Below are 144,179 nucleotides of genomic sequence, written 5' to 3'. Positions count from 1 at the left end.
CTGAATAAGCTTGAACCCGTTGCGGCCTACGCTTCCCTCGCGGGGCTCACACATCTGCAGTCGGGTGGAGCCGATTTTGAAGGGGACCCGTTTTGTCTGGCTCGTGCTCCCCCGGGTGTGTCTGTGCAGAGGACGCAGAGACACTGTCTGGGCGGTTTCCTGGACCCACGACACACACCCGGGATTGCCACTGCCAGCTCGGAGCTACAGCCCACGGATGCCCACAGAAAGCCCCCAGCGACATCTCCAGCTTGGCATGAGGGGGACTCGCAGTGCGGGGACTGGGAGTCGGCTGTGTAACGGGCTCTGCTCCAGATTCACTGGCCACCTTTAGCCAGCCTGTGCGCCTAGAGTTTTCCACAGACAAGCACTTCCCAAGTGACCGAATCAGAGGCTCTCAAAGGGACCCCCAACATGCCTTGATGGGCATTAGGCTCCTACACACCTGGGTGGGACTGAGCATTCTCCTTCCTGTGCCTTAGTTCACCCTTCTGTAAAATGGGTCTAATTCTACCGAGCTATCATGAGGCTTAAGTATGGATGGAAAGTTCCCGCCTGGCCACTCTGAAGAGCAGAGTTGTCTGGTTAGCCAGGTAGCAACAATGCCAGTAGCAACCTCGCCCCCTCAAACGTGGCCTCCCCGGAGAGACCCCTCTGGGCTCAAAGGGAAGTTCTTCTCCGTCTGACCCTCCCAGGCCCCCTGACAGCACCAGGGCCAGTGGGCGGCAGCGCTGAGGGTGGGCTGTGCGTGACGGGCACCCGGCAACACCTACCAGCACGTGGACAAGCTCCAGCCTCCAGCCCCATGGGACTCGGTTCAGCCAGCACCCGCCGTCCCTCTGGTTTTAAATGCGGAGCCTGCTCTGGCCAGGCTAGTGAGCAGGGCATGAGGGGACGCAGAGAAAACCATTGCCCCCTTGGGTCCCTCTTCCCCCCATGACTGTGCCTGGCTCTCCGCCCGCCCGAGCCTTTGCCCTCCGCACAGAGCGACGAGCCCCTGCCTTGAGCCGGATTTGGCCAAAGGCTGGTCCAGGTCCCTGGACCTTTCCCCGGTCGCGTTGCAGAGAGCAGCCCTGGAGCGAGATGCCGGGTCGATCGGGGAAAGACTTCTCCGTCGGCAGGGTGCGGGCGTGCACCGCTTTCAGCTGGGTTTCCAGTCGGCGCCGTCTGGCCCTTCGGGACGCGGGGCAGGAGAGTCGCATTGGGCCGGAGCCCCCTCGTTGTCCTGCATGATGCTGGCCGCAGGAATGGGAATACTGGGGAGGAGAGCAGGGCCCGAGAGCAGGCAGGAACCCTGGGGAATCCCGGTACCCGCACTCCCCGCTGCTCAGGGAACGTCCGGATACACCCTCCGACGCACAAGCCCAAGGGAAGAGGCCAAAGCAACAAGGAACAGCCTTCATCCACTCCACCGCCAGCACCGTCGTGGGAGCGCGCCCCATTCTTTCCTTGTTATTCCCTCCTCTTCCACCGCGTCCCACAGAACGGGACTTTTCGAACCCACCCAGCACTTGGCATTGGCTGGCCTTGCTGGGCAGGATCGACGCTCCCAACGGCCCCAGAGACTCACAGCCACAGCGCTGCACGTTGGCAGGGGAGGTTGGCAAGACCTGATCTCCGGGCAAGGAGCAGAGTCTGACCTGGCCCACTTCATTTTCAGCGCATCCCTTGGGAAGCAAGCACGGCCATGCAGCTAAAGCAAGCCCTGGGATTTCGACGGTCCTCCTATGCAGACGGCGTTTCCCAGCCCGCGCGCACAAGCGCATTTCTTTCTGCCACATCAAGCCATTAAGAATCTGAATCAGCTGGAGTTTTGGTTGGTTTTTTGTGTAGTTTTTACAAAAGAGGATTTTCGATTTGCTTTCGTGCACTCGCCAACAAAAGTCTGAGCAAGTTCAGATGAAAACTGCGCCTGGAAGGAAACGGGGCCCAAGTCCCCAGGTGAAGAACTGGGGGGGGGGAGGGGGATCAGCATGCTGCCCCTGGTGAACGCGCCTGCCAGTGCGAGGAGAGGTTGGGAACGAAAAGTCCAGTTCAATTTCCACTGGAGCAGCCTCCAAACGCAAGTGTTCCTGGCGGCTGCAGACCGCATGGCAGAGAAATATTCCCATTCCGCGCCTGAAGCTTGTCTGGAAAGTAAAACAAACAAGAGATCCAATAAAAATCCACTGGGCCCTCAGCTTAAAGGGGAGCTGTGGGCTGTCCAGCCGCGGGCTGGGTCTCTCGGTTGCGGGTTTCCACTTGGGCCCAGCAATGGAGGGCAGAGAGGGGACAAGTGCAGCATGGCCCAGCCATTCAGAAGGGCCCAGGGCTCCCAGAGGTAGCGGCAGCCGGAGCCCTGGGCCTTTAAAGCACCGCCAGAGCATCACGCCGCATGCTCCAGGCAGCTCTGAGGGCGGGGGGGAGGGGTCACACGGTGCGGTCCAGGTGGTGCTAAGGTCTGGTTGCCCCCATCCCTGCCCCTTCTGGGGCTCTGGCAAGTCTGTCAGTGCCCTGGATCCCCTGAGCTATTGCTCACTTCCACTGGGAGCAGAGAATCCGCTGCCAAGCAATCACTGGCAGCTCTTCACAGGGAGTGTAAAATGTTGCAATGCTGATCTGACAGGAGAAGGGGACCGTGAGCACTAGGTTCAATGCCTGCTCTGACACAGACTGCCTGCATGACCCTGGGCACATCATTTGGGTTTTAAACACCTGGCAGCTCAGGCTATTAAAGCCAAAAGAATTTGTAAATAGCACAGTCACCGTCCACAGTTAACATCTGTAGCCACAGCACACAGGACTCCGGGTTTGCCCAATACCCCCACTGTGCTCGGTGAACATGGACCAAAAAGCGGGCCCGTCCCCAAGGAGCTTACAAGCACAGAATGCCATACGCCACTTGTGCACACTTGGCCCTCCCGCCCCCGGCAAGGAGCAATAGCAGAGCCTGTTTCACTTCCGGGCTCTCGTTGGGTCAGCCTTTGGCCTGTAGACGCTACAAGGGAAAGAAACAGCCGCTTGAAAAAAATACAAACGATTCCTCTGGTCTGAGATTTCACAAATTCTCAATTCTGGGCCACCTTTGCGTTGATATTGCCCCTTTAACGACAACTAACCCTGGGTTTGAACCAAGCAGAAAGGAGGAAATTCCATTCTCTTGCTTCCTATTTACCAGTGCAGAGAGAGGCTGAAGGTGCCCAAAATATATCATTGGGAAATGTGCTTCAAAGACTTCCAGCCTACTAGTTAGAAAGCTTCCAAGAGGAGCTATTTGGGCAGCAAATGGCTTTTTGCCTCCAAGCACAGAGCGCAATCTGTGCCTTAGTTAAAAATATTGACAGAAACACTGACAGGGCCTGGACAGCCATGGCTGTTAGCTGGGGGAGTTGATGAAAGATATCTATGTCCTGAGCGGGCCAAAATAATCGTCTAAGGGATCCAGAGCATACAGGCCTCCCAGAAAAAGGGGAGCAAATCAGGCAGCGGGCAGGAGTTCAGGTCGTGTGTGCTTGCAGGGGAGAGGGGGGGACTTCATGAGTTTCTGTTGGTTTAAAAGATTAATAAACCCCGTCAGCTGGGCCACCAGGATCGCTGGACGGAGGAATAGCTCCTTGGTGAATGGGGGCTGCTGACTCAGAAGGGAGAATGACTAATCTTCCTAGGAGAAACGGGCTCCTGCAGGAGAACTCAGTTTTCCTGCGCTCTCTGCCTCCGCCTCCTTCCCTCCCGTGAGTTTTTGCAAGAGGCCGGATGAGATCTTGCTGAGTCAGCCAGCTGGATGTGGAGACGGTTTTCATGGCTTTGGTGGCGCGGAAGCCAAAACAGAATTGCTATTGATGGGAGCTTTAGCAGAGGCGGCGAAAGCGATCCGAAGGCTCACCACGCGGCGAGTAGAGCACGCCAGGCACGCCCAGCAAGGGGAAGGTACCGGGCCTTCACTCGGCTTCACCCCACCCCAAGAATAAACACAAGTTTCACTGCACTAGAAAAGGAAGAGAGGTCACAACTCAGCAGCGTCTAGACAAGATTAAAGCCAAGAAAGCACACGAGGGAAAGAGAAGAAAGGAAGGAAATGGAAGAATTAACACCTGGATCTAGTTCAGCAGGGCATGACCCCCCCGGCCCAAGCGCTCTGCGAGCCCGGGGCTTGCTGACGCGAGGAGTGAAATCGAGCTGCCATAGACGAGCATGCCCCCAAGACGGCAGCTGTCGCCAACGGACACGAACCTGCCACTAGGGGGCACAAGAGCCACAATGGCCATGTGGGTCCTGGAGGGGCAGATTTTGTACCCTCGTAACCATGGCAGCCCGCGCGCGATTGTTTATTGTCTTTGCTGATGGGGGCACAGCAGTGGGCTGCTAGCAGGGCAGACATCCATTAGGCACAGGGCCTAGGGCCCACGATACTTTTTATGGGCCCACGAAAATGTTTTAATTTCTTTTAAAATCAGAAGAAAAAAATGAACTTTTAGGGTCCAAGAAAATCTATTAAATTTTGCCTAAAACAGAAAAAAAAATGTTGAAGTATTTAAAGTTATATCAAAAATAATTTTTTTTTTAATGGAGGAAGGGGCCCACGAAGGCCTAGGGCCCATGAAAGTCATACTGCAGCCCCGGCTGCTAGTGGGCACACTCCTGTGGGCATAACTGGGAGGGGGATGCTTTCAACGGCTTTCTCTGCTCCGCATTAGGCAGCGCGGCCCAGTGTTTGTACACCTGGGGGCTGTGTCCCTGTCCCTCACCGCTCTCAATTCATAGCAACGAGCCTCTTCACTATGCCCCTGGGTGGGCGCTCGCTTTGTGGGGTGATCCTTGCCCACGGGCACAGGGCTGTAGTGGCTGGAGACTCGGCCCCAAGCGATGCCCCAGGCTCCGCATGGTACCACTGCGGCTGCCATCAGCGGATGCCAAGAGGGGAGGCAAAGCGAAAACAAACAGGCCCCAGAACGCAGCGAGCTGGTTTTGTTTCCCTACACGTGGTCAATGCAAGCATCTGCTCAGACCCACCACGTTCCCTAGACAAGGGTGAAGCGCCAGGATTTTGCCTTGGGTGGGCAGAGGGAGGGCGGCATGGGACTTGGGAGGGGCGGGGGGCATGCAGGCCTGGCAAAGTCAGAATACACAGGTGGGAGGGAGCCTCCCTCAAGGCTACCATCTCTCCAGGCCCAGACCAGCCTGGGGTGGGGAGCTTATGAGGGGATTCCTGGTTTTACTCCTCTGCCGGCTCTTTGGGACAAGCCCAGTTTTTTAATGTACCCGCCGCAGGGTTTGCATATTCCCTGAGACAGCCAGCTGCCCGCAGGGTCTAAGCCTGCCTGGTCCAGCTAGCTCATGCTCCACGCCCGGCAGTTAGGAGACTCCGGTTATTGGCTTGTGTTTTTCCTTCCTCTGTAAAGTGCCTGTGTGGCCATTTCCAGGAGCAGCCCCAGGAACCGACCGTGGCCACAAGACTCTCCCACGCAAAGAGCCATTAAACTGCTTTGCCAGCACATGATACAGCGCAGGGCATGCAGACTAGGAGTCCTGTTAGCTCCGAGTCCATGTCAATTCACCGTTACTGACTTCCGGGGATCACGTGAGGCGGGGCATGGGGAAACGAGCTGGGAAGAGGAAGGGACTGGCCGCCCCTCAATCTTTTGTTTGCTTCTAGAACCAAACTCAAATGGGACATTTGTGAAGGGTCCCAGCTGTCCAGAGACGAGGCTCTTTTCATTGGTGGCCAGAAGTACCAACACACCAGATGACCGGCTTTGGATGATATTTCATAAGCCTTACCACTTAGAACTTGGCATAATCAAAGCAGCGAGCTGACTCATCCTCACAGCAGCCCCGTGAGACCTATATTATTGTTGTTCCTATTTTAGAGCTAGGGAAACTGAGGCATGGAGCATTTCCATGATTTTCTTCAGTTCACGGAGGGAGTCGGTAGGTACGTCTCGCGTAGTCCCTCAGTTCAGTGACGATGTTTTCATGCTCTTTTTGTGGATTCCAGATGAACTCTGAAGTCCAAAGCATGATGCGCATGCTCATGAGCCAATCAGGCTCACAAAGTCATTGGTGAGCCCCTTGGCACTTTCCGGGGCAGCCTTGATTCCAGTGTCCTTGTGACCGTTCTCCAGAAAATTGTTTTCTGGGACATTGAGCCACCGTGATGTGTCCAACCCACCACTGGCTTTTAGCAGCCTGGCCTCAATGCCTGTAGCATTTGACTTTCGGAGAACCTCCAGGCTGATCATTTTGTCTGGTCAGCGGATCCCCGTAATGGCACGCAGAGACCACCTAGGGACGGCCTCTTGCCATTTGATGTGCCATTTGTACGGCGTCCAGGAGAACTGTGAGCACAAAGCCATTGTAAAGTTTGATTTGTACCGAGGGGGTAATGTTGTGGGATTTCAGAACTTCGTTACGAATATTTCCTAGTGACCGAAAAATGTTGTGCATCCTGTTTGCGATCTCTTTGTCAAGCGATTGGAGTTGTTGCTGCTGAGAAAGGTAAAACTGTTCACTTGCTTTAACTGGGGTCCACTAAAGGATGTAGTAGGGGATATGGCACAGAGGGGGGAAGATGGTTGATGTGACACCAGGTTTTTCCAGGCTAATTGTAAGGCCAAACAAATTGAAGCTATCTACAATCCTAGAACACTAAAACTGGAAGGGCGCTTGAAAGTCATCAAGTCCACTGCCCTGCCCTCACAGTGCAGAGAGACTTCCCCCTGTGCACGCTAGATGGGCCCAGTCACCCACAGAAACTCATCCTCTTAGTGGCTGTTCCATTGCTTTTGGCTTTTGCTTTAAACCTCAGACTGAAAACTCAGCTCTCGTGTCTGTAGCTGATGTATCTGCCCCAGCTCAGCTCCCTTGCACCATAGGGGAGAACTCAGGCAGAGAAACGGTTGAACAGCCCAGGGGCCCGGACACAGCTGTGCGTCACTCCATTGGAAATGGGAAAGGAGTTGGTGAGATTCCCATTAAAAAATACCTGGCCAAGCAGCCCCTCGTGGAAGGAGTGAATGATCTTTACTAGTTTTGATGGACAACCAAATGTGCTGAGGACCATCCATAATTCCTCTCTTGGGTGCATCAAATGTTTTTGTCAGGCCAATGAAGACACTGGACAGAACCAAGTTTTGCTCAACACTTTTGACGGGAAAGGGGGTATTTGCCTGACACTGAAAGTCACGGTGCTATGACCAGGTCTGAATCTGCACTAAGCCTCAGGAAGATCAGCTTCCAAGACCAGGAAATCAATCAGTTCAGAAGTTAGCCTGTAAGGTGCCACAGGACCACTCGTTTATAACTGCAACTAGCATCAGTCCTGCAAATCTGGGAACTATGCTACATATTTCTGACTCAGTGCCATCTACTGGCACCTGATCTGTTAACATACATATCCCGCAGTCTCAACACTCAGCATCCCTCAGTTTGGGCCTTACAGTACCAGGGAATAGTTTCTGGGGTTGCCTTAAACTTTTTCAGTGACTTTGACCAGATGCTGAAAGGTGAACCTGCAGCTCAGCTTTTTCCCCAGCACAAGGTACATGGCCAGTAACCTGAGCCATACAAGGCAGAAAATGCATCTGATTTTGCTTTGTGCTCATTAGCAGCTACAGACATGACTGCCTGGCATCTGCTTCCAATAAGTGTTGATTAGAGACCCAGCAGCCAGGCCTGAGAAAGAGAATCCCTGGCATGGAGAAATGCAGATTGAAGTCTGGTGGGTTTGTGAAACTTAGGCAGCTAATCTCTGTGCTGGAACCCGCACAGCATTTCAGGTGGCTGCCGGGCCAGGGTAAGCCAGGCTACAGATTTTCCAATGAAAGTCTAGGAGATCCGGACCTCATCCACCTTCAGAGCTCAGGGCTAGATGAAGCTTTTGGGGCCAGCATCTCTCACCACAGGCCATCAGTGGATTACAGTTGGCTGGGGCAGGACGGGAAGGGCACAGAACTATGACAGGGCTGCCAATCTGACAGCGTCTCCTTGCATCTGACTCTGCAAACCACAAGGTCCTTCAGCAGTTTTCAAGCAGGCTGAAGCGATGGATTTCAGTGGGAGCTGTGCTGAAGATAAAGAAATCCCACATATCTGTGGTCTCAGCCTCAAAGGGAATCGTACCTCAGATACCAAGGCCTCTGGATCCAAATTCTGGGTAAACGCCTCGGACAAGTGCCTTGGGGAGAACGCTCCCTTCGTGTGTGCTTGAATTCACACAGTTGATCTGAACTGTTTACTTCTCCCTTGGCAATCCAGTCGGGGCTCATTTTAGTACCTTCTCCAAATCCCCAATCCCGTCTTTATTTGCACACTTAGGAGACTCCCTGACTCCTCATTTCAGTGCGTCGTGGACACTTCCCCCCTCAGGTCTTTATTTGCACCAGGCAGAAAGAAATCGGGGCTCCTGAGGATGGTTTTCAAGTCAGCCCCACTCCTCCACCCACAGCAGAGCGAGCGCAACGCATGTTCATTCCTCGGGCCATCAGCTACAGAGGCCTGCCCCCGAGTTACACACATCCGCACATTCACACGCTCCCCGGCAGCCGCAGGGGAGCAGGCAAGGACCACAGGAGGTGATCCCAGCCGGGGGGCTCCAGGGGGTGGCGGCAGGAGAGAAGCGGAGCTTTGAAGAGGAAAGCTTTGCAAGCAGGGGCAGCTAACAAGGAGTGTCGAGTTCTGAAAGGGAGTTGGAAGGGGAGCGGTGCACTTGCCATTCTTTAAAACTTTTAAACTAAACTAAAAACAAAACTTCCGGATTTAACTGGAAGCCTTCTCAATACCCTAGGGAGCTGCAGGAGAGAATGCAGGCAGAAGCCCAGCAGCAGAGTGGGGGCTATCCTGTTTATTGCACTCAGTGTAGCATGTCTGATTGCCTGCCCTGTGGCAGGTAGAGTATGTGTGCATTCAGTGCAAGGAGCTCCTGGCCCTCAGAGACCGTCTACGGGCTCTGGAGGCCAGGGTGGCTGAATTGGAGGAGCTGAGGGAGGCCGAGAGGTACGTAGATGAGGCTTTCTGGGACACTGTAAATCTGTCCCGCCTCCAGTCAGAAAGCCCCTGTGGTGTTAGGGAGGATGAAAGGCTCAGGGAAGGAGAACATTCAACTGGAGTAGAGGGAAAGGATCCCATAGTTGGGACCCTCCTTCTTGATGATGTTGTGGTCTCCTCTTGGACTCCGGGGAAGGAAACTCCAGTTAGGAAAAGGCAGGTGTTAGCAATGGGGGATTCGACCATTAGAAATGTAGACAGCTGGGTTTGTGATGACCAGGAGAACCGTATGGTCTCTTGCCTGCCTGCTGCGAAGGTTGCGGATCTCTCGAGACATCTAGATAGACTTATGTGCAGTGCTGGGGAGGAGCCAGTGGTCGTGGTACATGTAGGTACCAATGATGTAGGGAAGGGTAGAAGAGAGGTCGTAAAGGCCAAATTTAGGTTGCAAGGAAGGCAATTGAAATCCAGGACCTCTATGGTGGCGTTCTCTGAAATGCTTCCAGTTCCACGCGCAGGGCCAGGCAGGCAGGCAGAGCTTCAGAGTCTCAAAGCGTGGATGAGATGACGGTGTAGAGAGGAGGGGTTTAGATTTATTAGGAACTGAGAAAATGTTTGGGATAGAGGGAGCCTATATGGGAAGGATGGGCCGCACCTAAACCAGAATGAAACCAGACTGCTGGCACTTAACATTAAAAAGGCTGTAGAGCAGTTTTTAAACTAAGGGCTGGGGGAAAGCAGATGGGTACAGAGGAGCACATGGATCAGACAGAGATATCTGTTAGGGAGGGTCTATTAATAGAGATGCTCTATGTTCTAGTCAGGAGAGCATGGAACTATGGATCAGATCAAATGAGAATCAGATGAAGAGTCTAACACAAAGAAATGGCAGACAGATTAATAGTGACAAATTATTAAAGTGCTTATACACAAATGCTAGAAGTCTAAGAGTAAAATGGGTGAACTAGAGTGCCTAGTTTTAAAGAAGGATATTGATATAATTGGTGTCACGGAAACTTGGTGGAATGAGGACAATCAATGAGACACAGTCATACCAGAGTACAAAATATTTGGGAAGGACAGAATCGGTTGTGCTAGTGGGGGAGTGGCACTATACGTGAAAGAAAATGTAGAATCAAATGAAGTAAAAATCTTAAATAAGCCAAAATGTTCCATAGAATCTCTATGGGTAGTAATTCCATGCTTCAATAGTAAGAATATAGCAGTAGGGATACATTATCGACCACCTGATCAGGACAGTGACAGTGAGGACTATGAAATGCTAAAGGAGATTAGAGAGGCTATCAAATTAAAAAACTCAATAATAGTGGGGGATTTCAACTATCCCCGTATTAACTGGGTACACGTCACCTCAGGACAGGATGCAGAGAGAGAATTTCTTGATACCTTAAATGGCTGCTCCTTGGAGCAGCTAGTTCTGGAGGCTATTCTTGATTTAGTCCTACGTGGAGCGCAGGATCTGGTCCAAGAGGTAAATATAACTGGACCACTTGGAAATAGTGACTATAATGTAATAAAATTTAACATCCCTGTAGTGGGAAAACCATCCCAGCAGTCCAACACCATAGCATTTAATTTCAGGAAGGGGAGCTACACAAAAATGAGGAAGTTAGTTAAACAGAAATTAAAAAGTACAGTGACAAAAGTAAAATCTCTGCAAGCTGTATGGAAACTTTTCAAAGACACCATAATAGAGGCCCAACTTAAATGTAAATCCCCAAATTAAAACACACACTCAGAGAACAAAAAAAGTGCCACCGTGGCTTAACAATGAGGTAAAAGAAGCAGTGACAGATAAAAATATATCTTTTAAAAAGTGGACCTCAAATTGTAGTGAGGAAAATAGAAAGATGCATAAACTTTGTCAAATTAAGTGTAAAAATATAATAAGAAAAGCCAAAAAGGAGCTTGAACAGTTAACCAAAAACTCAGAAAGTAATAGTAAAATGTTTTTTAAGTACTTCAGAAGCAGAATGTCTGCTAAAGAACCAGAGGAGCCCTTGGATGATCGAGATGCTAAAGGAGCCCTCAAAGATAAGTCATTGCGGAGAAGTTAAATGAATTCTTTTGCTTCAGTCTTCACGGCTGAGGATATTGGGGAGATTTCCAAACCTGAGCCATTCTTTTTAGGTGACAAATCTGAGGCATTGTCCCAGAGCGAGGTGGAATTAGAGGAGGTTTTGGAACAAATTGAGAAATTTAACTGTAACAAGTCACCGGGAGCAGATGGCATCACCCAAGAGTTCTGAAAGAACTCAAATGGGAAATGGCTGAACTATTAACTGTGGTTTGTAACCCATCCTTTAAATCGGCTTCCATACCTAATGATTGGAAGATGGCTAACGTGACGCCAATATGTAAAAAGGGCTCTAGGGGTGATCCTGGCAATTACAGACCAGTAAGTCTGGCATCAGTACCGGGCAAATTAGTTTAAACTATAGTAAAGAATAACATTGTCAGACACATGGATGAACATAATTTAGTGGGGAAAGTCAACATGGTTTCTGTAAAAGGAAATCATGCCTGACTGATCTGCTAGAGCAGCTGCCCCAGGGCCTGGTGATTTAAAAGGGCCCAGGTCTCCAGGCTGCTACTACTGTTACCATGGCAGCGGCATCAGCCCAGAGGTCCGGGCCCTTTAAATTGCCACCGAAGCTGCAGGCATCCGGGCAGCGCTGAGGGACGGGGGGGGGGGGGGGGGACACAAACACCTCACTTCTGCCCGAGGCCCTGCCCCTTCCAGGGGGCCCAAGGCAGAGCCCCCCTCGCCTAGGGCTCGGTGAAGTTTGCTGCCAGCCCTGCGTTTAGCCCTCACGAAGGTGGCCACATGCTCGGAGCAAACAGCTGGGTGCAGGCTGGGTGGGAGCAGAGATCCAGAGCCACAAAGGGTCCAGACTGCAACCCTGAGCATCACAACACCAACACCCGCACCCAACTTTTGGGCACTGGGGCGGAGGGGGGAGATCACTGGAACCGCAACAGAATCCACCAGGCCTGAGCTGGGTCCCAGGGACCCTGTGCAAGCCATGAGGAGAGACAAGCAGCTAGGAAGGGGGCCCACAAAAGCCAGTTACCTGAGTTAGCTAAATGCCCCCTCACAGTTTGCCTAAATCCAGGCTCCAGGAAGGTTCCTACCTCTGCTTGCCACCCATAGCCAGGAACCTCTGGGATTTAGGCGCGTAAGTCTCTGTGTGGATCTAGGCCAGAGCTCTTCTGAGACATGGGCAATGATCCCTCGAAATGCCTAAATAGGAGCTTAAGTCTTTCCAAAATCCGGCTGCGGTTGTGGGGACAGAGTCTTGGGGAATCGGGCCCCCGGCTCTACTGACAAACTGGCCCTCGTTCACTAGCTGTAATAAGGTCATGGTTAGTAGGAGAACGGGTCCAAAAAGGGAATTGCCCGTCCCACAGGAAATGCCGACATCCAGAAATTCGTTTTCATTCCAAGTCGGAACGAAAAGCCAAAATTTCTCATGGAACAGACTCAAGACCCAGAGATGCCAAGGATCCAGGGATGCTTGTGATCTAGTGCAACCGCCGGTACAAGACAGAGCACAAGATCCCTCCTCCCCCAGCTAAGCTTCTGTTGGAAAAATCAGGAAGTGATGGAACATTGTTTTGAGAATATTGAATCCTTTTTCCACTCTCTTCTCCAACATGCCCACGCACCAAACCAACACGCAGAGAAAGCTGAAGAGTCAAACCTTGTCAGCCTTTAAACAGAGGCTAAAACACCCAGGCAGGTCATTTCCTACTGGATATATTTAGAAATAAATTCATTTGATATCTTGTGAAAAAAATCCAGGATGTAAGTGAGAGGCCAAGAAAGAAAGCAAGAGAGAAGGGAAAAAAGAAAACAAATTTGAAACAGGAGTATTTTATGTGCCGTATTAAATCTCCAGCACACAATGAATCATGCAATTCACAGTCTAACAAGGAGGACTCCAGAAAGTCTGTAGTAAAAAGTAGTCACTGGAGACTAAGAACTATAACAAACTTGGTCCAAAATGAACAAAAGGAGCTTTAAAAAAAATCTAAGGCAAGAAAATTCTCTGAAAATAGAATCCTAATAGCAGCTTTGTACAGCACCTTCCATAGCTCCCCCACACACGTACGTTTGAACGTGTGCACACTTGACCCTCTTCAGTCGGGCATGCCGGATTAAGGAAGGCTTGTGGACCATGGAGGGTAGTGGGGCGGGCTCTGACAGGGAGGGTGGGTAAGGGAGAAGGGATGGGGCGTGTACCTGGCACCTACTCCCGAGGGCACATGGGGCTCCGCGCCTCCTCGCCCATGTCTCCTGGGGGGGCTCCACTGCCCAGCCCCTCGGCCTGTGTCTCCTCACGGGGAGGGCCAGGGCTGCTCTGGTCCACCCTGGGGCTACATCTACACTGGCCCCTTTTCCGAAAGGGGCATGCTAATTTTCGACTTCAGAATAGGGAAATCCGCGGGGGATTTAAATAAACATGGCCACCGCTTTTTTCCAGCTTGGGGAAAAGCCGGAAAAAAGCGTCTAGACTGGCCCGATCCTCCGGAATAAAGCCCTATTCCGGAGGATCTCTTATTCCTACTTCAAAGTAGCCTTTCCAAGCCGGAAAAAAGCGGCGGACATCTTTATTTAAATCCCGGGGGGGATATTTAAATCCCCCGCGGATTTCCCTATTCTGAAGTCGAAAATTAGCATGCCCCTTTCGGAAAAGGGGCCAGTGTAGACGTAGCCTGGCGGTGCTCCTGTGGGGCATTTAGAGGCTTTTTGGCCACATCAGGCTCCCACCATCTTGAAGATGCCATTTTAATGGCCATGCCCAATGGCTCCCCTGCCCCAGTGAACTGGAATTCATCTACAAATGTGACAGTTTGGGCTTGAATAAAGATATTAACTGCTTAATGCACTACAAGGGCAATTTCCCCCGCCTTTGACATTCACATTTTCACATCGAAAACTACGAATGGGACACTTTCAGCCTACTTAATTAGTTTAATTAATTGTGGGACCCGTATTGACAGGTAATTGCTTTTGCTGTTCTAGATTCACACCTTGGATTCTGTTATTTCCACTCCAACTCCTCTGATGAAATGGGTTTTGCCCACAAAATCTCATGACCCGATGTATTTGTTAGTCTCTACGGTGCCACAGGACTGCTCATTGGTTTTAAAGTTACAGACTAACACGGCTTCCCTCAACTTGTCCAAAGTCAATGGCAAACACGTTCTAGAATCTAGGTCTGCTGACTTCCAGGCCAGCGAGCCCGGCCACCTGCCACACTACAACAGGAATTGCTCCTCCCGCCACTAAAATGCAGCCACCTCTCACTGTCAGCAGCATAACAATGCAGATCCCATCCAGGACAGGAAGCCAGGGAAAATCCTGTATATTAAAACCCCTTGGCAAACGCTGCTCCCTGGAATTTAGCAAATGCCTAGAGACTTTATGACAAGGCCCTGGGATCTCTGATGGCCAAAAATAGCCAGGAAGCCCCGTCCCAAAGGATACCCATGGCGCGGAGAGATCGGATTTCCACTTGGGGCCACCTGCTTACAAGGGTAGGTTGCCCACACATACAACAGCCAAGGCAACAGGCTAGCTGCCTCCCAAGTCAAAAGCAGTCATGGCCATAAAGACAGAACCATCTCCCCGTGCCCCGCCACACGCCATTCCAACCGGAGCAGCCAGTGTCGCTAGCGTCTGGCAGAAAGGGGGCAGGAGTCGCGCAGCAGACGGGGCAGGAAGTGGGAGCTGCAGGGAAGGAGGCGGCTATTCGCCCAGTAGAACAGGCAGGAGGAAGCAATCGATCGACACGTCAGCTGGCAAAAGCCAACAGCCAACGGGTGACCCCTGAAGAGCGTTAGCAGTGTTGCAAGACTGGCCCACTTGGGCGACTTCTCCTGGTGGCCCGTGCAGTGAAGACGGCCGATATCCGGCTCTGCGCAGACTCCCTGGCATTGGGTCCCCTCCAGTATCCGGGGATTGGGGTCTCCTTGCCAAGCCCGTCTTCAGGGTTTCTCATGTACCAGTGAACAGCCCCCCTCCTTCAGCCTGCGGGGGAGACCCTCAGGGGACCATTCGCACCAGCCTCTGCCACCTGAGCTACAGGAGTCTGTCCCTGAGCTGTCACTCAGCAGCAGGCAAACGGGGATATTGTGCATGGTACGCGTGTAACAGCCCGACGGCCTCACCACAGGGTTGTCTGCTTGTCCTGCTTCCTTCCAAGGCTCATCTCCAAATCCGCACCACAGCCCTGGGAAAGGCACGTGCCCCACCTCGCCTTTGCTAGCGAGCGCCACCACGTACGCAATCCATTGCTCTGCCGCCGGGGGCTGGCAGCTGCAAGAAGGACCAGGCTCATGTTTCTGTGGGTTTTCTTAAAGACGTAACTAACATTGACTGCCTGCTCCTGCCCCCCGGCCAGACACCCACCCACCCACAGCCCAGATCCCTATCGCTGGCAGCTCTGTCCCGCACACCGAACCCCTTTTTTTTATCCCAACCCAGCACCTTGGGGAGCCCACAAAAGCCACTAACCCTGGAACCCCAGAAAAGCTAATCTGGCCTGAGGCCTTAAACTTCATTGGTCCTTGCCGCCCCCACGCCCCATGAGGCTGGAGCACCAGGGGAGTGAGGTGTTTCAGTTGGGGCCACGTCAATGAGGGTTGGGGGGGTTGGGAGAGTTTTTTGCTTCTCACTCGTGTGGTCCCCGACTGATTTTTCTGGGGGTCAGTGGCCCCCGCCCAGAGAAGGTTCCCGTCCCGGCCATAAAGACAGAACGTTGGAACCTTCTGTGTTGGACGGGACATTTTACTTTATTTACACTGAAGCTTGCCCAACAAGGCCTCAGTCGGGGCCCAGCCCCCATCTGGCCGCAGCCTCCTGCCCCCAGCCCCAATCCTGGGGCAGGCCCTGTGGTCCAGCCCTCTCTGGCTGCAGGAAGGGCGGATGGCGTCGTCCTTCCTGCTGCGGCACGAGGAGGAGGGTAGGCCAGGAGCCAGCTGAACTGTCGCCTGGGTGCAGCAGCCCAACCCCAGCCAGGTAAGGTAATCTGGCCCCAGCCCCCCCCCCCTCCATTTTCTACCTCCCACCCCTGACTCCTGCACCCCTAGCAGCAGAAGTCCCATTAATAAAGTCTGAGTCCAGTGTCTCATTGACACGATCAGTAATGGCAGTTATCGATAACGTTACATTGCAATTTTCAGCCATGCAAATGGGCCTTCTTGACGGTTTTTTGTTGAGCCCTTGTTCTGAATTGCGATGTAGTTTGGCTCTTTGGTTTGAACAGGCAGCCGACCCCTGGATCAGAGGCACCACAATGGCCTCCCCCCCCCCCCCGAATTTTGAATGGGGCAGCAGGAGGGCGATTGACAATGGAAGCAAAAAAAATTGTGACTATTAATATCCTCCCCGCCAGGCAACCGAAATCGCTCCTGGTATTTGGGTGGGGTGAGGGGAAAGCAGCTGAATCCCGAGGGCAGGGAATGGAAGGACATGGGGCTACGCCAAGGATCCAGGGTACAGCTGCTGCGTAGCATCCCCGGGTGGCTGTGGAAGGGACTGTCCCCACCAGCGGCTCCAGAGAGTCACTTTGCACTAGCTTAGGGTGGCCTCTACAGGCCAACATGTTCTGAACATCTCCGAGCTCCCGGCCCTTCAAACGGCAGCTGGGCCGGGGAGGAGAGCGCAGGAGACATGCACAGAAATCAGAGCCACAGCGGGGCAGATCCTGCGCCCCTGAGTCAAATCAGGCTTTGTCACCGATGTGGGCACCTGCGGATCAGGCCCAGGGAGTTCCAGGTGCATGGTTAGGGGATTCCTGCAGCTCCACTGACTCCTCTCGCCCTTAATGGCCCCGATCAAAGGGGGCAGCAGCCCCTGGGGTGAGGACAGACTAGATTCCAGACCAGAGCGTGTGCACGCTGGCGGCTTTGGGGAGCCATAGGAGCACTGCAGACACAGACCTCCAGCGCCCGGCCTCTGGGTTTGGGGCTGGCAGCCATTTCTGATTCCGAGATGTCTCCTGCAAGTGGCCGGTTGAGTCAATGATTAATCAACGTTCCAAGCAGCCCCCAGGCCTGAGCGGTAGCTGGACTAGATTGGGGGGGCGGCCCCCCTCAAAGGCTTGTAAAGGGTGAGAAGCAGTTTGATTGGCCTGTGGTTCTCTACCAATTAAGCATCTCGGTCATTTACCCCTCCCCCCCCTTGGTAACGGCTCCCGAGAGGTGCCAAGGAGCAGGCTGCTTGTAACACACTAGGCACCGCCCTGCCTGTGAGCGGGAAGCCCGTGCGATGCCTAGGGAGGGTCTCTGGCGACAGCTACTCTAGGAGCTGGAGCGAGACGCTGCCCCTTGGGATAGCTGCAGGAGCCGCTGAAAGCAATTTGAATTTCTTACAGGCACTGTTGCATCCAACCCGTGTGCCGGGCCCGGGCAGGGGGCTGGTGTGGGCAGAGATTGAATGAAGGGCTAGATGTGAGTGCAAGGTTGCGTGAAGGCGGCTGCGATAAGTGGAAGTGCCCTGCATTGGCAGGCTTGGGCCGTAGATCAGGTGTGGATCAAGTGGCGAGTCCTTACACAATCTGCTGGTCGCTACAGGAGCTGTCTGGCAGCCAAGCGCATTGGAGGCGAGAAGAGACAGTAGGCGCCAGGGACGATGTGTAACAATTTCCCAGTGTGTACCAGGACGGGGAATTGTGCTTTCACCCTCAGCATGGGCCTAGAACTGTCCCTTCCTAATAAAGGCACCTGAGTCTAGCTGAGTTTTTGGATAAACCTCGTGGAAAAGCTTTTGGGGGGAGGGGGCACAGCCTCCAACAGCTTCAGAGGAGTCCTGGGGGGTCCCTGTTAGTCTGTTTCAGCAAAAACTACAAGGTGGCACTTCAGTGACGAAGACGTTTCTTAGGGTATTGGGGCTTACGGACAGGAGTCCTGCCAGGCCATTCCTCGGCAGAACGGTTTCCCATATTGATCCTCGTTCTCGGAGCGCAAGGTTCCCCCCAGCCCGTGACTTGGCACAAAGTTGCAAGACTTCCGCTGAGCAGAGAATATGAGAAAACAGGGCTCCTGTGAGAAGAGCCATTCAGGGAAGTCTCTGGCAGCTAGTCCAGCAGAGACCTGCTCTGCAATACAATGGGTCCCTCCACTGGCCCATGCCGGCGTGAACAGGCGCCCAGCACTGGGTGTACATGCCCTGGTGAAGGTGATTTGCCTAGAGCATGGGGAGGTCTCCCCCAGCACCGCTGCCACGTAGGGCTGCCAGAAGGTTTAACCAAAAACACCAAACCTTCCCCACCCCGCCCAAAAACACAACACCCGGAAAAAATTATGTTGAGCAAAAAAAAAGGGGGAGACCAAAGTTGTTGAGCAAAAAAATAAAAAATCAGCATGGCCCCTTTAAGGAGAGGCTTTTTTGCTGGTGGCCGTTTTGACAAGCCCCCGTGGAACCAGGTAAGTGGGGTGGGAGGGTGTCCGGGAGGCCCAGCAGGGCATCCGGGGGCTGGGCCCAGTTGTCAAGTGTGTCGTAGGGTTGGCAGGTGTCCAGTATTTTCGCTTCCTGGGAGGGGGAGGGGAGAAAAAAATCAGAAAATACCAGACATTTTAGGAGCCCGATATTTTCTGACTTTTTTTAACCGGACAGGAGAACATAAGAACGGCCGTACTGGGTCAGACCAAAGGTCCATCCAGCCCAGTATCCTGTCTGCCGACAGTGGCCAGCACCAGGTGCCCCAGAGGGGTGGACCGAAGACAATGATCAAGCGATTTGTCTCCTGCCATCCCTCTCCAGCCTCTGACAAAGAGGCCAGGGACACCATTTTATCCCCTGGCTAATAGCCTTTTATGGACCTAACCTCCATGAAATTATCTAGCTTCTCTTTAAACTCTATTATAGTCCTAGCCTTCACAGCCTCCTCTGGCAAGGAGTTCCACAGGTTGACTACACGCTGTGTGAAGAAATACTGGACTGTCTGGGTCAATACCTGGCAAATGAAATTGAATGTGGATAAGTGTAAAGTAATGCACATCAGGAAAAATAACCCCAACTATACGTAAAGTATGATGGGGGCTAATTTGGCTACGACAAATCAGGAAAGAGATCTTGGAGTTATCGTAGACAGTTCTCTGAAAACTTCCACGCAGTGTGCAGCGGCGGTCAAAAAGGCAAATAGGATGCTAGGAATTATTAGGAAAGGGATAGAAAATAAGACCCAGAATATCTTACTGCCCCTGTATAAAACTATGGTACGCCCACATCTTGAATACTGTGTACAGATGTGGTCTCCTCACCTCAAAAAAGATATTTTGGCCTTGGAAAGAAAAGTTCAGAAAAGGGCAACTAAAATGATTAGGGGTTTGGAACGGGTCCCATATGAGGAGAGGTTAAAGCGACTGGGACTTTTCAGTTTAGAAAAGAGGAGACGGAGGGGGGATATGATAGAGGTCTGTAAAATCATGAGTGGTGTGGAAAGGGCCGATAAAGAAAAGTTATTTATTATTTCCCTAAACAGAAGAACTAGAGGACACCAAATGAAATTAATGGGAAGCAGGTTTAAAACTAATAAAAGAAAGCGTGTAGTCAACCTGTGGAACTCCTCGCCAGAGGAGGCTGTGAAGGCTAGGACTATAATAGAGTTTAAAGAGAAGCTAGATAATTTCATGGAGGTTAGGTCCATAAAAGGCTATTAGCCAGGGGATAAAATGGTGTCCTTGGCCTCTGTTTGTCAGAGGCTGGAGAGGGATGGCAGGAGACAAATCGCTTGATCATTGTCTTCGGTCCACCCCCTCCGGGGCACCTGGTGCTGGCCACTGTCGGCAGACAGGATACTGGGCTAGATGGACCTTTGGTCTGACCCAGTACGGCCGTTCTTATGTACCTGGCAACCCCACTGCCATGACCCACTGGTGCCTTGAAGCGCCTGTAAGCGTAGACAAAGCCTGAGGCAAAGGAGGGGTCCGTCCACTGGCTCCTCTTCTCCCGTTAAGGTTAAAGCGGCTTTGCAACTGAAAGACTCTTCCAGCCCAGTGCTGGGAGCGCCCTTCCCTGGCAGGGTCTGTCTCCAACTGTGGAGCGAACCCGGGTCTTTTGCTCCCTGCACCTGCGTACCTAGACCATGCCGGGTGTGCCAACTAAACCCCAGCAGTACTGTGATGGAGAGGGAGCACATGGCTCTCTCGGTGTTGCTCGCAGTCTGCATGCACCTCCCTTCACGTGCTTGTTACTTTAGTAAAACCAGTAGGAAAAAAATGTGGATGAAAACCAGTGGAATCTGGCAGCCTTGCACATGGACAGCGGCAAACAGCGACTTGCACACCACACACAGAACCCCGATGGGCTGCAGGCCAGCCATCACTGTGTTAGCTTTTAAAATGAGGATTCCATACACAGAAGCTCTGGCTGACCCAAATCCCTCTTCTGGTCATGCTAAGCCTCTGTCTTGGTGATCAAAGGCATCGGAATGTCCCTTAGCGTCCATTTTATTCATTCGTTTTTCAAGTTCTCATGTTTGATCTTTGTTAATAACTTTTTTCATCTCTGTCCAGTGGGAAGAACCCAGCAGCTCTTCTCCCAACTCTCAGAATCATGAGTTCTCTTCTCTCCGGCCCTGGAATGCATCCAGCATTAATCAGGAGAACTTGTTAAAAGTTTAGCCAGGCCAAGTGCTCTGAAGCTCCAGCAAGTAAGTTCTATGTAGATGTATATCCCACATTACTTGTTTGTGCATTGTGGGGACAGGCTAAGACGAAGGCCTCGATTTCAGAAAGTGCCAAAACACAAATTAACTACCATAGCAGGTTGGCAGCATAGGTAAGTCTAGCCTTCACTCACATTCACCCTACAGCATCCCTGGACGCATCAATGCGCTTTCTACAGAGACACGGACACTCCCCTACACACCAACCACGATGCAAGAAAACAGCCAGGCATAGCAGTCTACACAGCAAAGGGAGAAGTATGAGGAAGGAGGGTCTGGCCAGGATACCAAACCAAAGCCCTATGCTCCTCTGAAAAGCGTCTGGACTTTGGCATTCCTAGGCAGTCTGGCTTACTTGTGCATCTCAAGAGCCCCGTTCAAGTTGTCCCTACCATCGAACCTGCAGGGAACTTGTTTAATTGCACTTGGAAAGTGGGGCTGTGCTGGCCAGGCCACGCTCCCATCTTCTGGTTCCAGAGAGCACGTCAATCCTGCTGCTTCAGACATCAAGCTATCCCCTTTGCATGACGTGGATTTTCACAGGGCAGCCTCATTGTCCAGGAGACACGAAGCCTTCAGGAGCTAGAGAAGATAGCCACAGCCTCCCGGAGACACTGGACCTATCGAGATACGGCCACTGATATTATGACTAACCTGAATATTGAAACACTGTGCTCTGGACCAGTTCTCAGCCACCCACCGAGCAAACTAACTCTGAAAGCGGGTTCTTCGATGGTCACCTGGGCGCAGCTAGCAGACACCGCCAGGGTGTCCTGGCATAGTTAGCTACTGTGCTGCACTGCTGCTTAGAAGGGAGTTCAGTGAAGGAGAAAGCAATTAGGAAGTTGTTCTGGAATTTCTATACCCCATTATAGCAGCTTTCAGCTGTTCGTATATTTTCACCTCTGCAATAAAAACCTGGAGCCCTATTAAATGTACTAATTGCTAAAGGAATGAACCAAGACAAATCCGGATTTTTTTTAATATAAAAAAATGCAGTAGCCCTAGGTAAAAACGAAAGCGTCTGAACAGTTCATAGAAACAAACTAGCGCTGTTCAGCAAAATCATCACAAAATTCGTTCATTAGTCCGTTCCGTCCGTCCCCCCCATGAGTATTTCCATACAAGAGACTGTTTGTCAAGACTAGTCACTATGTGCAACTTCAAGGTGGAGTCATATTCCAACAGCACCAGATCTCCCCTTGGTCAAACGTCAGTGACTGCAGTCCTTCGGCTGGTCAGAACAGGCGGAAGTAGGAACCATTCAAGCACACTTTGGTCCTGGCCTTGCCCATAGGCAAACAACAGCGCTTGCAATGAGTAACTGGTAGAACTTCACGTGACTTAACTGGGAGCAGAGCTGCATCCTTACACTAGCCTCAGTGGCAAATCTGGGTCCACACTTGTCCAAAGTTCAAGGATTTGGGATCAGGATCATCATGGAAACCAAGATGAAGTGAATGGAAACAAGCGTATGTCGTGATCAGGGTCATGTGGGACACGATGTGCCTTTGTAACTACACCGAGCTCCCTTCAAGGTTAAGCTCTCTCTGCCCACTGCTTGGGGAGCAGTCTCCACAGTATTTGAGGCCAAGCCAAGCAGCCAGTTTCTTCCACTGGGTCATCCCACCAGGATTACATGCACTAACAATCAAGGCCCCCATTTTCCAAGCATCTTAAGAGCAATGTTTAGAGAACTAGAGGAGTTTGTTAAATAAAGAGCAGTTCAACAGACTTACTGCAGCAAATAGCAAACAAGTGCCTCACTTCTTTCAATAGTGCTGGGGCATTGGCAGAAGTCTTCTCTTCTAACCCACAGATCGCTTGTTGTTTCCCTTCATTCTGCTCTCCAGGTTTGCAAGGCAGCAAGTGTCCCACCTGGAGTTCAACGAGGTGCTAGAATCTGGTAATGCACAAAACGACCATGGATCCTTTTATGGCAAAAATCAGCCTCTCTCTGATCTCCCCCGAGCCCCAAAGGATCTGGCCTTACTTACATATTCTGAGGAGTGGGGCAGCATCTTTTACTGGATGCCTCAAGACAACACAGGCCATAAACTCCTTTCTGGCCTGGCCACAGTGAAGGAGACGGGTGTAGATGTTGCAGTGTTCCTATGGGCTTTGCTTCCACATGCTTGCCGAGGGCCATCTTGCTATTCTAGAATGTGGGCAACATTCCCCAAGGCTGTAGTCGTCTTTCATTTGGCACGTTGAACATAGGTGACTGCATCCTTGAGCACATTCTCCAGAACACAAATCTCCTTATAAACCAGATGTTCTACTTCACACGCCCCACAGTGAGCCAGACGATGAATGACACCTTGGCAACAGCCTGAATGTCCTTAGAACCTTCCTATGGAAATGGATGCGTCATGGCCAGACCCACTGATTAGGTACCGACAGGTTACAAGGACGGATGAGATGGGAACTTTAGTTTTCAGCTGAAACATTGCCAAGCGGAAATCCTGAGAGGTAAGTGGTTGAAATTCAGAACAAAAAATATCCCAGCTTAGGACCCCGATTCTATTTGTAACAAAATATTTGTTAAGCCTCAATGGTTGAAGTTGGTTTTTCAACAAAAATATTCATTTTTCATCATGTTCCAACTAAAACGTTTTCATGGGAAATTTGCAATTTTCTTTTTTAAAGTGTCAAAGTTTCTTTTTTTGGTAAAATGTTTTGGTATTTAATTGTTGAAGACCAACATTTTTAAAACACCAATCAACCCTTCTTCCCTTTTTCTATGGTTTCTATCAAAAGATATTTTCATAGGACATTTAAAAACTATCATTTTTAAAAGTTTCCTGTGGAAAAAAACTGGTACTTTTAAACTTGTTCTGGTCAACACTCCTGCAGAAAGGGTAAATATGCCTACCTACAGAAAGATAGAAGTTAAATGCAACTTGCCCTAGAGCAGGGGTGGCCAACTCGTTACAAGAAGCCAAAATAGTGGTGGATAAAGTGCAAAGAGGCGAGGGAAAAGTTGTTGAGCAAAAAAACCAAATACACACACACCAAAAATGCTGCCCCTTTAACAACTGCATGTGGCCCAAGCAGGCTTCCGTCGGCCATAGCGTCAGCTGCAATAAGCAGCGCCCAGATCAGACGAGGAAAAAAGATCAGAGCAGGGGAACGCAGAATAGCCGCAAGTGCAGGAACTGCAATTTTTCCTTTGAAGAGTCACATGCAAACCGCAGGTTGGCCACTCTTGCCCTAGAGGTTAGAAGGCCAATGGCAAAGCTGGGAATTGTATGCCCTTTCACTGGCACAACTGTCAAAGAATAAGTATTGCCAATATGTACACAACACAGCCTCTTGAATTTGTGTATGCACATATCCCACAAAAACATCACAATCTGCTTGGTAGTGAAAATATAGTTTTATTTTTAGCTGCCAGCAATACACTGGTGTATCTGAAAAGATGATCCAGAGAGTCAAAGACATAAGCATCCTACAATCAATTGTATTGACTCATTCGGTATTTCTACATGCCATGCTCTACTTCCAGATGTCCTGTTTTGGAAGTCTGCATCTCACCCCACTTCATCCCTTCCATGTATAAAAGGCAAGAATTAGTGGCTCAAGCAAAGTGGGCCTTCTTGAAATACTTTGTTCTGAAGAGTCTCATTTGACTTGTTCAAATCATTGTCTAAATGGCAGAGTGTACATATTTCTGTTCTCAGCCACCACGTTCCACATGTAGACAGACATCTATTGGTTTGGCTCAAATCATTCAGCTTTTCATGCATGTGTTCCTTTGATATGAAAAGCTTACTTGCTATTTGGGCATAGAAAGTCGGTTTCAGTTTCCATCTTATCCAAGAACTGCACACAACCCTTTTCCACCAGCTTAGACGTACCCATTCCAGAAAATTACCAGTTTTATTGGGGGGGGGGGGGGGGGGAGGGAGGAGGCATGGTCATTATGCAACTACACAGCTGCAAAAGTCCACATGGGACTTTGAGTACCAGAGAAAAACAGGCACAGAAAATGTTTGGAGTGCATGAAATCCTGTCAAGGGTTCAGAGGCATCCCGCTCAAACAGCTTTACACATACAGGCAGTCTTTTCCAGAAAGGAAAACTGTATAAAATACAAACTCGTGCATACTTTGTTCTCCAGCCAAAGAAGGAGGGAGCAAGGACAGGGAGTTTCTCATTAATAAGGGTTACCGTAAGTACTGGTGATTGGGGTCAGACTGAAATCCTCATCCCATTGAATGCATATTGCACAGGGACTACTAAACTTGCTACACACCGCCCTGCCCACACCCTGCAGTGCTGACCTTAAGGGATGGTAGAGGTGAAAGACATTAAGTCTCCACTAAGTTCTTGGCCTCTCTGCTGAGGATGCCAATAAGTGGGACAGCTCTAGGGATGCAGTTATCCATCCCCTGGGAAACCAAAAGAACAGCAGATCATTTCACGGAGGTCAGCAAGCGGCCCTCATATGGCATGTCCCCTTTCAGTTACTAACCAACCAGAGCCTCATTTCAATTGTGACTATCGGGGGGAAATCTCATTCTTTTAAATGCTGTCCAATCCCTGACACTCAATAGCTCATCATACCGGGGCAAGAAATTCATCAACTGGTGCCAAAGACAGCAGGATCTTCAACTTGGTTCCCAAGCTTTGAACATCAACCATTGCAATTACTTAGTGATAGCATATTATATGCAACATCCATGGTTTGAGAAGAAGCAGCTCCTAGTTATCAAAGGGAAATGACAAAGCATCTATGGTTTATACTAGATGACAAGCCTGATAATTTAACAAGTTAAGCACGTAGATGCATGCTTTTTTGATGGGCAGTTACCACAACCAAGTGTGCAAACTGGGTCACTGTGCATACAAATGGTTAATTATGATCATGTGAATGCTCAGTGACCCAGCATACATAACTGGGCACTGTGGGTTCTAAATTTGTTTAGAGATCAGGCCCAATTTTTTTAAACAAAACTCAAAAGGGCCATCCTGATCCAAGTTTAATATAGATTATTCATTTTAATTACTTCTGGGTTTGCCTTAGTCAAACTGATTTCTGTATTCCATTTTCAGTTGAGCATTTTAAGCCATATACAGCTGGTCCCTAACTTACAGCCACCTCGACTTACAATCATCCACACTTACGACCAAAGCGGTCGTAAATGAGGACTCCGAGTTACGAACGCGACCCGTGCTTATGAACAGCGCCGTCGCAATGTAACTCAATGGGTTCCGAGTTACGACCATTCCGAGTTACGGCCAAGCGTTTCGTCCATAACGCGTTCGTAACTCGGAGACCGGCTGTAAAGGCTAAAAGCATCCAACCAATAAACTTCCATTTTTACCCTCCATCTGTCATTAACAGCTAAACCAAACCAAGTTTTAATCCGACAAGCAATGAAATAATTCCTCTCTCTGGATGCAACAATAAACCCTACAACAGATTTTTACTGCTAGACAACATTTTATTCATGGTGTGACTGGGTCTTTAGGATACAGTGAGTATAAAAAGGCAACCACCCATTTTTAGCCAGGCTGTAGATTTTTCTTTCAGTTCCTGAACACTTCTGCAATAAATCATAGCAGGGTTTGATTTCAAATGTATTGATTGCTATTTTTGAAAAGCCAGGTAACAAAACTGAGACTTGCTATAATAATGGAATCCTAGACCTAAAAAGGCAAGACAAAAAGGCACCGCAAGCATTTTGGAAGTACTCTATGGGTTTCTTCAAGCTAACTTTATGGATATATGAAGTAGCAAAAGCAGGGTGCTTAGAAAGTCAGGCTGTTTTTCTTAAAGCTAGTTCTTGCCAAAATGTTAGTGCATAAAAGTGTGTTCGTGTGATTTTCATGTTATTGCCATAGGTTCAATATCAGAAAAGCAACCTACAAGGAATAGCACTTTTCAAACTTCTAAAATCAGTTATAAAAAAGTATCATTACAAAAAATATGCTAATGCTCTTTGGAGTAGGGTTTGATGGCCTCTAAGATAACCTAGTAATTTATGCTCTGCATCAAAACCTTGCCTTTTTATTTTAAACAAGAAAACTATTTCCTGGTTTAGAAATATTGGAAAATTGTTCTTTAAAAAATTGCAGTGCTATTCCTTAGAGTTGTTGTAGAAAACCAAAACTTCGAGTAGTGCAATGATTAAGGTTATGCAAAATTGCTGTCCAGGTAGGTAGACAAGTGACAGTCAGAGGATAAATTAATACATAGAAAGGCTGGCACTTCAGAGCATTACTTTTAAAAGAAAACAAGAGAGGGCTTTTCTTTTAGAAAAATGCATACTGTACGTTAAGGCAAATAGTCTCTTTTAAAGGTCACTTAAACATGCTTCAGAAAAAATCTTTAAAAAAAATTCTCAGCAAGATTTCTACTCTAGCTGCTGTGTTCAGTCTTATATTGCTACTCATTGCACTGCTAGCTAACATATACAGTAGCTACTTGTCAACTAGATCCCTAGCGTTTACATGTACATTGTTTATGACAGCAGTTTCCCTAAATAAGTGTTACTAAGACAACCTACACACAACAAAGGCTCCTTACTACCAAAAAGCAGCCACTTGCAGTTCTTGAACTGAACCAATGGTGGGTGTGTCTCGCTCTTCTGGTTTCTCCATGATGACCCATCAAAATGACCTTCTGCTAACTGTCTCTGGTGTGGGCCAAAGCTCCCTTCAGACAGCCCCATTTGCTTACACCCTAAACCGTTACCTGTGCTCATCGGGCTCCTTTAACTAAACACTTTCTCTGAGAGGCCCCTAACAAAATTCAGACCTAGATCCCAACTCTCTGAGTTTGGAGCATTCACACCTAGCGCTGGGGCAGGTGCATTTCTAGGAGAGACCCCCTGTTTGTAAACCAACATTTAACAGTATTTTTTTCCTTGTTGAAATAACATTGCCAAATAGTCTGCAAAAGGCTTTTTTGGTAATAAGATCCTTTGGTATTCAGCGGGGATAGACAAGCAGGTACAGACCAATATGCTGCAGAACTACTTTCCTCCTATGTGTAGACCTAAGAAGTAAAAAAATTCCAAAATACATAAATATTTCATGTACCATATACCAAGAGAATATTGTGGATCAATTAATGAAGTTCAATAGAGCATCTACATAGAAACGGACCAAATATTTGAAAGTTTAGCTATGCTTAATAGATAAAATAGTGGAGGAAAACGACCCTTTATGCTAGGGTGTGTAGGGTTACCCCAGTGCAACATTAACACAAACTGTATTAATGATAATCTTCATATGCTGCTAAAGATGATAAAGGAAAACAAGCTTTGTTACTCTTATTTTGCAAATTTACGTAATAACTGTACCTGCTCTATCCAACATAACATTGAATAACTGCAAATTCATGCAAAATAAATTGTTATTTTATATGCAAAAGAACAGTCTGTTAGGAAAAGCATTCTGTTATGAAATGTGAGAAGTCAACTCTTTTGCAAGTGCTGTTTAATTAGTGAGTCTCTTGGCGACATCGCTGTAAGCTATTTCAATCTCTTTGTCTCCAGGGCAAGTATTGGTGAATTCATCCCTGCTATAGGCATTGGTCAGGTATCTCCAAATCCCTGTCATATCTTTGGGAATATCAAAATTACGATATTTTTTGGCAACCACCTAAAACAAAAACAAAGACAACGACAATGACTTCATGTCCTTTACATTACACCAATTCTTGCATTCTGTGTCTCACTATCCTCATACAGTGTAAAGCCCACAGTGTAACATCCATAAAAGATCAAAATTGGTAGATCTTGCCCTTCTGGTATGTATATGGAGCTAGCAGTTCACTGTTTGCGTCACATTAATATGAACAACCTAGTACTACAAGTTAACTATTGCCGCAGCCAGGCATATATGTTTAATGTGGGCTCCATCTGCAGTGTGCAACTGCCTACAAGAGTGCAGGAGAAGGGGTAAAATTACTTCATTTTTGCAGAGATATCTCTCTGCCATCTCCCAGTTCTTTCAGAGGTGTCTAACTTGTCCTCTAGCCCTATTTTGCATTGTGTGATTTACTTGTATTCTCACTTTCTATACAGATAGAAAAAAACATGCTTAATGAAACCTGGAAAAACTAGAGTCATCTGGTTCTTCTTGGAAGTCTCATGATTTCCCTGTTTCTACACAGCATCAAAACCTGGCTTGACTTTGACGAGTCTTTTTTTTCTAATGATCTGTTATGTCTCACAGTAACTAAGGAAGGCACACAAGTTTCACAGGTATTTCAAGAATCTTTCATTGAATTATTATGCAATGCTGTTAATATTGTGATTACATTGAATAAGGACATGTATTCAGTTTTATTTACCAAGTTCATTGCAATGGGATGGGATCCAGGATCTTCCTTCACTTTTCTGATCTTGCAGTAGATTGTATCCACTGTAAGAAATGTAACTCAAATTATTCTAGTCCCACCCAAGAAAATCATCTACCTTGACAATGTGTAGTTTAGGCAGCAAGTTGCAGTCTGCTAATGTCATCTCATTGCCATCCAGAAACTTGCGGGTAGAAACTGCGATATCTTCCATGCTGTTCTCATCTATCTCATCAGGGAGCGGAGTGTTCAGGTACTCATCCAGCTTCTGCAGCGTTTTCAACAGGCTACGCTCCAAAGCTGCAGGAAAGGAACACAGTTTTAGGAGGAAACAAAGAGGAGGGAATGAAAACCACAACACAGACTGATAACGGTCTTTGAAGACTATTTGTATCTGTATCCGTACATGGAAGCACATCTGGTTCTTGCACCCTCTTCCTGATGCAAAAGAATTGGCTAAGCTTAGAACACCTCAGTAATGCACTGAAGAGGAATCACTTTATGAGAGACAATATGGTTCTTACAATTCAGGTTAAGAAAAGTATGAATTCAGGGCTCTTATATTAAGTGAAAAGCAACATGTCCCTGGCCTCTGTTTTTTCCCCCCACTTTCCTTATGGGCCATGCTGTCTAGACCTTTAATTGTTTTTTGCTCTCCTCTGAACTTCTTCCAATTTGTCCTCATCTTTCCTGAAGTCTAGTGCCCAGAACTAGGCACAGTACTCCAGCTGAAGTCAAAACAGCACAAAGAGTAGAATTATTTCTCAGCTCTTGCTTACACCACTCATTCTTTTACAGACCAGAATGACAGTTGCTTTCCTTGCAACAATATTTCATTGCTGACAGATTTGGTTTGAGAGCCACTATAACCCCCAGATTCTTTCCTGTAGTAGGACGAGGCTCTGAAACATAAGCCAATGTATCACAGTCCTAGTGTGATGCCTGGCAAACAATGGTCAAGACTCTGCTAATATAAAGCAAAATTACGCTGTGAGCAAGAGGCAGCCCTGCTCACAGAACGTGGCATGAGCAGGACGTCTAGTGCTCAGTACTAGGCGGGAAGCACATTTCAGAGGGATGGTAACTCCTCATTCAGAAACATCGTGGTACCAACCACTCCCTACAGATCACATGGACACATTGGCTCTGTCCAGGACAGAGTCCAGCATGACAGGTAGTGATGCTCCGATCGAACCACCAGGTGCAAGGTGATGGATGGTGGCTGGGTAATCAAAGGTTGGCACCCTGATATGTGAGGAGCAATGTGTCACTTGTCTGGACCTGTCTACGCAACACTGTCTGTGTGGCCTCTGGGGCAAAGCAGAATCCCACTGCTGACTGAGCCGAGTCCATTGTCAGGGTCCATATGCGTAGTGGCTCAGGAGAGTCTGCTGACAACTACTGGTTTCTTGTCTGATTCCTGTCTGACTGTGTGGTCTTTGGGAGCTCTCGGAATCTGCTGTCCTGGCTGCCTTGTGCAGAGCCTCAGCAGCATACGGGCGGAGGGGGAGAGACAAGCACACAGCCAAAGGGTTATTACTGAATGGAGTAGAAAATATCTGTCAGTACTCTCCTCCCCCCCCCCCCACCCCATGACTTCTGATCCACATGTTCCAGACAGTCATTTCCCATTTTGTATTTATGTAACTGCTTCAGCTTTCCCAAGTGTAGGACTTGGGGTTTGTTTTATTGAATGTCCTTCTAGTTAGCACAGGCCATCTTCGTTGGTTTGAATTCTAACCCTGTCCTCTGAAGTGTTTGCACCACCATCCACTTTGGAATTCTCTATGCCGGTTTCCATGATATTGACTAGAACCAGACCCATGCCCGATGCCTGTGGGACTCCCGTGTCCTTCCAGTTTGATTGTGAACCATGCATAGCTACTCTCCAACTCTGATTTTCCACCAGTTGTACCCTCACCATAGAGTAGGTTCCTCTCGGCTGTATTTCCCTAGTTTGTTTATGAGACGGCCATGTGAAACAGTATCAGAAGCCTCACTAAAAATCAAGAGACATCACTTCTACTACTTCCCCCCATCCACAAGACTTGTTGCCTTGTCTGACAGACCCAGACCTGTTGGCTGCTGTCATCTGGTCCATGATAACTATACTGGCCACTGGATGAATCATTTCCAATCCAGAGTGACCAGGGCAGGGGCTGCTCCAGAGCAATCAGGAATGTACTAGAACCAATTAAGTCAGGCAGACACCATAACACACCAGGAGCCAATTAAGAGCATGCTAGAAGCAATTAAGAGAGACCCGCTAATCAGAGCGCCTGCAACCTGCTAGGACTGCTTTAAAAGGCTCTCCTTCAAGGAGGGTGGTCGGGGTTATGAGCTATGGAAGAGCTAGGAGGATGTGTGAGAGCAGGTACCAGGATCAAGGTGTTGGGAAGAGCTGATCAAGGAAATGGACCATGGCAAGGCTATAGCTCTGATAATGGAGGAAAAACTACCTGTTGCCACTGCCATTAGGGACCCTGGGCTGGAACGTGGAGTAGAGGGCCCAGGTCCTCCCCACCCACAACCCTCCCCCATACCACCAGAGACAGTCCCTCAGAGGGGCGACGGACGAAGGAGGATTCTCACCCAAACCCACTGACTACCCTATATGAGGTGGCTCAGCAGGCTGTGGGTCACAGTGAGCCGTAGGCATGCCCTAGCCACCTCGAAGTGCAGAATCCCGGAGGCTAACTCAGAGCTTTGCCACACTTGTCAATGAGGATATTAAGGTGGTTTAATAACATGAGATGTTCCTAACAAACCCACGTTGTCGCATTTATCACCCTATTGTCTTTTAGGTGCTCACTAACTGCTTGATTATTTCCTCATCTTTCCAGGTACCAAAGTGAAGTTACTGGTCTAGAATTCCCTGGGTTGTGGTTATTCCTCTGTTTTTAGACAGAGGTACTCTATTGCACTTTTTCATCTGCCATAAGTTCTTGAAGAAAACAGAAAACGGCTCAGGCATCTCTTCAGCCAGTTCCGTAAGTATTCCAGGATGCATTTACTCCAATCCGGAGAACCTGAAGATAGTTATCTTGTCTAAATAATTCTTGCTTTTCTCCCCCATTTTAGCCTCAGACTATACATACCCCATTTACACTGACGGTTAGTATATTAATCAGTGTTTGGGCTTCCTGTGGGGTTGGGGGGCAGTTCTGTAGCTGCAAGCCAAGTCCCGGAAGTGCGCGGGCTGCTCTCCCCACTGCCCCAACAGCCGGCGTGGCACCTAAAACACCAATCCATCACACACGGGGGAGGGGGTGGGGATCCGGGACTGCGCTGGCTTCGGCTATTCAGGCGGCCCACGCTTCTATGGGGAGCGGAGGAGCAAGGCGCGCACTGTCCCAGCGGCTGGGGCTGACGCGGTCCGGGACACCCCCTCCCCCCACGCAGGAAGGCATCAGGCATGTGACGGACCAGCGTTTCAGGTACCGCGCCGCTGTTTGGGAGCAGCCCACACACTTCTTGGGCCTTGGTGTGCACCTGCAGGATTCCCAGGTATCTGTATCGGTCCCTGTCTCCCCTCCCCAACCCCCACAAGTAGTCTGCCCCAGCACCCACTGGCACCCTACCCCAGAATCCTGTCCCAGTACCCACAAGCCCAGTTGGGGCCACATTGGTGAGGTTTGAAGGGGTTGTGTTTTTGTATTTCACTTGTGTGGCCCTGACTGACTTTTCTGTGGGCCCGACAGTCTAGCCAGCTTTCTATCCATCTTACAGTCCAATTATTCAATCCATACTTAACTTGCTGGCAAGAATACTGTGGAAGACCGTATCAAAAGCTTTGCTAAAGTTGGCACTGGGGGGCTTTGGGAGGACCAGAAACAATTTAATTGCATATTCATCATTTGCTTAATGAATATACAAATATATGTTACTGGTCCTCCAAAAGCTTGTGAATGGGTTTACTGGTCCCCAGTATCAAAAAGATTGGGAACCACTACCCTAGCTAGTTTAATCTCTTTTTTGCCTTGGCCTCTCTCTCCATTCATTTGTGCTTTTTATATTCACCGTCAAATTTTGATTCTGCTTTCACTTTTTGGAGGACACGTCGAGTTTCAGGTCACTGAGGATCTCTTGGTTAAGCCAGGGTAGTCTCCATTGTTAAAGCCCGTTGCTTTTTCAAGAGTTATAACAAATGTAACAAATCAAAAACAGCAGAGGGCAGCATAGGCCATAAACTGACGCAAACCTAATTGCACAACACTGGTTATAGTGGAAGAATTTTATCTCTTTTCTAACTGCAAACACTACAGAACAGAGTAGAATCCTGCGTTTCATTTGCATTCTGCTGCAACTACCATTCAGGAATAGAATAAAGCTCCTCTGATGTTTCAAGGGCCCAATCCTGTGTTGCTAATTGGCTCGTCAATCTCAAAATGTTGAGTGTTACTGGAAAGCAGTAGCATTCCCCAATTCTTACTATTTACTCTTCACATGACCAGTGAAAGCTTTAAGCCTTTTTAAAAAAAGATGCAAACCAAAGGAGTGTGAATCAAAACCTTGGATCTGAACATCCTGAATGCTGGGGAAGTTGAAATAGAGTTTGTACTTCACTCAACACCAGTTCAAAAGCACTACGGTCTTTGCAAAATTTGGTACTGCATATTTATACAGATTACCTGAACAAGCTCTCCCCTTTCACCTTGCTAAAACTTCTGTACCTTTTAGTGGCAAGTTTCAAGTTTAGTCAACCAGCCGCTCTCCCCCTTTGTTTATAATGTTGATAAGCATTTTAAAGAAATGGAATTGCTCTGTTCTGGTTCATTACTCCTATACACTGACCTAGTATTGGAATGTTTCATGTATGAACATATTGGGTTAGTGGGGGGAAGAAGGGGCTGTAAGAAAACAAGTGGAAGAAAACAATGACTCAAGACAAGCCACTTCTCTACAAGCCCTTGAAGGTTAAGGGACAGTGCCATTGCAGGAAAAGCCTGGGAACCAGATGATCAAAAGGACCACAGCAGTCTGAACAGTCTCTGTCTCGGGAGAGGGGCGAGCTGGGGCAATCAGACAGAAGCTGCAGATGTGTGGTGCTACCTAGCTTCCGGTGAGATTTTTGACAAGGTAGAGACACGTTTAGACTTTTAAACTCCCTTTTGCTCTAAAACGTTATTCCTGCTGTTAAAAACAACAATACTTCAGTTTTAAGAAACTCGGTTATCAGAGCCTCCTACAGGGAACCAAAGATGCCAGAACTCAATACACTGGGTGCTGTAGTCCCGGGCCCTAACTAGCAACTGGAGAATTGTGGAATTCCACTCAAGATAGGCAAAGGCATTGGCCCAACACCCAAGTGACTGCACTGAGAGACTCCAAGGACACAGAGGTGCAGCTATCCCTGTAAAACGCCCCTCCCCTTCATGGGTTCAAAGTAAAAGTAATTTAAAACCAGTAACTTTGCTTGTTCAAAGTAGCTCCTTAGGCTCTTTGAAAAGATTTTAGCAATCTTAGTTACTTCCAGATATGTATGCTACCTTAGTTTCATGAAGTGCAGTGCAAACACCACATAGATTAGTCAGTGTCAACTATGTATGATGGTGACATTTCCTATGCTGCAGAGGACAGTTTAAAAGAATAAAACCCAAAGAGCAAACGTTCCTGGAGTTTTAAGAAACCTTGGGTGTCTTTCAGTTGCATGCTGCTGGAATATAGCATTGCCTGGCTAGGATTCTCTCGCGTTAGAAACGCCAAAATCCTTTTCCTGAATCCTGACTTAAATGACATTTTAAAGTAACAGCTAAGAGTCCGTAGACCTCCAACCAAATCCATCAGGGGATGCCACAGAGCAGAGTTGTTGGGAAGATTGCTTTCTTGAATACAGCTGCTATAATAGATCCCTGGGGCAGAAGGTTGCTTGGCAACCGGGAATTCTGATTTACCAATAAGTAATTCAGTCTAAGGTCTACATGTTGCAAACTGAACACCCCATTATGCCTTCAGCCCGGATTGGTTATGTCATTCTGAGGTCAGTGAGGGTAGATGGTTACTCTTGGCAGCAACAATGCAAGAGAGAAGAAAGGGCGAGTTTTACTCAAAATCCTGGCTGACCAGTAGTGAGCACTCCGACAGAGGACCAGATAGCTCAGTGGTGTGCAAAATACGACCCACGGGCCGGATCTGGATCTCCACAGCCCAGCGTGACCCTCAGGCAGGCTCCCTGGTGGCCGCAGCCACGCACACTGCTCAAAGTGGCCAGCTGCTGGGGCCAGCACATGCATGCCTGCACGGCGTGGCAGGTGCGCCCCTTGGGGGAGGGGACCAGGAAGGTTCCACGTGCTGTATGCCCCCGCAAGCACTTCCCTTGCCATGGCCACTGGGAGGCTGCAAGGACGATGCTGGGGGCAGCGACAGGGTGAGGAGACAACCCCTCCCCCCCAAAAGGCGTGTGCCATTCACACACACACTGGCTTTGAGCAGAGTGTCTGGCTGCATCAGCCGGGGAGCCTGCCTGAGGGTCCCGCTGAGCCACGGGCCAGGGGCTGCCTACATCTCCCAGCCAGAGCCTGCACTGGGCATGCACCCCCGCTCACGGCCCGTCCCCCTACCCCAGGTCTCACCCCCTTCCTGCACCCAAACTTGCTCCCTGGCCTCTCTCCTGCACCTCTGCCCCGGGTCAGAATTAGGGATGTATCGGTGCAGTCGATTAACTGATTAGCAAAAGCTGATAGATTAATGCTATGGCCGACATGCATTCTCCCCCCTACTTGCCAGTACATTTTTTAGCAGGCTGGCTCAGTCCTGGCGTGAAATGGGTCTGGGACCTACCCCTGCAGCAGCTCTGCATTTAGAATGTATTGGGAGCCAGGTGGGTAGACAGCCCAGTTCAGTTCTGGCTCACACTGGGTCGAGGAGCTCAGACCCACCCTAGACTAGAGTGACAGGCAGCTGGTCCGTGAGGGGAGCTGGTTTTTAAACTGGTTCCTCTCACAGACCAGCTCCCACCTGGCACCCCGCACTGTTGCCTCTGATACCGAGGCAGCAGCACGGAGTGGCAGGGGGTTCCTCAGGAATGAGGCCGGAGCGCACTGGCTGCTGGCCCCACCCCGTGGGACTATAGAATAGTCCACTAACTGATAAGAAGGGCTCGACAATTAGGGCAATCTATTCGCCCGTGGCAAGCAGATTTTAGCCCGGCACGGCGCCACGGCGCGGCGGGGCTCACTGCCGCTTGTCAAGCCCTGCCGATAAGAGTTCTTGAGCTCACTCAACTATTCAATTAACTGATATTTAACATCCCTCGTCAGAACCCTCCTCTTGAATCCAAACTCCATCCCAGACCAAGCATCCCATCCTGCACCTGAATCCCCTACTCAGAGCTCCCGCCTGTACCCAAGGTCCACCTCAGACCCCGTGCCTCCATTAATTACACAGAAAAATACCGGCCCTGACCACTTACCAAATTCTTGGAGTGCCTCCCCCCCCATCAAAAATTACAGCCCACCCCTGCAACAGCTTCTAGTCTAATAGTATGGACTGCAAAAATTACTCTACTATGCACTTTCAAATCTGGTCAGTCTTCTGGAACGAGCAACCATCCCAGTTATCAAGACAGTTCCTCAGAAGCTGCATGTTAACCAGGATTTGGGGTCTCTTGTAAAACACACACTCTTTGGATGTCAACCCCAATAAAGAGGGGCCAGATTATGTGCCGTAAGAGACATAATGAGCTGGTTTTATGCCATTACGCAACAAGTTTGAAACCATACCCTAAAAATTAACATCTGGTTTTTAGGGGTAAAATATATTTTTTTCAAGTGTATGTGACTGATTACAGATCACATTAATAGTCTGGATACTGTGGAGTAGGTGCACTAGAGAATCAATAATTGTAAGAGACTATCAGACATCTGCTCATTAATGCACTAGCATATGGACTGTTAGCAAGCGTGAGCAAGACTGTTTATTTAACCAGCCTCATTTCTTGCTCTTTTGTGACGGGCATTTGAATTTTATTTACTCTTTGTGGCTTCTGGCAGGTCTGTGGTCATCACTTCCAAGTAGAACCCGTGACAACTCAGCCACCATTTCAGAGTGCCCAGGTTAGATTTACAAACCTCCAGCTGGCAGAGGCTACCTGGATGAGGTAAAGAATGCAACTGACCTTTGAACAGCAGGATACCAACTGGGATGACAGCAGCTTGTATTTGCTAGACCAGCTAGCTCTAGGGAAGAGCTGCTCAGAGAAACCAAAGGTGAAACAAGCAGCAGCAAGATACAAGATAGAAAGGAAGAGAAATGTGAAGTTACAGATGTTTAATATTAAACTGATACTTTCATTTCATAACCGAGAAAAGTTTCAGGGGGCATTAATGGGCCTATGAAAACTTTAATTCTTAAATGCTCCCCAGTTTCCAGAGGCACCATGCTTAACCTGAGAACTTCTTGCAGGGAGAGAGGGGTAGGTTCTGACGGTGGGAGGGGGGGAGGCAATGAACACTTTCAGGATTAGTGTACATTCTGATTAAAATTAAAACTCCGCTTACACATACAAGTCCTTAACTCCATCATGGACAGCACTTCTGTATCAATGCTTTTCACATTTCTGCTTTTCAGTGAGTTGCCAAGAATTACTAACCAGTCCAGGTCTGTTTTGAATACTATTTGGTATACACAATAAGAGTCAATGTCTGCCTATATGCACATCTTGGGCTGGATTTTCGGAAGTATGCTGAATACCAACAACCTCAAATGACTTAAGAGGAATTGTGCATACTTAGCATCTCTGAATTTTAAGCCAGTAGTTCCCAATGAGGAATCCACAGTAAGCGTCCAGGGTGGAACATGTCTCTAAGTACACAGAATATTTCAAAATAAAGGCGATTAACTAGAAAGGTGCATTGTCAGTTTAAAAGCGTGACCAACTGACCAAGACATCCATAAGTTTACTGTACATCTGATTAAAAAGCCCAATGTTGAATGCACTAGCTACATGAGTCAGCTTAGAGCATGGCACAGGAAGGCTGCCTGGGGGGTAAATTGAGTATCATTGCACATTTTAAAGGAGTTGCATGACATGGCAAAATTCCCAAAATGCACATTTACAACAGCCTAGACCAGGGCTACTCAACTCTGGAAGCCCCAGGGGCCACAATGATACTCACAGCACATGCTGAGGACTGCAACTTAAGTGAGGTTGCATATACATGCAAGTATATATGCAAATATATGCAAATAGATTTTCACACTGATGGGCATGAATGCAAAGATTAAGGCAGGACTACACAACAGGCTGGCCCTATTTAAGTCAGTTCTGCCGCTATTAATAAAATGCAATATTTACCCCATTTCCACCCATACGACAGCACTGTTAATGAGCAATGACAGTCCAGGAATTTAACTACTAAAACGCATATAAAGAGAAGAGCTTTATATTGACAACTTTTTTGTTTTGGCTCCCACCCACAAGCCATGTGTTGAGTCCCGCGTGAACCCAAACCGCACTGCGGGCTGCAAACAAACGGCCCACGTGTTGAGTAGCCCTGGCCTAGACAGTCAGCAAGGCTAGGCAGCCTTACTGTTCTTGTTCTCTCAAGGTAGACTCAGAGTCACCGCTCTAAGATCAATGACCCAAAAGACTAACAGCCACCTGCTCAATCATGGAGATTTTGATTCCCAGGATTTCAGATTGACAATCAGCCATTACAAACCAAAACAGCTTTGTTGAGCATTTTACACCCCCACAATGCACCAGCAATGAAGGGCAGGTCCACTACCGGTACCAATAGTAACAAATTGCAATTCATGAACCCCTCAATTAATAAGACCATCAAATTAGTCCAGAATTAGTAACCGACACTGGCTGCTCCTAGGAGAGAAAAGGAAGTGAGATGAAGTGTTGTGGGATGAGGACAGAGTGGAAGTACTGCTGGTGTTGTCCCATGCCACGCTGTCTACAAAACCTTCATTTGCCCTTAAGCAGTGTCTTTATGTCGTTTAAACCCACCTTTCAAAGAAGTGACCTGGGTAGCCCTTGGCTTTGACCTTGCCTAAAGTTTAAAGTGCAGCTGTAACAGTGAGCTCACGGCACCAGCATTGGGAAAGCGCTCTCCCAGCGCTGTAGGTAAGCCACCTCCACAAGGTGCTTTGCACACTGGTGCTATAGAGTGCTGTAATTTGCTGTGCTCAGGGAGGGAGAGGGTTTCGCATCCTTAAGTGAGAAAGTTACAGCACAGTAAGCGGCAGTGTAGACAAGCCTTTTAATAAAGCAGAATCAGATTAAAGCTTCGTTTCTCAAAGTGGCCTGTGAAACCACTTTGAGAAACATGCTATCTGGCCACCCCTGTTTGTTTACTTACTGGTGTTGCGGCCACGGAGCCTCGTGGGTCCCATTGGCTCCAGCTTGCTATTTGCAGCCAAGGGAGCTGTGGGAAGCAGCGTAGGCCGGAACGCCACATCCCAAGGCTCCCCTTGGCTGCAAACAGTGAACCGGAGCCAATGGGAGCCATGAGGTTCTGTGGCCACGGCACCGGTAAGTAAACAAACCGGCGCGGCCAGTTAGCATGTTTCTCAGAGTAGTTTTGCGGACCACTTTGAGCAATGCTGGATTAAAAGGGATGTCTAGTTGAGGGAAGTTACCTGTGGACATCACCAGTGATGCCTGGACACACTCTTGTTACCTTGTAGAAAGGACAAATAAAGATGTAAACAGAGGAAAAAACAGTACTAAACTATTAACATTTAAAAACCAGACCGCTGCTATTGCCGTTCCCAAAACCCGATGAAATACCAGACATTAGAGATTACAGGAATAATGTCTCCTACCTTCATTGGCCTCCGGTCTGGAATTCTTGATAAACGCAGAAAATTTGGCAAAGATGTCCATTCCCGCAGTGTTTGATTCTGGGTGCCTTGGTGAAAGCTTTAAGTATCTAAGCAGAAAGATGAAGCCGTTTGTGAGCAAATATTCAATAGAAATTCTACTGCAATACTCAGCTAAAACAGTATGACCAATCATGTATTAATTAGAATTAAGCAGGCAAAGAAACGTGTACACTCTACTTTGGTTATTAACACAGCACATTAGTGGATTTGACCTGACCCGTGGAATAAAATATCTAGTTAATCTTTCCAAAGGAGTCAATCCCTCCATTCAAAAATGTATTGGGGTCTGCAAATGAAAAAAGGTTGAAAACAACTGCTCTATATTAGGTGCACCTTTTTTAAACCCCCAAAACATTTCCATTTGGATCTTAACCTAAATTTTGGTCCTGAAAATGATTACATTGTTTTTTTAAACATATCAATAAGCTGCGATGATTAGTCTCAGGGGGTAGCCGTCAGTCTGAATCTGCAAAAACATTAAGGAGTCCTGTGGCATCTTAAGGTATGTCTACACTGCAGTGCTATTTCGGGATACTTATGGTGCACCAAAATAGCTATGCCGCATCTTTGAAACAAGCCCATTATTTCGAAATATAGTCCGATGTCCCTGTAAACCTCGTTCCACTAGGATTAAGGGACGTTTCAGAATAGCGTTTTATTTCAAAATTTGGTGCTTTGTAGAAAGCACCAGATTACAAAATAAGATATTTCAAAATTAACTTGAAATAAGCTGCGCAATTTGCATGGCTCAAATTGCATAGCTTATTTTGAGCTAAGGGTGTAGTGTAGACGTATCCTTATAGACGGATTTATTTGCACATAAACTTTTGTGGGTAATAGGAAGACATGTATGCATCTGACAAAGTGGTTGTTACCCATGAAAGCGGATTCCCAAATAAGGTCTCTAAGGTGCCATAGGACAACTTGTTTTTATGTTGATTTAAACATTTGCAACATTTGCACTGAAACAGAGCAATCAAAATCAGAAAATGAAACTGACTACTAATTCTGAAACTGGCTGTTCTACTTCCATTGTAAAATTCAATTATCTGCAAATAATGAACAGCATAAACAGTGAAAGGTAAACTCAGTTTTATTAACTTAAATTGGTATCGAGATAACATGCAAAGAATTTTTAAAAAATAAATTATGCTTAACCCTAATGCCCCTTTAACATGTTCTTCCGACTTATCTTAATGTGACTAAACTATCTATAACATGAGTCAGGACCTGGAATTCTGAAACACTTCAGTGCTTATTTCTGAGTTAAGGATTACCAGAGGACCTGCCAAATTCCAATGGAGACTATAAAAAAGATTATACAGCATGTAAATTACATTTGGAGTCAAAGCTAAAATTTAGGTATTGTAAGGGCCTCCCCTTTTTCTCCACTCAAGCTCATCCAAGGAAGTGGGTTTTGCCCATAAAAGCTCATGTGTGTGTATATATAAGTCTCTAAGGTGCTACAGGACTTATACCAAAATTAGGGATTTTAAATAGCATTTTTAATTCCAAATCCCTCCCAGTCATGGACTATCCATTGAGATGCAGGGTATGTCTACACGGCACATGAAAGTTAGCTCAAACAATTCCTACATGTGCTGCAGTCACACCTCATTGCATGCAGACATGCCGTAAGGTGAGCTGAACCCACACGCATACAGGTCATTCCTCCAAGTGTAACGTGGACTTTGAACAGCCTCAGAGGTGCGAGTTCAGATCCAAGCTTTTGCACAGACCTACCTTTAAGTGGAGACCACTAACTATCCCTGGAGCAGGGATGTACACGATTAACCAGTTAATGGGTGAGGCTTGCTGGTTCCAGTTAAACCAGTAGGAGCTGGAGTAGCTCCCTGCCTGCCTCAGGCAGGGGCCTGCCCCAGCCCCACGGGCCCTGTCAGAGTGGCCCCTCTCCGTGGCGGGCCTGGCCGCCTCCCCACTCAAGGTTACATTCTGGCACTACTCTTGGGGAGGGAGCTTCCCTGCTGCAGCAAAGCTTCCTCTTCCCTGAAACTGGGGAGGCTTTGCTGCGGGAGCTGCAATATAAAGCTTAGTTAAGCTTCATACTACATAGCCCGCGACACATCCAACTGCTATGAGTTTTAGTGGTTACACGGTTACATTTTTAACCACTTTTTTTACATCCCTACCCTAGACTTCCCTATAAAAAGTGCAATCCACTGCAGATTATACATTGGGTTCACACATTAGGTAAGGAGAGCATTTTCCGAATTATGCACAAAACAGTGGTCAAGATTCAAGTGGTTTACAATCAAATTCAACCAGAAAAAAATTAGATAAAAAAATAAACTCTTTCTGATCAACAAGACATTGCTTTATTAGAGTACACAGTAAAACAATTTCAGTGGTAACTGATCAGTCCTTTTGACTTTTTTTCAGATGGCTGAATAGACACAATGGCCCTTTTCTATTCCAAAAACAGCTTAAGGTAGACTGGGATGTTTGAGGGAATAGTTCTCATCTTAAAGAAACAGACATTTCGTAACCTTAACTTTCTGACCTATTCCTACACGGGATAAAAATACCTCAGTTCATTTATTCATACATCTACATAGTGCATGTCACCTCCAAAAATATTAAAATATTTGCAGATGGTAATTCAATTCAAAATATTCTTAAAAGCAAAGTTTATGTTCAGAAAACAGAGAAGACTTGTCTTATGGACAGTCAAGAACACATCTAACCCAATGAATCTTTCACTTGAAGAGAACTGGACAAGTCTTGCTCGGGGTTCTCTTAAACCACCATGAAGTAGAGGCTATAATTACATACTTCTGCTTTCTGCAACAAGCACAGAAATCTCCAGTGGAAAGCTGCTCCTCTTATCGCTACACACCAGGGCTCAGTGAATGGAAAACAGGGCTTTATACAAAGCAGAATAACTTTAGGCCACCATACACAGTCTGCTTTGCTCTGTTAGTCTTGCCAGTCCAAGGGACAGGAGAGTTTTTAAAAACATGTAACTTAAAACCAGCTGTCCCAGAAGATAAGTGGTCATTGACCCCAAGATTCCATAACAAGAGAAGAAAAAAATGTGATGGTGCAGAAATGCTTTCTCTTCCTGAAAGCTCAGAAGATATCTGATCACCACCAGAGTCTGCTTGTTGAAGGTGTAGAAAGCCAGGAGTTTAAAGGATACTTGACAGTTTCCTGCTCTTCCTCTATATACTCTAATGAATTAAGCATGTATTTCACATCTTTCCACCACAAGTGTAACCGGCTTAAGGCTCAGCCTTCACCTCACATGCACATTTAGTAGCAGGGTCATCTCAAGGTGTGTGTGGCAAGAAGGGCCTCCACCACAGAAAGTCTTCTGTCTTTGGCACAGAAAGCAAAAACCAGCTACTGACAACATGCACTCAGACAGGACTGATTCTGCAACGTATACATAGCTTTTTTCCTATTCAGTAAACTAGGAAGGAATGCAAAAAAGCCTTCCAACGGAAAACATGTGGGTCACTGGTATTTACCATCCTCATTTGAAACGAACTTTTCATTTCAACCAGAAGCTGAATAATGCCTTTTCACTGAGTTTTAGAAGAATTTCTGCAAATACAAATCTTGCAAAAAAAAAGGTCACCAGAAAATGGGTTTTCCTAATGGTCTGAACTTAATGGATGATTCTAGCCCTGTGATGAAGTGGGACCCCATTTCAGTTACAAGTACACTCATACTAGCATGGCCTAAGTATCCTGCCTCCCTTCTCGCACACAACTTCACCCTTAAACAGCAAAAATAAAAAATATGCAGGCTCAAACATGCAGGTATAAAATTAGAAACATTGATTACAGATAATATCTCGTATTTCCATGTTGATTTCTTCCTAAACAAATGGGTATTTATGACAAATAGAGGGTTTGACTAAAGTACTTAAGGCCTCCATTCATATTATAAAAATTCAGATTTTAGTTTGACGACATGGAAAGCATTTTAAACTTGGTTAGCAAGCAAATATTTGCACTATTTATTGCCCGTAGCTTCTCCCTAAAAAGGAGTTTAAAACTGAGCAACACCCACAAACCTGAGACCAGACACCATGAAGACTACTGTTACCAAATAGCCAGTTCCAGAGACAATTTCCTCCACAACACTTACTTGGGTGGACACAAGACATCTTCAAGGAACTCTTCAATTTTGTTCACATCTGTTTTCACTTCACCATTGTAGGTAATAAAAGGGGGATGAGTCCCCGGAGCCAAGTTCTGAAGGTCTGCTGGTTTCCTATGGTGGGATACAAACATGATACAAAACCATTTTAACAGGAACAAGTAAGCACAGTACAGCCATGATTCTAGCTATCAGCACTACCTCCAATCTCAGATGGTGGCCTCTGGCAGTATCTCTATGTGCCAACTCTGCCCAGTCAGTAGCGTTAACAAGACCCTCTGTGGTGCCGAGGTGCTTTAAGTAAGCAACAGCACATGAAGAGGAGCTCAATGCTTTGGGATTTTATGAGAACTACACTGCCAAAGTTGTCATTTTAATTTGTGGTATTTTCACATTTGCTTTTATTTTTAGTTTAGCTGCTTTCAGATCTACGTAGGAATAGTAGAATACAGCAGAACCTCAGAGCTATGAACACCTCAGAATGTGGAGATTGTTTGTAACTCTGAAATATTTGTAATGCTAAATACTTTATGTTGGTCTTTCAAAAGTTTATAATGGAACATTGACTTGATTCAGCGTTGAAACTTTACTATGCAGAAGAAACATGCTTTTAACCATTCTAATTTAAATGAAAAAAGTACAGAATCAATTTCCTTACCTGGCCAATTAAGCTTTTAAAATGTTTAGTAGTTTGGGCTTAATACCAAACTGTATTTGTGGTTTTGGTTTGGGGGGGGGGGGGGGGCATTCGCATACGGGGCAGGGATTGTCTGCTACTGCTTGATTGCATACTGCCTGTTCCAAATGAAGTGTATGGTTGACTGGTTAGGTTGTAACTCCGGTGTTTGTAACTCTTAGGTTCTATTGTACATAGTTACTTTGAGATATTTACGGTTGCAATTTCCTTCCTCACCTCCAGGTCTGTTTTACCCTCAATGCATGTTGGCACATGTAGCAACCTGCACAGAACCTGTCTGCATCTCTCATACCTCTACCTCTCCACATCCACATTTTTCCTGATGGATATAAATTAAACCAGAAATAAAACAAAACCCCACACATGCCATCTTTGTCAACAACAAAGCATGAAGAGGAAAGTGTGCCCTAGCAACAATTCTAAGAATAGGAGGTGATTTATTTTTTGTATGTAAATATTGGGGAAACATTTTCCTGGCGAGAACTATGGACTTGGTGGAAACAGATGGGTCTCTGTGACATAGTCATAAGTACTTTGATTCTACAGAGGTGAGTACATTATCAAGTTAAACACATGCATGTGTCTAAAATTAAGTCTTTTTAGAAAGAAATTCAGTGACAACTCTTGCTTTCTGGGGTATATACCCAGAATGCCTTTCCTGCTGTATTTCTTGTCGAGCCTAGCCAATTTATTTTATGGGCTCTTGGCTGCTCTCCTTTCCCCTTACTTGGTAGTGATGATAGGATGTGACACTGCAGGTGTGCAGCATCTAAAAGCTATGTGCCAGCTACACTCACATTCACTCCAGCTTGCATAATTTACTCCTTTAATGCAAGGTGTGTTTGCACATCTGCTTTTTCATTTGTAGCACAGACAAAGGAAGCACAGGAACATTCGAGGACTGAAGTTCGAACACTGAAGTTGAGGAATGCGGGGAATGGGAATAAAGGATGCAGGCTTTGAATCCACAGTATTGTCTGAAAAGAGTGCCCTTTAAATTTTCTCCCATCAGAAACCGCCATAGAATACTGAGACAGTCTTAACTCAAACAGGAATTGCAATACTATGTATCAACAATGCAAGTTAAATCCTAGACTAAGCCAGTGATTCTTTATGACCCAGAATAATTCCTCTGACAAGTATAAATAGGAATTTGAGGTTATTTGCATGCTTTAGATGACGTTAGGGCCGTGGTCACCAACCGGTCGCTCGCGAGCTACTGGTCGATCTCAAGGCCTCGACCAGTCGCTCGCGAGGCGTCCTGTCAGCCCCGCCCCCATTTCCCTCCCACCCCCCAGAAGCCCCACTACTTACCTCGAGAGAAGACGGAGGTAGTGTCGGCTTCCAGTGCGCGGGGGTTTAGCCCCAGGGCTTCCCGGCACGGGGAGGGGGTTGGCGCCGGGACAAGCGCCCACGGGGCTTCCCTGTGCGGGTGGGGGGGTCGGCCCCCTGGGCAGGCGCACGCAAGGCTTTCCTGCACGGGGGGATTGGCCCCGAGGCAGGCGCGTGTGGGGGGCTCGGCCCCCTGGGCAGGCACGCGCGCAGGGCTTCCCTGGGGGTCGGCCCGGGGGGGGGGAATGCTGGGAGGAGGGAGATGCAGGGGACTCTCTGCCTCCACTGGTATCCCACTCCCCTATCCTCAACTACAGAATGCTGTCCCCATTCCTGTCCCCAGTCCCCGAACTCTGTCCCCACTCCCGTCCCCACTCCCGTCCCCACTCCCCGAACTCTGTCCCCACTGGCACTCTGTCCCCTGCTGCAGAACCCTGTCCTCTGCCCTCCCAGCACCCTGTTCCCTCTCCCCTGCCTCCAGCCACAGTACTCTGTCCCCACAAAATGTATAATTATAAATGCTTCATTTTAGATTTAAATAGCATGAATAAAAAACAGACCATTTATTTCATAACTATAAACACGTGATTTTAATAGTATGTATCGCGTAATTTAAAAATAAACTGTTTATCAGAGTGTGTAAGTAAGGGCTGGGGATAGCAAGTCATAGACAGGAGGAGAATAGAGAGGGCGGGGCTTCAAGGAAGGGGCGGGGCAGTAGATCTTCGCCTGTTCTGAGATTTAAAAAGTGATCTTGGGTGTAAAAAGGTTGGAGACCACTGCGTTAGGGTGTGATATACTGCATACATCTCAAAGGAAACCCCTTGTCTACTAGGGATGTTAATGGGTAACTGCTGAAGGAGTAACAGTTAACCAGCACCCGGGAGCAGCCCCTCCAGGCTGCCCCACATGGGGGTTAGCAGCTGCAGCAGCAGCCCTGGCGCAGAAGCCAGGAGCAGCTGGGCTGAAGCAGCCTCTGTCTGTAGCAGGGCCCACGCTAACCCAAACCATTTTAGTCAGTTAAATGAATTGGTGACATTGCATTTAACCAATAAAACGGAATTTTACATCCCTACTGTCCACACTGGTCAGCGTAACAATGCTAGCAGCAGTAAGTTTCAAGAAGATTGTTTCAAACTGCTGTGCAAAAACACAGAGTTGTGTGGCTAGTTAAACAAGAAAAACTATACTGAGTTACCAGCTAGTACTGCAGAAATCAGACACACCAAAGTGAAGACCTGCTAGATTTCATTCCCTGGCTACAGCATGAGTCCTTTAACAGAGGAAGCAGCAATAGCCATAAAAAGGCTCGAATGCTTTGGCAGATGTATATGGAGTCATTTGTACTTTTGCTATAAGCATCCCTGTGAATGACAAGCAGCTGAAATTGCAGGCCAAACTGAACCAGAGGCTCCATGGTCAATACTCAAGCACCTCGGTGTCAATCGTAATGCCCTCCTGTAGTCCAGATGCCAGAAGTCAGATATTCAGGCAAGTATGGCAACTGTAACCTTGCAAGTAGTTCTCACTCATTGCAGAGCGCTATGAATCTCTGTCCTTTCTCCCCACTGTCTTAGCCACAGAGCTCTGCAAGTTACTTACTATCTCAACCTTCTATTGAAACAGCTCTGTATACCCACAACTGCAGGAAGTCAGCATGGCTCCTTTCCAATTTTAAACATTGGCTGGATGACATCCCTTTTCAGGAATTTTTATTTTAAACAAATGCAGCCAAAACCACTGGGGTTGCAATAATGCTATCAAAGAGAAGGTTTACTTTCAGAAACAGACAGAACTGCACGCTAATGAGCTAGCAACAGGGAAGGTCCCTACATGATTTCAAATGACAGTTTTAGCTACACTGTGTCCTTAAATAAAACTGACATGTGAAAGCAAAGCATGAGGAAGACACCTGGGCAGTATAGAATATTGGGTCAACATGTCACATTTTATCCAAAGATCTCAAAGCACTTTACGAACAAAACCTCAAATACTGGGATATTTACCTCCTCCTATTTTACAAATGAGGTAACAGGCACAGAGTTTCAGGTTCAAGTTAGACAGTACAGAATCGGAATAGGATGCAGGAGTTATGGCCCTCGGTTTTCTATGCTAACCATTAGATCATACTTATCTTAGAAATACAAGCCACTACCTCAAAGCCACAATCTCAAAGCTATTTGATCACCTTTCAGTATGTGTAACACTGAAGCCAGCACCATGCTTCCCAGCACGGTCAGACAGATAGGTATGTACAAGCTCTGTTTGAGCTGGCACGCTTAAGAGAAAAGCACAGCTGAGTGTTGTATGGTCTGTGGCTCAGGCTGACTGAGCAAATGGGTACCTCAAGTTCTAGGCAAGTCTATAACTCAAGCAACTAGCATGAGCTGCACCTGGCTACACTACTATTTTAGTGCTCTACATGAGCGGAAGGTGCTTCCCAGTTGCAATGCAGATGTACCCTGTGAATGCAGTAGCATGTCCTTAAAAGAGCTCACCAGTCTATCTTTACTCCTTTGACGGTGAAAATGAGAGGTCAAGGGTGTGCTTAAAAAGCTGTATCCTACAAACTACAGAAAACAGAATCAGGTTATAAATGACTGGACAGCAAAGTGACCTAGTATCAGCCCTTATATGAAAAGTAGAACAAAAGTCATTGTTGTATATATAGTGAACATAAGAATGCCCATACTGGGTCACACTAAAGGTCCATCTAGACCAGTATCCTGTCTACTGATAGTGGCCAATACCAGATGCCCCAGAGAGAGGGATCATAACAGGTAATCCTCACGTGATCCTGCCCATCACCCACCTCCAGAGACACAGAGGCTAGGGACACCATTCCTACCCATCCTGGCTAATAGCCATTGATGGACCTAACCTCCATGAATCTGTCTAGCTCTTTTTTGAACCCTGTTAAAGTTCTAGCCTTCACCACATCCTCTGGCAAGGAGTTCCACAGGTTGACTGTGCACTGAGTGAAGAAAAACTTACTTTTGATTTAAACCTGCTGCCTATTAATTTCATTTGTTGACCCCTAGTTCTTCCATCATGGGAATAAGTAAATAACTTTTCCTTATTCACTTTTTCCACACCCATCATAATTTCATAGACCTATACCATATCCCCCCTTAGTCTCTTCTAACTGAAAAGTCCCCGTCTTTTTACTCTCTCTTCATATGGAACCCATTCCAAACCCCTAACTCATTTTTATTGCCCTTTTCTGAACTTTTTCCAATGCCACTATATCTTTTTTGAGAGGAGGTGACCACATCTGTACGCAGTACTCAAGATGTGGGCGTCCCATGGTTTTGTATAGAGGCAATAAGATATTTACTGTCTTATTCTCAATCCCTTTCTTAATGACTCCTAACATTCTATTCCTTTCTGACTGCTGCTGCACACTGAGTGGATGTTCTCAGAACTATCCACAATGACTCCAAAATCTCTTTCGAGTACAGGCAGTCCCCGGGTTACGTACAAGATAGGGACTGTAGGTTTGTTCTTAAGTTGAATCTGTATGTAAGTCGGAACTGGCGTCCAGATTCAGACACTGCTGAAACTGACCGCCAGTTCTGACTTACATACAGAATCAACTTAAGAACCCCAGGCGTCCCCAAGTCAGCTGCTGCTGAAACTGATCAGCAGCTGATTCCAGGAAGCCCGGGGCAGAGCAACTCTGCCTGGGGCTTCCTGTAGTCAGCGCTGGTCAGTTTCAGCAGAAGCTGACTTGGGGACGCCTGGGGCAGAGCAGCTGGGGTGCTGCTGGGTTGCTCCAGTAGCGCTGCTCCTGGGTGCTACTGGACCAACCTAGCAGCACCCCATCTGCTCTGCCCCAGGGTCCTGATTCAGCCGCTGCTGAAACTGACCAGCAGCGGCTGAATCAGGACCTGGGGCAGAGCAGCTGGGGTGCTGCCGGGTTGGTCCAGTAGTGCCCAGAGCGGGCGCTGCAGGACCAATCGGCAGCGCCCCAGCTGCTCTGCCCCAGAGTCCAAAACAAAAGCCTGGTCTGCTGGGGGGGGGGGGGGGGGGGGGGAGCACACTAGCTGCGCCCCCCCCCTCCCCAGCAGACCAGGGACACGGGGAGCAGAGCCTCTGAGGCTTTGCTCTGGCAAAGCCTCAGAGGGAGGGACCCTGCCGCTGCTGCCGCTTCAATCTGGGTGCCTGTGGTCTGCTGGGGACCGTCCCCAGCAGACCACAGGCACCCAGATTGAAGCGGCAGCAGCGGCGGTTCCCCGCGCCTCTGAGGCTTTGCTCTGGCAAAGCCTCAGAAGCGCGGGAACCCGCCCGGTGCCCCTGGTCTGCTGGAGACGGTCTCCAGCAGACCAGGGGCACCGGAACAGCTTACGAACGGGGCTCTCTCGCCCCGACTTCCGGGGCGAGAAAGCCCCGTTCGTAAGTGCGGATCCGACATAAGTCGGATCCGCGTAAGTCGGGGACTGCCTGTAGTTGTAACCAAATTAGTCCCCATCATATTGTGTATATATAGTTGGGATTATTTTTTCCAATGTGCATTACTTTACATTTATCAACATGAATTTCATTTGCCATTTTGTTACCCAATCACTTAGTTTGGTGAGATCTTTTTGAAGCTCTTTACAGTCTGCTTAGGTCTTAGCTATCTTGTGCAGTTTGGTATCATCTGCAAATTTTGCCACCTCACTGATTACCCCTTTCTCTAGACCATTTATAAATAAATTGAATAGGATTAGTCCCAGGACAAACAGTTTGGGGACCCCACTAGTTCCTTCTCTCCATTCGGAAAACACCGTTTATTCCTACCCTTTGTTTTCTGTCTTTTAACCAGTTATCAATCCATGAAAGGACCTTTCCTCTTATCCCATGACAACTTACTTTGCTGAAGAGCCTTTGGTGAGGGATCTTGTCAAAGGCTTTCTTGAAAATCTAAGCATACCACATCCACTGGATCCCCCTTGTCCACATTTTTGTTGACCCCTTCAGAGAACTCTAGCAGACTAATAAGGCATGATTTCCCTCTACAGAAACCATGTTGACTTTCCCCCAACAAATTACGTTCATCCATGTGTCTGACAATTTTATTTTTTACTATAGTTTAAACCCATGGTCACCAACCGTCGATCGCGATCGAGTGGTCCATCGGGAGGGCTCGACCAGTTGATCGCGAGGCGTTCAGCTTCCCCCCCCCCCACCAATTCCCTCCACACCCAAGATGCCCCATTACCTACCTCTGAAAATGGAGGTATTGCCGGCTTCCCATGGGGTGGAGGGAAGTCTGACAGCTGCACGCCACTTCCGGGGTTTCCGGAAGTGCGCGTTCTCCCCTTCTCCAGGTCTATGGCGCGCCAGGAGGAAGTAGGAGTCCCAGAGGAAGGCACATGCTGGGGCTTCCGGGGAGACAGGGGGGAAGAGAGAGGAGGGGAGGCGCACACCAGGGCTCCCCTCCTCTGCGGGGCAGAAGGTAGGAGTCCTGAGGGCAAGTACACACCGGGGAGGGGGGGAGGAGTCCCGGGGGGAAGCGAGTGCCAGGGTTCCCCCTCCTCCGCAGGGGAGGAGGTAGGAGTCCGGAGGGGAATTGCGTGCCAGGGAGGGAAGAGGAGTCCCGGGGGGAGCGCGCACTAGGGCTTTCCTCCTGGGGGGGGAGAGGGGAAGGGAGGCGCACACTGGGGCTCCCCTCCTCTGCAGGGGAGGAGGTAGGGGTCCTGGGAGGAGGCTCTTGCCGGAGCTTCCCTCCTCTGGGGGGGAAGGCACGTGCCAAGGATTCCCTGTCCCAGCCAACACCCTGCTCCCTGTTCCTACTGGCACTACTCCCACTGGCATCCTGTCCTTTGCCTCCATTAACACCCTGTCCTCTGCCCCAGCATCACTAGCACCCTTCCCCAGTACCAGTCCCCTGCTCCCACCAGCACAGTTGGGGCCACATTAGTGATGCTTTGGAGGGGTTATTTTTTTTTAGCATCTCACTTGTGTGGCCCCAACTGACTTTTCAGTGACCCCTGAATCAAAACAGGTTCTCAAATAAAAACAATGCTGAAACTTTTTGCGTTTGACATATTTAAAAATGAAGCCTGGCCAACAAACCCCCATGTGTCCACAGCATCATAGCACTCCTGCACCCCCCCGACCATACACTGCAACCCCGTCCTGAGCCTCTCACATTGCCAAACTTCTGCACCCCCACATCCTCAGTCTTTTACCATCACACTCCTACACCATCCACACACCACAAATCTGTGTCCTGAGCCCATTATACTCCTAACCTCCCTGCCCTGGGCCCCTCCCATCCCCCAGCCCAAACTCCTGCACCCTCACATCCACAAGACTGTGGCTTGCTCAGTACCCCAACCCTCCACCTGACCCCAATACTCTCCAACCTGGAGCCCCCTCCCTGAGCCAGCATCCCCTCCTCCACCTCCTCCTACATCCAAATTCCCTCCCAGAAGTTGCATCTCTCACCCAAACCCCTCATTCCCACCCCAGAGGCCACACATCTTGTCTCAACCCAGTGAGGGTACAGCTAGACTGCAGGAATTTTTCCAGGATTCCAGAGGTATCCCAGAAAAACTCTTCCGCATCTAGGGATGCATTTGTTCTTCCACTTTTTTTTTTAGCAGAAGAGCAAACATGCTCTTTCAGTAACCCCTGTATTCCTCTTTCCACGAGGAATAAGGGGGCTTCCAAAAAAAGGTTTTTTTCTGACATTTCGTCCAGTCTAGACAGGTCAAATGTTGGAAAGACCTCTTCCTACAGAAAAATTGAGGGAAAAAAACAGCAGTATAAGGGTTGGGGATAGTAAGTGATGGAGAGGAGGAGAACAGAGAAGGTGGGGCTTCAAGGAAGGGGCGGGGCGGTAGATCTAGGCTTGTTGTGTCATTTAAAAAGTGATCTTGGGTGTAAAAAGGTCGGAGACCACTGGTTTAAACTAATTTGCCCGGTACTGATGCTAGACTTACTGGTCTGTAATTGCCAGGATCACCTCTAGAGCCCTTTTTACATATTAGCGTCACGTTAGCCATCTTCCAATCATTAGGTACGGAAGCTGATTTAAAGGATGGGTTATAAACCACAGTTAATAGTTCGGCCATTTCCCATATGAGTTGGGTGAATGCCTTCTGGTCCCGGTGACTTATTAATGTTAAGTTTATCAATTTGTTTCAAAATCACCTCCAAAGACACTTCAATCCGGGACAATGCCTCAGATTTGTCACCTAAAAAGAATGGCTCAGGTTTGGGAATCTCCCCGATATCCTCAGCCATGAAGACTGAAGCAAAAGAATTCATTTAGCTTCTCCGCAATGACTATTATCTTTGAGGGCTCCGTTAGCATCTCGATCGTCCAAGGGCCCCACTCGTTGTTTAGCAGACATTCTGCTTCTGATGTACTTAAACATTTTACTATTACTTTGAGCTTTTGGTTAGCTGTTCTTCCAACTACTTTTTGGCTTTTCTTATTATATTTTTATACTTAATTTGACAAAGTTTATGCACCTTTCTATTTTCATCATTACGATTTGATGTCCACTTTTTAAAAGATATATTTTTATCTGTCACTGCTTCTTTTACCTGATTATTAAGCCACGGTGGCATTCTTTTGGTTCTCTTAGTGTGTTTTTTAATTTGGGATATACATTTAAGTTGGGTCTCCATTATGGTGTCTTTGAAAAGTTTCCATACAGCTTGCAGAGATTTTACTTTTGTCACTGTAACTTTTAATTTCTATTTAACTAACTTCCTCATTTTTGTGTAGCTCCCCTTCCTGAAATTAAATGCTATAGTGTCGGGCTGCTGGGGTATTTTTCCCCACCACAGGGATGTTAAAATTTATTACATTATGGTTACTATTATTAAGCAGTCCAGTTATACTTACCTCTTGAACCAGATCCTGCGCTCCACTTAGGACTAAATCAAGAATAGCCTCTCCCCTTGTGGGTTCCAGGACCAGCTGCTCCAAGAAGCAGTTAGTTAAGGTATCAAGAAATTTTCTCTCTGTATCCCGTCCTGAGGTGACATGTACCCAGTCGATATGGGGATAGTTGAAATCCCCCACTATTACTGAGCTTTTTATTTTGATAGCCTCTCTAATCTCCCTTAGCATTTGATAGTTGTCACTATGACTATCCTGACCAGGTGGTCGATAACGTATCCCTACTGCTATATTCTTATTATTGGAGCATGGAATTACTATCCATAGAGATTCTATGGAACATTTTGGATCATTTAAGATTTTTACTTCATTTGATTCTACATTTTCTTTCACATAGTGCCACTCCCCAACCAGCACGACTTGTTCTGTCCTTCTGATATATTTTGTACCTCGGAACGATTGTGTCCCATTGATTGTCCTCACGTCACCAGGTTTCTGTGATGCCTATTAAATCAGTATCCTCCTTTAACACGAGGCACTCTAGTTCACCCATCTTATTTTTTTAGACTTCTAGCATTTGTGTACAAGCACTTTAATAATTTGTCACTATTTATCTGTCTGCCATTTCCTGATATGTTCGACTCTTTCATTTGATTGTGTCCCATGTGTTCTGACCCATAATTCCATGCTCTCCCCCTGACTAAAACACAGACCATCTCTATTAATAGAGCCTCCCCTAAGAGATGTCTGTCTGATCCATGTGCTCCTCCGCACCTGTCCGCTTTCACCAATAGAAACCTTTAAACATTCTTTTGTTTCTTTCACTAAGCTTCTAAAAAGTCTCCATATTGACTTTTACTCCGATTTGCAGATATGGGCCATATGAAGTTTACACGTTAAGGCTTCTGTGCACAGAGAGGAGGCTTCTAACGAGCACACCAGTGTGCTGCAGACTAACTGGCCCATGTGTCTGAAATAGGACTACACAGACGTACATTAGCAAACCATTAGCATGGACTAGCAGAATCCACGTGGGCCAGTCAGTATACAGTAGAATTTACATCCCAGCTGGTGCAGATTAAAGCACAGTGTGGCCAAGCCCTTATTTGCAGTAATTTGTCCATTTAAGTAACTGACGACAACTGGAATCTAGTCTGGCTATTTACCACATTTTAGGAAAATAACTTGTCGGCACTCAAAGGTTAAAATGATAGGGTGTGAAATTAAAGCATAAAAGCTGTTCCTAATCATGTGTCAATGCGCAGACAATTTAACTTCAGCTCTCTTGCTTCACAATAATTGCAGAGAATTGATCAAGACCAGCGCTATGTGGACTCAAGCCGTTAAAATCAAACAGCACAGCAAAAGCTGTTAAATGCCAGTGCAGTGGGTCAGCATTAAGGATGCTGACTAGCGGTTAAATGACTAATTGTGTACTCAATACAATAGCAGGGGTAAGTCCAGGACCCTATGTGAGCCGGGACTGGAGCAAGCTTGGCTTGTGTCAGGTCCAGACCACTGTAGCTCTGTTTTTTAAATGCACTAAGAGCCACCAGGCTCTTACTAAATTTAAAAGGCAGAACCACAGCGCCCTACACCTCTGCCTTCCCTGCTCCCCCTGCACCGCAGAGACGGTGCTGGGGGGAACTGGCTTTTAAGCCAGCTCCCTCCAGCACCGGCTCCTGCTTCCCCCCACCCTGCTGCCTCTGATATAGAGGTAGTAAGGGTGGGGGAAACGTGAGTAGGCTTATCAGGTAGTTGACTAATCAACTACTCTTTTGCATCCCCAGGCAGCATGATTGAGTGATGTTCATCCAACACATGCTCAGTACAGAAACAAAGAGCCAAGAAATACTGGTATAAATACATTGGTAAAAAGGAAACCTTCCCTCTCCTCCCCAAGCTACTGGAGAAGTGATTTTATGTATGGGCAGTCTTTAAATATTTAGGAGTGGGGGGTAAGTATGGGCAGTGTGTCAATTTTATAAATTCGGAGAGTATTTTGAAAATAGACACTAAAAGGTGTAAACTCATGCTAGCAGGCTTTCTAAATGCAATTGAACCCAAGCTTGCCTTGAATTTTATTACAAACTTAACAGTTCATACACTGCACCCTTCTCCAGTCATCAGAAGAAGTTAAATTCCTGCGCATAAGAAATTGTGTCACTGAAAAGGAAAAGAATAGAGCCTCTGTCTGACTGCATAGAAGCAAGACATGTATGACCTCACTCAAATGCTGGTATGTCTCATTTAATTCAGTCTGTGTGCATATTTTGTCTTGTGCCCCAAGTAACTAATATCTGAACTGAGAACTGCAAGATATTCTTTTGTTTGCACAGTACTATATTTAACACAATTTAGGAAAGGAAAATACACATCATACAAAGTAAATCAAATAGGCCTCAGTTCTGGTTCTGTGTCCCAAAGTTACTTGTTTGTGAACTTTTGTATCAAACCATGACCTGCTAAGACAACTACAAAATTGAATTAGAGCTCCAGTGGGTGTTCTCCAGTGGTTTCATTTATGACCAAACACAGGCCTTACAGTCTAAACAATTAGTTACTGCAAACTAGGCCTGCTATTGTTTACAAATTGTATTATACTACCAAACAAAAGGATGGTTTGCGAGTATACCCACAATTTCTAGGTTAGTGAGATCAGTTAACAAGTGAAATATTCTTAGTATCTAACATTCAAAACAAGCTTGTGATTGTCCATAATGAAATAGCACAGGAGTAGCAAAATTTGGAAAATTGAAGCTTAAAAAAGATGTACAGTAGTTAGACTTGGAAAAAACACAATATAAAAGAGCCTATGATAGTCCTTGAAACTGCATCCCTACAAGCCATTTGTAATGACCCTATTATGAACATGGAGACAAATCCCAGCACCCATTCTTATCTTGACACACAGCAGAAAACCAAAATAAAGAAGGCTCCAATTTAATCAGAACATTCAATTCCTCTTGTGTGGAGCTACTGCGAGGCAGTTGGTAATCCAGGAGTGTTGATTAACAAGTATTTCAGTAGCCTTATTTTGAACTTTAAAACAAAGGGTTAATTTGCTATACTACCTCGATTCAAGATTGTAATTACTTCGTGACCACAGATGTGTCCCTCTATCACAGAGCACACAGCTATCACTGTAAGGTCAGGTGCAAAACAAAATTCCAACTGCTTTAATCCTATTTCTCAGTTTTGAATTTACATTGCTTCCTCCCACCCTCAAGTCAAAACCTACAGAACTAGGAGGACTTATTAAGAAGAAGACAGGATAATTTAACTCTCCTGCACTCAATTTAAACCTGAAATTTTTTTCATTAGTGCCCAGATATGAAGGGTACAAAAACAGTGATCTGAATAGAAATCTTGTGCACTGATAACTGTGTGACATGACTTGAAGTGACCCAGATACACACACACTTCACCATAATGGTTCTATTAACATGAGCCTCCTCTGATTTTTGTTCCAAACGTTGCTCTGAGATTTGAGAGTAGACAATCAAATGCAAGGGAGCCCAGAGCTGAAACCCAGTAGAAGCCTCAGGTTTCTTGGAGATTCTACAAGCCCCACCAAAATTAACTGGCAAGTTCAGTGCATTTAGTTTGTGTGTATTAGAAGCAACACCTATATCTGCAAGGAAATCCTATCCAACCAAAGGAACTTTATAACATTGCTACAAATGCCGTCATATCAAATAGACTTCTTTTAAATGTGCCCTCTCTCATATAGCTATATGGAGAAATAGTAAATACCCGCACTGGATTACCAGTCTGGAGTTCACCTCACTCAGTGGTGCTAAAAGGTTTCTAATTCCATTGCTAGCAATATCAAAAGCTACAAACTACTCACTCGGTTGTTCAGCATGTCTCATGCTGACCTTTTGACAAACTTTTTTTATCCACATACTTCTTTGGAGAACACAACGCATTATGTTCTTCACTCTCAAACAGGAAAAATTAAGTCTGTGATATCAAAGTCTACACTGCCATAGACTTGCCCATCTTCTGCCACTTCTAAGTTAACCAAATTGATAAATGCTTGTTTTCAACCTCAAGTAGTTTTATGATGAAGCTTCCTTTGTACCACATACTAAAACAAAACTGTATTGAATTTACCATTAGGAAACCCAGTAGCCAGAGTCAAGGCCTGGGAAATAGGATATCTGGTTTTGTTTCTGGCTCTGCCATCACTTGGTTCAGCATGTAATCTGAGCTAATCGTTTCCTTCCTGCAGGGTTTCTTCAGTTTTAAATGGACATAGGCTGATATAGACCTGATATTGATTAAATACTATAAAAAGAGCAGATTATATTACATTGCATTTCTGCTCATTCTCTAGTGTTTCTTCTACCAACATCTCTTTGTGAAAATGTCATCATTGTTTTTATTACATGAGGACAGCAGGACTTCTCTCAAACATCTGAAAAGGAGGATTCTAAAAGCTGTGTCCCACAATCTCCAATTACCCAAAACCCAGAGGTAGTTTGTCTGTAGGTCAGATGATCTTTATGATGCATCCAATGATTCTTCATTTGTCAAAATACCTTTGCAGTGAATTATGAAGCAATTCATATTTGTACAAGACCATATGTCACCTGTAATAGAATACTTACTTTCAACGGCTAATTGTAAGACTAACCTACTAGTGCATTCTGTGAAGAAACTGGATAGGAAACATTTATCTGGTCTAGAAAATATTAGTAGTGTGTACCTGATGACAAAATACGTTTAATTATATTGAGTGATTTTCTATGTAGTATGGCACAGGAAGTCTACCAACGTTCACTGTCACCCAACAGAAATTCTCAGGTATAATTCCTACTAGAATATACTCCACTCATCCCATGTTAGTAAGCCAGGAATATATACAGTGATCTAGATGACATAATATCCTTGATTTTGTATCCTATTTATGACAAACACTACAGGTGGCCTTTGGCAAATGTCTATTTCTCTACTAGCTCACTGATACAATATTTGATTTAGGTTACTGTCCTGTGTTTGTTTCGCTCTAACCAGAAATGTGTTGCGCCATTCAGATTAAAAGGACATGTCCTTGAGATTGAAGGCATTAAAAATATTAACTCAACTGGGGATGAAGCTGTAAAAAACTAAACGTTGAAAATTTGCCCCAGACTACATTTTGTTTGTTGTGTGACACAATTTAGTCAGGCAAATACAGTTAGTACAGCATCTCTCACAGGAATATGGTTGGTCTGTTAATGAAGCATTGATCATCTAAACCTTTGTGCATGGCAAAGAAGTTTACCAGATTGATGATCAATCAAGTGCAGCACATTAAAAATATATGTGCACGCGCACGCGCACACACACACACACACGGAACTGAGGCCTTGAGACCAATCTCAACATCTCAAAAAGGTAAACAAACATAGGAATTTGTTCATAATGGAAGAAGGCTGAATCAGCTTCTCACCCGGATTTATGAACTAATTATTTATAGTTCTTGCTTGTGTCCTGTTTTACTTCTTCAGTTATTGGTTAAGGCACCATCCATTAACATGTCGTCCCACGAATTAACTTTACAGACGCCATCTTTAGACATTAAAGCTGGCTTTCAATAATGCAAATAGATGTGAGAATTCAACCCAGGCAAGACCTTGCATCCATCATGCAGTGAGATGCAACGCCAAATAAGTACTCTACAGTAAGTGATTTAGAGATCAGACTGCCTTGGAACAGACCCAGCGATTGCTGCAAGAAGTCAGTCGTATTTGAAATCAGAGGAACTAAGTAAAATTTGGAACACCTGGACCTATACATCAAACTGAGAAATGAAGCTACTGTACACTTAGCAGAGGAACAGCGTTTCTTACCTCTTCAGGTCAACCGTTGTGACACTAAACACTACTCCCTTGAGCCACAAAATCATGAAGAGTCTCTGTGAAAAGGGACAGTTTCCTATGCTTTCACCATCACTGCCAGCCTGTGAAAGAGAACAGCTCATTAACATCAAAAGGTAGCAGTAGATGCACAATACATTTTATGTCATACATACACCTCCCATTACAGGAAGCTCCTGAAATAAAAGTAAAGATTCAGCAGTAAGGTCTCAGACTGTGCTATGCAATATCTGCCCGAATAACTGCCAGAGTCCCATCCTGACTACCACTGGGTTCAGAGTAAAGGTTGAAAAGGAAAAAACGAAACCCCCAATGATTTCCCTTTGGCAGAGGGGGAGAGAATAACTGTAAAAGCCACTGACATTGAACCCCCTTATCTCTAGAAATCACACTGAGAAAGAAACAGAGCAGGGAGAAGAAATTGCATCACTCTGCTCAGGCAATGGATGAATGCGCTTTAATCTCACAAGGGTATATAAGACTTTCCACTCTTCCTTGCATCTGGCAGGGCAGCACCATGCACACCACTGCTCTCTTGTGCTGCTGATGTAACAAATACAGACAGGACTGTAAGAATGGTGAGCAGGACCATATCTAGAAATGTTGATACTCGACATAGCCTCCCCCACCATGGAGAGGGGGCAGGGCAATGGGGGGAGTAGCTCCTCCCCCCAAGTCCACATTCAATTGCAGAAGGGGTGAATAGAGGCACAGCAAAGGGGTGTCCCGGGTCCTGCACCCCACGAGGGATTACCCTGATGGGTGCAGCCCATGAGCAGGAGGGGAGGACAGAGAATGAGGCTGCTCCACACGCAGCACACAGCTGCCTAGGGACCACAGAATTTGGGAAAATTTGGTGCTTTGAATGTCATGGTGCCTACCTGCCCGTGTCCTTTGAGTTTTGGTTGGGACAGTCTTGATTAGCATTAAAAAAGACACTTGCTTGCCACACATCCACACCCTAAAATCAGTGGTCACCAACCAGTAGATTGGGACCTAACCGTAGATCTTGGAGCCTCTGAGAGGTGATCCTGACTGGTTTGGCTGGGAGGCTGTCAAGTGCCTGCACTTCAGCTGCTCCTCCACCCCATTGCCTTGCGGCTCTTGCCTCAGAGCTGCCTCCTGGGAGCCTCCTACTTATTGTGCAGAGTGGGGGAGACAGAGGCAGGGAGGCACTGATGTCGCTCTGTCCCCCTCCCTTGTACCCCATCTTCACAGAGAGAGGAGGGTGAGGCCTCGGCGAAGGGGTGGAACAGGGGCTCGGAGAAGGGGCAGGGCAAGGGTATTTGGGTTTGAGGTAGATCCTGGACAGACTTAAATTCGAAAAGCGATTTTGTGCTTAAAAACGTTGGAGACCTCTACCCTAAATGTAAGCAGTCTGCATGAGCTCTCCGCTGACGTCTAGTGATGAACTGAGGACTTCGGATGCTGATCTCACTTGCACACCCACTTTGCCAAGGTGCTTGGCATGATAGAACTGCTAACCCGAATCCTAGAACTGGAAGAGACCTTTAGAGGTCATCAAGTACCGTGCCCTGCTGGCAGGACCAACTACCCTCTAGATCATCCCTGACAAGTGTCTGTCCAACCTGCTCTTAAATGTCTCCAGTGGTGGAGATTCCACAACCCCCGTAGGCAACTTATTCCAGTGTTTAACTGCCCTGGCACTTGGGAAGTTTTTCTTAATGTCCAACCTAAACCTCCCTTGAAGCAATTTCAGCCCATTGTTTCTTGTCCTATCATCAGAAGTTAATACTTTTTCCTCCCTTCTTCTTTAATAACTTTTTAGGTACTTGAAAACTGCTATCACGTCCCCCCTCAGTCTTCTTTTCCAGACTTGGAAGGTAAAAACTCGTTAAAAATGTAACCACTAAAACTCCTAGTGGCTAAACATGCTGCAGGCTCTGCAGTATAAAGCTTATATGTATAAACTTTATACTGTCCTCCCGGGAAGCTGGCTTTGCTGCTGGTTCTGCAGTATAAAAACAGTTATATTGCAGAGTCCACAGTGAAGCCAGGAAACCAGCACGCAACTGCAATGTCCGATAAGCTGATGCTTATTTTTTAAACCGTTTTTATGGTTTAACCATTTAAATGGTTACACTTTTAAATGCCTATTCCAGATTATACAATCCTTAATCTTTCAATCTTCCCTCGTAAGTAACGTTTTCTAGGCATTTATTGGTCTTCTCTGGGCCTTCTCTAGTTTGTTCGCATCTTTTCTGAAATGTGGTGCCCGGAACTGAATGCAGTTCTCCAGTAGAGCCCTGCGTGGATACAAAATGTGCATCTGTTTCTGCATCCAAATGCACAAAAATGAGCCATGGATATCTGCACCCAGGTGGTGGCAGGAAGCAGGGATGCAGATATAACGCGGCTATCCACAAGTTTGCAGGGTCCTAGATACAAAATTGATATCTGCTGATACCCATAGACATAAAGCATATATCCAAGGATTTGCAGGGCTGTGTTAATGAGCAAGAATGGGGGAAATGAAGAGGACATCAGTGCAAGAATACGAACGGCGCAACAAGCCTTTGTCATACTATGACCAGTCTGTGGTACAAGAGCCATTTCAATAAGAACCAAACTATGCATTTTCACTTCTAATGCGAAATCAGTGCTGCTGTATGGCTCAGAGGCATGGCACGTTGTCCAGAGCAACACTAAGAGAATTCAGACATTTGTCAATAAATACCTTAGACACATTCGCCAACTAAAGTGGTATGATAGAGTGCCAAACCAAACCTTGTGGACCAAAACAAGTCAGAAACCAATGGACGTCCAGATTAAGAGGAGAAAATGGCTATGGGCAGGCCACATCCTGCATGAGGACTGGGAGGAATGCATCATGAGACAAACGTTAGAATGCAATCTAAAGGGAAAAAGGAGACGCCCCAAACAAACATGGCGATGAAGCTTCCTGCACAAAGTAAAAGCAGCTGGCTTAACATGGGATCAAATCAAGACTATTGCTAAGGATCACGAGAGATGGAGAATGACTGTGGAGGCCCAATGCTCCATTAGGAGCCCAAAGGACAAATGATGATGATGATTAATGAGCACACAGTAGAGTGGAAGAATTCCTTCTCGAATCTTGCTTACAACACTCCTGTTATTACATTCCAGAATGATGTTTGCTTTTTTTGCAACAGTGTCACACTATTGACTCATTACCCTTGTGACCCCTTCCTGCAATACTCCTTCCCAGACAGTCATTTCCCATTTTGAATGTGTGATTCTGACTTCTTTCCTAAGTGGAGCGCTTTGCATTTGTCCTTGTTGAATTTCATCCTACTTACCTCAGACCATTTCTCTAGTTTGTCCAGATCATTCTCAATTATCCTATCCTTCAAAGCACTTGCAATCTCTCCCGGCTTGGTACCATCTTCAGACTTTGTAAGCATGTTCTCTATGCTATTATCTAAGTTATTGATGAAGCTACTGAAGAAAACCAGTCCCAAAATTGATCCCAGTAGAACCCCACTTATTGTGCCCGTCCATCATGACTGTGAGCCATTGCTAACTACTCTCTCTGGGAATGGTTATCCAACAGTTAGTTATACACGCACGTTAGGGTAGACCCATCTAGAATGTATTTCCCTAGTTTATTAAATGAGAAGATCATGCAAGACTATCAAACGCTTTACTAAAGTCTAGGTAGACCACATCTCTCACTTCCTCCTTATCCACAAGGCTTGTTTTCCTATTAAAGGAAGCTATCAGATTGGTTTGACATGATTAGTTCCTTACAAGTCTATGCTGACTGTTACTTATCACCTTATCTTCCAGATGTTTGCAAACTGATTCCTAAACAATGGACCAAATAATCTTTCCTAGCACAGGAGTTAAGCTCCCTGGTCTGTAGTTTCCTCAGTTGTCCTTATTTCCCTTTGTATGGAAGTCAGTATACATGCTGCAGAGCTGAAAAAGATCACTTATGGCTCACCCTCCACTGAATAGCTGTAGATACAGCTTCCAAAGTCAACTGAGTGGAGAGAGATTGGGGACAAGTCTGTAAGGCCCCAATCTGTTTGACCCTTCCTCTCTCCAGGATAGAGCAGAGCTAAGTCAGACTTAACTGAGTGTCTTGTTACATGTGGCAGTGCTGAAATCGCTGGGACCTACTTTGGGATTGGTGGAGGGGGGGGGAGGGGGAAAGTAATCTGCTGAGGAGCAGTGTGGCCAGCCAGGCAGCTGGTGCGTACCCAAGTAACAGTGTGTGTAAGGTGCCTCCTTACCCCAGGCTGGGAGATGAACTCTGTAGATGAACTTCAGGGCTGCACTGACCAAGGAGAGCAACTGTGAGGAGGGTGCAAAGAAGAGATGGGCACATTAAATGGACCTTTGGGCTCGTGGTTTATGTTTATGAGCCTTAGCTGCAGCATTTTCCCCTCTTGTATTAAGGAGGTTTTTTTCTACACTGAAACACTGTGCTTGTGAGAGGGGAACTATGGCCTCTTAGAGGTGAGCTGGGGATGGTGTGCAATTGTCCCAGGTCACTGGCTGGGGGCCCTGGAAACCGAACCTGGCATCTGGCTGCTGCCAACTCTGACAGAAGGGTTACATAAACAAGATGCTGGCAACGGAAAAAGCTGCAGCTGTAACTCTTAAAATCCTAGCTCTTGCCTGGCCCTGGTTTGTGGTGTTCCCAGCAGGCTCAAAGAAAATCAGTGGCCAGGGATCATTAAAGAGAGGTGTGAAGTGCATGCCTCCTTTGGGAGTATTCTCTTGGATGCCTTCGTCTGTTTTGTTTGTTTCCAAGTTGCTTTTTATTGGTCGTTTGTTGCAAGATTTGTTCAATGATTCTTTGTTACAAAGGCAGGACTAGCATTAAAATAGAAATGTGAGTTATACCAAGGTTTTGCATACTTGTAAAGCTGACTTATCTGTTTGCTTCTCGTTGCCTTCAATGACTTTAAAAAAAATCTATTAAAAGGTTTTGATGTACATAGAAAAACTGTTTTTTAACGTATTAGCTGATAGAAGAGCTTTTTAATGTTAAGTAGCAACTAAACTTCTTCATATGAACACATCTTTGGAGAGCAACATTCCAACAGATAATTCTGTGTTGCTCTTTCCCCTTCTTTCCCTTTTGTGGCAAAGTGCTATAATAATGTTTAACTCTGATTCTGTTACCCCTCATCTACTGGTGGGTACTGCACTATGCCAATTTCAATGGAGACTATATATCTTAATTATACTCAGCACTTTTGGAGGAAAAGCAAGAATCACTATATGCAGTCATAGCTGATGACATCATGGTTAGAAGACTTTTCATATATCACAGGAACAATTTTCCTACAGTTTAAATCTATCTTTGTCTTAGCATAACAAAGATTCATTGCATGATCACAATAAGGCATTCCACAGCATGCAATGATGTGTGTCTCATGATTGCTTTGCTAGAACAATGAATTTATGCATGTATAACTTAATATTGATCCTTTAAAATAAAAACAGATTCCTGTGTAGCTGAGAGTCAAAGAGGTGGGACTTCAAGAAAAACACCAAATCGAGCTGGACTGGTGAGAGTCATAGTTGACAGAAATTATATAGTTTAATGATATTTTATTTTTATAAGATGGCTTATATGAAGGTAGGTAAGAAACTTTTCAAACTTAAAAAATGAATACGCCTAATGGTGAACTTCAGATAGACTTCTATTTCTTACCTTAAAAACAATAATTTAGTGACCAGAAATCCCTAAAATTGATGGTGAAATCTTAAGATTACGTCTAGACTTCTTAACACACACACTATTCCCCTCATCTCAAATGCTGGTTCTGTCTTCTAATTACCTGACTTTTCAATGTTTATCTACAAAGCTCAAATGTTTTAATAGATTTGTTCTTAACCTCCTCTCTCTTGCCTGGGAACTTTTCTACAGAGAACACTAAAAATAGAAGTTTCTAGCCATCAATTTTGTAGAAATTTTTAAAATGAGAAAAACTCTAAAAAGCCTCAAATACTAGAAAGTAAATGAAAACAAAATATATTTTTCTAAGCTCATGATAAATTAATCTCATGATTTTTACACTTGGTATTGGTCACAATGTATCTCAACTGGGGCACAGGATACACAGGAAATCCTCTCCAGGGAGCCTCTCTCAGAGCCAACTGAGTTGTGAAGCCGGTGAAAGTTTTGCAACAAGCTCTGCTCCTGTAGTTTTCAGAAATTGCATTAGGCAGTGTTTTTCAATATAGATTCACTTCAGTGAAGTTCATAAGCTCAGAAAAGCATCTGTACTACAGGAACTCTTACGAGCAAGACCCAAATATGCGGTAGGAGCTGGTACCAGAAATACCCACAGGCACTGACAACATGCAGTATTTCTGCTGTACAGAAAGAGTTTCCTGGGCTCCATGGTTCTGATCCTGTAGAAATGAGTGCCTCCGTCCCTTCCAGACTGCAGGCAGCATGAAGTTCAGAATACACAAGTCAGCAAACAACTGTGAAAGTACCAGTAACCAAACATTCCAAAACTCCCGAGGCACAAGTCCCCAAATAAGTGATAGAAATGTAGCCGTGTTAGTCTGGGGTAGTTGAAGCAAAATGCAGGACAATGTAGCACTTTAAAGACTAACAAGATGGTTTATTAGATGATGAGCTTTCGTGGGCCAGACCCACTTCCTCAGATCAAATAGTGGAAGAAAGTAGTCACAACCATATATACCAAAGGATACAATTTAAAAAAATGAACAAATATGAAAAGGACAAATCACATTGCAGAACAGAAGGAGGATGCGGGGGGGTGGGAAGGGGGAGGAAGGAAGGTAAGTGTCTGTGAATTGCTGATATTAAAGGTAGGGAGAGTGGGATGTTTGTGAGTTAATGGTATTACAGGTGATAATTGGGGAAACTGTCTTGATAATGGGTGAGAAAGTTCAAAGACTTGTTAAGTCCTTGTCGGTAAGTGTCGAATTTTAACATGAATGACAGTTCAGAGGATTCCCTTTCAAGTGCAGATGTAAAAGGTCTTTGTAGCAGAATGCAGGTGGCTAAGTCATTTAGAGAGTGTCCTTTCTGGTTAAAGTGGCAAGAAACTGTTTTCTCTTTGTGATCTTGTCTAATATCTGTTTTGTGGGCATTAATCCTTTGGCGAAGTGTCTGAGATGTTTGTCCAATGTACATAGCAGACGGACACTTTCGGCACATGATAGCGTAGATTATATTTCTGGATGCGCAGGAATATGTGTTCTTGATCTTATAACTCACTTGGTTAGGTCCAATAATGGTATCAGCAGAATGAATATGTGGACAAAGCTGGCAACGGGGTTTGTTGCAAGGGAAGGTACCAGGGTTGGTATTAGTGTGGTATGTCCTGTGGTGGTTGGTAAGAATCATCTTGAGGTTAGGTGGTTGTCTATAGGAGACTATGGGTCTGTCTCCCAGAGCCTCTTTGAGTATGGTATCCTGTTCCAATATAGGCTGTAGTTTCTTGATAATGTGTTGGACAGGTTTAAGTTGGGGGTTGTAGGTGATGACAAGTGGTGTTCTATTGTTGGTTTTCTTGGGTCTGTCTTGAAGTAGATGGTTTCTAGGTATTCGTCTGGCTCTTTCAATTTGCTTTTTTGTTTCTCTGGGTGGGTAGTTGAGATTTATAAATGCTTGGTAGAGATCCTGAAGCTTCTGATCTCTGTCAGTGGGGTTAGAGCAGATGCGGTTGTATCGAAGGGCTTGGCTATAGACGATGGATCGTGTGGTGTGTTCTGGATGGGAGCTGGATGCATGTAGGTAACTGTATGAGTCAGTGGGTTTTCTGTAGAGAGTGGTGTCTAATTTTCCATTGTTGATTTGTACGGTGGTGTCCAGGAAGTGGATCTCTCGTGTAGAATGGTCCAGGCTGAGGTTGATGGTGGGGTGTAGGTTGTTGAAATCTCTGTGGAATATCTCCAGTGTTTCTTGGCCATGTGTCCAGATCATAAAGATGTCATCGATGTACCGTAGGTAGAGGAGGGGTGAAAGGGGACGGGAGTTGAGGAAACGTTGTTCTAGGTCAGCCATAAAGATGTTAGCATACTGTGGGGCCATGCGTGTACCCATGGCTGTGCCGCTGATCTGGAGGTATAAGTTGTTCTCAAACCGGAAATAATTGTGGGTGAGAACAAAGTTACATAGGTCTGCTATCAGGTTGGCAGTAGTGTCCTCTGGGATAGTGTTTCTAATTGCTTGTAAGGGCAGCTGAACTAACAGAGTTTGGAATCTGCAGTCCAAGCCACTTCTCAGATGGGATGTTGCAAGAGTCAGGAACATTCTATAAGTAGTAAAATATTTAGAGACAGATTTAAAAAAGCAGAAGTACCATGGGCGCTACTGAAAGAAAGCCATGAGAAATTTCAGGTTGAGTTATTTTAAGCACACACAAAGCCAGAAGAGTCACAAATCTGGTTTATAACGGAGACCTAGCTATAGCCTTAGCTGCAAAGCTTGAATTAGGACTTTGTAATCAGAGCTTTAATATTCTCTGCTCAGCATCCCTCCTCAAACACTAGCTGTGTCACCACAAATACCCCTTTTGTCACGCTGCCCCATCCTGGACAGATAAAACAGTTTAAGTCACCACTTTACCATTATCAGGTATTTCAAGGAAGAGATGAAAATTAAACTAAGGCTAAAGAATTGCAGACTGTGCTGCTTTAATAAGTACTTAATACACTGGAGATAGATTTTACTGTAAGCCAGTGAGAATGTAACTGCTGTGATACTAACACATGACAAGTCTCTGTAAACAGCTCACACCGTCTCCCATGAAAAGTCAGCAAGAAGCTACTCCTAAGGGAACAAGCAGTATTCTTTGGTTGAGTGATGCAAGCTAGCTCATTACAAACACTTGCATTAAAAAGTGTTTCTGTAGGTCCCACTGCACTAGTTTAACTGTTTGATTTCCTACTCTCTTTTGGTAGGAGACTGTAGACTAGGCAGGAGGCCCATCTAACAAACTATGCTAAAATATTAGACAGAGCCACAAAGCTATTTTACCATGTACAGTAAACTTCCGATAATCTGGCACCTTTAGGACCCGGGGGTTCCGGATTATCAGATATGCCCGGAGTACCGGAAGGGGGGCTATGAGGGGTCTGGAGTGGGGGTTGGCGGGGAACTGCGCAGCATGGGAGAGGGCAGTGCTGCAGAACCAATCCAGTAGCACTCCAGCTGCTCTGCCCCCGGATTTCCCAAATCAGCCGCTGGTCAGTTTCAGCAGCAGCTGACTTGGGGAAGTTGGGGGCAGAGCAGCTGGGGTCCAGCGGAGGGCGACCAAAATGATTAGGAGGCTGGAGCACATGACCTATGAGGAGAGAATGAAGGATCTGGGTTTGTTTAGTCTGCAGAAGAGAAGAGTGAGGGGGGATTTGATAGCAGCCTTCAACTTCCTGAAGGGAGGTTCCAAAGAGGAGGGAGAAAGGCTGTTCACAGCAGTGATGGATGGCAGAACAAGGAGCAATGCTCTCAAGTTACAGTGGGAGAGGTTTAGGTTGGATATTAGGAAAAACTATTTCACTAGGAGGGTGGTGAAGCACTGGAATGGGTTCCCTAGGGAAGTGGTGGAATCTCCATCCCTGAAGGTTTTTAAGTCTCAGCTTGACAAAGCCCTGGCTGGGTTGATTTAGTTGGGATTGGGCCTGCCTTGGGCAGGGGGCTGGACTTGATGACCTCCTGAGGCCTCTTCCAGCTCTATGATTCTATATTCGCCAGGCTCTCATATGATCAATGTAGAATGCGGGAGCTCTGCGAACATCAAGGGTATGCCATGCAGCCTGTGATGGGTCAGTGAGCAGCTTGGGGAAAAACACAGGTAAGTTTATCAGTTCGTTGATGTGGAAGGGAGAGGGAACTTTCAGGAGAAATTTGGAGTGAAGCCAAAGTGTCACTCTGTCCTTGTTGAAAATTGTATAAGGGGGATCCGCATTTAGTGCGGCAAGCTCTTCTACTGGAGGTTACTGTGACTAGAAAGGAGACCTTCGTAGATAGGTATGACCAAGGGCAGGTTGCCAAAGGCTCAAAAGGTGGCTTCGTGAGGCTCTTAAGTACGTTGTTTAAATCCCAGTTGAGAACTGGTGGGCAAACGGATGGAAAGGTGTTTTGCAAACCCATGAGGAATCTTTTCGTGATTGGGTTAGAGAGGAAAGAGCTGCCATCAGTGGTGCAATGAAAGGCTGCTATAGCTGCTACATAAACCTTGATAGTACTTAAAGCCATACCCGACTCCCTTAGGTGCAACAGGTAGTCCAATAGGAGGTGGAGGAGGGCAGTTTTCAGGGGGTATGGTGTGACTACGTTTGAGCCACTGGGAGAATCTGTTCTGTTTGTAGAGGTAAGTCTTCCTAGAGGATTCCCTCCTGCTATTGATTAATATTTGTTTTACTCTTTCTGAACAGGTATTTTCGGCATCTTGGAGCCATGAAGGAGGCCAGGCATGGAAGTGGAGTTTGCGTGGTTTGGGATGGAGAATTCTGCCATGTTTCTGGGAGAGAAGACTGCATTGAAAAGGAAAGGTGTATGGATCTGCTACCATCATTCTGTGGAGGTAAGGGTACCATGTCTGTCTCGACCATGCTGGTGCGATAAGGATCACGCGGGCTCATTCTATTCTGATTTTGATGACGACCTTGTGGAGCTTGGGAAGAGGTGGGAACGCGTAAAGTAGTACATCCCATTTGATGGAGAAAGCAAACCCAAGGGAGTGCTTCCTGAAGGCTGCTCTGGAGCAGTAAAGGTGGCATTGGTGATTGTCCCTGGTCGCAAAAATGTCTATGTCTGGTTGACCCCCATTGGCAAAACACAACTGAGGGCCTGCATGTCTATCTCCCATTCTGCAACTGATGTCATCTGCTGTAATGTTCAACACTGCTGGCAAGTAAGTGGCAACAGGAGTAATCTGGTGCGCCAGGTACCAATTCCATAGTTTGAAAATTTCTGTTCATAGGGACAGAGATCATGCACTGCCTTGCCAATTGATGTAATACATGCAGGCATCATAATGCTGATTGTCTTGCGAGCTATGCGGTGCAGAAAATGCTGGAATGCGTACCACACCACTCTCCGTTCTAAAAGGTTGATATGGAGCATCTCCTTGGTAAAAGACCATTTGCCTTAGGCTGTGAGGGCTACTAGATGGGCTCCCGATCCCAAGACTGATGCATCAATCATAATGGTAAGTGTAGGGGCCAGTTGATGAAAATAGAATGCCCGTTAAAATGTTGTGTGGATTCGTCCACCAGTGCAAAGAGTTGAGGACCCATTACAGAATGGTAACGGACTTGGAGAGTGGGTCTCTGGATGGAGTGTAAAGTGTGGCGAGCCAAGACTGAAGGCATCTCATGTGGATTCTCGCCAGGTTGACGTAGGTTGTGGTGGCCATGTAGCCTAAGATTTTTAGGCATTCGTGAACTGTTGTGGCAGGGGTCGCCCCTCCTACTGCTATGAAGGTGCACAGTGTGTAGAATCTGTGTGCGCGTAGAGTTGCTCTGGCTGTAATGGTATCGATGTGTGCTCCTATAAATTCCAGCGCCTGAGTGGGATGGAGCATGGATTTTTTGTAGTTTATATGGAAGCCGAGGCAAAGCAGGTGGTCAGTGGTAGTCTTGACCATATCTTTTGTCTCTCAGAAGGACGTGCCTTTTATGAAACAGTCATCTAAGTATGGAAATATTATGATTTCCTGACAATGCAGGTATGCTGCCACGACAGCTAGAGTTTTGGAAAAAAACTCTGGGAGCTGCTGAAAGGCCAAAATGGAACATTCAGTATTGGTAACGGTGATGCCCAACTATGAATCGTAGAAAACACCTGTAGGCAGAATGAATTATGTGAAAATATGCATCCTGGAGGTCGAGAGCCGAAAGCCAAGCTCCTTGGTCTAATGCTGGAATTATTGTTGCTAGGGTCAGCATCTTAAATCATTGGTAAGCGATGTGTTTGTTGAGCTTCTTTAAATCCAGAATGGGTCTCCATCCTCCGTTCCTTTTCTGTGTTTGAAAATAAGTTGAGTAGAAACCTCTTCCTTGGAACTCCGTTGGTACCAGTTCTACGGAGCCTAACTGGAGAAGGTGAAGCACCTCTTGCTGAAGAAGGGTCTCATGAGAGGGATCCCTGGAGAGGAACAGGGTGAGAGGATGGGTAGGAGGAAAGGAAATGAAAGGGATAGAGTAATCATAGTGGATGAGTTCCAGGACCCATTTGTCCGATGTTACTTAAGACCACTGTTGTAGAAAGGGGCGGAAGCGGTGGTTGAACTGTGGATAATTGACCGATGGTGTGACTGCAAGGAAAGTATCTTTCTGGCTCTCGACCAAACCTTCGAATCTGCTCTTTGGATGTAAAAGATTGGGCTGCTGCGATTTGATGATGTTGAGACCTACGTCGTTGGGCCCTTTGTTTCTGTCGGAAGTCGTACCTCAGTTGCTACCTATATGGCGCTCTGGGCCTCTGGTAAGTGTTGTACCTGGCTCTCAAAGGGGGGGATGTGTGCATGCCCAGGGCCTGGCGAGTAGGGCATGAGTCTTTCATCGAATGAAGTACCTCATCGGTTTTTGTAGCAAAAAGGTTAGTTTTAATCGAAGGGCAGGTCCTTGACCTTTTGCTGCAAGTCCCTCAGTACCCCTGATGCTTGGAGCTAAGATATTCAACACATCACAATGGCCGAGGCCGTGACACAGGCTGCAGTGTTGGCTATATCTATTGCAGACTGTAGCGCCGTGTGAGAAATTGTGCGCCCCTTGTGCATGATGTTGAAGAGGATCGGCCTCTTATGTTCAAGCAGGCACTGTACAAGCTCTTGCAACTTCAAGTAATTAGAATAATCAATCCGCTAGCATGGTGGTGCAGTTTGCTGCTCTCAGGAGCAAAGTGGCCGAGGAGTATACTTTGCATGCCATGATGTCCATTCTTTTGTGGCCCTTGTCATGTGGTGTAGATCTGATATTGGGTTGTCTAGAGGGTTTATTTTGTCCAATATTTTCAAAGTCCCAAAGGCCTAGACTTATTCCTAATTCATTCACAAGCTGATAATACTCCATCTTCATTTTTGCAGAGGGTCCCAATTTTCCTTTAACTAGTAGAGAAACTGTTTCATGTAGCATGTTTGGCCAAAGGCCTTCTCTATATGTAGACTGAGAAAACTCTTTAATGACAGCTTTACCTTGTGCTCTAGCAGATGTGAGTCGCTTGGATTTTCCTATCTGCCTTAAATACATAGGTGATCCCTCTCATCAGATGAAGCATATTCCTAGCCTGAAGACAAGTTCCAGTTTAGGTAAGTGGCTCCACTACCTACTGGTGGTCACTTCAATGATGTAAAAGATAACAGATTGCTAGTTAAATCCCCGTGCATCAAACTAGCCTTTGAGAATGCAGAACAGGCAGGCATTTGTAAAGGACTTTATTTCACAAGTCAGGTTGGTCATAATTAAAAGAAACAAACTCTCACTTCACATAGAGAAGGGATATAGTCTAGTGACTGGAACAGTGGACTAATTAAGGGCTCATTTGTCTGCCATACAACTTCTGACTTTGAATAAGGTCACTCCATCTCCACCCAAACAAGAAGGTTTATTTCCTAGGTGCGCTGAGATGATCTGTAAAGCAGTTTGCTGAGTGTACCAAACTAGAATGGCCTGGTTTGAAAACTGATCATTAAAAACTGCAAACACAACAAAGATTTTGTAATTAAAAAAATAATCAAGGGGCTGCCGTTGAATAAGTCAACCTGGGAGAGAAATTACAGCTCAAGATGAGGTGCCAGGAAACCATTAGCCTTGGCAGTTTCTGCTGACTGTCAGCCTGACAGGAGGGAGTAGTAACCTTCAGCTCCAAAATGACATACTAAGGGTGCAAAAAAGAATGTTAATGACTTGCAGATGTGAAGTATTTTGTATCTCACAATCTCTGGAATGTATCACTTATGAAACTGGAACGGCTCTAAAGCAGCACAGCGCTGGATGGTAGGCCGTGTCTTCCATCACTTCAGTTTTAATTCCACTGTAAAATTTCATGCATTGATAGTCAAAGTTTATAAATGCTGCCACTGGAATGTACGAGTCAAGTGCAGCAAAGAGTTTTCGTTAATAAACCCACCACAGGGACAGAACAAAGTCAGTTTGGAACCCAAAGCAGGACTGCCAATATATCTAGCTCATACATCCCAAACAGTCAGGATCTTGTGTTAAAAACCAGTGAATTGAACATTTACTTTCAGCAAGATCACTTTTTGTGCACCAAAACACATCTTAGAAATCCAAAACTATTCCAATCATTACTTCAAATATGTACACATAAGCATGCTCTTAAAAGCAGATGCAATATTCTGGGTAGTGCTACATTTCACGGCTATTGTGCTGTGGTAGGACACAACATACAGTATAACATATGGGGATGTCTCCTCCCTCCAATAAAAAGGTGAAAGATTAGAAACACAGTACTAACTCATATTAATCACTTCTCTCTCCCACTGCAAATGCAGTTTTCACAAATAAAAACTTCTACAGCATCTGCTTTCACTTAGCCTCTCTCGGTTTTCTGTATGATTTCAATCAGATGAAAAATAATACAGTCCAGTAAACAATGTCCTGAGAGATAAATGAAATGTAGATCCACTTTAAAAATCAGCAGTAGAACAGCTATAAATTGAATGCAAGTTTTGTCTACACACTAAAAGTCTTAGGACATTCTGGAGTAAAAATGGGACAAATTATTCTGAGTGCATTCTGGAAAATGAAAGAATGTAGTGAGCACGCCAGAAACTTTTGGCTTCAGTACCGTGGAGCAGAGGAATTCTGCTATGCGACTGTTTGCATGAGAGGTCCATTTTTATACAGGCCCAACTGGCAGGGGAAGACAGGGAGAGGGGGAGAGAGAATGTACTATTTGTTACAATTAGAAAAACGAGGAATAATTAGTAAGTGGTATTTTTAAGACAAAACTTTGACACAAATCTACATTTTAGTTTGTTTTTCTTTTAGTAACTAAAACAAAGCATAAACACAATTCTGGCAGTCAAACTATATACAGTACATACACACTGAAAAATATTTGTAGGAGAGTTCTGTTGAAAAAATCCTCAAAGTTACAGTATAACCGCACATTGATACCTATGCTCAAAGCAAATGTTCTGTAGCACAATGCAAAATAGGGTGTAAATCGGTGGTTCTCAGCTGGGGTCTGGGGCCCTCCGAAAGGTTGAGAGCAGGTTTCAGGGGCTCCATCAGCACAACCAGTGTTAGACTCATTAAGGCCCAAGGCAGGCCTCACCCACAGGGCTGGAGCTCTGGACCCCGAGCCCTACCACCCAGGGCAGAAGCTAATGCCTGAGCAACGTAGAATGATGGGGCTCCCTGTGGTGTGGGGACGTCCCCAAGCAACTGCCCTGCCTGCTATCCCCAAACTCTGACCCTGAATATTATATGCAAAAAACCAGTTGTGACTTGTAGCACAGCTACAGGCTGGGGACCAAGTGGCTAAGCAGTAATTCAGCAGAAAGTACCTGGGGATTGCTGTGGCTGAGAAGCTGGATATGAATTGACTGTGTTCCCTTATAACCAAGAAGGCTAATGACATATTGGGCTATATTAGTAGGAGCACTGCCAGCAGATCTAGGGAAGGGATTATTCCCCTTTATTCAGCACTGGTGAGGCCACATCTGGAGGATTACGTCCAGTTCTGGGCCCCCACTACAGAAAGGATGTGGCTACATTAGAGAGGGTCCAGCAGAGGACAACAAAAACGATCAGGGGGCTGGAGCACTTGACTTATGAGGAGAGGCTGAGGGAACTGGGCTTATTAAGTCTACAGAAGAGAAGAGGGAGGGGGGATTTGATGGCAGTCTTCAATTACCTGAAGGGGGGTTCCAAAGAGGATGGAGAAAGGCTGTTCTCAGTGACGACATGACAAAACGAGGAGCAATGATCTCAAGTTGCAGTGGGGGAGCTCTAGTATGCGGAAAAACTGCCTCACCTGAAGGTGAAGCAGCACTGCAATGGGTTCCCTAGGGAGGTGGTGCAATCCCCATTGCTAGAGATTTTTAAGGCCTGGCTTGACAAAGCCCTGGCTGGGATGATTTAGTTGGGATTGGTCCTGCTTTTAGTAGGGGGTTAGGCTGTAACTGCCTCAGGTCTCTTCCACCCCTATGATAGTAGAGGCACAGCTGGGTCATGGATTTTTAAAGCCACAAGTGGGGGGCCTCAATGAAAACGTTGAGAATCCCTGTGTAAATTATTTCAGTTGTTAAAGGAGAACTGGTTATCTCTGTTGCAACAGAATAATGTGTTTACAATACAAAATCAATTCTGGGATACAACTCAACAATACTTTGAAACTCTACAGCACTCTACCTATGGATTTCAAACAACAGAACAGTTCAGTCTCAAGTCTGTAAGCCAGGTATTATACCCATTTTTAGAGATGGGTAAACTGAGGCACAGCAGAGTTAAATGACTAGTCACACAGCACATTAGTGGCAAAGCCTGGAAGAGACCAGAATTCAGTTTCCAGCTCTGTGGCTCTACCCATTTGGCTAAACTCTTCCCCCAGTCAAACAAGGAATTGCAATGTTAAAGTAACTAAGAGTTATGCCTAGATACCCTAGTTTTGCTCTACTAGACTCTATTCTGTGGGGAGGAGGGAAAAATAAGAGAGAATCAGCATATAAATAAACTAACATTTGAAATCAATCCCTCTGCCTCAGTAAAATGCAATGGCACCTACTAGCTTGCATGAAATTATGCATGAGTAGTATCTGAGATCACAACAACAACATTCTATGTCGATGCCATCTTCAGTGAGTCAAGTATCACCAATTCTTTTCACATTAGGGAGAAAAATACTAAGAGCTGGTTATTCTGTGCTGAATCACAAAAAAATGGCTATACTGGGTCAGACTAAAGGTTTGACTAGTCCAGTATCCCGTCTTCCAACACTAGACAGTGCTAGATTTCCCACAGGATATGAAGTGATTGATCAAGTGACCATGGCCTGTTGCTCATTCCCAGTTTCTGGCAAACAGAATCTAAGGACACTGTCCTTGCCCATCGTGACTAACACCAGACTACAAAGGGAACTTCAGAACTGTCATTCATGCTTAAATTTGACACTTTATGAATGGGCCTTAATAAAGATGCTAACTACCTTGCACATTATAAAGATATCTTCCCCAATTATCACCCCTAATATCGTTCTCTCAGACACTAACCTCTCCCCCCCCCCACACACACACACACGCACGCACCCCTGCTCTAAAATCTGATTTGTCAATTTTATGTGTGTTCACATTTTTTGGATTGTATCCCTTTGGTATATATGGTCATGCCAATTTTCTTCCACTATTTGATCTGAGGAAGTGAGTCTGGCCCACGAAAGCTCATCACCTAATAAACCATCTTAAGTCAAGTCTTTAAAGTGCTGCATAGTCCTGTCTTTCGTTTCATCCTGACTAAGCCACTGATGAACCTAACCTCCATGAAATTACCTAGTTCTTTTCTGAATCTTGTAGTGAAGGCCAAGACTAACATCTTCTGGCAAGGAGATCCACAGGTTGATTGTGTGTTAAGTGAAAAAGTACCACCTTTTGTTTGTTTTAAACCTCTTTACTATTTATTTAATTTGGTGACCCATAGTTCTTGAGTCACGAGTAATCAACACTTCCTTTATTTTCTCCACACCAGCCATGATTTTATAGACCTATCACATCTCCCTCTTACTCGTCTCTTTTCCAAACTGAAAAGGTCCAGTCTTGTTACTCTCCCCTCATACTGCAGTTGTTTCATACCCCTAATCATTTTTGTTGCCCTTTTCTGAAACTTCCAATTCCATTGTTGACAAGAGGTAATCATATTTGCACACAGCGTTCAAGATGCAAGCATACCAGGGATTTATATGGAGGCAGAGGAATAATAATCTGCTTGGAATCATTTAGCACAGACCGGAGATTTTAATTCAATTCTTGGTAACAATTGGCAAATATAAACAAATTTTAGTAAAGGTGGTCTCAAAATCATCAATGAAAGTGTTAACATGCAAATTTAATTGATCTCACCAAATCATGCCAGTGTCATCAACTGTAGGGCTTGTATTGATAGTGGACAAATATGTATGTCTTTCAAATCAGATTTAACTTTGCATGAATAATTCTACAAGCTTTAGGAGAGTTTCATGTTTGCATGCACTTTATTAGCTTCATTTACACAAGTAATTCCTTCCTTATCCATACTCTGCTTTTGTAACTTGCACTCTAATTCATCTGATGAACTGTGTTATACCCATGAAAGCTTAGGCCCTAATAACTCTGTTAATCTCTAAAGTGCCACAGGACTCCTTGTCATTTTTGCAGATAAGGACTCGCACAGCTCCCCTCTGAGTCTTTCCACCCACGTACTAATCTGAGTCACCACACCCTGGCATTTCTCTTGCCCAGTGAGAGAGATTAGAGATGAGGGTTATCATTTCACTCCCATGTTGTGCAGATAGCAAGACATTTTTCACCTGTATTGACTATTTTACTCATTAAAGATGAAGGGATCACTAGCGCAGAAAAAAAAAAAGTCTTCAGTTTACTCAAGGAAGGTACATTGCTGACAAGGTGTAACCTTGCCCCTGCACTACAATGTAGTCATGCCCTCTCTGAGAGCTGACACTGGCGATAGCGTGGATACTACCCTAGAAACGTTTCAAGCTACAGCAGATTTATGATGGTAGATGATGTGCAGTTCTGTGAAGAGAAATTATGCTTCCTTCAATTTGCATCTGTGCTAATTCAACAGTTTAGAAAATTCAGTAAAATGTGCTCAACCCCTTTATAACTTAACTGACAAGTAAATTAATTAAAACATTATATAGTGTGTAAAATTTTAGTAGACAGGGAGGGGTATTCAACCACCACACCTGAAGCCTTTATAGCCACCTCTGCAATATTTACTTATGTCATGTTATAGACAGAAGAAGGAAGAGATCCAAAGAGTGGAAATTGTAGGAAGAGTATCTTCCCCCCCACAAAAAAGTGGGGAGAGGGACAAGAAAAACACTGTAGTGATTGGGAAAAATCAGCAGCAAGCATTAAAAGGGCAATGAGAACCAGGATTAGCACATAGCTTCATTTTTTGAATTACTGATTGCTCCCCTGTCCAATAAGAGGATGAGCTGCCTGAAAAAAAAAATGTACTACCCAATTGACAGTTGGCCTACAAGCTAGGACTGGGTCACTTGAAATTGCCCTGTTTTTGTACATTCCCTCTGAGGCATCCAGCACGGGCAACAGAGAGACGGGATACTGGGCTAGATGCACCACTGACTTGATCCAGTCTGGCTGTTCTTAGGTTCAGTTGTGAAATGTGTTGCACAAGGCAGCAATCTGAACAGTCATGTACAAATGTATTTTCCTTTCATAGCCATTCCTAGCTTTTCCTTGTTATTTAAATAGAACTGGATAGCATTTGGTTCTTCTGCTCAACAGGACAGGATCCGGAATACAGAAGAGCAGTGTGGAAACATGTGGGAGCAGTTTGAAATCCATGTAACATAATGAGGAAATTATGGAGCTGGAGTATCATTAAATTTGGGGTTTAACTCAGGGAAGGAGAGTTTCAAATAGCAAGTCAGTAGCAGGTACACACTCTGAGGCAGAAATAATTAAGAACAAAGTGCATGTAGTGGGATACTTAACATACCCCAGTCTCACGCTCTGTAAATAAAATTGAGGCAAAGGGCACAACGTTGGAAGATCTTGCACAGGATCATTTACTAATTCATCAGTAATTAGCAAGGGAAACTCTCCTAGACTTGATATGCCTAAGAGCAGAGAAAAGTGAGGTTTCGGAGGTCTGGGAAGAGGAGGTTCATAATAGTAAAAATCTCCAAGTAGACTATTTTGGCAGGAGGAGGGGAATGAGGCTGTTGGATACAGTAGTGAGAGAATTCCCTATCCCTTGCACAAAAGTGTTAAATTAGAGAATTCAATAGGCTTGACCTCTGGAGACTGCTTTCCTACTACTAAACAAACAGAAAAGCTGGGCTCTGCTATATTGGGGTAGCAGAGATGTTGCCATTCAGGATAGAAATACACTAGAAAAGTTATGAGGAAGCCATCATGATGATCAGATTTAGCTTGACACTTCATAGACAGAAAGTTTACCCACAAAAAATGTTAAATCACTGATCCACATAGAGTTATATGTGGAAAAGCAGTTTTAGATGGATTAGTGAGTTAATTCATGAAGTAGAGGGAAAATGTATGCAGTGTTCAAAAATCCCACAGATTTGGGGTATGAAAGACTGGTTTAGAGAGCCATACACAGTATCTAAAACTGTCCAGTATTACTAGTTCAAATCCAGCTTGAGCCTTTATCTTACCAAGCTGGATAGAGTTCCATGCAGTTAACCATGCAAGTCTTTCAGATGAGAGTAAAAACTAATGTCCATGCAAGAACTTTAAGTGTTTGCTATAGCACTGACCAAAATGTCCCATGCACAACTGTTGCGCAGCATGCTTTGTACCAATTTGTTTTTCCTCTCTCCAAAGAGTGGCTGAATCTCAGTGACATTATATGCACCATGAATAGTCTACAAGGCATTTTGGAACCTTTCAAGATGAAAGGTATGCCATCTAAAATATTAATGCAGTGTCATCCAAAAAACCCAAGTGCCCCTGTAATAAACCGGACAGTCAGGAATGGAAAATATATTCTGAATCCAATATGCAATCCACCCATACTTGCTCACAGTTACCTTGCACAGCTCCAGGATTTTTTTTTTTTTTTTTGGACTCTGAACTTTGATGTTAATGACCAACAGCTTTAGGACATCAGAAAAAAAGCTGGCTCTATGAGGGCAAACTAAGAATTTCCACTTAATTTCCTTTTCTAGCTTGCTGCCTCAGAAGGGCAGAATGTGTTCTTGCTTAAGTGACACATTTTGTTTCTGATATAATGCCCTCCTTCACATGCAACTAGCCAGGTGAAGTATGAGTGGGAACTTTAAAGGGCAAGAGCAGGAAGTTAGTGACAGATGAGGCTGATCTCTTCACAGTCTGAAGAAATTCTTTGCCATAATATGTAAGAGAAAAACTGAACGTCAGGACAACAAAGAGTCCTAGTCCACACACAGAGCTAACAGCCAGCAAGACTTCATTGCATTAGGCAGAGACATCTTGGAATGCAGAAAGATTTTCTTGCCAAGTTTCAGCCTAGAGCAAAAATGTTTTACTTCAGAGTTACTGGGAACCTATATGAGAGTTACTGAACTGGTCATCAGAACACTAATAAGACCCTAATAGCAGCGGTAGCCTCAGGTACTGCTATATAAGAACGCAAAACATCTAAGCTCTGTCTCCTAGATGCACTGAAATGGATCAAATGAGCAATTTCAAAATTGAAGCTGCCTATTTTAGATCCACATTACCTAAAGTACTGTTAGCCAGTTTTCCACTCACCTCACACCACCGCAGATGTTCTGGTCTTTATATGTATGGGTGTAACACAAGAGCTAGAGAAGCCAACTGCAGGCAAATCATTAACATACAGAAGCAAGATTCTTTTGAGTTAATTGATAATGCACAATTGTCTCTAAAGGAATTGCTCTGAAGCAGGCCTGCTGAATTTCAGTATCTGTGCATCAACAAACTTGTGAGGACCCAACCATGGTAGTCTCTACAGTGTGATGTTAATTCTCCACCCAGTCAAAATAATTTCAGAACAGCACTCCCCACTTTTAGTGCCTTTGTAATTAATTTCTTTTTCTGAGGTACTGTGCTCTAGTTAGAGAGCAGTCATTGGCAGTAGGATATCGCCCTACCCTGTGAAATTACTTCCAGTGGAGACAGCTTCCACATCAGGATTATTCCATTTTAATTTTCTAAATTAGAAACTACATGTTCTCTGACGATGGAAAAGCTTGACAGTTTCTACAAGTGCAGAACCCGAAAATTCCCCTTACTGACATAAATCCAGAATTTTGGATGCCAATTTACCTCTCTATTCTGGATAAACCAAGGTGGTCCAAGTCTGTGAGCCATCTTAATCAAAGAAAGCACGTTCTCAGTAAGTAGATACATTTCTGTGCTTTATTGCACTAAGGTCAACAGATCCATTACAATGGTATTTTGACAATAATGTACCTCCAGGACAATATGCAGGATTCTCTCAAATACGGACAGGCAAATTATATTAGATAGTCTCAAATATAGCACAGCAGATCTCAGTACGAGCGACAACTTCAAATGAGGACAGAACACATTTCAGAACATTTTCCTCTAAGCCAGTGTTCTTGATAATCTCTGTGGGGCCAATTATTAGAGCTAAAATTTGGTAAGAACAAAACATTCATTCACTAGCTTACAGTTTAGACGTCAGTTTGTTCCAATTTTAGACATTTCTTGCAGTTCATGTCTGCCATGTTTATTTGAAACCTAAACCTCATTCCTCTGATATCTTTAGTTCACAGACAAGACACATTCATCAAGTGCTTAGTACCAAAGCTGTTTATCTCTTGATGGCAAAATAACCAATGGGAGATTCTCAGCCAAATCAGACCAAAGTTTCACTGAACATATGAAAACTTCTAATAAAAGCATAAAATACAGAAACAGTTTGATTAAATATTAAGCGGCAACAAAGAAAAACAGAAGATTTGTGCTTATATAAATATTTAGTGGGCCTGTGTCTAAGCACACTCAGGTATATTTGCCATATTTAATACAAAAGGCTTTATGTATTCTCAGCTACATCCACAGAGTTGAAAGCGAAGAATAGTTTTAACTCCAGTTTAAGGCAAAAATTGAGCTCTCAGATTCACAATCCAGGTTTCTTCCTTTGCCACATCACAGCTATTTGAAAACACCAGCAGATATTCCAAAAAAGTCAGTGTATCAATATTTGCAAATTAATACATTTATATACAAATCTGTTACAAATTCAGTCAAACATAGAATAAGCAAAGACTCCTTAATTGATGTACCTTTGCATTGTTCTGAAAATTTAACTCCTGCAACTTTCATAATGATTGATGGCAATAAACAAACTCTGGAAGTTGTGTGTAACTTACTGTGTGAGAGCTTTAAATACTTAATTCTTGAAATTTACCTCTGCCTACCATATTTCTATTCCTAGACAGACACACCCAGAACATAATATAGACTACTGCCAACTCAGGAAGGGCAGTGCCACTATATTATCCCATTTCCTCAATAGTCCTATTTTCTATTAAAGGAACTAGAGCAGTATAATTACACATAGCTGCTAATGTAAGATGGTATTTTATTTAGGAATACAAACTGGTTTAGTATTTAGAAAAAGAAATATTTCCAAAATATATATATAAAAGGACAAAATTAGTATCTACAGGTATGTATTCACCTCAGGCCAAAAAAAAAAACCCTTACACAAGTAAAGGGAAAAGAACATTTATTTCGAGAGTTTCCAAACAGGAAAACTAATAACATTTAGAGACACTTCTATCGCTTTCTCTTCCTGCAACTTCATAAGTTATGAATTAATCTAAAGCATCTAGATGTGGCCTTCCCTACACACATAACTTGCATTAATTTAGTTAAATCAGAGAAACTCCCTTGTTTGGGCACTTAAGTCAATTTAAGAGTGGCTCATATGGAATGAATTTAATTTCTTAATGCCTTAAGCTAAACTGATAGAAGGCATTCTTCAATCTCAAAAACGAGATTGTTTTTATCTGTACAGCAAAGACCTAAAGTAACTTTGGAACAAGTCTCAAATATCCAGAGCTTTTTAGGCAAACCTATAAAAAAAAGGACAAAATTACAAGAAGTTATAGTCAGCAGCAAAAGGGATAGTAAAAGTAGGTTAGCTGGACTGTAGTAGAATTCTATACTGATTCAATGAAACTGGAAGGGAAGTCAGAAGCACTAAGGTTCAAAAGATTGACAACTGGAAATGGAACATTTCTCTTATAGGTTATTAGTTGAAATCTGGCCCAGGTAAGAAGGAACTGAAATTATTACTGTCTAATGACACTCGGGTAGTCCTATTAGCTCTGTCCACATTAGTTGGTAGTCTTCGCTGTAATCTCAAAAGCAAAGGAAAGAATGGTGTGAACTATCTATCCTTCCCTCTCTGTATTTGACTATCTTCTATGTAGGGAGAGAGATCTTCACTTTAAATTCAATATTACACCTTTCAAACAAGCTGCCACAATGCAAGAGAAGAGATTTTGTTGTACTAGTAACCAGTAGAAAGCAGAACTGATGGGATTACTAGCTTTAGTGCCTTAAAGTTCTAGAAAAAAGGAAACGTCAGACTCTCTTATAGTCCCAGAAGAATTGTGTTTGTCAATTATCCAATACCCTAAGTGCAACTGTGTAAAACACGTCTGGGGATTTCATGGCAGAATATTAAAATACATAAGTGGTTTTTATTTTGTTATTCATCAGGAATTCATCCTTAAGGAAATCAGTTAAGTGATCAGATCAAAATCTACATTACACACTAGTCAGAGTCCTTCGGTGGACAAAGGAATATAATCACATGAATAAAAGCATGGATTGTGTGGAACATTCCACATGCATGAAGTTTTCCTGCGTTGGCACAATATCTATTCAGTAAAAGCATGAAAAACTGGCACATCAGATATTCCACTGGTGCATCTCAGCTGCAGTCTCTACTTGTTGAGGGCAAGTTCTCTGACAAAATGAACTAGGCTTGTGTTACCAAAGAATAAAGTAAGATGTGACAATTGTCTAAAATCTATTGCGTGCATAAGAGCTTGACATAAAACGTTACAGTATGTTAGTGTGGAAATGTAAGTACAAAGTTAACTGCACTTTGGTGAGTTTCACAAAGTCCTTGGAACTCAAAGTTGCATACTTAGCACAAGAGCTTAGAACAGCTATTGAGAGGCTTCCCCTCCCCCCCTTTAAGTGTGGTAGAGTACAGCATGTGCTTTGGCTACAGCACAAGAGATCTGCTCCCTGGCTTAGGCCTGGCCTCATCACAAAACATAGCAAAGGCTCATAGAGCTGCAGTAGAAGCTATCATATCCCCAGCTGTTAGGCTTCAGAGCCATGAATACAGTTCTGACTCTTGACAGTTTTAAGATGTGCAAAATAATGCAAAAAATTTAACAAGATTCCATCTCAGTTTATAAATTAGTTTGTAAAATAGTCAAAGGATGCAAAATGGAGTAAATTAGTGGAGTGGAACGATGAAGCACAAGAGAAAAAACTCTTGGAAGAGCAATTTTTTGTTCAAACAAAATATGTGATTCAAGAGGTCTTGTTAACTTATTTTTTTCCAAAACTATAATCGTCCTGATCAGGAGAGCGAGAGGCTGCATTCAAGAGATGCTCTGTCAAAATGCTAGGCAAAAATAGAAAGTTGAGGCGGTTTGATATTCCAATACAGTCAGAAGAATATGGCTAAAACACAATAGAATTCCAAGGTTTAGCAGTTGCCTTATGCTTTACATCAGGAACATGCACATGGAAACATAATTCAAGAAGTTAAAGCCAATCAAAATCAAAATGAAGAATTATAGGATGATACTGTACATGGTCTAGAGCAGGCATGTCCAAAGTCCGGCCCGCGGGCCAATTGCGGCCCGTGTTCCGATTTAATACGGCCCCCACTTCCTCCCCCTCTCCTGGCTCCCCGGTGCTCTTTTGAACTGGCGCGCCCAGCGGGCCGCTTCCGGCCGCGCCGCCGCCACCCATGGCCTCCGCTGTCCTAGAGCCTGCCCTGTAGGGCACGTCCGCAGCCCCGCTCCCCCGCTCGGCTGCGGGTTCGCTTTGCCCCCGGGCCGCCGTGAAGCCGGCGGGCCCTGCGCTCTCCGCCCGCCTCCGACCCTGCGGGCCCTCCGCCTTGGGGCTGAGTGCGCGGGGACGGCCCTCACGCATGTTCACTTCTTCAAATCTGGCCCTCTTTGAAAAAAGTTTGGACACCCCTGGTCTAGAGGGTTCCATCTCTATAAGAGGAAAGTTGCAGCCTCTTTGTTTACAAAGCTTTTTCTTAAACAGCAAGCACAGTAGTGGATTCATTTATTGGAGCATCTTTTAAAAATGGAAATCTGCAATCATGACTCCAGAATCTGCATGCCTTAGAATAGATTATGGCAAACCTATTTCTCATTTCCTGGGAGCCAAAAGACTCCTCCAACCTACTTCCTATCACATTAAAACTATAGTATAATTGTCTGAAGGGCCTGTCCCGCTAGAGAAATACACCCTAGTGCTGAAAGTTTTTTAAAAAAACTTAACATTTGTTTGAATTTATACCCAAAGTCTTTAAAAAAAACTATTTCTTTATTTAAAGAATACAAAGTACAGAGCAACAGGCTCTTTGCTAATCTGATAATATTTTAACAGAGACAAAAATATAAAAGGGGTTGGAGAAGGGGAATCCAAAGCCAATCCAGTAGCACTGACTGATCTCATTAGCTCTTCTCATGAAATTATACAGATGTGATTTTGCTCCTATATTTAGCTTATACCTAATATGGACATTTAAACTACAGATCTGAAAGCCATTTCCTTTCCTTGCACACAGAATGCTCCTTGCCTTTGTCTAGACAACAATACAAAAATTAAGTCTGGTTTCCTTAGAATACTGCAACAAAGAGCCTTATAATAATCAGTAGGGATTTAAAATCCCATTTGATTTGTTAGCTGGTAAAACATGATAGTTAACCAATTAAGCAGTTGAACAAGTTATTTTCAGCTGGATTTTACATCCCTAATCAGGATGGGGTTGATGCAGGGGTCATTTGGTAAATTCTATGGTTTGTGTGATGCAGATGATTGCGCTGGTTGTAAAAATGCGTCTATAAATCCTTGAATAAATTCTCACAAGTCAACCATACAAGAAACATTAACACAAATTCAATTTCCCCATTATCCCCTTGGAAAGAGTTAAACACATATCCAACCTCATAGTACAAAAGCAATTCTGTCTCAAACATGGAACTCACTATGACTGGCAGCTGCACTTACACAGAGATGTTTAATGATACAATTCAGAGCTCTTTCCTTCTCTGGGAAGTGAGAAGCACTCAGCTAAGGGGCCTAGGTACACAATATAAACTCTCCATCATCCCTTCGTTACAGCAGTACTCTCTTTGCTTATTCACACCAACTCAGTCTATGTATGGTTAGGATAGTCAATTCACACAATCACTTAAGGTATGAGACACACTGGACAAAACACCAAGAAAAGTCTGCGTGGAGGATGTGACAAGCTAGCTGTAGATAATGTTCCTTCTGTCTCTCTCAGATAAGCATGGGGGGGGGCAAAAGGGGGGGAGCCTGTCACTCCAACTAATCTTGTAAGGCAAACTGTTTCTTCCATGAGGTAGTCTGCCTCCCTACAAGTCTGTTTGTTTTCACTATCCTGTCGGGATGTGAACGGTAACCGGTTCCCCGGGGCGGACCCCACCTGCTGCCTGCCAGGCCCCCATGTGGCTGGGCTGGAGTGGTCCCCCACCCAGAATCCAGATTAATTTGTTAACTGGTTAAACAAATGATTAACCAGGAGCTTCAGGGGGTAGCCGAGTTAGTCTGTTACAGAAAAAAACAACAAATGTCTGTAACACTTTATAGACTAACGAAACATGTAGATGGCATCATGAGATTTGGTGGGACAGCACACAGAAAAAAGGGAGGAGGGATGGGTGACAGAGCATCATTAAGTATCTGGAGAATGAGTACTTAAACCTAAGCAGATAAAAATCTAAGTCAATAGACAGATTCCTAAAACAGGAAGGAAATTCCTTCTCTCCCCCCCCCTTATTTATTCTAAGTTTTCATATCGCCAACTCATAGCTCCAGTCATCTGAAGAAGCGGGCTGTGCCCACGAAAGCTCGTGATCCCATCGACATGTTTCATTGGTCTATAAAGTGCTACCAGACCATTGGTTGTTTTTTTAAATGATTAACCAGTTAACCAACCAATCGTGATTTTAAATCCCTACTACCCTGTACTGCAGTCACTCTCAACCAGTGGTCTCTGAGGAGCTGCAAATGGGTTTCACCGGGTCCACCATGCACTACTGGCAATGCGTATGTGGGGGGACATGGCAGAAAGCTGAAACCCCACTGCATGGGGTTGAATCCTGGGGTGCCTGAGCTCTACCACCAACGCTGAAGCCAAAGCTTGAGCAACTTCGCTTGGAGGGACTCCCAGCAATGTGCCTTGCTTACTATCCCCTAATTCCGGTCCTGGTTTTAATGTCGCAAAACAGCTGTTGTGGGACTGGTGGCCATTAGTTTTATAGTAGGTTTAGTATGGACAGTATTTCAAAGACAATGCTGAGAAGTCCTGCTGTGTTCAGCCAGGATCTCGAGTCACTTCGGGTAACCTTTCCCCTCCCAGACTCACTGCTTAGGATACTAATACTGTCTTCATGGTGCTGCCACTGAAAAATCCGCTCCAACTCTGGACTCACCGAGTAGGCAGTGAGTTTACATTAATATGCTTGAGAGGAACGTTTCTGTCAAGGAGCCAGTCAGCTCCACCCATAGACAGTGAGATGGCCACTGTTAAGCTTCTCAGCCTTCTCTGATACTTACACACGTGTCCTCTGAGGTCACATTCATAAGAACTCTCTTCCCATGATTCTGTGCATTCCCTAACAAACATACTACTAGGGTCAGTGACACAGTTTTTCCAATCTCAAACATCAATGGAGCATATGCCAGGATTCACTCTGCCATAGCCTTTGAAGTGCTTTGTTTGCTGATCTCTATTAGGTTGATGTGCTGAAACTCTTTGTTCGACTGTGTCAAAACAGTTACGTTTGTGTACACAAAAGCTTTTGATTTTTTCCTCTTATCTATTATATTTGGGGAGAGTTTGTCTGTCCATTTGTTCAAGAACTCCTCCTAAACAGTAAAAGCTAGGACCACCAAATTCTGTATATAGCTCCCCTCTTACAAACTTAAAGCAAAGTCCAGGTTTGGTTTTGTCAGGAAAATGGAATGCCCCCAGAATGGGATTGCTTCTCAGAAAGCCACACAGAAGAGACACAGAATCACCAGGCAAGTAAAAGGGATTGACCCCCCCCCCCATCTAGGACTGCTCCAATCCAGAGGTTCCTAGAACGGGGGGCTTCAGCCCCTCTCCCCCCAATTCATACAGGGACATTGCCAGCTGTTCCCCTTCATTAGGGAGGAAGGGGAAGTGCCCAGTTTGCTGCATTCCTCATTCTGGCTGGGCAGCACAGGGGGGCAGATGAACCTGGACCTGCCTCAGCTGGGGAACATGCACTCCTCCCCGCCTCCCCCGTTTGTGCCTGCTGGATCTGCAGCAACCATGGAGAGGCATTTCTTACATGGTCCCTAGTTACTGTGGTGAGAGAGGACTAGGGACAGCCTGCATTGTAAAACAGAGGCTTATTTGAGAAATTAATTGCAGATTGTAAACTTAAAGCTAAGATGTTCACAAATGGAACGAACTGCCTAAACAAAGCATTACAGGGGAATACCTGACAAATAGAATTATTGGTTAAAACCATCACAACAGAAATTCAGCAAAATGCTGCAAGTGACCTCGAGTCTAAGAGAAGCTAATTCGCATGTGTAACCATTACTAATGGTTAATTGTTCCAAGTTTTAAATCCTGTTTTCTACGGGACATTAGACATAACTTAATGTTTAAACTTGAAACTTTTTTCAAAAAGCACATATCATAGCTTTTCTTTTTGTTGTTAAAAAAGATATTAGCAACTAGATGCAGATGAGAAAACAACAGAGGTTATAGTTATGGGCACTAATGCCTCCTCCAAAGAAAATGGCAATTTTTAAAAGAAATATTATTTGCCTGATCAAAGAAGAGGATGAAGTCCAACGCCAGTTTCATTATCATCAATAGCCTTTCGGGAGATACATGATAGTTAATGCTCTGTATATAGAGAGTCACTTATGCTTGTCCAATATGTGCACTCAAATAACGTGAAACCCTTCCACTTTCCCCTCCCACAAATAAAAGAAGATAAAGAAAACGATCTCTATGGGAGAGGAATATCAAGGTCTTATCTGTTACCCATAAAACAATATTTATCTTTACACCAAATGTATTTCAAAAGTAGGGTGAGAAAATTCCCAGGTGCTGAGATTATTGCAAGATTATCCATTGCTGAAAATACTGTACCTAGAGAAAAGACTGTCTAATGAGATTGCCTGGTGACGAGGGACCCCGTGACAAGATTATCTTCTTAAGACAATGCTGGAAATAAGTAACAAGGCTTATTTCCTCACTGGGTCTTGTTTTGATTGCATAGTTTTGCTGTTGTTTTCAATGCAAACAAGCAGGGCAATGACAACAAGTTGAAGAATGACCCAGGGATGCAAGAGCTCTGTTAATTAACCAGTTAAACGTTAGTCGATTAACTGGTTAAACATTAGGTTAACCTAAATGGGATCCAGGCTGGACCACTCCAGACCAGCTAGAGCAGCCACCAGCCTGTGGGGCTTCCACCCCAGCACCGCACTAGGGCTGCTGCCTCACAGCCCCTGCCTATGAGGCACCCTGGCCTGCCTATGGACAGGGGCAGGCCCCTGCAGGACTGGAGCAGGCCCCTGCCCACAGCAAGCAGGGAGTTGCCCCCCCACACCCTCCCCCCAAAACGAATCACCTGTTTAGGGTGATCAGTTAACCTTTCACATCTCAAGTTACAGTCAATATACAGCTATCATACCACTTATGCTGAGACATAAGATCTCTATCTACAGATGGGCCTTGTCAAAATGTGACTAGAAAACCAAAGAAAGCATTGAACACTGGCATTTCAGACAGTGATATTCCACTCAGCATTGAACCAACACTTGGGGTCAGATAGCACTTTGCTTCTAGAGGCAACTCCTGCACATAAAACCAAAGTCCTTGGCACTTGTAGTTACTAAAGATCTTGTATAGGGATGTTAGCGAGTTGTCAACTGGAGTATCTACTACTAACTTTGCCCACCTCCCTTGCTGCCCCGGGGAGGGGAGGGGAGGGGGATAAGGGAGACAGGAGCAGGTGGTGGTGGGAGCCAACTTAAAAGCTGGACAGGGGCTGCTGGACTCGGCGCAAGCTGGGAGCAAGCAGTCCTGGCTTGCACTGGTCTGGGACACTATGCCTCTGCATTTTAAACGTAGTAAGAGCCTGCCAGACTCTTGCTACATTTGAAATACAGAGCTGCAGCGCAGATAGCTCCCAGAGCTGGCAGGAGCCAAGTCTGCTCAGCCCTAGCTCTAGCCGGTTCCTGGAGGTACTCCCTCTGCGGATCTGCAGAGCAGTTCTCATCAACTAATTGTGTTGTCCATACAAATTGTATCAACTACACAATTAGATAACCATAATTTAACATCCCTAATCCTGTAGCACTTTTTGCAGAGTAAGGATGTTAGCCAGGTTGAGGATAACTATAGTTTACCTTCCCAAATACTCCCTTAAGTTTCTGCATAATACGTCATTCCCCTCCTTTCCTAAATTGTTTGGAAATACTCATTTGTTCTCCTGTCACATCAGCTGCTGTCTTACACCTAGAACTGTGTTTCTTAAACTTTTTAAGATGGAGGAACACCAAACAATTTTTTTTTATGAGGAACACCAAGGATTTTTTGTGAAGGGGAAATTAAAGAAAATAGAGTCGGGGGGAAGTTATTGAGCCAAAAAAGGTTGCCTGCCCCTTTAAGGGCAGCCATTTTGAAGTCTGTTTAAGAAACACTGCCCTAGAGGAGGCTACATTTGAATACAGGCAGTCCCCGACTTACGTCGGATCCACAGTTACGAACGGGGCTTTTGTCGCCCCGGAGGACATGGACTGTGGGACCTCGCGGTCCCGCCGCCCGTGTACTCCGGGGCGAGAAAAGCTGCTCCGCGTCTCCCTGCTCTGCAGACCAGGAAGACGCGGAGCAAAGCCGCGGAGGGGCTCGGGCAGCAGAGCAGCCCAGGCGCGCCTGGGCTGTCCCGCTGCCAGCTTCCCCCGTGGCTTTGCAAAGACGCGCCGCGGCTGTCCCTCTGCCGGCGTCCTCAGAGGCTTTGCTCTCCGTCTCCCTGGTCTGCTGGTCTCCAGCAGACCAGGGAGACTGGGAGCAATGCCGTGGAGGACCCAGGCGGCAGGACCGCGTTGCATCTCGGTCCGCCGCCCGCGTCTTCCTGGTCTGCTGGGGGGAGGGGGGGAGGCGCAGCTAGTACACCCCCCCCCCCGCCCCAGCAGACTAGGCTTTTCTCCGGATGCCTGTGGCAGAGCAGCTGGGGCGCTGCTGGTTGGTCCCGCAGCGCCGCTCTGGGCGCTACTGGACCAACCCGGCAGCACCCCAGCTGCTCTGCCACAGGCGTCCTGATTCAGCCGCTGCTGGTCAGTTTCAGCAGCGGCTGAATCAGGACGCCTGGGACAGAGCAGCTGGGGTGCTTCTGGGTTGGTCCAGTAGCGCCAAGGAGCGGCGCTACTGGACCAACCCAGCAGCACCCCAGCTGCTCTGCCCCAGGCGTCCCCAAGTCAGCCGCTGCTGAAACTGACCAGCGGCTGACTACAGGAAGCCAGAGGCAGAGTTGCTCTGCCCCGGGCTTCCTGGAATCAGCCGCTGATCAGTTTCAGCAGCAGCTGACTTGGGGACGCTTGGGGTCTTAAGTTGATTCTGTATGTAAGTCGGAACTGGCGGTCAGTTTCAGCAGTGGCTGAATCTGGACGCCAGTTCCGACTTACATACAGATTCAACTTAAGAACAAACCTACAGTCCCTATCTTGTACGTAACCCGGGGACTGCCTGTAGTCTGCAAAAGCATAAGGAACCCTTTAGGATGAAAAGGAGCTATATCTATATAGCTAAGACTTTTCCTCAAGAAAACTAACTTTATTCAAACACTGACATCTCAGACATTGAATTTAATGGAATAGATGTTTGCAAATTAAAACTCAATTTATATTACCACTTCCAACCCGTGTTACCAACACTTACCTTGCCTTTTCACTACTCTTGCATTAATTTCTTGGAAGACAGACCTATCATAACATTCTAGTGCTACCTTAAGGATACTATGAATGGATATAATGTTGCTGTATATTTCTACCATAGTTTAATAACTTTATTGTCCAAGTTTCCCACAAATTTGCCTACTTCAGATTCACAATATAATTTAATTCTAGTTATAAATATTTTCAGCAGCTGAAGTGACACAATGAATGAAAAACTTGATCTGTCCTGCTGCTAAATCATACCATACCAGAGACACAAGAAACAAAAACAGATGTGTTCTGGGATCACCATATAGTTTTAAAAAATGTTCTTATTTGTCTTAGTGGAGAAGACTTATGCATAACAAGATATTTTTGTTTAAATGTATATTTAATATTTTAAGACTTAACTGGAAGTTAAATCACATACTGAGCAATGTAGATACAAACCACAAAGTATGAGAATCTTTGGCATATAAAACATGAATAGACAGTTGCCAAAGTCATTCCCCGCAGTACATTATTAAAATTTGGCATGGCAGCTAGACAAAAAATGGAAAAGAACATTTAAGGATTTACTTTTAAGTGCAGATAGTCAACATATTCTAGTTTTGACCACTGTAGGTGTTTAAAATAACCATCAAGCTACTTGTTCCTCACATTGCATTCAACTGATCCTAGTAATAAATTACATCCCGCCTTTTAATATTCTAGAGTGTAAATGTTTCTGCCGCTATATACAAGACAGCATCAACAAGCATTCCCAAGGTTGAGAACTTCACTGTGAAAATCTGCTGAGGTTGAAGGATGTCAATCTTTGCTTTTTGTTTTTAAAAAACCCCAAACAAATGCTTTCAAGGGTTTATTACCTATTATCGCATGAGAATATACGGAAACTGGGAGTTAGCAACTCTATATATGTTTGTTCTAATACTCAAATAGCTATGGTGGAGTTTCCCAGTTAAGCAGAACTGTTCAGAACATTAGTATGCACTATGGATTGTCGGTTCAAGCGAACAACATGAACATACAAGTGGGTAAAACTTGCTGACAAAATATGCATATTTAGGTTCGTGAACCTGCCAAAGAGTTTCAGTTGGGGGAAAAAACCTGAAGCTCAAAACAGAGGTCAGGAACCTGTGGCCTGCAGGCCAGAGCTGACCCCAGACTTACTTTGATCCTGCCCATGGAATGGTTTCAGGCTTCCTCCACAGCAGCCTCATGGCAAATCTCCAAGCCTAGCCTCATGGCGTATGGGGAGCACTCGAGTGCGAATGCTGGCTTGCCTTGCTGCTGGGGGAAGCTTCTACCCTCTGCACCCCCCAGAAAAGCTGGAGTGTGAGCAGAGCCCCAGCAACCTGAGTTGAGTGTGCCTTTTTTCATTTCTCAGTTGTGCTTGGCCTCCAACTGATTTGTATGCGAGTCAGTGGGCACTGACCCCCCCCCCCCCCCCCCCAAAAAAAAGGTTCCCCACCCTGGTCTAAAGGTTCTGAATTTTACTTTGTGCTGACTGTTTTGTTGAACCCAAAATGAATTTGCTTTCAGTTGCCAAAAAATGGAAACATTTGGTTCAGCTGACCCAAAATGAAAAATTGTTCTAATTTTTCTGTTTGGCCAGCAAACCAAAAAGTCAGTAAGTCACATAGCTCTATAAGCATGTACATGCCATACAAGGATCTGTTTTACAAATATTAAGCTTTATCCCCTTCTTGCGAGGTAATTATCCCTACTTACCAGAGGCAGAAATCCAGTCATTATACCAATATTCCTCAATTTTCTCAAGGCCACACTTGAAGTCGATTAAGAATAAATGAGAATTCAATTCAAGCAAAAGGATACCCTCCCAATCACACATCCCTCCACAAAGGTAGTAATACGTAGATCGGGGACGAGGAGTGCCATGCAATCTCCTTGCTCCCTCATCCGTATGGCTGGTATCTGTACTTTCTGACTGCAGGAAAGAAGCCCACGGACCTTAGTTTTTAACCTGTATGTTCCCGTGGGCCCTCTCAATCCAAGGTCTGTATCTACAGATCCATCAAGGCTACTTTAAACTACTTTTAGTCACCCAGAAAATCTATAGCAGAGCTGCGAAGAGAACCTACATCGCAATTTGTGCTTTAACCAAAAAGCAATTCTTCCATTTAGTTATGTCTAGGTATTTACACTGCCCTTATCACAGGATCACAGTGCCTTCTCGATCACCACCCAAGGGGAAGGCAGGCAAGAACAGCTTTACCTGCTTCAAGTTGTATTTAATTCTAGTCTAGAAAATGTTTAAGACAAGTTCATAATATAAGGTTTAAGCATTAGGCAGCATTTTAGAGTATCGTGAATTCCCACAACCACAAGCATTCACAAGCTAATTTTGTGAATATTTGAGAGAGACCTATGACTACTCATTACCAACAGAAAAACTCTACTTTGTAACATGAGGGTCTATTTGGCAACCTGCCAGAAAACAAGGATCGGATCTTCAGTTGTAAGTAATTAAATATTTGAAAGTATAAAAACAAAAAAGAGTGGTTACATTCGTATCTTCCTTGGACAATGGGGTCATATTTACGATACCTTAACTTGCATGTCATGCTAAAATACACATGATTTAGAATTACTTGTTTGCTGAGTTGCCCTAAACATGTCATTGATCAGCTCTGTTTTCATCCTGCTGTTCTAGCAGGCAGCCTGAATGCTCGGTTTGTTGTTCATCTTTCATCCACAGCTCTTTTGCATGCCATCTTTCTACAAGCATTTGTGTATACTCTCAGGTTTCACAGAGGAGAGTTTCTGTTTGACTAAAACATTAACCCAACACGTTTTTTAAAAAAAAGAGCAAAATTCAGACTAGAAATCTCTCAAAGTAGCTTCTTATCAAAGCATACTGCCTAAGCTGCTAAACACGATACCCCACGCTCATTCCATTTCAGTCTTCATTACAAGATGGCACTTGGGTCTTTTAAAAACATTCCAGTTAGACAATGGGAGCAGACTTCCATTAAATAATACATGTGAACGGGCTAGGAAGCTACACTGAAATCACATGGAGAATGAGAGATCACTCCAATCAGCTCTTCAGGAAAGACTCAGAAAACATTTGCATTCCTAAGCTAAAATGGGCAGCAGGCAGCCCACCAGAGAGGTTAATGAAAGACAGATTATACAAAATACTAAGTATACTAAAGACGCCCCAACATAAATTCTACAGCCCCCACCATACTTTATTCTTCACACAACACATCAATAGCTTTGTACTACAGGCATTTTTTCCTATCATTACATCTAGTATTTACTTTGCAAACATGCCTCAGCACAGAAAAGAAATATGAATTACAACAGCCCCCCAACGTAAACATTGTCTTGAAAGGAACAACCCTCAAATTGTTTTGATTATTCTAACAACTCTGTACGACTGCATGAGTGAAAAACTACCCATGTGTGCATTAGGGATGTGAAAGTGTATTTAGAAATGCAACCAGGTAACTTCTAAAAATCACAGTGGTTACACACGCTGCAGGCTCTGCAGTATAAAGCTGAAATATTTATAGGATTGGTCCCAGTACAGACCTCTGTGGAACATCACTAGTTACCTTTCTCCATTCTGAAAACTGACCATTTATTCCTATCTTTTTACCAGTTACTAACCCATGAGAGGACCTTTCCTCTTATCCCATGACAGCTAACTTTGCCTAAGAGCCTTTTCTGAGGGACTTTACCAAAGGCTTTCTGTAAATATATATACTATGCCCACTGGATCCCCCTTTTCTATATGCTAGTTCACTCCTTCAAAAAATTCTAATACACTGGGGCTATGTCTACACTCGCGGCTTAGGGCTAAGCGTGGAATATCGCTGAGCCTCATTTGAATTCCTAATGAGCCACCATTTTTTTCAGAAGAGGCTCTTGCGCAAGAAGGAGCGTCTACACTGCCCCTTCTTGCGCAAGAAAAACCCTCTTGCGCAATGCCGTTACACCTATTACTTGAGAGGAAGAACGGCATTGCGCATGAGGGTTTTTCTTGCGCAAGAATACCATCTACTTCTGGTGACTTACTACGGCTTAATTTATCTACTTGTTCCAAAACATTCTCTAATGACACCTCAATTTGGGACATTTCTCAGATTTATCACCTAAAAAGAATGGCTCCAGTTTGAGAATCTCCATGTCTTCAGCTGTGAAGACTGATGCAAAGAATTAAATTAGTTTCTCCACAATTACCTTTTTCTTGAGTGTTCCTTTAGCAATTTAATCGTCCAGTGGCCCCACTAGTTTTTAACAGGCTTCCTGCTTCTGGTGTACTTAAAGTTTTTTTGCTATTTTTGGCTAGCTGTTCTTCAAATTCTTTTTTGGCCTTCCTAATTACATTGTTACTCTTCATTTGCATGCGTTTATACACCTTTCTGTTTTCCTTGCTAGATTTCACTTCCACTTTTTTAAACTGTCTTTTTGTCTCTCCCGGCTTCTTTTACTTGTTGTTAAGCTACAGCAGTACTTTTTTGGTTCTCTTACTATGTTTTTTAATTTGGGGTATACATTTTTAAGTTCAAAGACACCAACCATAACAGAGGCTTAAAAGTTTTCAAGCAGCTTGCAGGGATTTTACTTTTGGTACTAAACCTTTCCATTTCTGTATAACTAACCTCCTCATTTTTGTGTAGCTCCACTTTTTTAAATTAAATGCTATAGTGTTGAGCTGCTGTGTTTTTTTCCAACCACAGGGATGTTAAATATAATTATATTATGGTCACTATTTCCATGTGGCCAAGCTATATTCACCACATCCATGGACTAGATCCTGCACTCCATTTAGGATTAAATCAAGAATTGCTTCTCCTCTTGTGGGTTCCAGAACCAACTGCTCCAAGAAGTAGTCGTTTAAGGTGTCAAGAAACTATCTCCTCATCCAGTCCTGAAGTGTCACGTACCCGGGATGTAACCATCTCGACTGTCTTGCTATTTTCTACCCAGCTGGCTATCCACTAAACAATAACTGCCAGCCAGAGTATTGTTCCCAGAGTGATTTAAGCCCAATGTGGGACAAGCTACAGAGCATAGGAAGAGGAAATGGCTTTTTAATCAAGTTGTCAGAAAAAGCTTTTTCTTCTCTTCCTACAAATGTGGACTCTTTTCCTCTAAGATTTCCCTGACCTACGCATCAGGAAATGCCCTGGATCAGTCATTTTTATTTATTTGTGTTTGTTTAAAAAAAACTTGATCATGACTTTAAAGTGATAAAGTGGATGAAAAAAATCTTTTATTGGATCAACTTCTGTTGGTGAGAAACAAGATTTGGAGTGACACAAAGCTCTTCACAGGGTCTGACTTAGGACTTTACTTTGAAGGCAGATATAGTATCCCCAAACTGGATGTCATAAAACATGGGCTTCCCTGCCCATAATGGGAAGGACCCATGTTTTATGACATCCAGCTTCCCTTATACCTTGCAAAAAGGAGGAGTTCAGGACTGCCACTGAGGCACACACTGAGTTCGATTTAGCAAATCTTAACTACACTCACTAAATCAAACATTGGAAGATCGATCACTGCAGCAGAAATATTCCTTTTAGTTTAGACAAGGCCTAACATATTTAGTGACTTAGGGTGATACTGTCAAAACTTTCATATGTTGGCCTAGCACAATATTGGTTCTGTTATAATATTAAATAACCATTACAGACAATTGTGTCTAACATTTCAAGCAGGAATCATCTATATTTTACTGTTTATTGTCATTGTGTGTACTTTATATTCAAAGTATGTTAAATCATAAAAGCAAAGGGCAAACAAAACAGGAATTGTCTGCTACAGTGTCTTCTCTGGGTAATTGCTGACATACCCTCTGTTACACACTACTGTGCTATGATACAAACTTTTAAATAATGGAAAGATTTTAGAAAAAAAAGTTAAGTGTGTCTCAACTTCAGTACAGGACTATGTAGCACTTTAAAGACTAACAAGATGGTTTATTAGATGACGAGCTTTCGTGGGCCAGACCCACTTCCTCAGATCAAATAGTGGAAGAAAATAGTCACAACCATATATACCACTCAAAAAAAGTCTTGGTGGAACCTTTAACTCCTCAACTCTACCTCTCTGGCTGATAAGCCATTCCAAAAAAGATTAAGAATCTTGCATTATACTCTCATGACATTAGACAGAAAACTCATGTGAAGGATTCAAAACAATCTTTTTCAAAATTGGATCCCCCACAGTGTGTTTCCTTGATGAATTTATCCTATGGGTAAACAAAAAAAATGTTGCTTCTTCTCCATCTCCCCACAATCTTCATCTACCACCTACTTTGAACCAGAAAGGATGATGCTGTATCATCAAAGAGCCCCAGAGGAACCAAAGTACCACATCATACAAATACAAAACATTTGGGAATCATATGGCATCTGCATTGTTTTATACTAAATGCAAATAAAGTACACCATATGCTTCTCTCCCTATCTAGAAGAAAAATTGGTTATGTATTTAAAGGCCTAATATGCTCCAATCAAAAGAGTTAAATTATTGCAGAGCAGAGAAAGGTAATTAATGTTCTCTGATGTCCCCAGCTACATGCACACACCATGATGGACAAATTGTAAGTATGTGAACTGCAGCACATTTATGATGTACTGAGGTATGGAGAATAGAAGCTGTTCCTCGCCATTTCAACACAGAGCACATTGTCTGCTATGAACAAATAATAGCAACAGCTGCTCTTTCCTAGTTGGTCAGACAATTTTTCTGTAAAGCAAATACATGTTCTTAGTATCTTCCAATATTGTACACATTCACTGTAGGTCACAGCTTCAAAACCTTCCCCTTCCTAGGAAAATTTCACCAACTGGGACACACCCTCTTTTTTAGTTGAAGACTGCACAGGGTTCCCCGTCTCCAGCCCTACATGCATTTGCCTCAACTGCAGAAAGGCGGCGACATTACCCGCAGCACTGAAGGCAAAAGCATCTTGCAAAAGGTTTTAGAAACACCCCAAAAAACAGAAGAACGTCGCTCGCCACTTCTCACACCAAGAACGGGTGAGCAACAGATTCTTCACCGTCTGCCTAGCAATGACTTCAGCAGAGCAACACTTCAGACTCCCTCGCTTCTGCCTCCTCGACTTTCCATCTTTTCCAAATCTCGACTCAGCTGAAGACGTCTCCTCTCCGCAGCGCTCGGCCAAGGCGCGGGGCAGAGGGAGGTTCCGCAAAACCCACAAACTCAAGTTGCATTTGCGGGGGAGGGGGAGGGGGAGGGGGAGGGGGCGGCAGTAACAAGGGCTCCACAGACCGACGCCCCCCCCCGCTCTCGCTCCAGACACCCAGCGAGTCTCATCGTCTCCCGAGTCCCGCCCAACACCGGTCCCCAGTCTGCCCGGGGGGGGGGGGGGGCTGGCACGTTACAGGGGGGCGGGGGGCAGGCGGCGGCAAACCAGGCGGGGGGGGACGTGGGGGAGCCCCGCCCGCAGGGAGCCAGCTCCGCTCCCAGGAGACGCCCCGCGGGGGAGGGGAACCGCCCCGGGCTGGAGGGATTCCCGGGGGGGGGGGGGCGCTGATCTCCCCGGGGCCGGAGAAGGCTGAGACCGGGCACAGTCCCGAGAGCTGAGGCGGGTCCCGCGGGGGGGGGGGGGGGCGCTGAGGCGGGGGGGGGGAATATGGAGGTTCGGGGGGGTCCCGAGCTGAAGCGAGTCTGGCGGGCGGCTATAGGCTGAGCAGGGCTGGGGGGGCCGGGCTGAGGCCGGGGGGTAATGCGGGGATCCCGGGCCGGAATGGGGGGGCCCCGGGCCGAGGCGGGGCGGTATGGGGGGAATAGGGGGTCCCTGGCTGGGGGAGGGCGGGAAAGGGGGGTGTCCCGAGGGAATGGGGAGGTCCCGGGCTGGGGAAGGGGGAAAGGGGGGCCCCGGGCCGAGGCGGGGGGGTCTGGGCTGAGGGAGGGGGGAGGGGGGCCGAGGCGGGGGGGTCCGGGCTGGGGGAGGGGGAAGGGGGGCCGAGGCGGGGGGGTCCGGGAGGGGGGAGGGGGGCCGAGGCGGGGGGGTCCGGGAAGGGGGAGGGGGGCCGAGGCGGGGGGGTCCGGGAAGGGGGAGGCGGGGGGGTCCCGGGCCGAGGCGGGGGGGTCCGGGCTGGGGGAAGGGGAAGGGGGGCCGAGGCGGGGGGGTCCGGGAAGGGGGAGGGGGGCCGAGGCGGGGGGGTCCGGGCTGGGGGAGGCGGGGGGGTCCCGGGCCGAGGCGGGGGGGTCCGGGCTGGGGGAAGGGGAAGGGGGGCCGAGGCGGGGGGGTCCGGGCTGGGGGAGGCGGGGGGGTCCCGGGCCGAGGCGGGGGGGTCCGGGCTGGGGGAGGGGGAAGGGGGGCCGAGGCGGGGGGGTCCGGGAGGGGGAAGGGGGGCCGAGGCGGGGGGGTCCGGGCTGGGGGCCGAGGCGGGGGGGGTCCGGGAGGGGGGCCGAGGCGGGGGGGGGTCCGGGAGGGGGGCCGAGGCGGGGGGTCCGGGCTGGGGGCCGAGGCGGGGGGTCCGGGAGGGGGGCCGAGGCGGGGGGGTCCGGCCGTACCTTGACGAAGAGCTCGATGAGCGGCTCCCTGTCCCCGCCCTGCAGCCCGTTGAGCGGCACGGACAGCGCCATGCTCCCGCCGCCAGCGCCCCGCGACTGCCCCCCCCGCTCCGCCAGGCTCGGGGGCGGGGCCGGACCCACGAGGGGGCTGGGGGCGGGGCCTGCGAGGTGGGTGTCTGGCGGCCGCTCAAAGGGGCGGGGCTTGTGCTGCAGCTGCGCCAGGAGCGCCCCGCCCCTCCGGACTGGGGGGGCGGAGGCAGGAGGGAGGTCTCGGGGGGGGGGGGTTGCCGGGGTGATGCTCCCCAGCCCCCCCCCCGTTCTAATTCCGGGCTGTTATTTTGCCCGAAGGCGGCTCCTGGGCGGGCGCTGCCCGGTGACCGAACGTCTGGGAGCAGCCCCCCCTCCCCCCCCGGCCGTGAGGGGGCCCCGCCCCCGGGAGCTGAGCTGCAGGGGCGGGGGAAGCCCAGAACCCCCCCCCGGCCGTGTTCAGGGACCGTAACCCGCCGCGGAGCCCCCCCCCCCCCCGAGAGCCCTCGAGCAGGCGGGGGCCATGCCCGCCCCCCCGGGCAGAGAAGGGGTTTGTCTGGCCCGCCGGGCTCGGGAACAGCCGCGTGTTTGCAGGGCCCGTGTCGGACCCGCTCGCGTTCTCCCCCTGAACAGCCCGTGCGCAGCCCCCACGTCCCTGGGATGCAGTGCAGGGGGCTGGGGGCCCTTAGTGTGTGCAGCAGCCACCCATCCGACAGCCCTGCCCGTTCGTACAGCCGGACCCGCCAGAGGATGTTTCAAGATTCAAGTTACTGTGAATTCACCGCGTAGGCTCATTTAAATATGCAGGAGAGCCATGCTGCAGGGGAAGGTGAAAGCCCCAGTCTGGGGGGAGTTCTTTCCCGTCCCGAAATAAGGCAAGTTACACTGACTAAGTGGGAAAGACCTGCCAGGCAGAGGCCTGGGAAATAATTCTCTGACTCCCTCATCTGTTACCTGGGGTGATGTGTGGGGGGGAGGCACATGACCCCCGCCCCCAATATGCCATGGGCAGGAGGGGCAACAGCTGGGGTGGGCAATAATTTTTGATGGGGCGGTATACCAAGAACTTGGTAAGTGGTCAAGGGCCACACTTCCATATTAATGCAGAGGGTGCAGGGTCTGGGATGGAGGATGGGTGCAGAAGGGAGCTCGGGCTAGGGGACTGGGGTGCAGGAGGGGGTTGTGACGTAGGACAGGGCATTGGTGTGCAGGATATGGGTGCAGGAGGAGTGTAGAGGGCTTGCTTGTGACCTGGGGCAGGGGTGCAGGCTAAATAGCTTCATGGATTCCAAAGTTGGAGGACACCAGTGGCTGACCCCTTGTATACCAGAAGCCTCAGGACAGCCCCAGAAGAATTCCTTTTGAACTAGACTGAGCATCCCGTAGAGAAGACAGAATGCTGAGTTTAAGACTGCAGTGATGGAGAACCCACCACAGCCCTTAGTACATTATTCCACTGATGGCTTAACTTCACTGTTAAAATACAACACCTATTTCCACTCTGGATTTGTCATGTTCAGCTTTAAGACACCCTCAGCTATGAGAATTCACCCTCTTTCCCCTGTTAAAATTGCAGGTTTCTGTAAGAGTCAGATTGCTGGAAAACCTGGTCAACAAGGGGATGCCCTCAAGCAGCACAGTGCCTACCCAGACAGCTGTCCTGTGCAGCCTCCAGTGAGGACTGCATTCTGCAAGCGGAGGGGGGCAGCTGTTCAGCCATGCATCCTGGGCTGCAGTGCCCTGCGGTGCTAGTCTACATTGTTATCAGCAATAGGAATGAGCTCTCAAGTGTGCCAAGTCCATTACCATTAATCACCACTGGGGTTCTTCACTATTAAAAGACAACACCTGGGGCTGGCTAACAGCCAGTTGATTTCTATCCAGCTGTATTAGCTTTGCCTACTTTAGAACATTCTTGAATCTCCCTTCAAGGAGGTTCACAATGGCTTTGAATCTTGAAAGCTTTCAGATGTTTCCTATTTCACAATTGATTGGTGTGTTATTTTGGAAGGTTTCCATAATAATTAATACTTAGTTGCCTTCTAAAGGCTTTACAATATAAATAACCAATCCTCATGACACCTTCAGGTAGGAATAAATAGCGTCAACATTTTGCAGTAGTTGGAAGTGGATCAGAAAAGCTAAGTGGCATATCCAAAGCTACAGCAGGACCTGATATCAAAGCAAAGGGATTCATTCTCTCTCTCCTATGCTCAGAGCACCCAGCTGTGGAAACTGTATGGAATCTCATTTGTGGCTTCCATTATATAGAACAGTTATGCAATAATTTTGCTTTTCTAGCAGCTTGGCATTTATGCAGCCACTTTCCAACCCCAAATCCTAAGAGTGGGTTTGAAAACAAAACCTATACAAGAAATGTTTCCCCCTCTGTGCAGTTAGGCTCTGGAACTCATTGCCCAAAGATTCAAAAGAGGATCAGCATTTATGAATGGACTTTCAGAGACACTTGAAGGAACTAGGAACTCAATCTCACTGAAATTAAATACAATGTGGCTATGTCTACACTCGCGGCTTCTTGCGCGAGTAATATGCAAATGAGGCTAAGCGTGGACTATCGCCGAGCCTCATCTGCATACCTAATGAGCCACTATTTTTTTCAGAAGAGGCTCTTGCACAAGAAGGAGCATCTACACTGCCCCTTCGTGCGCAAGAAAAACCCTCTTGTGCAATGCCGTTCTTCCTCTCAAGTAATAGGTGTAACGGCATTGCGCAAGAGGGTTTTTCTTGCGCAAGGGGGGGCAGTGTAGACATAGCAGCTGCGACTAGATTGGCATGATTTTCCGGAAATGCTTAACGGAAAAGTTTTCTGTTAAAAGCATTTTCAGAACAGAGCGTCTAGATTGGCACGGATGCTTTTCCGCAAAAGCGCTTTTTGCCGAAAAGCATCCGTGCCAATCTAGACATGCTTTTCCGCAAAAAAGCCCTGATTGCCATTTTCGCGATTGGGGCTTTTTTCTGGAAAACAAATCTGAGCTGTCTACACTGGCCCTTTTGCGCAAAAGGGACTTTTGCCTGAACGGGAGCAGAATAGTATTTCTGCAAGAAGCACTGATTTCTTACAGTAGGAAGTCAGTGCTTTTGCGGAAATTCAAGCGGACAGTGTAGCCAGCTGGCAAGTTTTTCCGGAAAAGCGGCTGAGTCTAGACACAGCCAGCTTGTGAGTGCTTCAGTTCCTTTCAAAACCCCTGTCTTTGTAGATAATGAGACTAACCAAGAAAGAATTAAAAATACACTCAAAAGTCTGCATGGTAAACAACCCTCATGCATGTGGGTTCAAGCCAGCCACTAACTGGGGAGCATTATGAAGAGATTCTATGGCCATATTCTGACACCGATTTGCAAAAGTGCTTTGCATCATCTTCTGCATCAACTGGAGAGGAAATGCTGGACCACTCATCTGGTCTGGCGTGGCACTTGTGTTTCTACAATATCACAGCACGCCTATGAACAAGGCAAGGATTCTTAGATCTAGTAGAGCCTACTGAAGCAGAGGGAGAGAGAAACAATAACTTGCTCAAGACCACCCAGAAAGGTAGATATGGGAATAGGAGCCAGGACCCTGACTCACAATTCCCTGCACTAAGCATTGAACCACACAGCCTTTCATGATTAAAAACTATTGCCATTCAGCTGAAGTTGAATCCTTGTGTCTTACATCCTTATAATTTAAAATATGCCCCTTCCGGAATGTAGCACTGGAAATTATGAGACATCCCTTTGATACCTCTATATAGATACGCTATCAACATGAAGACACAAGTGAATAATAAGAATAATCTAAAGTCTATTGCAAGGTTATTTTATTCCTTATATCTGAAATAGCTTTTCCTGTATATGAGCAAATTCATGTAAGCAGTTTCTTTCATGGGAAATTCAATTTCTCCATCTAATTTCATGCAAATGGTGTCATTTGAAAGTCAACCACTGTTAGATGTACATTAATATCATGGGTTGTTTTTATTTTACTTACGTGGTGATCCAGTGAGTTGAATACTCAAATTTTAACATGGGTTCTGGTGACCAAAAGATGCTACAAGACAATTCCATTGTTCTGCTAAGAGAGAAGAAGAAAAATTGTAGCCTGACTTGTTGAAACCCCGGGAAAGGTTTGAACTTAATTTAGACACTTCTCAGTCACCGTACCCTGAAGTTCTAGAAATCAAATACCATGAACAAGAATGTTCCTCTTACTGTTCACCTGGGGCGCCACAGGGAATATCTGCAAGATGCTGTTAGACTAAAGGGTTCCCTAATGACACTTTGTGACGCTTGAGCAGCTCCCCCAGTCTAGTTTCTGGCTCAAGTCTAAATTGAAGAAATGCTGTTTGATGTTGCCCTTTAATAGCTTGTGTGTTCTGTGGAAGGCCCTGGAGGGGGACCCCGGGTGGAACACAAACGCAAACATCAACGCCTCTCCTACCATCTCTGAACCGTACGTGACCAGAATATGGAAACACCGTCCCCCTCGCCCTCTCCCGTCAGCTTGCCAGTGGCATCCGGAGGAGATCAATGCAATTAGAGTAACGGCAGTGAATCGATACGTTCGCTCTGCAGGACGGTCGCTCACAGGGAGGTGAAGGGAGCCAGTCAGCCCCCGTGCTCAGTACAAAGCTGCGGAGCACTCGGGTTAAGCCCTGCGGACCTGTGGCAGGGCGGCCCAGTCTATGGTGCAAGGGCCAGCCAGCGCTCCTCCCTTCAGCAGCTTTAGTCACAATGGGCTTTGCCCCGAGCACAGCAAAGCTTCAGGCACTGCACAGAAACAGGACTGGGTCCTGCTTGCACATGCAACCCCACGGCAGTCAGCGACGTTGCCTCTGGTGCCTGACAACGTGAATCGGGACCACAGGAGTAGACCTTAACCCAGCCCAAGGCAACTGAGGGTAGCGAATGGCCCGCAGGAGCCGTCTCCTTCATCCCTCCCAGTAGCCACGGGATTGTCGGAACCAAGTCGGTCTCCCGGGACAGGGTCGTTCTGTGCACACGTCCCTAGACCGTGCCGGGGGTGCCAATCGCACTGTAGCAGCACTTTGACTGGCCACAGAGGGAGCACCCGGCTCTCTCAGTGCCACGTGCAATCAGCATCCACCTCCCTTCCGTGCCCTGGCTCCACGTGTGTGTCACTGTAGTAACACCGGTAGAAAAAGCTACGCAATGGAAACCAGAGGCTTCATGTGCTGCCTCCACCCCCGCCCCCATCCAAATCTCTCTGCTCCTATTCAGCCAGCATTTGGAGCAGCCTGGAGCTGCAGCAGCCAGGGAGCCAGCCTCAGGGTCCTGCAGGGCTGCTGGCTGGGTGCCACCTAGGTTAGCACCTCCTGGCCAGAGCCTGCCTCTGTCACCCAGCCCCTTCTTCCCCCCACCTCCCTGCCCCTCCTTCACCCAAACGCCCTCTCAGACCTCACACCCTCCCCTGCACCTCAGTCCCCTACCACAAGCTCCCTTCTGCACCCAACCCCCATCCCAGAAAAGTGCATCCCTTGACCACTTACCAAACTCTTGGAGTGCCCCCCAATCAAAAATTATTGCCCATCCCGGTCCAGATTGTGACTAAACCCATTTAAAGATCAATGTGCTGAGCCTAACGTAACTCCAGTGACATAGGCATGGTGGGAATTTAGCCCCGTAGGAACCATACTCAGATTGTTCAGTCCAAATGTGGGATGAAAATAATCCTCGTTGCAGTGTGGTTTGCTGCTAGCTGTAGCATGGTAGCCCCTGCAGTGCCCAGCTGAGCCTGGGCCCCGTCATGCCAAGTGCTGCCCTGAAGAGCTTCCAGGCTTAAAGGGAGGGTTATGATCCCCCCATTTTATAGATGGGGAACTGAGGCACAAAGACCCAGAGCCTCACATGGATATAGGCCCCTGTAATGGGGTTGGCACTCACCTCACGCGAGTGTCCCCGCTTGGCCGAGTGCGGGGTCCTGCACGGCCTTCAACCTTCCGGCTGCTCAGCCCTCCGGCCGACTCATCCAGCTTGTGTGAAATCACAACCCCCTTCCAGGGTTCACGCCTAACAGGGCCCATCCCGGCGCCCTTTGTAGAGCGGCTCTCTGAATCCAGTCCAGTCTCCTTCCCCACTCAATAGTTGAGTGGTGCCTCCAGGGCTGTTCCCAGAGACAGTGACCTACTCAGCACCCCCACACTGAGCTGTCCTTGGTTCTGCCAGCCCAGCCCCCGCTGACCTCCCTTCCAGGTCCGGACCGCAACTGAGCTACTTTTAGTCCTGCAGCAATTTTCATATAGTCCCTCCTGTCTCCTGATTGGCTGGTTTCTTCCTAGCCACTCTAGCCTCCTGGAGGGCGTCTCTATGGCCCTTACTGCTTTAGGGCCTAACCCTATTTAAATCACAGCACCTAAATCCCATTTAAATCAATGGGAACCAGACGTCTAAATACCTTGGAGGATCTGGGGACAGGAGCCACGGTCCTGATGTAGCAAAGGCTTCTACTCAGAACAGCATTCGAGTCTGCAGAGGGATGGCAGCACGTTTGCCTCACTCAGAGCTCAAGTGACTGGCCCAAGAGCACAGAAAAAGTCGGTTGCAGAGTTGGGAACTACAACTAGAGATGAACCCTCATCGTGCACTTGACCCCCTGAGTCAGCTGTGTAGCAGACGTGAGCCTTTGATTCCTCCTGACATGGGCTCACGGCCACTGCTAACCACTGGGACAATGTTTCACTGTTTTAACCAGTGAGTAGGTCAAGGCCAGGCAGGTCAGTTCTCCCGCTGGGTCTCGCTGGGCAGCATTTGATGAGGATTCCTTTCACACTGAGCCAGCGCGTGTCAGATGTGTCCAAATCCCTAGATGGACGCGGAGAGGAGCTCACCAGCCAAGTGCACGGACAGCAGGCACTTTCCCCTCACTCCGTTAGCGTCTGGGGAACCGGATAAAAACCAAGCAGCATCACAGAGCGCACGGCTGCTTCCCCCCCCACCCAAAATGGCACCCTAGCCCCATCCACATCGGGGTGCTGGGGATTATAATTGGCATCTCTGATAAACAAGAGAGACAATGAATGGTACCTGGCATTTCTAACCATGGCTTTGGAGCGGGGCTTTATTCGGTGCAGCACCTAGCACAATGGGGCCTGACCCCACTAACAGCAGCAATGTAGCACTGTCCGTCAGATGGTCACAGAGTGTGGTTAGTTGTGAGGAGGGGATGCAGCGGATGTGGGGCATTGCTGCCGCAGTGGCATTTTAATGTAGCCCAGGATCAGGGGCGTTTCGCAGGGTCTCCCTGTAGTGGCCAGAAGGGCTACTGAAAGGGGAGGCAAGTCAACATGCTTTTCCAGGTGCTGAAAGCGAGGAAAGCCTTTGCGTAGTTCGCATATCTTGGTCTTGCATTGAGGCCCTATTTGCTGGCAATAAAGCAAACCCCACAAACAAGGATGGGAGGCGTTTGTGGATCCTACTTTGTTTTCCCTCCCCAGCTGGTGAATCTGCCCCCAGCTAAAATGGATCCAAAAGTTCCCAGTCCAAGTTTCAACGGGATGCAGAGAGCCTTCCCTCGTTGGGCAAACAGCATCCGCGAGCCACACTTCGCTTCTAGGCTGACAGCCTGCCTGTCAGGACACAAGCCTCAAGCAACAAGTGTACAAACTCTCTAGGGGAGCAAGGAGGGGGCCAGGCCTTCAGCTTGGTCAGCGGAGGGAGGGGAAGGGGAAGAAGTCCACCAAGGATGTGCTAATTTGTCACAAAATGACTTTCCAGGGCTGGCTTTGCCAACTGCTCCAGGATCTCCCCTCCTCTGTCCATTACTCACAAGTCTCCAGGGTGACGCTGCTCACCACAAGGAGGAGACGGGTTGGAGCTTCCGGTAAAGCCCACGTCTGAAGTGAAATCTCGTTAGCTCAAGGCATTAAAACAAACACCCCTCTGAGAGCCGGGCCGCTCAGGGCTGCGTTGCACACTGGACCAAAGAATGGTCCCGTGAAGGGGTGGACTATTTCCTGCCTTGTGAGTCACTGGGGAAGCAGGGCTGCGGCAGGGAGTTATTCTTAGGACATGAGAGAGGGAAGCGCGTTAACGATCCGAGCAGGGAACTGGCCGTCAGCAACCGCTGCCTCCTAATGCTGGGGTCAGCACAGGGGGCTTTGCCCATCTGCGTGGCCGTACGAGGGGTGATCACATGGCTGGTACATTCCGACCCAGCTAGCACAGGTAGCCACGCCACTGCAGCAGGAGGTGTTTCGGCGCCAGTTAGCCACCGGAGCAGGGGCCCAGGAGCGCTTGGCCAGGCTGGGCCGGTGCGATCTTACCTCTGCCCCCCATGCAGCTGTGTTAACTTACTCTGGAAATTACACGAGCGCCTATTTTCCCACAGTCCCTGCCTCTCCTGCTGCCAGTAACCATGGATCTAGAGCGGGGGAGGAGGGTTATGTTCTCGGGGGGGCACTCCAGGAATTTTGGTGAGTTGTCGGGGCCGGCTCCAGGCCCTGAGAAGTGGCGGGGCCTCGGGCGGAAGGGGCAGGGCTGGGGGCTAGAGCATGAGAGGCCCTTTGTGACGGATTGCGTGTGCAGTCCAGCGGCTGGGAGAGAGCTTGTGGCACAGACAGACTAGATGTAGGGCAGAGTGTGGGTGCTGGCAGCTGCTGGGGACGTTTCTGCGAGATGCCACACGCTGTCTCTTTAAGACAGGGAAAGCTGCCCTGCTCGGATTCCTCCCTCCCCCACTGCTGAGATGGGGGCAGGGGCAGGACACACTGACTTTGGTGCCCTGCACAGCAAGCAGGAGGGTCCCAGGAGCAGCTCAGTGGCAGGACAGAGCAGGGGGAAGAAGGGCAGCTGGACACAGGCTGAGGAGCCAGAGAGAAATGCTGGGTGGGCGGGATCCGGGTGGGCCGCGTGTTAGCTATGTCTGGTCTCATGCCTATCTTCATGCACATGCAACAGGTCTCTAATTTCAGTTTCCACAGGCCCCTGAATTCTGCTGTTTGCTGACTTCTGGGTGCTTGGCTTTGCCAGCGTGCTGTGAATAGCTGCAGCACTGAGGCTGGCAGGAAGCTGCCAGCACGGCCCTTTGAGCACCGCGTGTCGGGTTTGGGCGACTGCTCTGGGAAAGGGGATCTGGAAAGAAATCTGGAAGCAGGTTTTAATACTTGGGGTTGGTTTTGCCCCTGGCCAGTTGTTAAATTCCATCTGACTGTGGATCAGTATTTCTAGACAGTATGTACCTAGTTTAAATGCTATAAACAGCTGTTAGGTGTTCAAGCAGATCGGCCTGTGCAGCTGTTTGCAAGCCTCACTGGCTCAGCACCTCTCCGATGATAAACCACTTTGTTCTTTGCCTCAGTCTCCGTAAGCTGAGATGCAGGGGATTTTTATGGCTCTGATTTGTTTTAACTTGGAAAGATGATTTGGTTTATGTAAACGAGCAATTAGAGGATATGCACCTGCGATGATGCCTTGTTAATTCAAATAACCTATGGCTTGTCCATTAATAATGAATATGCAATCTGTGCCAGCGCATATATTAGCATCAGGCAATGGAAAAACCTACCTGGACTGCAGCTCCCCAGCCGAAAGGCCAGGTTAGCTGCTGGTGAACCCAGCTCCATGAATAAGTCGGGATTGGTCCCTGGGGCAGGAGAGCCTTAGGGCCCCCGAACAGCCTGAGCGTGGTTAAAAGCCACCATGGAAGCCGGAGCCCTGTCAGTTCCTCTGCCTAGCGTGATGCAATTAACCCTTTTGTGGCTCTTCTCTCCCGCTCCTATTGTGATGGTGGGAGACATTCACACGCACACAGGATTCCTTAGGACTTTGTGCAAGCAGCTCCATAGGGAACTCACCGGGACAGGTGCCACACGCCCTTTGCGGCACGCTGTTAGCACCTGCAGGGCTGCAGAAGAAAGGCTGAACCACACGACAGCCTGTATCAGAGGCTGACATGGGGCCCGAGGCCAGAGCCAATGTAACGCTCTAAACTTGCCAGTCTAAGGCGAAGTCAGGCTGGCAGTGAGAGGCAGCCCCTGGTCGCAGAATGTGGCAGGCGCACGGCTGATGCAGCGAGGCACAGGGCGCTCACGCACGCGCGTGCCAGAGCCTCGCGATACCAGCACGCTCCCCACAGATGCCAGGAACACGCTGGCCCGTCCCAGAGAGGGGAGAAGGGCCACACGAGACGTTTTGATCAAACCAACACGTACAAGGCAACGGGAGGCTGCTGGCAATGTCACCGGGCGTCACTCGGGCCGGCCAGGAGCGGTGCGTTGCTTGCTTCTCTCTGGCTGTGCCGATGCAGCTCAGAGCAGGTGTCTGTGTGGCACCTCCCTGGAGGGAGCTAGGCCATCGCAACGGGCCACGCGCGTTACTGGGCTGGTGACGTCTGCGGGACACGAGGACCTTGCTTCGCTGGCAATAAGCCTGGCTGCGAGGCTCCACACCATGGTTCTGTGGCTTTATCGGGCGGTTCGCTCGAGATCCGCTTCCCCTGCTGTTTGTGCAGAACCGGGGAAAATCCATCGAGCTGTAAGGTGCTTTGGAAAGTTACGCCGTACCCAGAGGCAGAGCGTGGTTCTTCGGGAGGAGCCAGGCTTCCAACAACAGCGGTTAAAGCCTTCTGCTAAATTACCTGCCACTGATAGCCAGCCGGGCAACGCACAGGGCAGGGCCAGAACACGGATCACTGGGGAAGAGGGATCCATTATTAGTGTACGATACCAGAGTGAGACCCAAGGCAATCAGTACGTGCCTTACCAGGCACAGCATGTCAATCAAGGGTGGAGGACGGGCTGTTTGCTGCAGCACATGCACATTGGTCACTGACAGATGCTCTCCTGGAATCTTTCAGGGCCTTTGACCTCTCCAATTTGCTGAGACAGCTTGGCTGAAAGAGCAGTTAGCATGGTTACAAATTACCTTAATGTCCCACCTTCCACCGAAGGAACAAGGATACATCAATCACTCTCCCCCCCCAGGAAGCTGCTGTCTGAGCGCCCAGTTCCAAACTAGCAAAAAGCACCACGCCAATCAAACGAAGAGCTGATGCTTAATTTGGGCGGGTCTGGGGACACATGCAAGAGCAGAGCTTACACCAAGAGCTGGAGAAAGGCAGAGACAGGGAAGAGAACAGCAAAGGGAGAGTTCAGCTGGAAACCTGCAAGCTAATTCCACGCAGCAGCCATCTTCTGAGCCATATCCAATCGGGCATGGTATCTACCAAGGTTCCCATTACAGGGCAATTGGCCCCTCTAAGGGGAGATGGACCCAGCCTGACCTGTGAGTAATCAGCTGCCTCCTTGCTGTGGCTGCCGGGCTCTGCTCCTTACAAGGTGAGCTGGCTGCATGTAGGGGGAAGAGCCTGGAGCCTGGGCAGGTGGCCTGCGGAGTCAGGAACAGCAGGGAGTAGAAAGTGACTCTCGCAGGAGCCTCTGGGTCAGAGCAAGGACCCGGCTGGGCAGTGAGAGGAGGGAAAAGCCGCTCAGGACTGCAGCCCATGCTGGGCAGAGGAGCTACTCTATTCTGCCCACCTTTCCCAGGAAATTGTCCCGAGGCAAGAGCCCCAGCGAGGCGCGATTCTTCGCTCTCTGAGTGCAGGCCAGAGCTGTGCACCAGAACCCCTCCCATTGCTCAGATCCCAGCCTGGGCACAGCATGCACGGCCAGCCTGCGGATTCCACTAAGCAATGCCCCATGGCGTGGGGGCAAAGGGAGCAATTGGCCCCCAGAGCAGCAGCTGGAGTCCTGGGCCCTTTAAATTGCTGCCAGAGCACTGGGCTGCACTCTCCAGGCAGTGCGAAGGGATGGGCGGGGGGGTGCACCACGTTCCGGGCAGTGCGAAGGGATGGGCGGGGGGTGCACCACGTTCCGGGCAGTGCGAAGGGATGGGCGGGGGGGTGCACCACGTTCCGGGCAGTGCGAAGGGATGGGCGGGGGATGCACCACATTCCGGGCAGTGCTAAGGGATGGGCGGGGGGGTGCACCACGTTCCGGGCAGTGCTAAGGGATGGGCGGGGGGTGCACCACGTTCCGGGCAGTGCTAAGGGATGGGCGGGGGGTGCACCACATTCCGGGCAGTGCTAAGGGATGGGCGGGGGGGTGCACCACGTTCCGGGCAGTGCTAAGGGATGGGCGGGGGGTGCACCACGTTCCGGGCAGTGCTAAGGGATGGGCGGGGGGTGCACCACGTTCCGGGCAGTGCTAAGGGATGGGCGGGGGGTGCACCACGTTCCGGGCAGTGCTAAGGGATGGGCGGGGGGTGCACCACGTTCCGGGCAGTGCTAAGGGATGGGCGGGGGGTGCACCACGTTCCGGGCAGTGCGAAGGGATGGGCGGGGGGGTGCACCACATTCCGGGCAGCGCGAAGGGATGGGCGGGGGGTGCACCACATTCCGGGCAGCGCGAAGGGATGGGCGGGGGGTGCACCACGTTCCGGGCAGCGCTAAGGGATGGGCGGGGGGTGCACCACGTTCCGGGCAGCGCTAAGGGATGGGCGGGGGGTGCACCACGTTCCGGGCAGCGCTAAGGGATGGGCGGGGGGTGCACCACGTTCCGGGCAGCGCTAAGGGATGGGCGGGGGGTGCACCACGTTCCGGGCAGCGCTAAGGGATGGGCGGGGGGTGCACCACGTTCCGGGCAGCGCTAAGGGATGGGCGGGGGGTGCACCACGTTCCGGGCAGCGCTAAGGGATGGGCGGGGGGTGCACCACGTTCCGGGCAGCGCTAAGGGATGGGCGGGGGGTGCACCACGTTCCGGGCAGCGCTAAGGGATGGGCGGGGGGTGCACCACGTTCCGGGCAGCGCTAAGGGATGGGCGGGGGGTGCACCACGTTCCGGGCAGCGCTAAGGGATGGGCGGGGGGTGCACCACGTTCCGGGCAGCGCTAAGGGATGGGCGGGGGGTGCACCACATTCCGGGCAGCGCTAAGGGATGGGCGGGGGGTGCACCACATTCCGGGCAGCGCTAAGGGATGGGCGGGGGGTGCACCACATTCCGGGCAGCGCTAAGGGATGGGCGGGGGGTGCACCACGTTCCGGGCAGTGCTAAGGGATGGGCGGGGGGGTGCACCACATTCCGGGCAGCGCTAAGGGATGGGCGGGGGGTGCACCACGTTCCGGGCAGCGCTAAGGGATGGGCGGGGGGGTGCACCACATTCCGGGCAGCGCTAAGGGATGGGCGGGGGGTGCACCACGTTCCGGGCAGCGCTAAGGGATGGGCGGGGGGGTGCACCACGTTCCGGGCAGTGCTAAGGGATGGGCGGGGGGTGCACCACGTTCCGGGCAGTGCTAAGGGATGGGCGGGGGGTGCACCACATTCCGGGCAGTGCTAAGGGATGGGCGGGGGGTGCACCACGTTCCGGGCAGCGCTAAGGGATGGGCGGGGGGGTGCACCACATTCCGGGCAGCGCTAAGGGATGGGCGGGGGGTGCACCACGTTCCGGGCAGCGCTAAGGGATGGGCGGGGGGTGCACCACGTTCCGGGCAGCGCTAAGGGATGGGCGGGGGGTGCACCACATTCCGGGCAGCGCTAAGGGATGGGTGGGGGGTGCACCACATTCCGGGCAGTGCTAAGGGATGGGTGGGGGGTGCACCACATTCCGGGCAGCGCTAAGGGATGGGCGGGGGGGTGCACCACATTCCGGGTAGTGCTAAGGGATGGGCGGGGGGGTGCACCACGTTCCGGGCAGTGCTAAGGGATGGGCGGGGGGGTGCACCACATTCCGGGCAGTGCGAAGGGATGGGCGGGGGGTGCACCACATTCCGGGCAGTGCTAAGGGATGGACGGGGGGTGCACCACATTCCGGGCAGTGCTAAGGGATGGGCGGGGGGATGCACCACATTCCGGGCAGTGCTAAGGGATGGGCGGGGGGTGCACCACATTCCGGGCAGTGCTAAGGGATGGGCGGGGGGGTGCACCACATTCCGGGCAGTGCTAAGGGATGGGCGGGGGGGTGCACCACATTCCGGGCAGTGCTAAGGGATGGGCGGGGGGTGCACCACATTCCGGGCAGTGCTAAGGGATGGGCGGGGGGTGCACCACATTCCGGGCAGTGCTAAGGGATGGGCGGGGGGATGCACCACATTCCGGGCAGTGCTAAGGGATGGGCGGGGGGGTGCACCACACTCCGGGCAGCGCTAAGGGATGGGCGGGGGGTGCACCACACTCCGGGCAGTGCTAAGGGATGGGCGGGGGGTGCACCACACTCCGGGCAGCGCTAAGGGATGGGCGGGGGGTGCACCACACTCCGGGCAGCGCTAAGGGATGGGCGGGGGGTGCACCACACTCCGGGCAGTGCTAAGGGATGGGCGGGGGGTGCACCACATTCCGGGCAGTGCTAAGGGATGGGCGGGGGGGTGCACCACATTCCGGGCAGTGCTAAGGGATGGGCGGGGGGGTGCACCACACTCCGGGCAGTGCTAAGGGATGGGCGGGGGGGTGCACCACATTCCGGGCAGCGCTAAGGGATGGGCGGGGGGTGCACCACATTCCGGGCAGTGCTAAGGGATGGGCGGGGGGGTGCACCACATTCCGGGCAGTGCTAAGGGATGGGCGGGGGGGTGCACCACACTCCGGGCAGTGCTAAGGGATGGGCGGGGGGGTGCACCACATTCCGGGCAGTGCTAAGGGATGGGCGGGGGGGTGCACCACACTCCGGGCAGTGCTAAGGGATGGGCGGGGGGGTGCACCACATTCCGGGCAGTGCTAAGGGATGGGCGGGGGGTGCACCACATTCCGGGCAGTGCTAAGGGATGGGCGGGGGGTGCACCACATTCCGGGCAGTGCTAAGGGATGGGCGGGGGGATGCACCACATTCCGGGCAGTGCTAAGGGATGGGCGGGGGGGTGCACCACACTCCGGGCAGCGCTAAGGGATGGGCGGGGGGGTGCACCACACTCCGGGCAGCGCTAAGGGATGGGCGGGGGGGTGCACCACACTCCGGGCAGCGCTAAGGGATGGGCGGGGGGTGCACCACATTCCGGGCAGTGCTAAGGGATGGGCGGGGGGTGCACCACATTCCGGGCAGTGCTAAGGGATGGGCGGGGGGGTGCACCACATTCCGGGCAGTGCTAAGGGATGGGCGGGGGGGTGCACCACACTCCGGGCAGTGCTAAGGGATGGGCGGGGGGGTGCACCACATTCCGGGCAGTGCTAAGGGATGGGCGGGGGGGTGCACCACACTCCGGGCAGTGCTAAGGGATGGGCGGGGGGGTGCACCACACTCCGGGCAGTGCTAAGGGATGGGCGGGGGGTGCACCACATTCCGGGCAGTGCTAAGGGATGGGCGGGGGGGTGCACCACATTCCGGGCAGTGCTAAGGGATGGGCGGGGGGGTGCACCACACTCCGGGCAGTGCGAAGGGATGGGCGGGGGGGTGCACCACATTCCGGGCAGCGCTAAGGGATGGGCGGGGGGTGCACCACGTTCCGGGCAGTGCTAAGGGATGGGCGGGGGGGTGCACCACGTTCCGGGCAGTGCTAAGGGATGGGCGGGGGGTGCACCACATTCCGGGCAGTGCTAAGGGATGGGCGGGGGGGTGCACCACGTTCCGGGCAGTGCTAAGGGATGGGCGGGGGGGTGCACCACATTCCGGGCAGCGCTAAGGGATGGGCGGGGGGTGCACCACATTCCGGGCAGCGCTAAGGGATGGGCGGGGGGTGCACCACATTCCGGGCAGCGCTAAGGGATGGGCGGGGGGTGCACCACATTCCGGGCAGTGCTAAGGGATGGGCGGGGGGTGCACCACATTCCGGGCAGTGCTAAGGGATGGGCGGGGGGTGCACCACTTTCCGGGCAGCGCTAAGGGATGGGCGGGGGGTGCACCACATTCCGGGCAGTGCTAAGGGATGGGCGGGGGGTGCACCACATTCCGGGCAGTGCTAAGGGATGGGCGGGGGGTGCACCACACTCCGGGCAGTGCTAAGGGATGGGCGGGGGGTGCACCACATTCCGGGCAGTGCTAAGGGATGGGCGGGGGGGTGCACCACACTCCGGGCAGCGCTAAGGGATGGGCGGGGGGTGCACCACATTCCGGGCAGCGCTAAGGGATGGGCGGGGGGTGCACCACATTCCGGGCAGCGCTAAGGGATGGGCGGGGGGTGCACCACATTCCGGGCAGTGCGAAGGGATGGGCGGGGGGGTGCACCACACTCCGGGCAGTGCTAAGGGATGGGCGGGGGGTGCACCACATTCCGGGCAGTGCTAAGGGATGGGCGGGGGGGTGCACCACACTCCGGGCAGTGCTAAGGGATGGGCGGGGGGTGCACCACACTCCGGGCAGTGCTAAGGGATGGGCGGGGGGGTGCACCACACTCCGGGCAGTGCTAAGGGATGGGCGGGGGGGTGCACCACACTCCGGGCAGCGCTAAGGGATGGGCGGGGGGTGCACCACATTCCGGGCAGCGCTAAGGGATGGGCGGGGGGTGCACCACATTCCGGGCAGCGCTAAGGGATGGGCGGGGGGTGCACCACATTCCGGGCAGTGCGAAGGGATGGGCGGGGGGGGTGCACCACACTCCGGGCAGTGCGAAGGGATGGGCGGGGGGGTGCACCACATTCCGGGCAGCGCTAAGGGATGGGCGGGGGGTGCACCACATTCCGGGCAGCGCTAAGGGATGGGCGGGGGGTGCACCACGTTCCGGGCAGTGCTAAGGGATGGGCGGGGGGTGCACCACATTCCGGGCAGTGCTAAGGGATGGGCGGGGGGGTGCACCACGTTCCGGGCAGTGCTAAGGGATGGGCGGGGGGGTGCACCACATTCCGGGCAGCGCTAAGGGATGGGCGGGGGGGTGCACCACATTCCGGGCAGTGCTAAGGGATGGGCGGGGGGTGCACCACACTCCGGGCAGTGCTAAGGGATGGGCGGGGGGTGCACCACATTCCGGGCAGCGCTAAGGGATGGGCGGGGGGTGCACCACATTCCGGGCAGTGCTAAGGGATGGGCGGGGGGTGCACCACATTCCGGGCAGTGCGAAGGGATGGGCGGGGGGTGCACCACATTCCGGGCAGTGCTAAGGGATGGGCGGGGGGTGCACCACATTCCGGGCAGTGCGAAGGGATGGGCGGGGGGTGCACCACATTCCGGGCAGCGCTAAGGGATGGGCGGGGGGTGCACCACATTCCGGGCAGTGCTATGGGATGGGCGGGGGGTGCACCACGTTCCGGGCAGTGCTAAGGGATGGGCGGGGGGTGCACCACATTCCGGGCAGTGCTAAGGGATGGGCGGGGGGTGCACCACATTCCGGGCAGTGCTAAGGGATGGGCGGGGGGTGCACCACATTCCGGGCAGTGCTAAGGGATGGGCGGGGGGGTGCACCACATTCCGGGCAGTGCTAAGGGATGGGTGGGGGGTGCACCACATTCCGGGCAGCGCTAAGGGATGGGGGGAGGGGGGCAAACAGAGGCTGGGACACCATCCCTACCCATCCTGGCTAATGGCCATTGATGGGCCCAAGCTCCAGGAATTGATCCAGTTCTTCTTGGAACCTGGTTAAAGTCCTGCCCTTCACAACCACCTATGGCAGGTTGGCTGTGGTGTGACCAGGCCACCTGATGCATGAAGAATATGAAATAGACCGTCCCACTCTCCCCACTCCAGAGCAATGTCACAGTGTTTATTCTACCCCAATCATCAATTTGTAGCAGCAGCCACCATCCAGTCCCAAAGGAGCAGCCCTATAATAAATACCGTGCATGCAGCTCAGCACACAAGTCAGTGCTCACACTTCAGCAATCGAGTTAATGTGCAAAGCAACCAGCAAGTGACAGCACATAACTTAGGGCTTGCGAACAACTCTCAAATACTCCAGGCAGAGTTCCTGAGCAACCCTATAGTAAACAAAGTAATGCAACCGTGTGAGAACTAGCCGGGACCGTCCCGCACAGCTCAGCACTCCTGAACAATCCTACAGTAGCAAGCCCCTGAGGTCACAACAGGAAAAGTCCAAAGTTCATCCCTTTCCTCAGCCCAGGGGAAGGAAGGCTGCACTTCCCACAGGAGGTGGGGGATGCCAGAGGCCCAGGCACGCACCAGCAGCAGAGTGACTTTATTGCGACGGGAAAAGGGCAAGCAGCATTTCCTTGATCCACTGCAAAGAGCAAAACCAGGACAGCGTTTGCTTTATGGAGCGCTCAGCCAGGCCACCTTTTCTTGAGCCAGAACGAGGCTCCATTTTTTGTTCATTTGGATTAGATCCAGATCCCTTGGTCCAGCACCATCAATTGGGCTTTATACCGTTTACACTATAACATGCTTTGCTGAAGTCATTTCCTGATGACCAAGCTGGCTAATGAATCATCATCTGAAATGTTCAAGAGACTGCTGGTTTACCACCTAATATGGGTGGTACTTTGGATTGTGTGAGTCAGAGCACAAAGAGCTTTCCCATCCCATATAGCAACTAAAATAGCCCTTAAAGCAAATGGAATAATTATTCTGGAGTCTCCTTGGTTATGGAAAAAGGATCTTAAGTCATCCGCCCCTGGATCTCCAAGCACCCTACAAATGTTGTCAGAACACCTCCCCGAGCCGCTCTCTCCATTTGATAGACGGGAAAAGAGACGGAGGTGAAAAGCCCGGCCAGGCTCACACAGTCAGTCAGTGGAAGAGCCAAGAGTAGATCTAAAATCTAGTTCCGAGTTCTGCAGTTTAGGAAAGATTGTTGCTCTCGCCTTTCCTAAAGAAACATTTAGGAATGAAACTGAATAGCAGATAGAGCCACATCTTTCCATGTTGAGTATCTCACCAAGCACTGAAAGCATCCAGGACTTAAGGGTATCATCTAAGGTATGTCTACATAGCAACATTTCTAAATAACATCTACGCAGCCGGCAGTTATTTTGAAATAAAGTTGAAATATTGTCAAGCTGGAGGACTTCTTACGCCGACTCCTGAAACCCTCAGGCTGTGTCTACATTTACCTGAGCCCCATTTACCCCTCAGCATGCACAGGAAGGGTTCAATCCCATGGCTGTAGGACATATATACAAATACGTAAGAACAGCCCGTTTCATTTTGCCGACCAGGCACTTCGTGGCATTTTCTTTTCTCATCTCCTTGCGAGGAGGCATGTGGATTCACAAAGACTAATAAGCTGGAAAGGTGCCAAACTTATTTCTGCCTCATTAAAAAAAATCCTCCAGGTGACAAGGGTGGGTTTTTTCACAACAGCAGCCAGTTCACTCACTGAATTTCAGCCCAACGGACAGACGGACAGTCAGGCTTTCATGGGAGCTAAATCTTCTCTCTGAGGTGAGAGTCTCCGTGGAGATTATTCCTCAAAGTGATCTCAAGTTTGTAAAATGGTGACTGTGACCCCAGAGCCATTATAACAAGCAAAAGATTGTTAGAAACAGACACAGGCCATTACAGAATGGCAAGTGAAAGCGGGCTGAGAACACTCTCTGGAGCCCGCTCTAGGGGTACGTCTAGACTACAGGGTTTTGTTGACGGAAGTTTTGTCGACAGATACTGTCAACAAAACTTCTGTCGACATAGAGCGTCTAGACACATTCAGTTCTGTCGACAAAGCAAGCTGCTTTGTCGACAAAACCCTGTAGTCTAGACGCATCCCTACAGGCAATAACACCTTCTGTGGACAGAACTCTGTCGACAGAAGGTGTTATGCCTCGTAAAATGAGGTTTACCAGCGTCGACAAAACTGCTGAGTTCTGTCGACGTTATGTCGACAGAACTCAGCGGTAGTGTAGACGCAGGTATAGTTTTGTCGACAAAAGTCCACTTTTGTCGACAAAACTCAGTAGTCTAGACACACCCTAGGATATGCGAGTGTCACAAGGCATCAATGTTACGTTAGCAAAACCAGATGGATTTTGGCAAAACGTCACAGAGTGAGGCGAGATTGTGCACTTCTACCCACGGTGCAGGGAGAGCACAACGCTAAAATCAGGAGCACAAAACACGGGAGGCAAACGGAAGCACCTTTCCAAAGTAGCGGGTCCGGGATGAGCTTTTACTGCACAGGTTGAAAGTGTCCTCTGAGGTCCAGAGCCTGAGTTGGAGCAGAGAGCTCTGGCAGTTGATGCTTGAGGGTCAGGCCGTAGCCCTGCAACAAAGCTCCATGGAAGGCTGGACTGTTACAAGGTCCCTTCTTCTCTCAACATTAGGGTGTTGGGTTTTTAATTCAACAAAAAAGTTATCTGAAGAATAGCCTCCCTCGTTTCTATTTGAGCTTTTCTGTGCTCCTTTTTAGGACCTTGGTGCAGCACTAAGATCTTGCTCCAAACCAAGGGTGGGCAATAATTTTTGCAGGGGGGCCACTTCACAAATTTTGATAGGCAGTCATGGGCCGAGGCCTCAGGTGGAAAGGGGAAATTTCCTTTAGGTGCCACACACCCCTGGAAGAGGGAGGGAACGTTGCATGTTCCCCCACCCCAAGGCCAATAGGAACCTGTGGGCAGTCTCTGGCCCCGTGCTGCCGTTTTGAACAGCTCCAGGCACCGCACATTCCTGGCAGGGGAAGGGAGCTGCCAGCTGCTGTGAGCAGGGAATGACTTTGCGCACTCTCCACCCCATGTGTTCTTGCGCAAAAACTTGCAGAGCGTCTACACTGCACATACGTTCTTGTGCGAGTAAATTTACAGTAAATGTCGGAAAACAGGGCTTCTTGCGCAAGGCAGTGTGGACAGGCAACGGGATTCTTACGCAAGAAACCCATATGGCTAAAATGGCTATCAGCTTTCTTGTGCAAGAGCGTCCACACTGCCATGGATGCTCTTGCGCAAAAACACATGGCAGTGTGGACGCGCTCTTGTGCAAGACCTTTTTCACAAGAACTCCTGTGCAAAACAGGTCTTGCACAAGAAGCCTGCAGTGCAGACGTAGCCTAGGAAGGTGGTGAAGCACTGGACTAGGGAGGTGGTGGAATCTCCATCCCTACAGGTTTTAAGTCTCAGCTTGACAAAGCCCCGGCTGGGTTGATTTAGTTGGGATTGGTCCTGCGTTGAGCAGGAGGCTGGACTTGATGACCTTCTGAGGCCTCTTCCAGATCTAGGATTCTAAACCAGCATTAGAGGCACCCATATCAGACTGCCCCCACTGTTCATGCTCATTTCAGTTAGCTTAGCACTTGTGGGGAGATGCTTTCACACTCTCCCACAGGCAGCGGCATGAACCTAAGGGTTGTGGGAAGGCAAAAAATAGTTAAATAAAACTACTTTAATTGTGTTGAATACACGAGAAGAGAGTTTATCAAAAACATTAACCAAGGAACTATGCATAGGAACTGAACTGATTGTTTCATGTGATTAGGCCGTTCAAAGTCTGTATAACTACCGGAACCCCTCGCCCTTCACAGTGGATACGTTCCTGTCACAACCGCGAACGGTGAAGTTCGCGAATACGGGGGGGGCTGCAACTCATCCATGAGCTCACCATAGCTCCTGGCAGCTGTGAGGAACACACCACAGGGGCCATGGCTGTGGCTCCAGCTTCCCACCCCTCCCCCAGGCTAGGACAGGAGACACAAGCGAATACGTGGAATTGCAACTAGCAAATCGCAAGCGTATCCTGAGGCAAGTCCCGTCCACTTCCAGCCTTGTTTTATTCAGAGAATGGAAAACAAGTTCTCTTACTTTTCAACTCCAGATCAATTCCTCAAATTTAAACAAATCAATGAAAATGAAGAAAGTATTCTCTTCACCTGCAGAAGAGCTACTTACTTCATCCATTATACTGTCTAGTTCTTGGCACCACCTGGTGAATGTCAGTCGCAAGTGCAATCTGAATTACCATACACCTTGGCAAGCGTGACTGACTATATTCTCACCTCATTCTTGGAAGCCATCAACAGGAGAAATCCATTCAAAGACGTTTTGGGCACCTGTATATTGTCTGCTGTGGCCCATCCTCCCCCCTTTTGCCCCAGTTACAGACATTTGGGGAGCATTCTGACCTCAAGGCCCCAGCACAATTTTTCCTTTTTCCTCTGCCCTCATCAGCCCTGCTACTCCAGTCCTGGGCCTTTGCTTAGCAGACTGTCTTGCATCCAACTACATGGAGCTGAGCAAGATTAAGTTGTAACGTGCAAAAGTGTTACAAGTGATGGCTGAGCACAGAGCTCTGGACTGGTGTGATTATTTTGATTACAACAGCACCCAAGGCGTGCTAGACATTTTCCAAACACTGGGTTGGATAATTCATGTCCCTCCTCCGCCCCTCCCCCCCCCCCCCCCAAAAAAAGCAAAGTACTTAAATTAGCTTCAGGACAGATGTAAAGATAGCAGTGGCCAAACTCAAGAACTTGGATCTGTGTCAGAATATACTGGAGAGGTGTGAGACTGCAAGACTAGAATTTAAAATACTCCAGCAAATACAGATTAATTGAAGATGTCCATCAAATTATTTTGTGTATCCCGCTGTCACTTCAACATATCATCTACCATTCCATCTTTTGGTACAGCATGCTGCTCATCCCTTCTGTTCTCTGATCTACTAAATATATATTTTTAACTCCCAATGATTTGTGTTTCATCTCTAGTTTTACTACAAATAGGTGCATTTTACATTTAATTCTTTTGGAATGAACTTAGAATAGATTTGTGTGATGAATTCTGATTACTCCAAGAACTGAAGCTTATATAATCCAATGTATCTGCCTTTCCAGAAAGGTAGCATTGAATCAACAAAACTTCCAAGTAAATACATGACATTTGCAGTCAGACAGGTACATACAGGCCGCGGGCACAACCAGGTTGCTCCATGCCAGTAAGGCAATGCTTACCAGTTAACTAGTTAAACCTTTACATCCCTAACTGGGATAGTCATTTTTTAACAAAAAAATAAAAATCTCATTTTTCACAGTGCAGCATTTTAAATATGTGTTCAACATCCACATATTTATTGACCCTGTTTGAAAGGAAAAGGCTTAAATGTGTGTTTGCATTAATAGCCAACAACTCTTTAAATTTAGAAATTTATTTTGTTTAATCCACAAGCTTTATATAGCTTTAGTTAAAAAAACAGAAACAGTGAAAACATGACAATATTCAAAATTCAGGTCCTTCCAGCTTTCAAAGACAATAGCTCTGAAAGTTACCTATAACATTAAGAAGAACCGCAACCAGACAAGAATCATGAATGGGACTACAACATCTTTTCACAAACAAAATTTAAGTATGGAACTTCTCTGGGACTGCTGATAAGGAAGTTGCCCATTTAAAAAAACCAAAAAAACCAAAAAGAAATGAAATTCCAGTGTTCCAAATCAACTTATTACATCAATATAAAGCCACAGTGTTCTGGCAAACAACATGCTTTCATTTACATATTATTCTAGATTTCTGTTCTTGATTCACTTTAGTGGCAACTACACAGGTAACAAAAGACCAATTATGGCATTAAAATATCCATCTGTATTTCTCTGGCAACTGAAGTTTCATTTCTGGGCAAGCTTATAAATCAAAGGTTAAGTAGCAATGCAAATGAATAAAAAAAAATAAAAAGTGAGCACTTTATAAACATTTGTATAGATTTTGATACATTTTAAAGAAACTGTGAAGTTGCCAATCATTTTTAAAACCACTGACCCATCTTACTGCTTCTAAAAAGTTTCACTCTATATAAATGTCAATGAAAGAACGTCACTAGTACACTGTGGATGCCTTTTGTAATGTAAATCCATGCCTTCTTTACAAGGTGAACCTCAACCTAGCAATTATACAACAAAGGTTATATTCTAAAGCTCAAACACATTGTAGCAATTTGAAATTGAATTGGGAGTACAAACCAAATAAAATGTACATTATATCAAAGGTTTCAGCCTAAGATGGTGGTGACACTTGAGCCTTCCTCATCGACCTCAGTGCCTTCTCTCGCAGATGTTTCTCTAAATCATCCAAGTTATCTTCTGCTTCGCTCTCAGTCTCCTTAAAACAAAAATACAGAAGTGATTATTTCTGCAGACATGAAGGGTCAGACCAGATAACAGCCACCCTGACACTGCAATATGGCAAATGTAAAATTGTGGGATGCAAAGTTACTACATTTCTGGAAGGGTAGAATACAGGCAAGCAAATTTTTTTGATTCGTGTGATATGCTGATGAGATATTGGGAGACCACAGGAATGAGGGGATAGTAAAACTCTGTCCCTATATAAAAGGTGACTAGGAACGAAGTTTTAAAGGAGAGATGGAAGAGAAAGAAGGTGACCATCAACTCAAAAGGGGACCTCCTTAGGATGTTAGATCCCAGGAGGATGCAAACTGCACAAACTTCTGAGGAATCTGGCTGAGAGATGAGTGGAAAGCTGAGACAGCAGCCAAATGCACTGTCATTTGAATACCTAAGCCAGTATCTTGAGGAGTGGAACTTCCAAGGCGTGGGAAGATGGAAGACAGCACCAAGACTGAAAGTGAGCCCTCCGCCTGTGGTAAGCCGTATGGGCAAAACTGGGCTTTCTGCTGGAGCAAAAATCATGACGGAACCGTGTCAGAACAGCTCCATTCCGTGGCTGACACTCAGCAGCCACGCGGATTCTGAGAAAGGCTTGGGATGGACGAAGGACCCCAAACCGCGTGTCCTCAATGGCCGGTAATCAGAGGTGGATGAGGTGAGACTGCTACCTCATCTTGCGTTTGAGCTCCCATTCGTTGTCTTGTAGTTGTACGAGATGCTCCTGTTGGGGTGAGGAACTCACTTGCAGGGAAACAGAGCTCAGGGCAAATCATCTCTGCAAGAACTGATGCTTCACATGGATATTCTGAAGCTGACAGCAGTTCCATACACTTGCTAGTACTTCCTCCATGTCAGAGTGGATGCCGACGTGTCTGTTTGATGGGACATATTCTGTGCACGAGGACTGGGCTCTTGCCCTGCCCTGTTATCTAGCATTACCCTGACCAAGCAGCCTTGTATCATGGTCACTTGTGAGCTGAATTACAGCACACAGATGAGGCCAGATAGGGAAATCTGTGGGAAGGCAGGGTTTTGCTGCTGTAGAGTCCAAAACAGCTCCCATGACATTTACCCTAGTAATAGAACAAGGCAAATGCTTTTGCTGCAGCTGTCTGGACCTCTGTGAGATTCACCCACATTGACATGTTGTCCAAATATGGGCATAATGAGACCTCCAGTGATGGGCAGGAGCTGCCACTACCAAAAAGACCTTTGCAAAACACTCTTGGAGCCACGGAGAGTCTGAAGGGAAGAGCTCAGTGTCGACAGCCGACTGTTCCTATGCCGAAGCACAGGAAGCGCATGAGCAACGAGTAAATGGCTACATGAGAGGAGGTGTTTTGTAGGCCAAGGAGAACAAACTGGTCCCCTTGATCCAAAGGCGGGAGAATCAGAACTAGTGTCACCATTCTGGAGCGCTGTGCTTACAAAGAGTAGTTTAAGGATCAATATCCACCCTCTGTTTCCCTGGGAAGTCGCTGGAACAGAATCCATTCTCGCTGAACAGTAGTGGAACCAGCTCTAATTAGACAGGAAGGAGGAACAGAACCTTTGGCCTTAAGAGCTTTTTGTGAGCTAGGTCCCTGGAAATGGACAGAGTAACCCTCTCTGACACTTCAGTACCCACTTGCCTGAGGTAAGCAGCTCCCAGTCAATCTTCCCAGGTAAAGAGTGGGACAGTCAATCTTCAAAGGGAGGAGCAGGAGAACTGAATGGGGAAAACCATTCTGTCAAAAGTGCTTTCTAGAAGAAAGGAGCAGGTGGTCCTCCTACAGCGTGCTCCTTTCTCCTGAAGGCATCCTCGGATTTAGCTAACGTGGACTGCTAATGGGACTTGAATGGCCTGGATCTCTGGGCAGGCACTTACTTAGATTCCCAGTGACTGCAGGGTAGCCCTGGAATCCTCAAGAGCGTGGAGGCTCACTGAAGAGCTCGGTTCCTTCAAATGAGATCCTTGACTGAAGACTGTACTTTTTTGGAAGACCAAAGGACTGCAGCCAGAATAATGCCCTCCTCAATCACTGCCATGGCTATGGGTCTTGATACTGTATCGACGGCATCTAGGGCAGAGGTGGTTGTGCCAAACTGCCCTCTGCAATGAGGGATTGAAATGGGTCTCTCAGCTTGCAGCACATGTTGTAAAATGTATAAATTCTGAACATACCATCAAGGCCTGATAATTAGCAACATGAAATTGAAGAGCTGCTGATGAAAACGCCTTTCTGCAAAGTCCAGATTCCTGGATTCCTTGTGTACTGAAGAGTGTCTACACCAGGGGTGGGCAGTAAATTTTGATGGAGAGCCATTCCAAGAATTTGGTAAGTGGTCAAGGGCCACGCTCTTCCATGACATTAATGAAGGAGGAGGGGTCTGGGATGGGGGTTGGGTGAAGGAGGAGGCTGTGACCTGGGGCAGGGAACAAGGGGGCAGTGCCTGGGTTACACGGGGTAGGGTGGCAGGAGAGGGGAGGGAGGGGCAGGGGATTGGGGAGGGCCAGCGTGCCAGAGGCAGGCGATGGCGGGGAGACGCTTACCTGGGTGACTCCTGGCCAGCAGCTCAGCAGGTTTCTCAGACAAGCTCCCTGCCTTCCATGCCGCTGCACGCCACTCAGAGCAGCTGCAGAGCCATGTGCTGCTCTGAACACTGCAAGCCTAGGGGGAGGGATACTTCACGAGCTGCCTTTTACAGCCAATGAGAGCTTTGGAACTGTGCTGAGGACAGGGGTTGCATGTGAAGCCTCTCCCTGCTCTTCCCCCAGGCTCACAGCATTCAGACTTACACATGGCCCCCGCAATGGCTGCTCTGAGCAGCGTGCGGGGGCGAGACAGACAGGGAGCCTGGCTGAGGCTCCCACTGCACCCGTGGCCGTACCCGGTGGCTCAGCAGGCTGTATCTGGCCCATTGGCCATAATTTTGCCCACCCATGGTTTAAACTGAGCCAGATGGCACCTTGCACTGGATGCATACACCACCATGGAGTTTTTTTGCAGCAGGGAGGAAGTGGCCATCCCCTTTTGTGGGATATAATACTTTGCCAGATCTTACAGGCGGGTGGACTCATGGCTGGGATTTGCCCCGGTGTAGGTGCAGGGGATAGTAATGACTCATTAGTGGGTAATGAGACTTTCCCTTGGGGACACTCATCTTAAGCTGAAGGCAGGTGAGAAGGAACTGGGCTGGGGGGAGGGAGGTCATACCGGTCTCTGTCCCTAAGTTCGAAACACAAGGTATTGTTCCACAGAGATCCACGAGCACTACTTTGCAATCTCCAATCAAGAGCGCTCAGGCACATACACAACTAACAGGCACACATAGAGATAACTAGAGATAATTTAGAAGTATCAAAAGCAGAAGTTGTGTACATCAGACATTTTATCTAGGTCTACTTTTCACTTGGATACCACTTCTACTATAATGTCACAAAAACGTAGCACAAAAGACCTGTAGTTTGCTGCCTACAACTAACAAGCGATGTCAGAGAAGCTGAAATACAACAAATGTATTTTTACTAAAAATCTAATCTCATTCGCTCTGTGAGATTTACTATTTGCTGTCGATTTTTGAGCAGTGATTCAACCTAACTTTGTATAGTTACAATGATTTTAACAGGTCAGGTTGCTAAAACAAATTATAATAAATACCCACAATTTATATCATTTGTTTGCTTTCCATATTTCTCAGTGTAGACAAATCAATATTGCATTCAGGATCACAGTGCTGCAAATCTGGCATGAAACTGTAGCAGATATTGTTTGTAAAAGCATTAATGGAAAGCTCAGTGTGGGTCTGCAGATTTTGTGTTCCTTGAATATTTAACTCTAAAAAAATCCACTTGACAGTTATATTTAAAATAAAACGAAAGCCTGATGTCTCAGCTTACCGTGGATTTATTTCACCTTATAAAGTGGATTTTTTAAACTGACGCTTGAGCCACATATTTACCCCTTTGTAGAAAGGGGAACGTAATGCATACAATGTTCATTCATAGCTTCTGAGGAGGAGAGCATGGAATTGATTTTTGGGAAGGGATGATGGGAAGGACGAGACATGGAGGTTACAAACCTCTAACTGGAGTCATTCAGTGGCCTTTGCATTCCAAGAAGGCAATAGGCAGAGGCAACTTGAACTTAAATTGTAAAATGTATCCAGATGTAGCATGATTCAAGCCCTGCCTTCCAAGAATTTGGGAGTTGAACAGATAATGTCAAAATCATATATTAGTATCAAATACCCTTGTAAATATAGTCATTCATTTCACTCACTGGCTTTTGAAATCAGATTTACTTAGCCAACCTTTTTGGGCTCCGTCTCTGCTTCTGGGTCTTCTTGGGCTGATGACGTAGCGGCTGCAGCCACAGCAGCAGCTGCCGCAGCAGCCGCAGCCTTCTCTTTCTTATGTTTTTTATGTTTCTTGTGCTTCTTATCCTTTTTATGCTTCTTATCCTTCTTTTTCTTCTTTTTCTTCCCACCACCTTCCTGGTCAGAATTCTGCAATGAAAAGAAACCCCTTACTTCTCTGCTGGAGATATGCATGGCAGAGCTGTGCACTGAGCTCTGATGCACAAATAAAACCTCTTTCCTCACAAAGATCAGATGGCTTGGTGATTAAGCCCATTTGCTGAATAACCCAAGTCATACAATTTAGCGTAGGACAGTCACTTCAGATCTCTGGAAAAGAAAAGAAAACTCAACAGAACTAAGATGTTGACAACTTACAATTGTGTTCATGGAGCAGCTGCTGCCATCCCATCATTTAAAAGAAGCTGTATTTAAATACACATAATAAGCAAAACTAGCTAAGAGCAATACACCCCACAACACACTCTGGAGGCTTTTCTTGGAAACATACCCGTGCAGGAGATGGACTCTGTGTGGGACTCTCCTTTTTCACATGTGGTGGCGACCAGTTAGTGGAAGGGGAATGAGATTGAGTAGGGGAAGAAGGAGCTTGATGTTTCTTAGGTGCTGGCTCAGGCGATCCTGACGCAGACCTGGATGAAGACACCCTTCTCACAGACTGCGGACTTGGTGTGGAAGCCCTTAAAAATAGAAGATTAACACTTAGGACTCCTTGTGCCTTCTACAGTACACGCAAACAAGGTAACTAACAATTATTCTGTAACTAACCATGGCCACAAAGGGTTTATTTATACTGCAATTAGACGCTAGTGGCTGGCCCTTGCCAGCCGACTCTGGCTAAGAGGCTGTTTAACTGATGTCTAGTGTCAGAGCCTGGACTCTAGCCCAAGTGTCCACGTTGCAATTAGCCAGCCTCCTAGCCTGAGTCAGCTGGCACAGCCAAGCCGCTGGAATTTACTGCAGTGTGGGGTCAGCAACCTTTTCAAACCAAAGAGCCAAACTACATCAGAATTCGGGACAAGCGGTCAGCAAAGAACCGTACAAGAACTCCCATTTGCATGACTGAAGATATACAACTTAAACTTATTGATAACCGACATAATGATTAATAATAGCATAAATGAAACATTGTACTCACAGACTTTAACAGGACTTCTGCTGCTGAATATTTTTGAGCATTTCTTGGGAGTTTACATGATAACTAGTCAAATCAAGCTTCATGCATGCATTCAGACTGTCTTCTAATGTCATGGGCAAGATTTGGGGATATGGGATGCAGGAAGCTGGGTTGGGGTGTATGAGGGGCTCAGGTCAGGGGGTTTGCACGTATGATAGGCTCAGAACATGGGGCTAGGGTGTGTGGAGGGTGAAGCAGCATTATGGCAGGGGGCTGGGGATGGGGGGTGCAGCAGTCTGGGTTGGGGTTTATGGGGGATCAAGGCACAGAGTTAGGGTGTGTGGGGTGGTGGTGCAGGAGTATGAGGATGCTGCAGCCAGATGGGGACTGGACCCCAACTGGGGGCTTGTTGGCCAGGCTTCATTTTTAAATAAAGTAAAATATTATGTCCAACACAAAACGTTTCCACATTACCTTTATTTATGGCAGGGTAGGGGAACCAAAAATCACTCAGGAACCACACAAGGAAAAAAAAAACAACACAAAAAAAAAACCCAAAACAAAACCAGACCACAACCCTCCAAAAACCCACAACCCTCGCTGATGCGGCCCCCAACTGAAACACTTCACACTTGTGGTGCTCCAGCCCCATGGTCGAGGGAGATGCAGGGGGACTGAGGTTCAAGGCCTCAGGGCACATTTACTCTTCTGGGGTTCCAGGGTTAGTGGAATTTGTGATTTGTGCCCCCTCCCCGGCTCCGGAGTACGGCCAAAAATGAGGGGTTAAGTGTGCGGAACAGAGCTGCCAATGAGTGGGATGGGGATGGAGGATCTGGGCAGGAGGTGGGGTGCAGGAGGGGATAAGGATGCAAGGTCTGGCCAGGGGAAGGGTGCAGGAGCAGATTGGGGTATGGGGTCTCAGCATGAGGGGTTGGGGGCCACTTATTTTTATGCTGTGTGCCGCTCCCAGGCACCAGAGCCTTCCCCGGTGCTATGGAAACGGCAGGAAAAGCCTCCAGGAAGCGCGTCAGCTCGTTGCTGTTCCCTTGGCTGGACCAAGCACCCTGTTTCTGGCTACCTTGGGGCATTCCCCCTCCCTCTTCAGGAAGCCGGCACTGGTGCGCTAATCTTGCAGGGGACCACAAGGCTGTAGCGCCAGCACAGGCTCCCTGCTGCAGGGGGAGTAAAAGGGGCTGGGCCTGAGCTTCAGAAGAGCCATATCTGGCGCTCTAGTGAGCCGCAGGTTGCAGACCCCTGAGATACACCATTAGAGCCACTGCTGAGCTACAATCTGTCCATATTAAACCCTTTCCCACAGAGTTCAACTCTACACATTTATACAGGAATTCTTCATGAGAACGACAGTAAAAAGTAAATCCAAGATCTAAATAAGCACTGCAGATTGGCAACCCAAAAGATAGTGATTTTCTGTTCACAATTGGCTGCCTTCTCCTCGCACCGGATAGAAATTCAACATGGCTACTATTTTACCACCACACCAATGGCACATTAGAGAAGCAAACGGGCCGATAGCGAATACAGCAGTGGTCCCCAATGCGGTGCCCACAGGTGCCAGGGCGCCCGCCAGGCCATTTCTATGCACCCGCCAAGTGATCGGGCCTGGCCCCGCCCCCAGGCGCACGGGTGGGAGCCAGCCCCTGGGCGCATTGGTGGCAGCGGCCCCAGGCACGCAGCACATGGTCAGTGCCAGCCCCGGGTGCACGGCGGTTAGGTGGACCCAGCCCCGGGTGAGCGGTGCGAGGTCTGTGCTGGCCCCGGCCCCGGCGTGCAACATATGGGAGGTGCCGGCCCAGGCGCATGGCACAGCAGTGGTGCCGGCCCTGGGTGCGCAGGCTTGCAGCGTGTGGGTGGCCCCGACCTGGGCGCGTGGCACATGGGCGCTGCCGGCTCCTGGGCGCGTGGCACATGGGCGCTGCCGGCTCCACGCACGCAACGCATGGGCGCTGCCGGCTCCGCCCCTGGGCGCACTGGACATGGGCTGTTCTAGTCCCAGGCGCGCGGCGTATGGGCGGTCCCACCCCTGGGCATGCAGCACAGCTGCGGCGCCAGCCCCGGGAGTGCAGCGCATGGGTGGTGCCAGCTCCAGGCACGCAGCATATGGGTGGCCCCGCCCCCAGGCGCGTCCGCGGCCCCGCCCCCAGGCACCTGGCCTGTGAGCAGCCCCACCCCCGGAAGCCCCAAAAGGTTGGGGACCACTGGAGTACAGTGTCATGAAGACCTAATACTGACACCCCTCCATGCTAGTGCACACCCTCGCTTTTGCTATTCCCATGTGCCGATAGCCACAAGTTAAGTCTCTTACTTTGTCTTTTTGGGTTCTGGGGTCCTTGACACTCTCCGGATAGGTCTAGTGCTTGGAGATGGAGACTGTCTCCTCTGGGGCGAGGATGAAGCTCCCCTTCGCAGTGGTGGAGGACTCGCGGAGGTATGAGAAGCTCTAGGCCGTGGAGAAGGTGAATGCCGTTTACTCTGTAGTGGGGAGCGGGTTTCACGATTAGACCTGCTGGAAGGAGAACCTTTCCTATGCTTGGAAGGCAGCGATGGGGAACGTCTCTTTGTGACTGGAGAACTTCTCTGTTTTGGTGGTGGAGAATGAGAGACTCTGCGCTTGGGCTGTGGCGAAGGTGATGCCCTTCGTTTTGGAGGGGGAGTAGCTGTTCTTCGCTTAGGCGGTGGGGAAGGAGAATATCGTCTCTGTATTGGAGGAGAATATCTTCTGGGAGTTGGCGAGTGCCTGCGTGGTGGTGGTGATGGAGACCTAGAAAGCCGACATGAAGAAGTTGAAGAGTCATGTACATGGTATTAAGTTTTCACGCTAGCTAGTTGCCAATAGGTACAGATGTGCATTTTGGCAAACAAAAGATCTTATGCCTCTGCGTTCCACTTTAAAATGATGACAGCAGTTTTGAGGACCTCCAACAGCATATTACACTGTACCCTCCCCAACAGCCGCTTCAAGATTAGGCAAGTGGAGCTATTGCTTGCTACACTCATCACTCACACTTCAACAGATGAGCACATCCCCCACTGAAAATGTTTTTTTAAACGATTTCCCATCAATAAGAGACTATTCGGAAAAGGCATTTGCTCAATCAATCACGGCATTTGTTATTGTTTTTTAAATGGGTATTGCCACACAAGATTTGCAGAGCTCTTCAGGATTAATAAAAACCAAGGAATAAAAGTTACCTTCGGCGAGGCAATGAAGGCGATCTGCGCCGCCTTGGAGGAGGGGCAGGAGAAGGAGAACGTCGTCTTCTGGCAGGTGGGGGTGATGGACTCCTCCTCCTCCTACTAGAGGAAACAGAAGAGTTGCTTAAAAAAACCCCACAACTTCATACCTGATGCTTAAAGTTTTTCCTGAGATGTCATCTCTTCTACATAAAGCTAAGCTGGTTCACACACTTGTCTTCCAAACAAGACTCTATTAGATGCAAACACTATCAGACAGTGATGATGCCCAAAAGACAAAAAGGATACAACAAAAATGATACATCAGAGTATGAGATAGAAAAGCTATAAGGAGTCTTTCTACCTTACCACAGTTCAGTTTTCTAAGGCATCTTCAAACTCACTAGACCAAGGAGATATTTAACTTAGTGGGATAGATCATAATGACTGCCAACTTTAGGAACTTCAGGCAGACAAAACTTCCTAAACAAACTTAAAATTTGCCGGTGCTAAAAAGTAACACTTTAGTGAGAGCACAGGTTAAGGAAACTAGAGCTGGTGCTAAGATACTGCTATACTGCCTTTAAAATATTCACAGTACAGAAGGCCAGACACCACTCTCACTGAAGAAAAAGATCTGCAGTAAACTTATCTGGGGAAAGCTGGACCCAGTGTGCTTCCCCAGTGTGCTTCCCCATAACTTCTGAAAAGCTTAACAAGTTTAAATTCTGAGAGAAAGAAAATGTAGCTTTTTAATGATAATACGCAAAATGGTAACAAAAGCTTAGAAGTGCAAGGCAGCCTTTCAAGAGCAGAAGAGATATTTAATCAATATAAACAGTCAGCTAATATTTCATTCAAATAGCACTGTTATGTTTTTTCATATCAAGAGCTAAACATTTTTGCAGCTAGTGTTTATCGAAAGCTAAACAAAATGTGAGCTGAAAAAAAGCCATCTTCAAATATAACTAAGCTAAAAATATTCAGCAGTAATACCTCAAATATTTCATATAAAAACAGATTAGGAGAAAATAGACTGACATAGAAGCACTCAGCCAAATGTATACTTTTGTAAAATAAAGGATGCTGTCCTGAAATTCAAGTACAACAACTGCTATATGCAACTGATAAAAGACTGGCAAATTCAATAAATGTACTTGAAGTTGAGGAATTTAGTCACATTTCATCTGGCTAAAATTTAGCAAAATGTGTTGCAACCATATTCTGGTTAGGTTTTAATCATTATAGATTAATCATTCAGACTGAATGACTGGTGTGAATAAACTTAAAGATCCAGGTTCTCTTTTTCTTAAGTTTAAAATTAGCACTTTTCTAGACAGTAGCGAGGCATCTACTCTCTCTTTTTTTTTTTGCAGGAACAGTTAACTTCAGTCCCAGTACTAAATCAGATTGTTCCAGGACACACAGTAAATAGGGAAGACAACAGAGAGAAGATGGAAGTTCTAAGATTCCCATTCTATCTCCTCTTCGTATCTGATTTATATAGCTTGATTTTTAACATTACATTTCCCATTAGTGCGTTTTATTGTCATTCAAAAAAAAAAAAACAAACCAAAAGAGTAACTTTGAGAAGCATCTTATACAGCAATGCCATTAAAAAACCTGGCATTATCTCTTAGCTTATTTCAACCAGTTACCCAACATATTTATGGATATATGGCAGATCTAAAACAATTTCATGGTTGGAAGAAAAAAAATGAAGCGTACAGTTTGAGTTTCTAGTTCTATTCTTTAAAATAGGTTCCTAGAATGATTTTAAATCGAATCGTAATTATCTGATTAATTTCTAACCAACCTTTTAATCATTGGCGATTGCCACCTCTTTCCCATCTGCATCCTGACAGCAGTGGAGAAAAACACAAAGTCAAAAATTCCACTTACCAGAGATTTTCTTGATGCAAAGACAAACACGCTTGCACAAGATTCTAAGTAATTCTCAACACTTGTGCAAAGATCAAATCAATCCCTTTGCATGAGCTTGGAAAAAATCCCTCCTGTTATAAACTGTAAGGATCTGGCCCAAAGCCCATCAACTTTAATAGGTCTTGGATCTGGTCTAATAGTCACACAAACAAGATCTAGCACTAGTATCAAGGAGCTTGCTTCACCTCAAAAATCTAAATTTTGGGCATACCGACTATCTTCTATGGTATTCGCATAGCCCTTGCACAAGGGTCATGCCAAATGGTTCTGCTGGTTGGCAATGATGTAATACAAATCAAGAGATAAAAGTTAGTTCATTTGTAAGTGATAGATTGTCATTGTTAAACTTCAGCTGTGCTGAGCTGAAGAAAGCAATTACCGAGGGGAAGAATCCTTTTGCCGTTTCCGTGGAGAAGGTGATGGACTATGCGAGTGTCGTCTGCGCCTACCCACTTCACCATTCTTCACGTTCGATCTTTTTGGTCGTTCGTCTTCAGAGGAAGATGATGAACCAGAATCTATGCATATAAAAGAACATGTTACTGAAAAGTGGTTCATACCATGTATTTCTGTGCAATTACAGAGAGCCATATTGTTCTATCTTCATGCAGAAGACAGTTGTGATTTCTGTTTCCAAAAATATTTACACTATTTCACAGAGTGTAAGAGTATGGTTATATGATTAGGGAGATCAACTTGTTTTACATAAATTTCAAAACAAACTAAGACATGAAGCAACTTTAGGCCTTGACTACACAAGGGCTACGTCTACACTGGCCCCTTTTTCGAAAGGGGCATGCTAATTTTAAACTTCGGAATAGGGAAATCCACGGGGGATTTAAATAAAGATGTCCGCTGCTTTTTTCCGGCTTGGGGAAAAGCCGGAAAAAAGCGTCTAGACTGGCCCGATCCTCCGGAATAATGCCCTATTCCAGAGGATCTCTTATTCCTACTTTAAAATTAGCATGCCCCTTTCGAAAAAGGGGCCAGTGTAGACGTAGCCAAGGATTATGTCAGTTTAACTAAGGCTGTTTCTGAAGCAAATGTAACCTGCATCCACGTGTGTGTGTGTATTTGGTTACATTATATAAAAATGCGTCTAGACACAATCTTGAACTGGTTTTACAACTGCTTCAAAAATACACATTTAAATCGGTGCAAATGTGTGTGTAAATAAGAAATGAATTTCAGATACATGTTGCAGAACCCACTCAAGATATGCAGCTGCACAATACTGAAGAAAATTAGCTGGAGAACAAACTGAAAGATGCTGTGTTCAACAGCTTTGATAAAAAACTTTTGAGCCAATCGTAGGTAGCAACAGAACTGGCAAAAGCAATTCAGACCTGTAAAATAATTTACAACATGAATTGTGAAACCAGACACAAAACAGAGTTTTCTGCAAAAATATTCCAAGTAAACAACAGGCAAACGAGGCAACGAACAGAAGAAAAATGCTGAAATCCACTGCCAACTCTGGAGTATCTGGCTATGCCCCAGAATACATAATTCTGGGGTAAGTATCAGAAGAATCAGTAGTAGCAAAGAGGTCACTGGCCCACAGGAAAACTGTTGGATTTTACATGATAATAAAATGCTTTACTATTAATAAATATTGTAACAAATGGATAATAAAAACTCCCACAATTCTGCTTGCCTGCAAAATTCTACTTGGTCACCAGTAAATAAAAAAAAATCATTTTGGTAAAGTGTGGTAACTAGTGATTAATTTTACAATAGCATTGTTGTGTACACACACACACAAAACTAAGTACATCTGAATTTAGCAGTACAAAGGTAACCATTATAAACATATATTTAATCATTAAAGTAAAATATCTTCTTAAAAATCACAAAAATATTATTGTACCAGATGAAGACTGCTGGTTTTGCCTTCTGTATTGACGTCTCTGTTGTACAGAATCTGCTGCAGCCATTTTGCCACCTTTGTCTTCTTCTGAAAAAAAAAAAGTAACATTTAATTTTTACTTTTGCATATTTATATGAATAAAGTAACAAATGACCAAGTGTGTTAGTGAAACAGTGCTGATCAGGTGGTACTATTTAATTTTTTTGTGTTGTATCTTTCTTTGGATATGCTTTTTAAGTAGGGTTTTCAAAGAATCATAAGAGTGAGTTAATGTGAATTAGATGCTTTATGTCCTCTATGAATGTCTCTCTAAAACCCTATCTCCAATGCTACTATCAAACCACTCCATCTCAAGGACACACTTGAGAAAAAAGTGCCCCTTCTTGATTTTCATACCATTAAAGGAAAGCCATTGTAAATAAGAAACATACCTGATTCTGATAATTCTACTTTTCTAGGTTTTGGTGCTGGTGAGGGAGACTCCCTTTTTTCAATACTCTTATGTTTAGGTGCTAAAAGACAAAAGATAACAAATCTAAGAAAGAGATAAGAAAAAGTTGAATGGTTTTAAATGCAACGTAAAATGATTTAGCACAAATTATCAATACAAAATAAGTGAAAGTTTCATGAATGATGCCAGTTGACATCTGCCTCATATGAATTGTATACATTTTAGACGTCAGCTTCTTGGCAGATTTTTCTAAAGAGAAAAATATGTTGTGCTTTTAGATAACATTTGACTGGTATACACTATTTGACTTTGAAATTATGGCACGGAAACCAAGTAGAAATTTTGAAGCAGTCAAGTCTTTAGCTAGCAAGGAGTACATAACTATGAGACAGTAAAGAGTCAAGTAGTTAAGACAACTTGGGAAAGCACACATTTAGCTGACTATACCTGAAGCTCTGCCAGGAGAAACAGAGCCACGGACTTTCCTTCCACGACTTGGCTGCTGAGGTGTGGGAGATCTGCGTGGTTTTGGAGGTGGACTTGTTGGTGGGGAAGGCCTGTGCCTTCGCCTCGGAGGGCTTGCCGAAGGAGACAGTTTACGTGTTTTACGAGGAGGACTGGATACAATTCTTTTGGGTAGTTTTTTTGGCGGTGATCGAGAGCGTGAAGAAGAAGAAGAAGAGCTGCTTCCAGATAAAGATGCTGATGACCGTCTTCTCCTGCAAATACAAAGATAACATTAATTAAGTCAGTTTAAGCATATTTCACATTTCTGCAAGCATATCTCTATAGAAATATACAGTAGCATTTCAAAAAAAAACTGGCACACAGCCTCAAATGCTTATATCACAGAAGAGGCTAACACAAAGGAATGTTTCCAGTTATTTTCAAACTATAATTGAACAATTTGTTACAAATGTTACTTTTTGTTTTTCCTCAGAATTAGGCTACAAAATATTAACCCTAAGGCTCAAAGAAAATTGCTTATAGGCTTGGAAGCTGGAGGGAGAGAAGAAACACCACCTTGAGCGAGATAAATTTTCGCTAAAAGTCACATGGTTTCGGACAGGCAAAGCAGCAGGAACAACTTGCTCCTCTGCCACCAGAATTATTTAAACAGTGGCAGAGACATAAGTTCCCAAGCAGAAACCACCACAAAGGCCAGACTTCTACAACAAAATTAAAAAAACCCATCTCAACAAACGCATAGGACTGGTAGAACCCTCAAGAGGCCATCAAGTCCAGTCCCCTGTACTCATGGCAGGACCAAGCTAGGGACGTTACGAAGTGGGTATTTCCCTAATCCTGTAGTCAATAAAAATTCTATTAACTACACGATTAATCAATAAGGGAAGCTCAGTCCCAGCTCTTATTACATTTAAAACGCAGAGCCACATACCCAGTGGGAGCTAGAACTGAATTGGGCTTGCACCAGGTCCACTACAATCAGGGGCTGCTACAAGAGCAACGGCTGCTTCGTGGCAGCCTCCTCTCGCCTTCCCCGTGCTGCTGCCTCTTATAGACAGCAGCGTGTGGGGGAGGGTGGAAGCACCACTGAGATTGTGCTGGGGGAAACCAGCTTTTAAACTGGTTCCCCCCAGGCTGGGATCTTTTTAAGCCAGCTCCCCCCAGCACTGACTCCTGCTTCCCCCCTTCCCCCTCTAAAATGCCTTTGAAACAGAAGCAACGGGGGCAAGGGAGGGGGAGAACATGAGTAGTTGACTCTACTAACCAATACACCTAGATCATGCCTGACAGGTGTTTGTCTAACCAGCTCGTTAAAATCTCCAATGATGGAGGTTCCATAATCTCTCTAAGCAATTTATTCCAGTGCTTAACCACCCTGACAGGACGTTTTTCCTAATGTTCAACCTAAACCTCCCTTTGCTTTAATTTAAACCCATTGCTATCTTATACTATCATCAGACCTTAAGGAGAATAGTTCTTTTCCCTCCTTCTTGTAACGGCCTTTTAGGTACTTGAAATACCACCACTGTCCACGGAAGAAAGTATCAGAATGAGTAATTAAAGGTTGCTAGATAAAACCTATCACCATTCATGAATGTTAGAAAACATCCATTAGAGGAAATCAACATGTATGATCTTTTGATACTATATCAGACTCCTGATTTTTGGAACAAAAGTGTCATTAGCTTTAAAAAGTGTTAATTTGTTTCCTAACTACTGAGGGACATAGACATGAAGCAAGACAGAAGCAAGACAGAGTGACTTTTATATAACTTTGCATACTCGAATATAAAAAATAACCATGGGTGATTTCGATTGTACAATTACTCTTCATAAACATTTTTCCAACTAACTTAGGTTTTTAAAACTTTTAAAAACCTTGTGACATCTTTCAAATTATCAGCAGTTTCATATTTACAAAAAAAAAAATCTTACCGCCTCACAGGGGATCTACTTCTTCTGTGTCTGGGTGGAGGAGGCATGCGCCTTGGAGGACTCCTCCTCCTCGGGGATGGCCGTCGCCTTGGGCTTGGTCGCCTTCTAGGGGAGTAAGACCTGCCACAATCAATCAATGAACATTCGAAGACTCAACAGTGACCTCCTAAATTTCACAGGATGGGGTGGATTTAGTCACCAGAAACCAACCAAACAAATTTCAAACCAACCAAAACTTCTGTATTAATCCTTTAAAGAAAAAAAAATTAGATCTCAAGTTCCTCCAGTACTGCACCTAGTTCTTAAAGGAGTTTGTGAGGAATCACCTGGAACTACCAAATAAACATCCAGGATTCAGTACCCTCTCCCATTTCAACTGCCGTCCGTATCATGCATTTTCCCAAGATAAGATGAACGACGAAGACAAAACGAATATTTCTTCTCCCCTCCCTCTTACTCAGCCTAACCCAGTGCAGGCTCATCTCTGGCTGAGGAGAGTCACTACTGTAAAGAATGCTATTGACTCACCTTTATCTAACATCACATAAACAAACAACAAATGGTCTGGTAGCACTTTATATTGACTAACAAAGCATGTAGATGGTATCATGAGCTTTCGTAGGTCCCCTCCCCCCCCCGAATTTCGAGTGTACAGAACTACTTGAGCGTTTCTAAATGACCACTTCGGAAAAGATCATTTAGTTTCCTGGTCTTTATCCTCAAAGTAAAATAAAAATAATTTTACCTTGATCGTGATCTATGACGCCTTCTTGGTCTAGAATGAGAAGGGGAATGTGAGCGAGACCGTGACTTTGACTTGGAACGGGATGGAGATCTTTGACGAGTCTTCTCTTTTTCTTTATCTCTCTCTTTCTTTGTATTTCGTTCTGGGGAAGTTTCTTTAGTATCTGGTAGAGGTTCAGTTTTGGGAACTTTCAGGATATCACTGTTAAAATAAAAAAAACAATGTAAGCATGTCCCATCTGAAGCAACCTAGGTTATAGTTCTTTCTAAAATAAGGACCATACTCAAAAAAGAGACTGTGGTGAGTAACATGAGTTTAGCGTTCATACTTTCAATTTCTATTAAAATTACAGCCATGGTCATAAAAATTAGGTTTTCATCTTCGTGAAACACACTATCGAAAGTATATTGAATAAGTCACATATTAACATTGCACAGAATGACCTGATAATGAAGAACAGTGGAAATTAGTAATCAAGTGAAAACTGATGTGTCAAAAAGTTCTAGGCTGCCATTAAGAAAATGCCGAGGCTGTCCAATTCCAAGTACTGAATCAGTACATTAGAAGTTTTCTTTATCCAGTCTGAAGTCAGAAGCTGAGGGCGATGCTTTTGACATTTTCAACAAATACTGGGAAAAAAAATCAAGCTAAACTAGCCTTAATATACATTTATTTAAACTAAACTTAACACTGACAAAAGACTCAACTAGATTAATGCAACAAAAGAGTATTAGTGAAACATCAGTATGCATTCAAAAAAGATATACTCTCATTTCTCCATGTAGAAACAAGTGAATAAAGACCATACTGACACACGTAAAATGGTCTGCAAGCAAAACAAACAAATAAAAAAACCAACAACCCACCACTTTCAGACCTAAGTGCAATTGTGTTCTATAAAGCTCTAAAAGAACACCAGTAATTAACAACGCCATTCCATTAAGGGAATGATAATGCCCTACGGCAAGCTAATTTCAAAGATAAAATTTAGTCAGGTTCTTGCCTAGTTGATGTTGCCTCTTGAATCAAAGTTTCCTTTGTTTGCACTGAAGGCTCTGGTTCTGGAGTCTCCTCTTTCTTTTCTGGTGCAGGAGTAACACTACGGCTCTTGGTTCTGTGACGAGGAGATCGAGAATGGCTACGCTTTCTCTCTCTTCTGACTGGGGATGATCTCCTTCTAGGAGAAGGAGACCTTGATTTGCGTCTAGGAAAGAAACAACATGTTATGATAGGAGCACATATTATAAATGAATGCCCATTAAATTTCCTAGCTATAAATACAAATATCAGCCATGCACTTTTCTCACTGCTAACTGGAAAAGATAAAAGAACAAGTCTCAATTTTTCTAAAGAACACACCAGTTAGCAAGACTGTCATGAACAATTTAAGAGACTGGGTTGCAATACAAAACAAAGCCATATGTTTGCATTGCATAAACTTACATTAAACATCATTTCTATAGTAACTTGTTATAGCACACAAACAAGAAAATCTTAGCGAACTAAGTCTAAACTAATGCCTGTATTAGCATCAAGACTTTCACAAGATAGCACAGTTTAGTTATGAGATCTCAATGAAATGTATTCCCCTTCTGGGACCACGGGGTATTCTTCTGTTGTGTTATCACACAGAGAGCACATCTTTATCATTATAAGCAATACCTATTCCCTAACACCCCACTAATTATGTATCTACTATTAATATTCAGTAACAAGCTAAACTGGTCTTTGCCTACAAAAATTCTGTAGGGTACATTCCAGTTTGTTGAATCTCCACTGAAATGTTCCCACTACTCTGAAGACCAACATGAATTGCAAGTACATAAAATAAGACTGTCTTAATACTACCTTCTTGGACTTCTGGATCTGTCCCTTTTTTCTCTGCTGTCTTTGTCCTCCTTGTCCCGCTTGTCTTTGTCTTCATCTTGTTTTTTCATAGAAGCCAACTTCTCTTGCTCAATCTAAAATACAATACATGGTGTATTTACATCAGAAGCATCATCAGAAACAGAAGTTACCCTAAAGAGCTTTTATTTTTTATCCTGATATCCAGGGAGTAGTGAGTGTACTTTTTTCAACTTTTCATCAGTTCTTTTAAACAATAGGGACACAAGTAAAATAAAAGTTAGCTAATACTGCTGTGTCAGCTCTCACACTTTCAAATACAAAACAGTAGGTATCATCTGTATTGCCCTAGAAACTGATCACAAGAACCATGTTAAAGTTACAGAACTAGAAACCAATAAATGTTTGGCAGATCCAAGAATAAAACCCTAACCAGGTACCTTTAGCCAAACAGAACTTCATGTGTGAGTTAAAAATAAGTAGTCCAAACAGGGAATTAAAAAAGAGACTATTTTTAGAGTTACTGGTATATAAAAAAGTGCATAAGGTTAACTAAAAAAATAACCACTTTTAAAAGCCACTTAATTTTTTTCATGTTGTGAAATTAAAACTTGTGTGTCTCTTGGTTCAGAAGCAAGCCTGGGCAAAAAAGTTTTTTTTTTTTTTTTTAAGCAGTAAATCAAAATTATACCTTCTTCATTGCAGTGAATTTCATCCAAATTAGCAAAATCAACCCCAATGCCATTTAAAACAAACCAAAAAAAAACCCCACAAGACAGGTGATGCTTACCGGTTAACTGGTACCCCGAAGCAGCCCTCCGCCCATGGTTAGCCATGGGCAAAAGGCTGCTGCAGCCCTTCCTACCACCTTAATCAGTTAACCCATTGAACAGGATTTTACATCCCTATTTGTGTTATGAGAATGTGTAAACAACTTATCTATTTGCTCTACACCACAGTCATGATTTTGTAGACCATCATATCCTCTGAGTTGCCTCCTTTCCTAGCTGAAAAGCTCGTCTTATTAAAAACTTTTCATGTGGAAGCTGATCCATAGCCCTAATAATTTTTTTTGTCCTTTTCTAAACCCAAGATATTTATTTTGAGATTGGGTGATAACATCTGCATACAGTATTCAAGATGTGGGTGCACCCACGGATTTATATACAGACTACATGACAGTTGTTCCATTCTTTATATGGTTAATGATTGCTAACACTGTTTGCTTTTTTGACTATTGCTGCACATTGAGGGTACGTCTAGACTAC

At 46.9% G+C, this 144,179-nt stretch overlaps 2 protein-coding genes across 11 annotated transcripts in view; both read right to left on the bottom strand.

The window, feature by feature from the left end:
• Nucleotides 1-24,553: 24,553 nt before the first annotated feature.
• CLIC4 (chloride intracellular channel 4) lies at nt 24,554-101,243 on the bottom strand. Its single transcript, XM_075908838.1, has 6 exons — nt 101,088-101,243; nt 59,650-59,759; nt 43,926-44,051; nt 39,750-39,856; nt 29,092-29,273; nt 24,554-28,273 (listed from the first exon to the last, which is right to left on the bottom strand). Exons 1-6 carry the CDS (start codon nt 101,157-101,159, stop codon nt 28,109-28,111), a joined length of 762 nt encoding a protein of 253 aa, XP_075764953.1. The 5' UTR covers nt 101,160-101,243; the 3' UTR covers nt 24,554-28,108.
• A 22,747-nt stretch (nt 101,244-123,990) lies between these two features.
• The window catches only part of SRRM1 (serine and arginine repetitive matrix 1), a 32,149-nt gene continuing 11,960 nt past the window's right edge, over nt 123,991-144,179 (bottom strand). For 2 of the 10 annotated variants that reach the window (XM_075908973.1, XM_075908982.1), the window contains 15 exons: nt 142,915-143,027; nt 142,070-142,270; nt 141,067-141,267; nt 140,322-140,441; nt 138,366-138,637; nt 137,899-137,979; nt 137,468-137,554; nt 135,977-136,115; nt 135,470-135,511; nt 133,672-133,776; nt 132,785-133,240; nt 129,835-130,024; nt 129,279-129,473; nt 127,519-127,636; nt 123,991-124,956 (listed from right to left, as the gene is read on the bottom strand). In XM_075908973.1, coding sequence (XP_075765088.1) covers nt 124,949-124,956; nt 127,519-127,636; nt 129,279-129,473; nt 129,835-130,024; nt 132,785-133,240; nt 133,672-133,776; nt 135,470-135,511; nt 135,977-136,115; nt 137,468-137,554; nt 137,899-137,979; nt 138,366-138,637; nt 140,322-140,441; nt 141,067-141,267; nt 142,070-142,270; nt 142,915-143,027 — 2,328 coding nt within the window. In that variant the 3' untranslated portion in view covers nt 123,991-124,948. The remainder of the gene's footprint in view (nt 124,957-127,518; nt 127,637-129,278; nt 129,474-129,834; nt 130,025-132,784; nt 133,241-133,671; nt 133,777-135,469; nt 135,512-135,976; nt 136,116-137,467; nt 137,555-137,898; nt 137,980-138,365; nt 138,638-140,321; nt 140,442-141,066; nt 141,268-142,069; nt 142,271-142,914; nt 143,028-144,179) is intronic. The other 8 variants (XM_075908975.1, XM_075908974.1, XM_075908976.1 and 5 more) reach the window with 8 other exon arrangements.

This window comes from Pelodiscus sinensis, chromosome 25 (genome assembly GCF_049634645.1).
Source record: "Pelodiscus sinensis isolate JC-2024 chromosome 25, ASM4963464v1, whole genome shotgun sequence".
In the NCBI taxonomy this organism is placed as follows: Eukaryota; Metazoa; Chordata; order Testudines; family Trionychidae; genus Pelodiscus; species Pelodiscus sinensis.
This window is presented reverse-complemented; position numbering and strand designations above follow the sequence as displayed.

Bases quoted from the DNA above. Each gene is read 5' to 3' on its own strand.
- CLIC4 (XM_075908838.1), bottom strand. From the start codon at position 101,159: ATGGCGCTGTCCGTGCCGCTCAACGGGCTGCAGGGCGGGGACAGGGAG. The intron at 59,760-101,087 runs GTACGGCCGGAC...TCTCTTTCACAG, and splicing joins TCATCGAGCTCTTCGTCAAG to GCTGGCAGTGATGGTGAAAG. The intron at 28,274-29,091 runs GTAGATGATTTT...TTTTTGTTTTAG, and splicing joins CTAAACTACACATTGTCAAG to GTGGTTGCCAAAAAATATCG.